Genomic DNA, 106,626 nt, shown 5'->3' on the forward strand with positions numbered 1-106,626 from the left:
TGTCGTAGTTCATAATCAGAGATAATTATTGCCAATCCCACTCACCTTCTGGTCACTTACTTCCTCCCTCCCTCCCTTTGCAAATTAGCTTCTTTTTTCCTCAGCAGAAAAAAGCAGCACAGGTCAGTCCAGCTAATCCCTTCCTTCATGGCTTTGTGAATTAGTAAAAATAAAATTATAATAAGCAGCACAGACTGGTAAGCTTCTTTTCTCCAGCAAGAAAAAAAAGAAAAATGGAAATAATAATAATAATAATAATAATAATAATAATAATAATAATAATAATAATAAAGCACAGGCCAACCTTTAGGTGTATCATTGTTCAGAATGAAGTATTCCACAAAAAAAAAGGTAAGAGAAAGAAAGGAAAGAAGAAGAAAGATATGAAAGAAAAGAAATGAATATATTTAAGAGTGGGGGAGGGAGGGTGAGAACCTGGGTACCCGACGCGACCCGTGCTAAAAGATTTAAATCGCCCGCCCGGTAATTTTAGTTTTCCCTACGACCACTACGAGCGCTAACATGCAATTCCTGGTAATCTTTGCGGCAGCCGCTGTGTACAGAAGTTAAAAATAACGTTGAGTGTCGACTCTTACTTATTCTCTTTGGACAAGACAAGACAAGACAAGACAAGACAAAGATGGTGCTCAGCTCGTAGAGTCCTTTTAAAAAAAACAACCAAGATTTATCCATTTGTAACCTTTTCCTTTCCTCTAGGTACGTACTTGCACATACTCACCCTTATATGTGGTCCGGTCTTGTTTGTTTGTAGTAAGACGTCGTGACAGACCACACAGACGTGAAGAATTAGATCCCTGTGTCCCAGTGTTTTTGTGTTCTTCCCTGATCGTTTAGCCTATATCTCATTGGTATATTCCTAAGTTTCATCATTAACCGTTGCAATTCGCTTCTTTACATAGCTCTCCCTTCTTTTTCGTAGTGTACTACTTTCTTCTACTGTTGGCACCTCTCCCAGACATTAATTAACCCGCAAACCAGTGACTGGACGTAGCGTCTTACGACGATGTCCAACAACTAACCAAGAAGAAGAAGAACCAAGATTTCTTTACTCGAACCAACTACTGTATTTGCTCGAACTGTCATAACTTCCGAACGTTATTTATTAGTAATGGAGTTAATGTAACCTTTGTCTGTATTGTGTATAATATTCTCTATAGTCTGTGAATTTACCTATCACTCCTCTCCCACTGGAATTCTTATAGAAGAGTGCATTAAATTCCTTTATGATAAAACATGAGTTCCACAAACGAATTGCAAGAATGTAAATATCCTGTAGCTGTGTTACTTCTGAGTGGAAAGAGGAAATCGGGGAAGGACTATGTTGCCGAAAGACTATATCAGAGGTACATGGATATACTGATAATAACTTGTTTCAGGGCTGTCAGAAGTACATGCATATTACCTAGAACAATTGGCCTACTTGGGTTGTCGGAGATACGTGCATTCTGTTGGTAATAAGTTACGTTGTGTTTCAAAGCTTTCGGAGGTACCATCCATGCAACCGACCTAATCATTTTTGGTTTCAGGACTGTTGAAATTAGGCCTATTCGTAATATCACCATAGTGTATCTTAAGTCGCATCCTTTCTTTAACATGTATTTCGTTGTTGAATTATTTTTTGCATAATCGCTTCTAATTCCGGCGTTCTCTGGCCTCATTTAGTTCTATACGCTTACCTCTTATGTGTAAATCATTAGAAACTGAGTTTAACCATCATTGTCTTGTTCTCCCCAACTAAGCAACAGATACAACGCAGAGACGAAGGTGTGACGACCACTGGCCTCCAACTGGGTCTAATACTTATTTCTAGTGGCGGGCTCCTTTCTTCCATCATTCGTATCTGCCTTCCGTTGGATAACTCTTTCTCTTCCAAGTCCGGGCGATATTCTTTTTATGTAAGCCCAGACTATAGTGTCATTATTGCATCTTATGTGGCAGTTTCCACTCATAAGCCAATATTTATTCCAAAGTCTAGCAAACACTTTCTTTTCCCCTGTGATTAGATTTAAGAGGGGGTTGATAATCCTTTATTTTTGAATAATGGCTGTGAGCTGCAATATTATTATTATTATTATTATAAACCTGTTGTCTATTATCAGAAAATGAGAGTTGTCAGTTTTATATTTTTCTAGCCTAGCCTACTGTGGGTATTCTCGACCTTTTATATGTAAATACTCAAAATTACAGTATAGTATTTTCATTATATTGATGAAAGCACAAAGTATTTATAAATATGTTCCCCCATTATTATTTAAACTATACGTAAACATACAAATATACATGCATACATACAACTTCATTATAGACTGTTATGTCTTTTAGCAAGTAGTCTGCAAGCCTCTGTGAATTTACTTACCGCTACCACAATTCTCTATTTGTAACTAGTTATCTGGCTCTCATTTAGTTCTATAGGCCTACCTCTTATGTGTAAATCATTAGAAACTGAGTTTAACCATCATTGTCTTGTTCTCCTTCTACTTCTCTTAATCTCTATAACAGAGTCCATTATTCTCCTGGGTAATCTATCCTCCATTCACCACACATGACCCCACCATCGAGTTGATTCCTAACTTTTCATTTATCTCCTTATTCTGAGTACTCTGCTACCATTGTTCCCACCTGTCTGTAGGAGTAATCTTCCCTGGCACTCTGATTGATATCTGGTACTTCTAACTTACAAACAAGATAACCTGAGTCAACCTACAGTTCACTCCTGTAAAGCAAAGTTGGTCTGAAAACAGACCGGTGTAAGATGGTTTGGCAAAAGTTCAGAACAGTTTACATTTTCCAGCGCCATGCATCCAGGCGCAATTGCACTGTCATTTGTTTCTCTCTCGCTCGCTTCTTGCGAAGGACTTGATCGTGGGGTGGACAGAGCTGCCCACTGTTCATATAAAGAACAGTCCTAGTGCAGCGGCGCTACTTTTATTTACGAATCTTGTTAACGCAGCGGCTCTACTTTTATTTACGAATCTCGTTACAGTAGGTTAGTGACCAAGCCATTGGTCTGGATTGGTTAGACCATTGGTCAGTGACAAAGCCATTGGTCTGGATCAAGCAAAGGAGGTCTGGGGGCATAAGCCCCCAGGTTAGAAGCAGCGAAGCGGCCCTAGTCCTCTAGTATCCTGCGTGACACCTCCATTGGTCTGGATTGGTTAGGGTAGGTTAGTGACAAAGCCATTGGTCTGGATTGGTTAGACCATTGGTCTGGATCAAGCAAAGGGGGTCTGGGGGCGTAAGCCCCCAGGTTAGAAGCCGCGAAGCGGCCCTAGGCCTCTAGTATCCTTGTGTATTTCTTGTGTGCGGGTTGGTAACGGAATTCACTTACTTCATTGCTAGGAGTGACGTCATATCCCATAGTGTCTAACCCAATGGAAATGCTGGTATGTAGTGAGGCGATGGACTATGGCGCGTGATAACTTCTAATAGGTTATAAAAGCAAAATTACTTCTGGGGGATGGCGGGTGGGTTCTTAACTATCGCAGTGAACACATCGCTCCTCCACAAGGCATTCCACTTAGGATTTCCAACATATTACATCCTTATAATGCTATAAAAGTAATGTAAGTCTTACTGAATTTCTACCGATGGTTTCATCCAGGAGCTGACTTCTTTCTTACAAAATGCCATTGATCGCAACTATGAGCTCACTGCATTACCTTTACTGCACCGTGATTCAGTCTCAATAACTATACTACTGTACTGGGAGAACACACATCTACCTACCTACCTGGTCAAGTTAAGTATCCCAAATCTGACATTAAGTTCTCTTGGGATTACTTACCTACTGAAATCAATTTAGTCTTGGAAAGGCTAATTTTCATACCATATTCATTACACCTATTTTCACATTCCAAGATATTAGACTGCAGGCTTTCGCACAATCTGACAAGAAGACCAAATCGTCAGCATAGGCCTAACTGCTTACTATATTTTCACCTAACAGAATCCCTCCTTGACACTTAATGCCTCTCAGCAGATGATCCGTGTTATTCATGATCAACAAAGGTGAAAGATTACAGCCTTGTCTAATCCCTGTAAGTACCTTGAATCAAGAACTCATTCTTCTATCAATTCTCACTGTAGTCCAATTGTCATATAAATGCCTTTGATTGATTCTAATAATCTAATAATCTACCCTTAATCCCAAAGTTCCCCAGTATGGCGAACATCTTTTCCCTCGGTATTCTGTCACATGCCTTCTCTGGATCTACCAAACATAAACTTAACTGTGTATTCTTCTGGTAGCATTTTTCAGTTATGTGGCACATACTGAAAATCTGATCCTAACAGCCCCTCTGTAGTCTGAAACCACACTGGTTTTCATCCAACTTCCTCTCAACCAGTGATCGCACCTTACCTTCCAAGAAGCCAGTGAATACCTTGCCTGGTATACCAATCAATGAGCTATCATGATAGTTATTGCAATACTTCCTGTTCCCTTGCTTATAGTAAGTTGCAATTAGTGATTTTGTCCAATCAGAAAGTGTTTTACTAACATTCCATGCTAATCTTATTACTCTATGAATCCCTGGCTTCCCAATATATTTCACCACTTCAGGTCTAATTTCATCTATTCTTGCTGCTTTTTGACAATGGAGTTTATTTACCATCCTTTCCACTTCAAGTGTAATTTTACCAATATCGTTGACCTGCTCCCCATGAGTTTGGTTGTTTGCAACATCGTTGCAAGTGATAAATATCATTATTAATCCATATTGAAGATACTATATGTAGGATGCTAAAGGGTTTATTGTGTCACCTATTCAATACATTATAAATTTTTAAACATTTAGGAATTTATTTCCAGTCGAGACATGTTTCGCCCTTCTTTGAGGGCATCATTAGTCATAGTACCATCTCAAGGCATGAATCAGGTACCTGATTAGTAATTGAATTGTAAATATATGTATATGTATAAACTTTATAATTTCCTATGATTTTTTATTAGAGTAGCGTCAATTATTCTTCAGACCACTACTGCTGGACATTGCTAAAATACCCTGTGATTTTACGCATTGGTTACTGTGTCATAAACATATATTGTTTATCTGTATCATCACTGACCATTTTTTCTTTCAATTGTAATATGTTAAGTTTGTATCTTCGTATTTACAGTTTAATTACTAATCAGGTACCTGATTTATGCCTTGACTGATGATGCCCTCAAAGAAGGGCAAAACATGTCTCAAATGAAAATGGTAATAAATTCCTAAATGTTTAAAAATTTATAATGTATTGAATAGGTGACACAATAAACCCTTTTGCAACATCACCAGGAAGATTTCCTTTTATGTTGAAGATTTTCCAGATATTTCTTCCACCTGTCCATTGATTCCCTGGGATATAGGCTATTATGAGTTCACCTGATTTACCCAAAATAATTCCCTTTTCCCCTCCCTTCCTAAGATTGTTTATTACTAGAGACAAGAATTATAGGCACTAAAAACAGTTAAAATAGGCAGGCATATTAGGCTCTTAAATTAGCCAAAATAGGCAAGAAAAAATACTTATAATTTAATAACACGCTCAAGTACTATAAAAGGAATTTACAACAATCAACGTTTCAATGTTTTCCGGTAGCAGTCTTGTTCTCCTGTCGGACAGAATGTTTTGTACTGAGAGAAATCTGACAACATCACAGGAAGTGATTGGACATAACCTCAGTGAAGCCACTTCATCTGGTTTTAGTTCAATTGCTTCATCTACCTCACCTCGTAGCACCCTGGCTACTTTTAATGTCGCTTTCCATCATGCATTCTGCTGCAGGACTCTTATGCAGCTTTTTGCTGACAGCGGCTACCTTCCCAGAGGTTTGGTCAAAATTTCTCCTGAATTCTTCCACAAACCTAAATGACTCCATTGGGGGGAAGCCACTCGTCTCCAACTCGGTGATTGCTCCCAGCAGCTTTTTGAAGTTTGAAGATGCTCCAGTTATGCAGGCGGATATTAGTTCCCACCATTGCAGTGCACAGGTCTGTAGAAAATTGTTGTTGGTCGCTGTTCAGACTGGACTGGTAGATAAGCTGCGATGACAATGCTTTCTGTACTCGTGTCAAATGTATCGCAGTATTTCTATGTGTTGCCGACTCGTTGGCTGAATGATCAGCATATTGGCCTTCGGTTCCGAGGGTCCCGGGTTCGATTGCCGGCCGGGTCGGGGATTTTAACCTTCATTGGTTAATTCCAGTGGCCCGGAGACTGGGTGTTTGTGATGTCCCCAACATCCCTGCAACTTACAAACCACACATAACACTATCCTACACCACAATAACACGCAGTTACCTACATATGGCAGATGCCGCCCACCGTCATTGGAGGGTCAGCCTTACAAGGGCTGCATTCGGCTAGAAATAGCCATACAAAATTATATTATTATGTTGATCTATATGGTATCTTTTCACATTTGATCTACAAAATTGACTTAAATCACAATGTTCTTATATTTCTACAGCTGGGCTGATTGGCAATAATGCTTAGTATAAACATAATAATTGCGTATAGCCTCTGTAGAGGCCTGGTGCAGATCTTTTTCTCGTAGACGGCCTATTAGATGACCTGCATGTCTGTGGAAATGAGGGCCCTACCAAGGATGATTTCTAATGCTGAAAACGCCACACAAACCCAGCCCCAGACCCACTGGAATTAACCAATTAAGGTTAAAATCCCCAACCAGGCCAGGAATCAAACACGGGACCCTGTAAACCGAAGGCATGTACGCTGACCATTCAGCCAACCAGTCGGACAGTATAAACATGCATTTGTTTCATAAAAAAGAGACTATTAGAGGTGATGTCTCTAGAAGTACAAAACTTTAAAGTAGGAACAAGAGAATTCGTAATATACATGGAAATATGTCCTCAAATGTTCAGTTATAATCTGTCAGTTTCCTGTCGAGTTCACCGGGTGAAAAAATAATAAAAATGATGTGAAACGATACCTGAATAGCATAGAGATTCTTCCTATATGGTTGCCATAGACTCACCGACCTGCCCCTAGCAGCATTCTTACTTACATAGAAGAATTAAAAGAGAGGCACTATAAAACTCCGAGTCAGCTGTCATGAAGACTATTTTCTGTTGCCTGCAATATATCGTGCATCATGTATGCCCACAAGGCTGCCACCCTTCTCACTGGCCTGATCTTGTAAAGATAGTATTTGTAGCCTTGTTAAACACGCTGTGACATCATCCAAGCCGTGCCATCTTGTATGTTTAGCTTCTGTGACATCGTCCTAGCTGCACAAACTATGGTTTTTTTTTTTTTTGCTAGGTACTTTACGTCGCACCGACACAGCTAGGTCTTATAGCGACGATGGGATAGGAAAGGCCTAGGAGTTGGAAGGAAGCGGTTGTGGCCTTAAGGTACAGCCCCAGCATTTCCCTGGTGTGAAAATGGAAAAAGATCTTCGGGGCTGCCGACAGTGGGATTTGAACCCACTATCTCCCGGATGCAAGTTCATAGCCCCGCGCTCCTAACCGCACGGCCAACTCGTCCTAGCGGAGCGTAATGGAGCCTACACATAGCGCTGGTGTTAAGTTATTCACGATTTTTTAATTACATTTCAGTTGTAGTCCGCTTCTGTGGTGTAGTAGTTAGCGTGATTAGCTGCCACCCACGGAGGCCTGGGTTCTATTCCCGGCTCTGCCACGAAATTTGAAATGTGGCACGAGAGCTGGAACGGGTCCACTCAGCCTTGGGAGGTCAACTGAGTAGAGGTGGGTTCGATTCTCACCTCAGCCATCCTCAACGTGGTTTTCTGTGGTTTCCCACTTCTACTTCAGGAAAATGCCGGGATGGTACCTAACTTAAAGACGCGGCCACTTCCTTCCCTCTTCTTTGCTTGTCCCTTCCAATCTTCGCAGGCCTTCACAAGGCCCCTGTTCAGCATAGGCGAGGCTGTCTGGGCAAGGTACTAGTCCTCTTCCCAAGTTGTATCCCCGACCCAAAGTCTCATGTTCCAGGACACTGCCCTTGAGGTGGTAGAGGTGGGATCCTTCACTGAGTCCGAGGGAAAACCTACCCTGGAGTGTAAACAGATTAAGAAGGAAAGAAAGAAAATATTTCAGTTGTAAATCTCTATTTGCACGGTAATTGAATCAGAGTTCAGAATACCGATTTTTAATTTTCATCCACTCTGTCACAAGAGACCACGGGCGTTCTAACTCCTCGTTCAGTAATTAAATGATTATTTATATTTTAGCAATATAAATTATTGAAAGTTCACGACTAATACAGCATTGCAACAAAACAACTTTCCACAATACATAAATGAATAGGCCTATAAATGCTACAATGAAATGTGATCGTAGTTCAGTCACAAAAAAGAGATACAAGGAACAAACAAACCTACCTCCTTACAGCAAGCTTGGCAGAAGACTACCTTTCCATCCGTAGTGAAATTGGGATCCCCTGTGATCCACGGCTTCAGCCAGTAGGACTTCGACGATTTTTCTTTGCAATTACATTTTTTTTACGTCACGCCGATACAGATAGGTCTTACGGTGACAGTGGGATGGGAAAGGCCTTGGAGTGGGAAGGAAGCAACCGTGGCCTTAATTAAGGTACAGCCCCAGCATTTGCCTGGTGTAAAAATGGGAAACCACGGAAAACCATCTTCAGAGCTGTCGACAGTGGGGTTCAAACCCACTATCTCCCGGATGCCACTAAGCGCACAGCCAACTCGCCCGGTGATTTTACTTCTGGCATTGCCACAGGCACACCTCTTCACAATAAATCACAACACGTTCTGAAGGTAAAGCGTACGCGTAGAACAGTTCACATCGAGGAGGAGGTATAAGGGTTCGACATTGATTGGTTCTGGCATATAACTTAGAAGGTTGGAGGGGTTGAAGGCTTCGAGGTCAAATTGTTTCTTGTTTCTCCTGACGGAAATTTCCCAAGAACTATTTCTGGTGACTTCCAAGAATTCCCATTTTTGTTTGTGGGGTAAACATATCTTGAGAAATGAGAAGATAATACTGTCGAGCACATCAGTTACAGTATAATGCACTGGAAGAAAATCGGCTTCTTTAAAATAGATTCAAAAGGCATCAAATAGACAATTATACTCCAAATAGGCACAAACCCCTGTATTAGGCATTTATAGGCACAATAAAACCAACGAAATCTAGATTTAAGGACCCTAAAACGGGTTTATATCTCAAAAGCCCACGTTTCTGAACACAGGAATAAAATAGGCAAATTCCCGTCTCTATTTATTACTGTCCAAAAAAGTTTCCTTGCTGCTTTCCAGGTTATTATCAAAATCTTCCCACAACTTCTTGGATTCAACAACTATTTGTTTTGCTTTGTTTCTTTCCTCTTTCCTGTCTGCATCAGCCCTTGTTTGGAGCCATTTCTGATACGCCTTCCTTTTACATTTACAAGCTACTCTCACTTTATCATTCCACCAAGTACCTTCAAATTATGAATTCAAATTGATGTACATAGATGCATCCATTGTTTTTAGTCCTTTTTTTAATCAATACTTCAACCTGCATAATGAAAAGAAATGTACCTGCCACTAATCTTTTATAAGATATATTTTGCCATGGACATACTTGTTTCAGAGGTGAACATCACTTCTAACTTTAAATCTTAAAAAATCATTGTGAATAATGAATTTAACGATACTGCCAGCCTTTCCTCAAAACTTATACATTTCCTGTAATTTGTTTGCCTGACTTCTACTAGTGACTTCATTTTTCCCCCAATTCCTTATAAGCATTGATGGACTTTCGGTACTAGTTCCTGAATTTTTCTTCGTCATTCCACTACAAAGGCACACATTGGTGGTATTCTCCAAAGGTATTTTCATAGGCCTACTGTCTTCTGTGCAAAGAATAGAGGTCCAAATCCAAACTTGCGAGAATGACAATCCTGTCTTAATTTACATCATTGAAGACTACAGCAGCTTCAAAAGCAGATAATTTTACCAAATGGCTGCGAAGAAAGTTTGTCTATGGACATCCCTTCCAAAGTAGAAAATTTAAATTCTCATTAGGGTTCTTTGTATTCACATATGTGTACATTTCTTGAGGAGTTTAGGTGAGGCTAGTACTGTACACTGGCTTAATAGCTAAAAGAAAAGCTTCTGGAATATTGTTCTAATGAGTAAGTTGGCAGTGTAATAGATTGATACCTGTCACAACTACATGTTTATTACCCTCATCACTATGTGTAAACTATTGTCTCTCCTAACTTTGCACTGGCAAGCTGATCTAATTGCTCACTTGGCAATAATAAACCTATTAATCTAAATCCTGCACTACCATCCAAGTTACTGGTGAACTCCTTGGTACTAGGCAAATTTTTCCACAAAACACTGGTAGAACTCTCGTATTCGGTGTTGATTTTGCCTTCCTGTATGTTATTCATATGTATCTTCTTTACTGATGTGAACACTACCAAGCGTACTATCCATCCTGAAATACTTTCCTCATGAATCAGTTCACGGAAAATGAAAACTTTGCCTTCAATTTCACCAAAAATGAATACTAAACACTGCAAAACAATAATAGGTGCTAAAACAAGCACCTTGCTTTCTGTTTGTATGAGTGTGCCTTTCTAATAAATAAATACTATGGCCATCTACAGTAGAATGTTATTTAGGACTGTTGTTCAGGTGGTAAATGATTTCATTTTGCTATATCTTACATTGCCTGCCAAAATTGTTTGTAAATACTGATTATATAAAATAATGTTTGACAGAGTAGGGTGCATGGCTCTTGTAAGATCTCAGATTAATTTATAGGGTAGTTAATCTACTCAACCTTTTATTACAAGCATGTAACTTTCGTATGAATATATTCATAATAAATACATTTTCTGCCATCATATCCCCTTAACACGTTCACTGCCACCATTTTCTAAAATATCTTTCTCAGGAGCTGTTTTGGCAGTATCAGTCAATACTAATAAATGGCACTAAATTTTATCATAAACGTGTCCATCGAGTTAAAAAGTAAATATTATGCATTTAAAACAATATTTTTTGATGCTTTAAAGCGTCAGTGGTACTTCAGGCTATGTTTCAGATGAGAGTGTCATCTGACACTTTAAAGAGTGAAGCAATACCTTCCTTTTGTACTAATTATTTGTGTAACAATGCACAATGTAATGAATCAGAAAGCATATTATTGTAAACTAGCTGATATACCCGTGCTTCGTTACGGAATTCTACATTGTATACAGTATTCTATGTTAGGTAGTGTACACGTAAGCAAGATTGTATTAAATTGCATAGCACTTAACGTTACCCTAGAAACTCGACGGGGGAGTCACCAAACGTCTTTTCTCATATGAAGACTGGGTTAGGGAATTTTCATTGTAAAGGTAGGCCCCCTTGCCTACCATCAGTCACAATCAGGTTGGGGAGTTTTCATTTTAATGGCAGACACTCACTCTCCACCTGCCTTTTTACATTGTCAGAAAGACTGTCTTAGTAGTTCTCCCAAATGAAATGAACATAGGTCATTACAAGGTTGTCAGGAAGAATGGCGTGATTAAAAGCAATGCTTTCATATGAAATACTCGATCAAATTAAAAACCACACATTTTCTCACTTTTAACGAATGGTACTACGCTGCCGACCTAACAGTCCAAAGTTCCAGAGCTGGACCATGAACACACTTCGTCTTATTTTCGGCTGGGTGAGTGTGTCGAATAGTGGAGACTCGCAGGGCAAAAGCTATACCCGTTTACTAATCTGTTTCCTAGCAGTACCCGATGAGTCGGAAAATTTCAGTTCACTACACAGGCATGTCAAAATCATATCAGATGTGAGGCTTTTCAGGCGTTTGCTCTATTAACCAGCGTTTCATCTTAGGTCTGACACTAGACTCATCAGAGTCAGACCCTATCCACTGATGCTGATATGTTTTTGACATTTTTGACATGCTCTGTTGGTGAAAAATATGTAATTCCCTCCATGGGAATTTAGAATTTTCCACTACACAGGCGGCGGAAAATTCTATCTGACTTGGAGGTAAATATTTCCTCCAAGCCAGAGGATAAACCCCCTTTTCACTGCTAATTTAAAACAAAGTGAATGTACAATTTAATAAAAGTGAAGAGGAAGAAGCTTTCCTCAAGAAACGACTCTTTTCAGGGTTGAATTTTGAGTTGTGAATTGTGGTGCTATAATTTCGAATAGGCCTAAATTGTAGTTCAAGACCAGGTCATACTACTACTCCTACTACTACTACTACTACTACTAAGTGAGCCTCTGCCTTAAGTATGCACACTGCTCATTCAAACCAGCACGTCAGAGTAGGAATCGAATAGCTAGAATATTATGATGAACCAGTCTGTTTCATACTAGCAGTACAGTATCAGAAAATGTAGAATCCAGAGGAATGGCATGCTAAAGAAGAATGTTTTCCAAGTCCCCAGCTATTACCCACCAATATTCAGTCAGGCTGTTATACTCGGTACGCAGCAGTAATCCGAGTTGAGCGGCAGCATAAGAGATAAAGAACATCACAACAAACAATGGTCAATGTAATGTTATTGTTGATCAATGTAATACGCTTTCAGTATTGTAGGCCTTCACATTTCGTTATCTTCCGACTCTGAAATACCACTCTTATCATAGCCAGTACGGTAAAACTGAATAAAACATAAATGGTCGGAAATTGTATTCTCTATAACTTTTGTTGTGTGTGTGTAGTACTTTTCGATAGGACCAATAACATAGGTATTTAAAATTAATTTTAGGTGCCTTCCCCTAAACTACAATTTCATCCAGGGTGAAGAAAATTGTTTATAACTTAGACTGTAGTTTCTTATTCCCCGACTCTATACACCGACTTTCATTAAATTCTGTTTACCCATTTTCTCGTGGCTCGGCATTGATAATGGACTTGGCAACAAAAACACAAAATTCATGAATATCTGTGTTATCAAAACAGGTATGGTAACAATGTATGACATAAATGATCGGAAATTTAATTCTATATAACTTTAGTTATGTAGTATTTATCGATAGGACCACTAATAATATAAATATTTGAGAATTAAATTTTAGGCCTTCCCCTAAACTACCATTTCACTCAGTGTGAGTAAAATTATTTATAGTGTAGATTGTAGTGGCTCATCTCCCGACTTCACATACCGATTTTCATTAAATTCTCTTCAGCCGTTTTCTCGTGATGCATGTACATACAGGCAGACAGAAATTACGGAAAAGTAAAAATTGTATTTCCTTGTTACTATGGGCATGGACGATACAGAAATACCATTCTTTTCAAATCCTGAGCAATGTACAGACAAAACTCTTATTTGATATATATATATATATATATATATATATATATATAAAATCTTAACATACTGCTGACTGAATACAGGTACTTCTGCCTTCTGTAAATCCTCGCATATACACTCGCCTTGACCATTGATGATCCCTGGAATATCCCTCCTGTAACCTGTTTCTACCGTAAAGTACTTACGGATATCCTTCCATTTTTCCTTAAATTTCATATGACTGCCAATTATGTTTACCATCATATGTACATACCTGTTTTCACACTCCAATATCAATCAATCAATCAATCAATCAATCAATCAAATCAATCAATACTGATCTGCATTTAGGGCAGTCGCCCAGGTGGCAGATTCCCTATCTGTTGCTTTCCTAGCCTTTTCCGAAATGATTTCAAAGAAATTGGAAATTTATTGAACATCTCCCTTGGTAAGTTATTCCAATCCCTAACTCCCCTTCCTATAAATGAATATTTGCCCCAGTTTGTCCTCTTGAATTCCAACTTTATCTTCATATTGTGATCTTTCCTACTTTTATAGACGCCATTCAAACCTATTCGTCTACTAATGTCATTCCACGCCATCTCTCCGCTGACAGCTCGGAACATACCACTTAATGTAGGATGCTAAAAGGTTTGTTTTTTCACTTATTCAATACATACAAATTTTATAAATTAGGAATTTATTATTGATTCCACTTGAGACATGTTTCGCCCTTCATTGAGGGCATCATCAGTCAAATTATCACCTCAAGGTAAAAAATCAGGTACCTGGTTAGTAGTTGACATGCACAAATAAATACATATTATTAATACACATACAAAAATTAGGGCGAAACATGTCTCAAGTGGAATCAATAATAAATTCCTAATTTATAAAATTTGTATGTATTGAATAGGTGAAAAAAACAAACCTTTTAACATCCTACATTCAGTATCTTCAATACGGATAACAATGATTTTTATCACTTGCAACATACCACTTAGTCGAGCAGCTCTTCTTCTTTCTCTCAATTCTTCCCAACCCAAACATTGCAACATTTTTGTAACACTACTCTTTTGTCGGAAATCACCCAGAACAAATCGAGCTGCTTTTCTTTGGATTTTTTCCAGTTCTTGAATCAGGTAATCCTGGTGAGGGTCCCATACACTGGAACCATACTCTAGTTGGGGTCTTACCAGAGACTTATATGCACTCTCCTTTACATCCTTACTACAACCCCTAAACACCCTCATAACCATGTGCAGAGATCGGTACCCTTTATTTACAATCCCATTTATATGATTACCCCAGTGAAGATCTTACCTTATATTAACACCTAGATACTTACAATGATCCCCAAAAGGAACTTTCACCCCATCAACGCAGTAATTAAAACTGAGAGGACTTTTCCTATTTGTAAGACTCACAACCTGACTTTTAGCCCCGTTTATCAACATACCATTGCCTGCTGTCCATCTCACAATATTTTCGAGGTCACGTTGCAGTTGCTCACAATCTTGTAACTTATTTATCCATCTATAGAGAATAACATCATCCGCAAAAAGCCTTACCTCCGATTCCACTCCTTTACTCATATCATTTATATATATATAAGAAAACATAAAGGTCCGATAACACTGCCCTGAGGAACTCCCCTCTCAACTATTACAGGGTCAGACAAAGCTTCACCTACTCTGACTCTCTGAGATCTATTTTCTAGAAATATAGCAACCCATTCAGTCACTCTTTTGTCTAGTCCAATTGCACTCATTTTTGCCAGTAGTCTCCCATGATCCACCCTATCAAATGCTTTAGACATGTCAATCGCGATACAGTCCATTTGACCTCCAGAATCCAAGATATCTGCTATATCTTGCTGGAATCCTACAAGTTGAGCTTCAGTGGAATAACCTTTCCTAAAACCGAATTGCCTTCTATCGAACCAGTTATTAATTTCACAAACATGTCTAATATAATCAGAAAGAATGCCTTCCCAAAGCTTACATACAATGCATGTCAAACTTACTGGCCTGTAATTTTCAGCTTTATGTCTATCACCCTTTCCTTTATACACAGGGGCTACTATAGCAACTCTCCATTCATCTGGTATAGCTCCTTCGACCAAACAATAATCAAATAAGTACTTCAGATATGGTACTATATCCCAACCCATTGTCTTTAGTATATCCCCAGAAATCTGATCAATTCCAGCCGCTTTTCTAGTTTTCAACTTTTGTATCTTATTGTAAATGTCATTGTTATCATACGTAAATTTTATTACTTCTTTGGCCTTAGTCTCTTCCTTTGTCTCGACATTATCCTTGTAACCAACAATCTTTACATACTGCTGACTGAATACTTCTGCCTTTTGAAGATCCTCACATACACACTCCCCTTGTTCATTAATTATTCCTGGAATGTCCTTCTTGGAACCTGTTTCTGCCTTAAAATACCTATACATACCCTTCCATTTTTCACTAAAATTTGTATGACTGCCAATTATGCTTGCCATCATGTTATCCTAAGTTCCTTCAATTTCTTCTTACTTCCACAGCCATTTCTAACTCTATTTCTTTCCAGTCTGCACCTCCTTCTTAGTCTCTTTATTTCTCTATTATAATAAGGTGGGTCTTTACCATTCCTTACCACCCTTAAAGGTACAAACCTGTTTTCGCATTCCTCAACAATTTCTTTAAACCCATCCCAGAGTCTGTTTACATTTTTATTTACCGTTTTCCACCGATCATAGTTACTTTTTAGAAACTGCCTCATACCTGCTTTATCAGCCATATGGTACTGCCTAACAGTCCTACTTTTAAGACCTTCCTTTCTATCACATTTATTTTTAACTACCACAAAAACAGCTTCATGATCACTAATACCATCTATTACTTCAGTTTCCCTTGCTTTGAACCCATCCCACAGGCTGTTTATATTTTTATTTAGTATTTTCCATTGATGATACTTTTTTTAAACTGCTCCATGCCTCTCTTATCAACCATGTAATAATGCCTAATAATCCTATTTTTTACAACCTTCCTTTCTATCACATTTATTTTTTACTATGACAAACGCAGCCTTGTTATCACTTATAAATCACTTCAGTTTCTCTATAGAGCTCATCTGTTGGTTTTTCTTTTTTTACAGCAACATGTCTAGAATATTTTGCCTTTTGGCTGGTTCCATGTCTTTCTGATCAGCTGCCCTCCCCAGATCAACTTATTCACCATTTTGTTGGTCATGCTTTCTGTCATTCACATTACCCTCTCAGTCAGCATTTGGTAAATTGATATCACTTGCTAAAATAATGTTCCTTTCGGTGCCTTTCTCCATATAACTGATTGTGCCTTTCTCCATATAACTGATTATCTTGTGAAATAATTGTGTATCAGCCTCACCCTTCCTGGGTCTCTACTCCCCAATATCATCAAATTGCCTATTTACCTTTAGATATGAGCATTACACCTAGAATTTCGTTTCTCATCATTAACTTTTTGGCAGCTTACAAATTATTCTTTCACCAGAAGATGTATCCTCAGGAAAATTCATGGACTGAGATTGCTCCCAGATGGAACCTACAGACTTAAATCGAATTCTGAGCTGTATCGACAGTTAGAATCAGCCAATACCAGCATGCGACGTAGGAGGCTTAAGTTCTACAGGCACCTACAACAAATAGACAGCAACAGGCTTACCAAGAAGATCTTCTCTTTGGTTAAAAGCTACAAGACTGGAAGCTTGTGGCCTAATGAAGTACAGAAGGACTTGGATTCGGCTAGGATTTCAGACATTGATATAGAAGATCGTTCCAAATTTTGTGCTGTGGTACAGTTTTGGACCCCACCACCTAGAGTTCCTAGAAGCTGGAAGCCCCTTTCACAGGAGAGAAAGGAGAAATTATCAGCAGGACTCAAGAGATATTGGGAACAAAGAAGATCATTGAGGAAGAACTAGTCATCAGCGCTTCTTAGTGGGCTTAAATCAGTAATAATTCTTTCACCAGTATGAATACACTCCCTCCTACCTTTCCTACCCTGTCTTCATGATAAACACTCCAGTTCCGTGATAACATTTTTGCATCCATAATATGACTTCTCAGCAATGAATCAACATCTATTACAATACCTGGTAAATATACAGTATATCTATTAAATTACTTAATTCTATTCCTATTTTTTACATTAGTTCTACAGCTTTACACTAACAATTTTATGTCATCCTTGCTTGACTTCCAGCTCTAACACTCTTATCACACTCCTAACTCTACCCCGGTTCCCTTAGTGTAACTCTGTTACCCTCGAAATGCTGCCACTAGTGCTACATAATGGCCCGTTCTGAAACAAGACGTGAGGCATATTGCGAGAGTCTCAATACAAAATATGTGATTTCGAACAAGTTGCGGGTTTAAGGAGATTCAGTTGGGGGATTTAAGTGAATCACCATGCAACAAAGAAAAAGAAACCTTGTCAGTGGCCACATGAATGACGTTGATGAGTTAATTTCACAAGAGTATAGCTCCTGAGGGGAGCAGTAGTTTCGTGTTTCGCCGCATAACAGTACAAAAATGTAATCGGAGAACTTGGAAAACTTTGGTGAGTTTGCCACCACGTAGAGCAGTAGGGAGTTGAATGTAATTCTTCGAGCACAGGAAGACACATAACCATGATAATAAAATTAAGATTCAATCATGCCTGTACTCCTGAACATTTATTTAGAATAATGGTGATTGAATTGAATATCTCTGAATGTGGTAAACTAGTCGGTAAAACAAACCATATTTTTTCCAGTGTGAGAAATTCATTCATCAATGGAACAAATTTAGTCAGAAATTAATGAAAGTGGGTTTTCCATTGGCATTCAACGTATCATGCCTGTTACATAATCCTACAGTTCAACTCGGAGAGTTAATGGTTCATTTCCTTCAGGAAAGCAAACTAATAGTGTGACTCTAGTCTCTACTAATATAACTAACAACCTCCTTTATATCTGATTCAGTCTTGTATGTTTGGCAGTTAAATGCCTGATGAATCACACTGGCGAGAAGATATAGTACCCTGTATCCCTGTGTATTTTTATCCCACTGTTTTACTATATATCCCATTAACAAGAATCGACTTTCATAGATATGTACATTAAATAGCATAACAAGATATTCAGAATGGCCCTTAACACGTTCCCTGCGGCAGTGAATTTCGATGACTTAATGTTACGTCGTATCGGCCCACCGGTGACCCGATGCTGCCTTTAGTTATTATTGGTTCGGGTCACCGGTGACCTGACGAATTTGACTTTGTTTACTCCCTAGTATGAAATCCTATACAATGCATGTGCACTTGTTGTGTGCGTTATTGTTGAGGAGACATTCCAGCGTATTTACCTGTGCGACAGTGTTCCGATTCAACAATTGCGTGAAACAGAAATGACCCCGGAAATAATTGTTAGATTCTCGTTCATTGATCTGTTTTTATGGGAATATGAGAGGCCACCGGGTACTCCTAGGAAACAGATTAGTAAAAGGGCATAGTTACCCTGGGACTCTTCACTATTCGACCCCCCCCCCCCTGAAAAAAGACAGAGTGTTCGCGGATCACGACTGTCTGCGGCCTGGTCATTCCAGCTCTGGAACTTTGGACTGTTAGATAGGCAGCGTAGTACTGTTCGTTAAAATTGAGAAAATGTGTGGTTTTTAAATTGATCGAGTATTTCATATGAAAGCATTGCTTTTACTCTCGCCATTCCTACTGACGTCATTGTAATGACCTATGTTCATTTCAGTTGGGAAAACCACTAAGACAATCTTTTTGAGGATGTAAAAAGGCAGGTGGAGAGTGAGTGTCTGCCATTATAATGCAATTCCCCATCCTGATTGTGACTGATGGTAGGCAAGCGGACTACCATTACAATGAAAATTCCCTAACCCAGTCTTCATATGAGAAAAGACGTTTGGTGATTTCCCCGTCGCGTTTCTAGGGTAAGGTTAAGAGCTATACAACTTAATACAGTCTTGCTCACAAGTGTACACTACCTAACCTGGAAATCTGTATATACAATGTAGAATCCCGTAGCGAAGCACGGGTACATCAGCTAGTAAGCTAATAAGATAAGGAGTAACCGAGAATGCCGTAGGCATTGTTATAAAATACGGTGTAAGCACACTAAGGAAGACGAAATGTAAAGGCAATCTCACTAATGTTCTCTCTTCTTCATCCAACAGAACTGTAGTGGGACCAAATGTATCTTTATGATCTAGATTTTTAATTCTGAATTGGAGACTGAATATTGGTTTACCAAACATTGTAGCCATAGCATGTAACAGAAACGTTATTTTAACTTAACGTAATTCAGTGCCCTCTCCATTGTCTATGCACTATAAGCCTGCTTGGAAGCCTTGAGCATGATGGATACTTACTTGGCTGCACCTGTGTTAACATTTGGACACAGTTATTAGCCATCACAAATGACAGTGATTGGCCACCTGGCCAATAACTATTTTTCCACTATTATTCACACACAGTTATTGGCCACCCCAAAACTGCATGTTATATTGTGATTCATGGCATTTCAATTGCACTAAATGTCATTCCATGCTTTAATCACTATCTACGCACAATATAACTACTTCAGAGCAATTAATTCTCCTATGAGATGGTGGAAAAACTCTCTCAATCGTTAACAAATATTTAAAACATACAGTACCTTAACATTCGGAAAGAGTTTCACATCAAGAAACACAATACGCCATTACTCAATAATCACGCATCTGGTGACAAGGAAAGTAAGCTGGAATCAACAACAGTGGTACACAGCTGCTATCTAGTGGCATCAGCTGTAGTCAGTGTATCTAAAGAGTACAAGAGGCAAAGAGATCACAAGATGGCCAATCACTGTATGGTTTACCTACATTACTAAACTAGGGACTAATTTCGGCGTTGGCTGGCCATCTTCAGCCTTAATGTAATACATCTAATAATTAAACAAAGTACAAACACACATTTGACATAAAAACAAATGTACAAACACACAATTGACATTAAAATCTGGGATGTGTAAAATTTGAAGAATAAATTAGTCTCTAAATTCTTAGCATCTGGAGTATGCTCATCATCCAGACTCTTTCTTGCATTAATATTCATAGAATTGTTAGTTCCATCATTGCTAATCATTACAATTTCAGTTGCAAAACGGGAACAAATGTTGATTCTGTAGTCAGATCGTCAATCACCAAACCTACGTGAGTGGTGTTAGTAATATGCAAGCCACTGGACGCCACTGTAAATAACCACCAGCTGATGTAGAACTGCTAGATAGTGTTTCACATCAAGCAACATAAATAAAATGAAATGTTCCCGTAGTGCTTGTTAAAATCATGCTGAAATGCTGTTGGACATAGTCAGGATGGCACATGAAGATATAGTTAAAACTGACTCAATCTTAATTTGTGGCTGGTATAAATTTGCAATTCATTGTGGTGTCCATGAAGTTAACCTGAATAAATGATAGATAAAATTAATGAATTGAATGGTTCATGGTGTGGGTTACTGTAGTCACGTCCTAGTTCGTGAACCATGGGGCAACGGCTGAGTGGCCTAGTAAGTGGTCCTGAGAGTCGGGATACCAGTTGCTATGGAATGGGAGTGGGCATCTCGGATATATTCTGAGTCATGGCCCCCTTGTGCTCAGGCGGCTAGGACTATACAATCCACCGGTGGTCCATAACCCATTAGAGGAGAGATCCTCACTTGGACTATGTGTAAGTAGGGTAGCATCCTGCTTCATGAATTTACCGAGCTCAGAACATTTTAAGCAAGCCTTGGACTTATGGGAGTAACTGAGACCCACTCCCATTTGACAGGCGAGGGGCTCCTTGGAAACAACTTGGCGAACGAAATGGAATAAGATGGAGGGCTATCAATATTAATGGGGCTTATGGAAGAAAGAACGTAGAACTGGCTAAATCAGCAAAGATGATGCATCTGGTTGTGCTAGGAGTAAGTGATATACGGGTAGGGGGAGACAACGAGGAAGAGACAGGAGATTATAAAGTGTACTTGACAGGTGTTAGAAAGGGAAGGGCAGAGTCTGGGGTAGGGCTGTTTATCAGGAATACCATTGCACGCAACATAGTTTCTGTTCGGCATGTAAATGAGCGAATTATGTGGGTAGATTTGGCAGTTGGAGCAATTAGGACGAGAATTGTCTCAGTGTATTCACCATGTGAGGGTGGAGATGAGGATGAAGTCGACAAGTTTTATGAAGCATTGAGTGACATCGTGGTCAGGGTCAACAGTAAGGATAGAATAGTGCTAATGGGCTATTTCAATGCAAGAGTTCGAAATAGAACTGAAGGATATGAAAGGGTTATTGGTAAATGTGGGGAAGATATGGAAGCTAATGGGAATGGGAAGCGTTTGCTGGACTTCTGTGCTAGTATGGGTTTAGCTGTTACAAATACATTTTTCAAGCATAAGGTTATTCACCGCTACACATGGGAGGCTAGGGGTACCAGATCCATAATAGACTATATCTTAACAGACTTTGAATTCAGGAAATCTATTAGGAATGTACGAGTTTTTCGCGGATTTTTCGATGATACAGACCACTATCTGATCTGTAGTGAACTGAGTATCTCTAGGCCTAGGGTAGAGAAAGTGAAATCTGTCTGCAAACAAATAAGGGTAGAAAATCTCCAGGACGAGGAAATTAGGCAGAAGTACATGGATATGGTTAGTGAGAAGTTTCAAAAAGTAGACAGTAAGCAGGTTCAGGATATAGAAAGAGAATGGGTGGCATACTGGATGCTGTATTAGAAACAGCAAAGGAATGCCTAGGAACAACTGTGTGTAAAGATGGGAAAAGGCGAACATCTTGGTGGAATGATGAAGTGAGAGCAGCTTGTAAACGTAAAAAGAAGGCTTATCAGAAATGGCTCCAAACAAGGGCCGAGGACAGGGATTTGTACGTAGATGAAAGAAACAGAGCGAAACAATTCAGGTGAACTCATAATAGATCCCAGGGAATCACTGGAGAGATGGAGGGAATATTTTGAACATCTTCTCAACGTAAAAGGAAATCATCCTGATGGTGTTGCAAACAGCCAAGCTCATGGGGCAGACAAAAATGATGTTGGTGAAATTACGCTTGAAGAAGTGGAAAGGATGATAAATAAACTCCATTGTCATAAAGCAGCAGGAATAGATGAAATTAGACCTGAAATGGTGAAGTATAGTGGGAAGGAATGGATGAAATGGCTTCATAGAGTAGTAAGATTAGCATGGAGTGTTGGTAAGGTACCTTCAGATTGGACTAAAGCAGTAATTGCACCAATCTAGAAGCAAGGGAACAGGAAGGATTGCAACAACTATTGAGGTATCTCATTGATTAGCATACCAGGCAAAGTATTCACTGGCATCTTGGAAGGGAGGGTGTGATCAGTAGTTGAGAGGAAGTTGGATGAAAACCAGTGTGGTTTCCGACTACAGAGGGGCTGTCAGGATCAGATTTTCAGTATGCGCCAGGTAATTGAAAAATGCTATGAGAGGAATAGGCAGTTGTGTTTATGTTTCGTTATGTTCGTTTCTGTCTCTATCATTTGTTTTAATTTCTTCTTAGGTTTAACACAATTTTTAGATTCAATTATGTTTTATATTAACCTTTTTTCACTGAATTGGTCTCAACAAGTTGTTTATTGCTCCATCTAATGATGGGAATGATGTATTTTTTATTTCCGTCATGTCTCATGGTTTTTTTTCATTTCAATGAAGATGTCTCCAACGAGTCGAAGCATGTTTGAATTTTTTTACTCCATCTAATGATGGAATTATGTTATGTATTGAATAGGAGGATACATTAAATTTTTCCTTTGTAAACTGAAAACTGTCAATACATAATGATTCTAATATCTTGTATTGAGCTTGATATTAATGAACATACTTTTATTTTCCTAAGTTTACACATTTAAAGAAAACTGACTCATTTCAAATTTCATGTTACAATGAACAAATATACAGACCAGAAGCATACAAGTTACAATTTCTTGGATGAGAATGACAGAATTTCCAGTAATAAAAATAAAATTCCTGTTATTTATTCAGTAAAATGTAATATATTTACATACTTCAACTAGTTTAATGCTTGTTTTTGCACAGTGTTTCAGTGCTGTATGACTTTCCCTATTCATTGAGTTTCTGAATATAGTATTTAAAACTTGTCATCAGTCATCCAATGATAATAGCTAGCCTCTAAATAGAGAGTGAGTTTCATCACTAGTGAAGAGACAGACATTTACTATCCAAGTACACCACCACTTAAATGTAATAAGAAGTAGATGTACAGTGTGTCTTCAAATAAATAATAATCCATGTTACTTGCTTTACATCCCACTAACTACTTTTACGGTTTTCGGTGATGTTCAAAAAAATATATAAATGATCTAACTAATGTTATTCCTGGTAAACATGATTGGATTACTGATGAGTTTATCAGATCATTTAAATTCTAGCAGCAACAATGAGCCATAGCTTATCCACTTTACTCCTATTTATTTTAGGAATGTTTCTAAAGCATCAGCCTCTTAAAATACAATAGTGAAAATTTCAATTCATTACGTCGAGTACAAAAATATTTTGAAATACCGGTAAACTCTTTATTATGTCTGGTCAGTATAATAGAAGAGAAGTAACTTATTTCTTACAGCGTAAGGTATATTGAAAATTACCTTGATTTCTGTCCTCTGGAAATAAAGTAACAACACTATTTCCTTAATACTCAAATGAATGTTCACCGTTCATTGACCTTCATGGCTTGTGATGTAGCCACATGTTGCTGTCGCTGAAGCTCACACACTGATCGTTCACCTGCCCACTTATATGCTGTGTGCCTGCCGGACAAAAAGCCCAGCATGAGCACCTCTGGTCTAACTGAATTGTCAACTAGCTGATGTACCCATACGGAATTATATATTGTATACAGAATTCTAGGTTAAGTAGTGTCCACGTTGTGAGTAAGATTGTATTAAATTGCATAGTTCTTAATGTTATGCTAGAAACACGACGGGGAAGTCACCAAACGTCTTTTCTTATATGAAGACTGGGCTAGGGAATTTTCATTGTAACAATCAAATTGTTTTCATGATAATGGCAGACACTCACTCTTCACCTGCCTTTTTTACATCCTCAGAAAGAATGTCATAGTGGTTAGTGATTCCCCCAACTGAAATCAACATAGGTCACTACAATGACGCCAGTAGGAATATCACGATTAAAAGCATTGTTATCATATGCAATACTTGATCAAATGAAAAACCACACATTTTCTCACTTTTAACGAACAGTACTATGCTGCCGATCTAACAGTCCAACGTTCCAGAGCTAGAATGACCAGGCTGCAGACAGCCATGAACCGTGAACACTTTAATTTCGGAGGGAGGGGGGTGAAGAGTGTAGAATCTCAGGGCAAAAACTATGCCCTTTCACTCATCTGTTTAATAGGAGTATCCGATGAGTTGGAAAATCTCAATTCACTACACTGGCGGAGGCAAAGTTTTCCTCCAAACCAGAGAAGAAACCCCCTCTTTGCTGCTAATTTGGAATAAAATGAATGTAGAATTTAATAAAAGTGAAGAGGAAACGGCTCTTTTCAGGTTTGAATTTTGAGTTATTTAGTGAATTGTGGGGCTATAATTTGGAATAGGCCAAAATTGTAATTCTAGACCAGGTCATAAGTGAGCCTCTGCCATTATTCCGTTAAATGTGCATACTGATCATTCCAATCAGCGCGTCAGAGTAGGGATCAAATAGCTGTAATACCATGATGAACCAGTGTGTTATGTACCAGCTGTATCAGAAAATGTATGAACCACAGGAATGGCATGGTAAAGAAGAAAGTTATCTAACTCCCCAGATGTTTGCCGCCAATATTCAGGCAGGCTGTTATACATGGTACGCAGCAGTAATCTCATCTATCGGAGATGAATTATCAGAGACAAAGAATATCACAACAAACAATGGTCAATGTAATGTTATTGTTGATCAAGTTTATGACCTTCGATATTGTAAGCCTTCACATTTAGTTTTCTTCCAATACTGAATTACCACTCTTATCATAGTCGATACGCTAAAACTGAATAAAATATAAATGATCGGAAATTGTGTAATGTAGTACTTTTCGATAGAACCAATAACATAGGGATTTAAAAATCCAATTTTAGGTGCCTTCACCTTAACTACTATTTCAACCAGGGTGAATAAATTTCTTTATAGCTTAGACTGTAGTTCCTTATTCCCCAACTATATACCAATTTTCATTAAATTCTGTTTACCCATTTTCTCGTGGCTCAGCGAGGATATGGACTTAGCAACAAAAATACAAATTCGTGAATGTCTCTGTTATAGTTGGTACGGTAAAAATGTATAAGACATAAATGATCGAAAATTTAATTCTATATAACTTTGGTTATGTAGTATTTATCAATAGGACTACTGATAACATAAATATTTGAGAATTACATTTTAGGCCTTCCCCTGAACTATCATTTCACTCAGCTCGAATAAAATGATTTATAGCCTAGATTGTAGTGGCTCATTCCTCGACTTTACATACTGATTTTCATTAAATTCTCTCCTGCCGTTTTCTTGTGATGCTCGTACGTATGTACATACATACATACATACATACAAAAATGACGGAAAAGTAAAAAAAAATGCTTTTCCTTGTTACTGTGAATATAACCAATACAGAAATACCATTCTTTTTTTAATTCTGAGCAATGTACAGACAAAACTCTTATTTTATATTTATAGGTTTTAAAATAAATCATTTAGTAATTGGAAATGTGAATGTTGTTCATCATCATGTGGCCTTTCTCCAGTTCCAGACAGCTCGGGATGTTAATGGCACCTTTCATCTTCCTCCATACAATAATACCCTTTGCTGCTTCTCAACTGTATTCCAATTCAGATTCCTTCTTATTTATGACACACAGGAATGAAAACCTTGTATATCAGATTAACAAAAACAAATTGCAATACAGTATGTAACAAAACAAACAGCACGGAAATTATTGCTCATCTGCTGTTTACATTTCCTAGCAATGAAGTGTTAATCTATTGTAGGAAAATAATAGTTTGACATATTATAAATTCAGTATTGTGTTGATTTCTGCTTTTGTTCCCACAACAGAGGTGAAGGTGTTTATCGTGGAACATTATTTCTGGTCATGTGGAGTGAGGCTTCAGAATGGGCTGAGTTTGCTTTATGTTAAAGAAAAGGGCAAGGAGTGATTTTTAATAAGGTGGTACCAAATAACAAAAAGGAAAATTATACAGAAGTGAAGAGAAGGGCACAAGATCGAGAGATATGGAGGTCACAGCCATGACTGGACCTGCCGGATGGCAGAACAACCTATGATGATGATGATGATGATGATGATGATGATGATGATGATGATGAAATAACAGAACAGTGTTAGCTGTCGTTCACAAGTTCCGTCATACGGGATCAGTCTTATTTCAAAGAAAGGGGACATCAGGGCATCTACAAACTGTCACCACATACAAGGATCATGAATGACTTCTCCAACAGGTGTTACAGTCCTCAAAACGCAGTTTATGACAAATGTCACTGAAACTCAGTTTGCGCGATGGGTGTGTTTGGTGGATGTTTAAAGGATAGGGTGATTTGCATACTGCATTCATGTTACTCAGCATCTAACAGAAAGAGATGAGTGAGCACGATTACAGTATTGCAGCTGAATGATTTCCATGATGTTCGAGGATCCAGATTTCTTCTGCAACATGTGGTTTTCAGATGAAAGTCATATTCACGTTGATGGCTACATCAACCAACAAACAACTCTTTTTTTTAGGGTTTGAACAACTTGATGTCATACAGAGACCACTATAAGTGCATGGGATATGATGTAGTGCACTGTGTCCAGCCATGGAATGTGGGGATGCTGCACAGAATCTGAAAACAGTGGACCAGGTAGTCTACAGAGTCTTCATTATCGCCCCATTCCTGCAGGATTTGCACTATTTTTGTCGTGCCAGAAACTTACCCCTCCAAAGACAACGGATGTAGAAACTGGAGCAACATCCCATACCAGGGGGGTGGCCACTTGTCCTTCTGCAACAACACTTTGGAGATTGCCTAATTTCTCAAGGAACGCCATTCTTGTACCCTTACTGCTCCCCAGATCTCACAACTTAAGATGGCTACGTATGGGCATGTCGAAAGAATCAGTTTTTCAAGACAGATAACCCACCTACAAGTTGGACTTTAATAATCCTGATGAAGGGAATGTGATGTATTATGTCCACCCTATCCCATCGTCGCCGTAAGACCGATCTGTATCGGTGCAACATAAAACAAATAGCAAAAAAAAAAAAAAACCCACCAACCCAAATATGGAAGAATACAGCATAACTTTTCTGTCCCTACAGCAATCTTTGTTCATCAAGATATTTAATAATCTTCCGAAATGTTATGGACAATGTGTGGCTCATGATGGTACACTTTTTTTTTTGCTTTACGTCGCACCGACACAGATAGGTCTTATGGCAACAATGGGACAGGAAAAGTCTAGGAATGGGAAGGAAGCAGCCGTGGCCTTAATTAAGGTACAGCCCCAACATTTGCCTGGTGTGAAAATGGGAAACCACGGAAAACCATCTTCAGGGCTGCCAACAGTGGGGTTCGAACCCACTATCTCCCGGATGCGAGCTCACAGCTGTGCGCCCGTAACCACATGGCCAACTCGCCCGGTGATACATAATTTTTAACTCATTCTATACCAGCGCAATTCAGTGTTGTTTGTTTTGCCACTTATGGTATGCGGACCATCGGTTCAAAACCTTGTATATCAAGCAGCTCAATAACAAGAAATAAAAGAAACTGAATTACAGTATACTACCCTCCAGCAACCAATTAGTAAATCATGTAGTCTGAGAGTAGGCATAATTTGGTGTGAAATATTCATTGGCCAATGATGATAATTAAATATTTAGATTTAATGTTTTGCAATAATGCTTAGTTGATGAATAAATAAAAAAATAAAACAAGTTATCATATTACCTGTTGGAGTCACCTAAATTAAGTAATATTTTCAAGTAAAAATTATTATTATTATTATTATTATTATTATTATACCTTTCATGCATTACGAGTTGCTCTAGAGTAGGGATCCCATTCATCCCATTTTATCTGGGGCAGTCCCCTCATCTTTTTTTGTTTTTTGTTTTTTGAAAAATGTCCCAACATCTTGAAAACACTTTTCAGGACAGGAAAATATCCCACTTTGTTTCTAACTCAAAACAAACTGCCTGTCGTAAGAGGTGACTAAAGGGGCCGCAAGGGCTCTGAACTTGGGGTCGTGGGTTGGCGACCTTAGCTGAATCCAGGCATTGTTTCCACTTATTTGTGCAAGGTTCCTCCCTTTCATCTATCCTATCCGACCTTCCTTGATCAACTCTTGTTCTTTTCTGGTCCTTGACGCTATTAAGTTTTGAGGGCTAGAGAGACTTTCATTTTCACACCCTTCGTGGCCCTTGTCTTTTTTTGGCGGATACCTTCATTTTTCAAAGTGTCGGATCCCTTCCTTTTTTTTCTCTCTGATTAGCGTTATGTAGAGGATGGTTGCCTGGTTGAACTACCTCTTAAAACAGTAATTGCTACCATCTCAAAAAAGGGCTTTACTTGTGAATATCCTACCAAATACTAGAGACAGACTACAACATTCAATCACAGTTATTTCTGAGCGGCACCATATTATTTATTTGTACAAATATTGATATGGCGATGTTAGCTCCAATGGTGTCCAAACATTTTTTTACTATATGTGGCTTTTTGCTTACTCTAACATCAATATGAAGATTTTAGCAGCCCAAATAATATGTTCTAATTTCCATGACATAGCATGTGTGCACTCTTTGGTTATGATTAAATCATTGTGCTGTAATACTTCCTGTTCCTTTTGTGTATGATTGTGGTTTATATTGTAATGATAGTATTGGTTTGTGACAACATTTTCTTTATCAATCAATCAATATCATTTTATTTGCAAATGAGATGTCTACCTCAGTGGCAAATGGTACACAAAAATACATTATTATCAAGCACTAACTTTTAAATTAACAAATTATTATCATTGTATTATCCTCATCATCATGCTGAAGCGTAAGTATTCCATGAATGGGAGTATAAAAAGAGAATTTCCATCTATTAAAGTACATGGGGGAAAATGTCAAATGCAACTTGTGTAATGCTAAATTTTGCATTAGGCACGGTGGACGATTGGACATATAAACCACGTGAAAAAAACAACAACATAGACTTCTTGTTCAGAGTAGGATGTCGAAAAGCAATATTAGAGAGCATGTACATATAAACACTATGGGTGAAATGAAAGACAATTAGCAGCACAGGAAGCAACTTTTGTCTTCCAAACTACAATGCATAACCACAGTTTTAAGTTGATAGACAATTAGCAGCACAGGAAGCAACTTTTGTCTTCCAAACTACAATGCATAACCACAGTTTTAAGTTGATGGATTGCACCACAGCTGTTGTGAAGAAACTTTTTTTTCTCTGAAATTCATGTCTTTGCAGATTAAATGTAAATCAATTATCACCAATGCCATTGCTCCTTATGCAAAACAACAATTTTTTAGTGAACAATAACAGGTGTAGGCCTACATTTTGTAAGTTTGCAAGTAACAAGAATGTTTCTAAGATGTTAGACAACATAATTATCAGTAAACCTTTTGAGAGAGTCTTTGAAATCTAAAAACAGTTTGTCTTAGCTGTTGCTATACTGTTCTTGATCAAGTCCAGTCACCGTAGTCTAGGTCCATATCTTTCTTATCTCCCTTCAGTCTTAGCCTCCATCATCTTCTTTGGTATCCTTCACTCTTGCAAAAATTGTAAATCACAGATGACATAGTACTTGAAGTGATAAATACGTTATTATATTCGTGCTGAAGTTAAACGTGTGCAATTAACTAAAGTAAACTATCAGAGTTCTACTAGTAAGTTTTCATAATGGCTCCTAAGAAGCGTCCCCCAACCAGCCAGCCAGCCACATGGTGCCAGCATACAAGATCTCGTTAAGCAGGCCATAGCCAAACAGTTACAGCCCCTAATGTCCCAGCTCCAGAAACTAATAGCGGAGTACAAGGAAAATGTCAAACAATTACAAGATCAGCTTCAGGCTAAGGACATGGAACTTGTGAAAATCAAAACTGACTTTAAAAACAAGCAAGATGAACTGGAGAAACACCAGCGGCAGCAATGTATCGGTCTTTTCGGTATTCCAGAAAAGGAAGGGGAAGATTCCGATGTCATTGCAATACACGTTGCCAGAGATCGTGGTGTCGACCTTGATCTTCGGGACACTTAACAGGTGCTGTCGCATTGGAAAACAACTGGGCGTGAGGCCACAACCCATAATAGTGAAATTCATTTCCTGCCAGATGTGGAGTGAAATTTTCCACAAGAAAAAAAGACTTAAGGGAATGGCGGTCACAATAACGGATGGCCTCACTGCAGCAAGGCTCGCCGTCCTCAAGGATGTAATTTCGAGGTTTGGTGTACACCAGGTAAGGAGCATTGATGGAGTAATTAATGTACAGATAGGAAAAAATAAGTATAAAGTGTGTACTATGGAACAATTAAATGAACTAAAGTGATATGCGCGAGAAAGTGTCACAACTTTTTTATAACTTTCTTTTGTAGTTTAGCTATCCTTGTTGTATGTAATAATTTTTAACTTTAACTTTCTATTAGAACATAATTAGTAATATAGTTTACTTCTGCTTTCCTTAGTGGTAGAATGGTGTTTGTAGCAGTAGACTGGATAGAGTGCTTTATTTTTGTCGTTTACTTCCACTTACATTATTATATAAGTAATAATAATAATAATAACGTAAATGTTTCCACCTTTTCAATACAATATATTCACAAAATTACAAAATTATACGGTACTAGTTTCGACCCATCTAGGGGTCATCATCAGCCGTATTGGAGCAAAGATCATTTGTGGCGAAATCCTAAGACAATATTATTTTAAAGAATAACAAGTGAAATGAGATGTTATGGTAATAGTTAATAATACAAGGAATATACATGCTATACAGTATGCCCATTATCATATTGATCGCTGTAAATTGTTATTTCCATTGCCATTATTGTCATAATCATCTCCATTATAACTGAGAACAACCTACTTAGAAAATATAAATTGAAAGTGGAGAAACTGGATTCAACTGTGCTTAGTCTCTCTGGTAACAAACTTGAGACTAACAAAGTGGATTCAAGGATATAGAGAAGAGAATAGAATTAATAGGAACAGAAATGAAAGAAATATTCTTGGCAAAAACAAAGATGAATCAGAAAAGATATGTAAACTTATGTTTTGGGACTCCTTGGAAACAACTTGGCGAACGAAATGGAATAAGATGGGGAGCTATCAATATTAATGGGGCTTATGGAAGAATGAAGGTAGAACTGTCTGAGTCAGCAAAGAGGATGCATCTGGATGTGCTAGGAGTAAGTGATATTCGGGTAAGGGGAGATAACTAGGAAGAGATTATAAAGTGTACTTGACGGGTGTTAGAAAGGGAAGGGCAGAGTCTGGGGTAGGGCTGTTTATCAGGAATACCATTGCACGCAACATAGTTTCTGTTAGGCACGTAAATGAGCTAATGATGTAGGTAGATTTGCCAGTTGGAGGAATTAGGACAAGAATTGTGTTCGTGTATTCACCATGTGAGGGTGCAGATTAGGATGAAGTCGACAAGTTTTATGAAGCATTGAGTGACATCGTGGTCAGGGTCAGCAGCAAGGATAGAATAGTGCTAATGGGTGATTTCAATGCGAGAGTTAGGAATAGAACTGAAGGATATGAAAGGGTGATTGGTAAATGTGGGGAAGATATGGAAGCTAATGGGAATGGGAAACGTTTGCTGGACTTCTGTGCTAGTATGGGTTTAGCTGTTACGAATACATTCTTCAAGCATTAGGCTATTCACCGCTACACATGGGAGGCTAGGGGTACCACATCCATAATAGACTATATCTTAACAGACTTTGAATTCATGAAATCTGTTAGGAATGTACGAGTTAACCGGGGATTTTTCGATGATACAGACCACTATCTCAATCAATCAATCAATACTGATCTGCATTTAGGGCAGTCGCCCAGGTGGCAGATTCCCTATCTGTTGCTTTCCTAGCCTTTTCCGAAATGATTTCAAAGAAATTGGAAATTTATTGAACATCTCCCTTGGTGAGTTATTCCAATCCCTAACTCCCCTTCCTATAATTGAATATTTGCCCCAGTTTGTCCTCTTGAATTCCAGCTTTATCTTCATATTGTGATCTTTCCTACTTTTATAGACGCCATTCAAACCTATTCGTCTACTAATGTCATTCCACGCCATCTCTCCGCTGACAGCTCGGAACATACCACTTAGTCGAGCAGCTCTTCTTCTTTCTCTCAATTCTTCCCAACCCAAACATTGCAACATTTTTGTAACGCTACTCTTTTGTCGGAAATTACCCAGAACAAATCGAGCTGCTTTTCTTTGGATTTTTTCCAGTTCTTGAATCAGGTAATCCTGGTGAGGGTCCCATACACTGGAACCATACTCTAGTTGGGGTCTTACCAGAGACTTATATGCACTCTCCTTTACATCCTTACTACAACCCCTAAACACCCTCATAACCATGTGCAGAGATCGGTACCCTTTATTTACAATCCCATTTATGTGATTACCCCAGTGAAGATCTTTCCTTATATTAACACCTAGATACTTACAATGATCCCCAAAAGGAACTTTCACCCCATCAACGCAGTAATTAAAACTGAGAGGACCTTTCCTATTTGTAAAACTCACAACCTGACTTTTAGCCCCGTTTATCAACATACCATTGCCTGCTGTCCATCTCACAAGATTTTCGAGGTCACGTTGCAGTTGCTCACAATCTTGTAACTTATTTATCACTCTATAGAGAATAACATCATCCGCAAAAAGCCTTACCTCCGATTCCACTCCTTTACTCATATTATTTATATATATAAGAAACATAAAGGTCCGATAACACTGCCCTGAGGAACTCCCCTCTCAACTATTACAGGGTCAGACAAAGCTTCACCTACTCTAACTCTCTGAGATCTATTTTCTAGAAATATAGCAACCCATTCAGTCACTCTTTTGTCTAGTCCAATTGCACTCATTTTTGCCAGTAGTCTCCCATGATCCACCCTATCAAATGCTTTAGACATGTCAATCGCGATACAGTCCATTTGACCTCCAGAATCCAAGATATCTGCTATATCTTGCTGGAATCCTACAAGTTGAGCTTCAGTGGAATAACCTTTCCTAAAACCGAATTGCCTTCTATCGAACCAGTTATTAATTTCACAAACATGTCTAATATAATCAGAAAGAATGCCTTCCCAAAGCTTACATACAATGCATGTCAAACTTACTGGCCTGTAATTTTCAGCTTTATGCCTATCACCCTTTCCTTTATACACAGGGGCTACTATAGCAACTCTCCATTCATCTGGTTTAGCTCCTTCGGCCAAACAATAATCAAATAAGTACTTCAGATATGGTACTATATCCCAACCCATTGTCTTTAGTATATCCCCAGAAATCTGATCAATTCCAGCCGCTTTTCTAGTTTTCAACTTTTGTATCTTATTGTAAATGTCATTGTTATCATAAGTAAATTTTATTACTTCTTTGGCCTTAGTCTGATCTGTAGTGAACTAAGTATCTCTGGGCCTAGAGTAGAGAAAGTGAAATCTGTCTGCAAACGAATAAGGGTAGAAAAGCTCCAGAACGAGGAAATTAGACAGAAGTACATGGACATGATTAGCGAGAAGTTTCGAACAGTAGACAGTAAGCAGGTTCAGGATATAGAAAGTGAATGGGTGGCATACAGGGATGCTGTAGCAGAAACAGCAAGGGAATGCCTAGGAACAACTGTGTGTAAAGATGGGAAAAGGCAAACACCTTGGTGGAATGATGAAGTGAGAGCAGCCTGTAAACGTAAAAGGAAGGCTTTTCAGAAATGGCTCCAAACAAGGGCCGAGGCAGACAGGGATTTGTACGTAGATGAAAGAAACAGAGCGAAACAAATAGTTGTTGAATCCAAAAAGAAGTCATGGGAAGATTTTGGTAATAACCTGGAAAGGCTAGGTCAAGCAGCAGGGAAACCTTTCTGGACAGTAATAAAGAATCTTAGGAAGAGAGGGAAAAAGGAAATGAACAGTTTTGAGTAATTCAGGTGAACTCATAATAGATCACTGGAGAGGTGGAGGGAATATTTTGAACATCTTCTCAATATAAAAGGAAATCATCCTGGTGGTGTTGCAAATAGCCAACCCCATGGGGAGGAGGAAAATGATGTTGGTGAAATTATGCTTGAGGAAGAGGAAAGGATGGTAAATAAACTCCATTGTCATAAGGCAGCAGGAATAGATGAAATTAGACCTGAAATGGTGAAGTATAGTGGGAAGGCAGGGATGAAATGGCTTCATAGAGTAGTAAAATTAGCGTGGAGTGTTGGTAAGGTACCTTCAGATTGGACAAAAGCAATAATTGCACCTATCTATAAGCAAGGGAACAGGAAGGATTGCAACAACTATCGAGGTATCTCATTGATTAGTATACCAGGCAAAGTATTCACTGGCATCTTGGAAGGGAGGGTGCGATCAGTCGTTGAGAGGAATTTGGGTGAAAACCAGTGTGGTTTCAGACCACAGAGAGGCTGTCAGGATCAGATTTTCAGTATGCGCCAGGTAATTGAAAAATGCTACGAGAGGAATAGGCAGTTGTGTTTATGTTTCGTAGATCTAGAGAAAGCATATGACAGGGTACCGAGGGAAAAGATGTTCGCTATACTGGGGGACTATGGAATTAAAGGTAGATTATTAAAATCAATCAAAGGCATTTATGTTGACAATTGGGCTTCAGTGAGAATTGATGGTAGAATGAGTTCATGGTTCAGGGTACTTACAGGGGTTAGACAAGGCTGTAATCTTTCACCTTTGCTGTTCATAGTTTACATGGATCATCTGCTGAAAGGTATAAAATGGCAGGGAGGGATTCAGTTAGGTGGAAATGTAGTAAGCAATCTGGCCTGTGCTGACGACTTGGTCTTAATGGCAGATTGTGCTGAAAGACTGCAGTCTAATATCTTAGAACTTGAAAATAAGTGCAATGAGTATGGTATGAAAATTAGCCTCTCAAAGACTAAATTGATGTCAGTAGGTAAGAAATTAAACAGAATTGAATGTCAGATTGGTGATACAAAGCTAGAACACGTCGATAATTTCAAGTATTTTTAGGTTGTGTGTTCTCCGAGGATGGTAATATAGTAAGTGAGATTGAATCAAGGTGTTGTAAAGCTAATGCAGTGAACTTGCAGTTGCAATCAGCAGTATTCTGTATGAAGGAAGTCAGCTCCCAGACAAAACTATCTTTACATCGGTCTGTTTTCAGACCAACTTTGCTTTACGGAGCGAAAGCTGGGTGGACTCAGGATATCTTATTCATAAGTTAGAAGTAACAGACATGAAAGTAGCAAGAATTATTGCTGGTACAAACAGGTGGGAACAATGGCAGGAGGGTACTTGGAATGAGGAGATAAAGGCTAATTTAGGAATGAACTCGACGGATGAAGCTGTATGCATAAACCGGTTTTGTCTACATCCTTCCCAACGCCTCAACATTTGTAAATAAAGATATTTTCACTGAGTTAGCAATAGAAATAAATAGATTAAGGAATATATTCTACTAAGATTCTATAATAGCTGGAACGGTCCAGAAAATAATCGTAAGTTAATTGTCGAGCGTATCTCGATTTTCGGGGACGGAAGAATGAGATCTGTGTAGAATCTCTATGATGTGGATAGTTGTTGTAGAATATTTTATTTGTAAATCTTTTTTAGGAATATTTACTGTTGTGGAATGTTGTGGTAGAATATTTTATTCATATTCCATTTAGCTACCTAATTTGTATGGTGTAAAATATGTTGTAGTATGTTTTATTTGTATTCCCTTTATCTACTTAAGTAACTACTGGATTATAAATTGTTGTTCTATAATAGCTGGAACAGTCGAGAAAAAGGTTGTGACGCAGACTTTTAGAACAGTGTGTGTTGGCTGCTGTGTATTTACATCATAGTTTAGAAATTTACAGAATATTGTAGTCTTTTCTTGAAGCATCCCATGTTTTTGGAAAAAGACTGTAAGACTGACATTTCACCTCTTTGATTAGTATATAGCAGCAGTTATTGCTGCCATTGTGATTTCATGACAGACTAAATAATAATAATCGTATGGCCTCAGCTACCGTGTGCAGACATTTCAATTTGACGCCATCTGGCTGTCTGCTCGTCAATTTCGACATTCCATTTTACTCTAGGCCCCCACTAGATGGCAGACCGAGTAAACCGAAACTCTCTTGGGCGTCTGTGGCTGAGATTTAATGAATTTTGTCGGGTAAACACCAAATGTGTCACCAGAGATCTTTTAAATGCCGACATTGTACGACATGTAGTGTCGAATGGACTTTTTTTCCGCCCTTCAAAAATACGACTACCTCTGCCGGGTTTGAACCCGCTATCTTGGGATCCGGAGGCCGACACTCTACCGCTGATCCACAGAGGCAGCTCATGACAGACTGATTCCTGTGCATTCAACATGTCAAATTTCCCTGTCAGTTGTGGTTTCTAGAAATATGTCCTTACTAATTCTGGAAAATGGAAAGTTCACGATTAGTGTCTGTATGTGTTCGGGAATATTGTATAAACATCACGACTGGATAAAGAGTGTGATTGGTGAATCTGGGTGGCGATGGGCAAACTCTTGTGTTCTGATTGGTCACTCGGTAATCGCACCAAGGCAAGTCTTCCCTTTTTAAGTAAGCGAGGCAGGATTTTGTGGTCTTTGGTTCTCTCGTCAGTCCTGCCGTTTTGACGCATGTAGGCGTATCCTCCCAGGATGGGCTACCTTGGGGTAAGCACGATTGATTTCAGTCCCGCATCAATTTACCTTTAATGTTCACTGGTGTTATCACATAGTCGTCACTCTATTACTTAGATGTTTGGAAAGCACGTTTACTTTCATTCTAGATTGTATTTGTATCTTGTGTGCCTTCTTACCTTCAGAATCGTATTGTAGAACTTAGATTATGCTGAGATGTTTTTGGTTAACTTCTTGGCCTAATAGCAATGCAATGCTCTTGTCAAATAACATCTAATCTTGTATTCGTAAATTATGTGACTGGATCATTTGGATAGATGAATTTTTTTCAAAACTTACATTGTAATGTTCATTTTGAAAATAATATTTTGTAAACAAGAGATCACCGTTGATTTTCTGGAAATCCGCAACCTTCGCATCTCTATGGCCTTGGGTAGGTTCCTCAGCCCCCGTTCCACGTTCCTTGTTTATAGTCATCAAGTTGCCCAACCTGATATTTTGTTTGTGTGCTTTCGGCGCAGTTCATGTTATGTTTATTGGATGCCTAGGGTTTAAAGTACCGTGTAATTTGATTTATTTTCCTCCCTTTTAACTGTGTATCGTGTAAACTGCTGAAAACCGGTTACAGGATCAAACACTTAAAAAGACTGTTAAGTGGTGAGGATAGTTAGAAAAAGGATTTAGAAAAGATGGGGGTTTGAGGGGACTGGAGTGTGTGCTGCCTAATTTAGATATGGAAATTTCATTTTAAGTAAAAGAATTATTACAAAAAGGACAGAAGGGAAAATCAGGAAAAAATTCAGGTATCAACAATGAGTTTTGGATGGAAGTAGTTAAGTATAACTTCATTCTTGAAAGCATAGTGAAAATATTCAACAAAATTTTTGACAGAGTGAGATTCCCAAAAACATGGCCGTAAGGAATCACCGCCAACGGCCGCAGCCGTGTTGAAACACCGGATCCCGTGAGATCTCCGAAGTTAAGCAACATTGGGCATGGTCAAGATTTGGATGGGTTGCCACGCGCTGTTGGTCGGTGGTAAGGGAATGGAGGAGTGGAAAGAAACTGGCCACCCTACCATGCGTAAATTTCGGCTCAGGCACACCTTGGCAGAGGTTCGGACCTGCCTTCGGGTAGAATACACCCTTACCTAAGGAATCGCCTGCTTTATACATAAGAAACATGGTGGAAGATCTGATCCAAGCAACTATAGAGTGATAATATTTTTAGTTCACTAAGCAACATATATACAGAGATATTGGCAAAATGACTAATGAATTGGGCAGAGGGGTGCTCGATCCTGTCGAGATTCCAGTCAGGATTGGGAAATGAAATGAGGACAAGTGATAATATAATAATAGTAAATGGGAGTTCACTGTGTCACTCTAGTGCCAACTGAAGCTCTAATGGCTGCTGCAGGTACAGTACGATCAACCACAGACATGCGGCGAATATGACGTCCTTCCCTCTTCATTGTGACCTGTGCGTGGCTTTCTCGTGACCATTATTTTGAGACCTTCTCTTAGCCCTATTACATGGCCTCGTTCAAGCTCAGTAAGCTGCTTATACTGCCTTCCTTAATCTCCTTAAAGGCATGTCTGACTCGCATCTACCTCACAACGTCAACACTGGATGATGACTAACACTCACAAAGTATACAGCATGTATTTAAAGCAAACTTGCTACTAGCACCACTCTTCCTAGACTGATGCACAAATCGAAGTAGGCTTCATTTTTCAGGTGTGCAGAGATGCTTCCCTAATTTTGTTTATCTAGCTCAACTCCATAGTGTTGGAATTTCATTTTATGCCAGTGTATTTACATCATAGTTTAGAAATTTACAGAATATTGTAGTCTTTTCTTGAAGCATCCTATATTTTTGGAAAAAGGTTGTAAGACTCACTTTGATTAGTATATAACAGCAGTTATTGCTGCCATTGTGATTTCATGACAGACTGATTCCTGTGCATTCAACATGTCAAATTTCCCTCTTGTATCATACCATACAGCCTTAGCATTTACTTGCTGCAGTATCGGTCGTTGACGGGACAATCATATAGAATGTTCAAAGTTATCTAACTCCCTAGCTACTTTCCGCCAATATTCAGGCATGTTGTTTTACTCGGGACACAGCAGTAATTCCATCTTATCAGAAATGAATGGCAGCAGAAGTGGCAAAGCACATCACGACAATCGTCAATGTAATGTTATTGTTGATCAGTTTTATGAGCTTTTGATATTGTAGACCTTCACATTTAGTTTTCTTCTGACTCTGAGATATTAAAGCATCTAATGTAAAGGCGATCCTTCCTTCCTTCTTTACATGACTCCCTCATGTGTTATTCTTTGAGCGATCATTTTTTTACAATTTTTTCTTATTTTTTATAACCATCTTCACAATTTTCCTTGTTGATACAGACTGATGAGCACGCGGTTTTACACCTTAAGACAGTCGTGATAAAAACCATCACTAGTTAACACGATGAAACAATATTTCCATCTTAACAATGCTTGGCATTGATATGGACTAAGTAATAAAAGTCTAAATTCTTTATTCTATTATCATAGTCGGTACAGTAAAACTGTATAAGTATCCAGTAATCGGGAGATAGTGGGTTCGAACCCCACTGTCGGCAGCCCTGAAGATGGTTTTCCGTGGTTTCCCATTTCCACACCAGGCAAATGCTGGGGCTGTACCTTAATTAAGGCCACGGCTGCTTCCTTCCCATTCCTAGGCCTTTCCTATCCCATCGTCGCCACAAGACCTATCTGTGTCGGTGCGACGTAAAGCAAAAAAAAAAACAACTGTATAAGACAAATGATTGGAACTTGTATTCTCTATAACTTTTGTTGTGGTATGTAATAGGCCTACTTTTCGATAGGACCAAGAACATAGGTATTTAAATTATTTATATCCTAGACTCGAGCACCTTAATCGCAGACTTCACGTACCGTACTGATTTTCATTCACTTCTGTTCACCCATTTTCTCGTAGTTCGGCGTTGATATGGACTGCAACAAAAATCGAAATTCATGAATATTTCTGTTATCATAGCTGGTATGGTAAAAGCATATGACAAAAATGATCGGAAACTTAATTCTGTATAACTTTCATAATGTAGTATTTAGCGATAGGCACAATTATAAAGATGGGAGCTTTCCACCTAATCAGTACTTTATTTTTATCTTATTAATATACAGGACCCGTTTCGACCTCCTTTGAGGTCTTCTTCAGCAGTTCATATAATCTACTGTATGTGTTCAAAATTTATCATCTTCAAATACTGGGTTCGATGATAAATTTTGAATGCATACAAACCTCATTTCCTTCTTTAGGTTGTTTTTAATTGTGATATTGACCCTAAGCTTGTAAACTTTTAGAAATATGAAATAACAACTTTGTGTTTTTATTTAAATATGTATTTTAACATAAAGTCTTTAGGAGCTAGTGCTAAAAATAATGTTAATATATTTTATAATTTAACTGCCTATTTTTCATGACTTTCATGCAGCTGATGATGGCGCCAAAGTAATGCCGAAACTAGTACTGGAAGATAGGAAACTTAAAAGGGTCCACCTTTTCAATACAAAATTGTTATAGTTTATTACAACATATATTTACATTTGGAACTAGTTTCGACGCTGTTTGGCGTCATCTTCAGCCAAAATGTGGGAAATAGGCTAGCATGTAGACATTTATATTACACAAGGCGTTATATTAAACAATACACATCTTGCAAGGAGATGAAAACAGGGACAAATATAGAAACCAATGAATCGTTGAGAAAGCAAAAGTTATACATATTAAAAATAACCTTAACCACACATCTTGTAGTGCGAAAATATTCGCCTTGAATGATTCCTGAATACAAAGCGCACGCGCACACATTTCTGAGGAGCCAGCAGGCAGGAAAAAGTAAAGTGAAACCTTAAGAGTTCTTCTGAGAAGAGTTCATCATTTTTTCTGTGTTCCGACTAACTAATGAAGTTTCCCTTGAGTTCCTGATAAATACACACAACAGGAAATTCTCCTTCACTCTCAACAATAACTATAAAGACCAACGGTAAATTTCATTGTAAATATTGTGCAGAGACGTGAAGGCATGATCTTGAGCATGATATAACTTCTTCATTTAACCCAATTTTTTACACAAGGTGTTACATTCAACAATACACATCTTACGAGGAGATAAAAACAGGGACGAATATAGAAACAAATGAATCGTTGAGAAAGCAAAAGTTATATATATTAAAAATAACCTTAACCACACATCTTGCAGTGCGAAAATATTTGCCTTGAATGATTCCTGAATACAAAACGCACGCGTACACACTTCTGAAGAGCCAGCAGGCAGGAAAAAGTAAGGTGAAACCTTAAGAGTTCTTCTGAGAAGAGTTCATCATTTTCTTTATGTTCGGACTAACTAATGAAGTCTCCCTTGAGTTCCTGATAAACATACACAACAGGAAAAACTCCTTCACTCTCAACAATAGCTATAAAGACCAACGGTAAATTGTATTTTAAATACTGTGCAGAGACGTGAAAGCATGATCTTGAACATGATATAACTTCTTCATTTAATCACCTTTGAAAGCCTCTCTCTATATTACGTAGCTTCATTAACACCACCCTTCTGTAGATGCACAAAATAATCTTGTAATCTTCACAGGTCCGGTATTCAGCTCGACGAGAATATAAAATTGGTATTAAGGAATTCGTTTTCTGAGAGTTTGGAGGTTGACTGTGCCAGTATTTGTGGTGTATTGTTGCAGCGTTACGTGTAGGGTGGGGGCAGGTTTCTATGATGTTTATTGCGGGACATAAGGCGGTAAAGATATGGCGCGAGATGAAGAGGAGCAGGGCGTGTTGGATAGTTTAGGTCTGGGGAGCGGCCATTGTTGGATTAGGAGGGGAGAGGGAAGGAGCGGTAGGGGAGGAGGAGTGGAAGGAGGGGAAATATGGAGGGTGATGTGGTGAAAGTGTGTGGCGTGACAAAGTATTATGCATAATGTGAAAGACAGATCTGTTTTTTGGGATATTCATGTTTTTGAAAAATTCAATGAGAAAGTCAAATAGGATCTTTGGTTTCTCTGAGAGATCATTTAAGTTTAGGTTGGGATTGAAATATTGGTCTAAATGAATATAGAGGTTTTCAGTGACGTCTAGGAAAGAACCTTTGTTTAGAATATCTAATACTTCAAGATCTTGATTTATTTCAGTAAAGTTGTGCTTAAATTCTTTTATATGTAGGCCGACCGCAGAAAAACGGTTGTGTTTTATGGCATTGACATGTTCTGCATATCTGATTTTAAAGCTGCGTCCTGTTTGCCCTAGGTAAGAACTTTTGCAGTCTTGGCAAGAAAACCTGTATACACCTGATTTAGAAAAAGGACTACTTTTATTTATTGATGAAGAGTTGTGTAGGATCTCTGTGCTTCTATTGTTAGTACGAAAGGCTATTTTAACGTTGTGTTTTTTAAGAACGTTAGTGACGTTGTAAATTTCTTTATTGAAGGTAAATGTGGAAAACGTGGCAGTGCTAGTATTGTCTTTTATTAGGGTGGTTTTTGGGCGGTGTCTGAATTTATTGATTATTCTTTCAATAAAGGATTCATTATATCCATTAAATTTTGCTATAGAGCGAATGGTGTTCAATTCTTTATTTAAGTTTTTTCTTGACATCGGAATTTTGAATGCTCGGTCTACTAAGCTGTTATATGTAGCCGCTTTATGTGTTTGGGGGTGTAGTGAGTCATTTCTTATAGTAGTGGCCGTTTGAGTGGGCTTTCTATAGATACTATATGTGAACGAAGAGGGGTGCCTATTGATTGTTAGGTCTAGGAAGTTGATGGAGTTGTTTATCTCTGATTCTAAGGTAAATTTAATGTCATGATCAATGGTATTAAGGTTTTTGAGGGTGGAAGGTGCGTCTATGGAGCGTTCATCTAGGATTATAAATGTGTCATCTACGTACCTCGCCCAGAATTGGATATTAGCAAATTTGATGTTATTGTCGATGGCGGTGTGCTCTAGGAAATCAAGGTGGATCTCTGCTAAAATTCCTGAGGTTGGTGAACCCATAGCCAAACCATCTTGTTTGTAAATGATCTTATCGAATGTGAAATAGTTATTGTTAATTAGTAATCTTAATTGACGTCAGAAAAGTTGGATGGCGCAGCCACGCGGAAGAATGTTGAAGCTGCAACATAGTGACTGGTGAGCTTTATTTACATGGCGAAGCATTGACGTCGTGATGGAAATAGAAAGAAAATTGTCAAATTTGAGGAGGTACTGCTCTGTATACGGTTGCAAATCGTATAAAACGGATGCGAAATCTCTTCACTACTTTCCTGTACAAAGAGTTCAGAGAGAAAGATGGGCTTCCGCGCTGTCAATTGGAAAACGCGTTACGCGATACATGACAGTGTGCAGTCTGCATTCTCGTGAATACGACTTCCTTCCACAGCGTAGGTACCGGTACTGTTTATTGTACTCATTGATAGTTATTGTCTCTAATTTGTATTCACAAAGATTTAGCTACATCAAAAATACTGATAAAGTTGTAGCCTAATACTTCTGTGCCGCACATAGAATGTAATCCGCTCTTTGTAAACTTCTTCATATGTGTAACAGCAGACAGTAAATTAACTATCTACGTGTGAGTAATATCTTTAACTGGTAGTAATTAAACACTGCATTTAAATTGTCTATAAAATACTTCTTTCAATGAAAGAAAATACGTAGCATTTTGCCATCATAAATTAGGTTTTTTGTTATTTGTTTTACGTCACACCGACACAGATAGGTCCTATGGCGACGATGGGACAGGAAAGGCCTAGGAATGGGAAGGAAGCGGCCGTGGCCTTAATTAAGGTACAGCCCCAGCATTTGGGAAACCACAGAAAACCATCTTCAGGGCTGCCGACAGTGGGGTTCGAACCCACTATCTCCCGGATGCGAGCTCACAGCTGCACGTTCCTAACCGCACGGCCAACTCGCCCGATCATCATAAATTAGAAGCCATAACCTAATTATTTGGTAGAATTCGACAAACCAAGTATTCTTCAACCCCAAACAGCTGTGACTGTAGAGGTTATAGTATTCTTTAATTATAATTTTCAAACTTTGCTCTGCATATTCTGTAGGTAGTTATAATTTTTATACTTATTATTGTCGGTTCTAAGTTCTAACTTTTGTGCTGATGGTAAAAATGGAAGAATATTAAGATTAGGATGTGGGCTGTTCCAACACAAGCCTGTATAAAGCCTAGGATTTATTTGCTTTACAACATTTACTTAGTAGAATTATTATTTTATTTCATCCCCAAGATTACAGTTTACAAGACAGGTAACTCCCTGTCACCTGGCTAAGGCTTTGGCATGGACCTAATCAACAAGAAATTACTCCATAACCTCTAATGGTGGAAAATTACAGTAGCTTAACTAAGGTGCATCAGCGTGTCAACGGTAACATTTCTCTGACAAACCCGCTTTACATGTACAGTTGCACTTCACATTTTCACTCCCTTTGTTCAAGACAACATTAACTTTGTGGGGTTTTGAATCGATGTGGGATGATTGTAAACACAACGCTACAACACCAGTTTCATCTTCTGTTTCAAACTTTTTACCTACACATATCAAGTAATTACGCTTGAATATTTCTTCCCCTTCCACTAATGGACGCGTGAAATCTCCGACAACTCTCAACAGTTGCGCACATGACACCAAAGACATTTTGAACACTTAATAAATCCTACAGACGCACACCCGATCACTGTCGTGTTTATTTCCCGTCACTATCTCGCCGCCATATTGGAAACAGCTGACCGTAGGCTCCTCCCCCGTTTCGGACGTCAATATGGTCATAAAGTCTTGAACTTCTAGTTTACTTAGTTGATTGTTAGCAAGTAAGTTCTTTTCGATGATCGGGAATAATGAGTTGGTTTTTATACTGGGATACATGTTGACTATATCAAAGGAGTGCATTGAATGATATGGTTGAAGCTTGAAACTGTTTAGTTTGTTGACTAATTCTACAGTGTTCCTGATGGATTTATTTGATGAGAATTTATAATGTTTATTAAGAAATTGTTGGATAAATTGAGATAATTTATATAAGGGGATTGGTCTGTAGTTTATTATGGGTCGAATAGGGACACCGGTTTTGTGGATTTTGGGTAGTGCTTTAGCTGTTGGTAGGCCTGGGTTCATAGTAATTAACTTTTGTTTTTCTTGCTCAGTGAGGAGAAAAGATGTGCTCTTTAGAATTTGTTTCAATTGCCTTTGAATTGATTGTGTTGGGTCCTTCTTAACTATCGAAAAGGAGTCATCATCTAAGAAATTTTTGGTTTTTTGAATGTAATCTGTTTTATCCATAATGACTGTTGTGTTGCCTTTGTCGGCCTTTGTAATGATGAGTTGGTTGTCTTTGACTTTCTTTTTAAGGTTGAGAATTTGTTTTCTTTCAGTAAGGGAATCTTTGTTGATTTTGGTGATAGGGGTCGCAGTGCGATTTTTTGAGAAAAAACTTTTGTTTAATTGTTTTTTTTACGTCCATTCTGAGTTCGTCTTGTAGTTCATATGGCATTTTGCTGATAGCAATTTCTGATTCAACTACGAGTTTGGAGGCTGTAAGGGCCGAGTTGAAACAGGGCCAGTTGTGCTTTGGACCTTTCGAAAGAATTCTTATATCGTCCTCATCTAAGTTGGTGGTGGAAAGATTAATTACTGGTGGGTGGAATTGTTGTAGAGTGTCATTAGCGAGTTTAGGCTTGCTGTTAGGTTTTGGAGGGGAGTTGCTGTGTTATACCTTATTTTTAAGTGCTTCAAGTTTTTTCTCTAGTGTTATCTGTTTTTTGGACAAAATATTGAACAACTTGATTTGGACTTCGTCTTGAAAAAGATTCCACTGAGCATTTGAGAGTAAGGTGGCTGCCTCTAAGTGAGTTTCATATAAGCTATGATTTAAAAACGTCTTTTTCTTATAGAGAAATTTTAGTTCATTTTCTAACCAAAGTTTGTTTGTCCTAACCTGAACATCCTGTTGATGGGGAGGAACAAAACGTTGTTTCGTGACGCTTTTCAAAAAATTAGGGGTTAAATTCTGTGTAATGCACTGTTTGATAAATGCTATATCCTTGCCTATTTTCCCAATTTTGATTTTTAAGCCGAAGTAATGATAGGCTACCGACTTTGCCTGGTTGGCTGTTTCATATAAACATATATACATATAAAAGAATTTAAGCACAACTTTACTGAAATAAATCAAGATCTTGAAGTATTAGATATTCTAAGCAAAGGTTCTTTCCTAGACGTCACTGAAAACCTCTATATTCATTTAGACCAATATTTCAATCCAAACCTAAACTTAAATGATATCTCAGAGAAATCAAAGATCCTATTTGACTTTCTCATTGAATTTTTCAAAAACATGAATATCCCGAAAAACAGATCTGTCTTTCACATTATGCATAATACTTTGTCACGCCACACACTTTCACCACATCACCCTCCATATTTCCCCTCCTTCCACTCCTCCTTCCCTACCGCTCCTTCCCTCTCCCCCCCTAATCCAACAATGGCCGCTCCCCAGACCTAAACTATCCAACACGCCCTGCTCCTCTTCATCTCGTGCCATAGCTTTACAGCCTTATGTCCCGCAATAAACATCATAGAAACCTGCCCCCACCCTACACGTAACGCTGCAACAATACACCACAAATACTGGCACAGTCAACCTCCAAACTCTCAGAAAACGAATTCCTTAATATCAATTTTATATTCTCGTCGAGCTGAATACCAGACCTGTGAAGATTACAAGATTATTTTGTGCATCTACAGAAGGGTGGTGTTAATGAAGCTACGTAATATAGAGAGAGGCTTTCAAAGGTGATTAAATGAAGAAGTTATATCATGTTCAAGATCATGCTTTCACGTCTCTGCACAGTATTTAAAATACAATTTACCGTTGGTCTTTATAGCTATTGTTGAGAGTGAAGGAGTTTTTCCTGTTGTGTATGTTTATCAGGAACTCAAGGGAGACTTCATTAGTTAGTCCGAACATAAAGAAAATGATGAACTCTTCTCAGAAGAACTCTTAAGGTTTCACCTTACTTTTTCCTGCCTGCTGGCTCTTCAGAAGTGTGTACGCGTGCGTTTTGTATTCAGGAATCATTCAAGGCAAATATTTTCGCACTGCAAGATGTGTGGTTAAGGTTATTTTTAATATATATAACTTTTGCTTTCTTAACGATTCATTGGTTTCTATATTTGTCCCTGTTTTTATCTCCTTGCAAGATGTGTATTGTTTAATATAACGCCTTGTGTAATATAAATGTCTACATGCTAGCCTATTTCCCACATTTTGGCTGAAGATGACGCCAAACAGCGTCGAAACTAGTTCCAAATGTAAATATATGTTGTAATAAACTATAACAATTTTGTATTGAAAAGGTGGACCCTTTTAAGTTTCCTATCTTCCATTCTCAGTTCAATACGGACAAAAATGAATTTCTTAGATTTAAATGAAACTAGTACTGCTTAATAAATTGAATATGTTGTAGTAAATTCAGACAACATTGTTTTGTATTGAATAGGTGGAACCCCAGAAAATTTTTATAAGTATTTGTGATCTCAGTTCAATACGGATAGTATAAAAGATTAAATTTCTTATGTTAAATATAAGAACCATTAATAACATACGTGTTTGGGAATTAAATTTTAGACCTGTGGATGGATAGAACAAACTGAAGGAGGCTCGTACACAACCGCACCCGGCTTGCTGGAGCGAAGAAATGATGATGATGACCTTCCCCTAAACTACCATTTCACTCAGCGTGAATAAAATTATATATAGCCTAGATCGTAGTGCATCATTCTCCAACTTCATTAAGTTCTCTTCAGTCATTTTCTCGTGATGCTCGTACGTACATACATACAGATAGATGTGACGGAAAATTATTATTATTATTATTATTATTATTATTATTATTATTTTCGTTGTTTATTGTCATTCTTTTTCAATTCTGAGCAATGTACAGACAAAACTCTTATTTTAATATAGATTTCTTGGCCTGCTTATGTCTTTTATAGTGCTTCAATTTTAATGCCCAGCAGTGTGTTTGCCAATGAGATTATCAGACAAACTCACTCATTGCCAAGCTGGGAGCCATCATAGGTTTTGCATGTTGTCCTGTGGTGGTGGGGAAAATTTAATTTTCTGATTCTGTACTAAAATGTACTTATTTATTCCAGATTTGGTTCAAATGAAAGTATAATTGTGAAGCTTTCTGCTCCTATTAAAAATCACTGGGCAAATACTCATGGACTAGACTTGGCAAAATTGTTAGATTCTACTGATTATAAGGAGCATTATCGTCAGGATATGATTCTATGGGGAGAATCTATGCGAGAAAAGGATTACGGGTATTTCTGCAGAGCAGCTCTGGATATGTTCAATGGTAATAGTAAAGAAATTGAATAAAGGCGATGTCAACTATTGATCATCTTTGAGGTTGTTGAATTGTGCATTATTAAATTCATGTCCTATTATTATGCAGCTTAATATTTACTGCCTTATCCACTATCAGATTATGAACCAAATACACTCATGAGCAGTTGAATTAGAGATAGCTGTCACAGTGTGGAAATGTGCTGTGCTCGGCCCATTGAATGTAGTAGGAGGTCTTGGCATGTAACATCGATGACACCATACTTGATATGGTTTGTACGAGTACCAGTTGATTGCAGGATGGATGATATATGAGACCTCAACACATTTGATCGCGGTCAGTTTATTGAAGTCATGTAGGCACTAGGGCCACCATATTAGGAGTGTACCGTGAGTACGTGGATTCAGGCAAAACCACTACTGCCAGGGTCAACTATCATGGTGTATGATACAGTGAAGACAGGGGTCACCATTAACTAGCTCAGATTGTAAGAGGGGATGTACGGGCCACAGTGCAGCAGATCACTCGTCAGTTTAGTACTGGACACCCATGATGTGTGACCAGCCATACCATCCAGAATCATCTCCTGGCCATGAGGTACAGAAGCAAGTGTCCCACAAGGGTACCTCTGCTCAGCACCCATCACAAGGCACAACAACTGACATGGGTAAAGGAACACCTCTATTGGACTCTTGAAGGATGGGAAAACATTGCCTGGACAGATCAGTTGAGGTACCAATGGTACACGCTGCTGGCTAGTTACAAGTGTGGCATCAACCACATGGAGCAATGGATCCTCTTTGCCAGCGGGGTACAGTGGTGGTATCCTAGTACAATGGGTATAGCAACTGTTTACATGGGATGAAATAGGACCTCTGAAATATCTGACACTTCCCTCACTGGCGACCATTACAGGAATCTGCTGGGAGATCATGTTCACCCCTTAATTCACCTCTAGCACCCTGCAGGTGACCTGTACCTGTACTTGCAGCAAGGCAATGCTCCAGCCCGTCACTTTCGAATTGTAGCTGACTGGTTCGATGAGCACTCCACAAATGTAAAGATACTTTCCTGGCTCCTCAAGGAGCCCTGATCTCAATTCCATTAAACACATCTGGGATGCTACCGAGAGGGATGTCTGTGCTCTGACCAATCTTCGTGATTTACGAAGTTTGTGCAGCGATCATAGATCAGTATGACTTCCCATTCCCTGGGGGGTCTTGTGGTGTCCTTGCCATGCCGCATTGCCGCCATCAAGACGCAAGTGGGTGCTACAAGCTAATAGCCAGGGTAACGTGATCTCTGCGTTTACATTTACAACAGGGAGAATGAATAAAAATAATCAAGAAGCACAGAAAAATGCTACCAATAAAACAGTAACAATCAAAACAAGGTAAGACCAGACAGGCCTCCCGAAGGTATCACCACCTTGACGAAGGCAAAATATATTTTGCCGGGTGTTTATTGGAGGCTTGCGTGGTCAAATGATCCTTAGAGCTATGCCGACGGGAGCATCTGCTCCTGGTAGGGCCACCCAAGCCGGACAGGTCTAAAGTGATGATCCAGACTAAGAGTAATACCCTGGTCCTCCAGGTTGGGGGTTGAGCGTAGGGTTAACTCCCCTACCTCGTAAAAAAACCAACTGTTACGGATACCTTAAGAATGAATAATGCAGGACTGGAAAACTTGGTGACGAACCGGCGAGAAAAACGGCTAAAGAGAAGGAAAAATGATATTATATTAGCAACGTGGAATGTTAAGACATTGAAGAGACCTGGCAAGTTAAAAGTATTAAGGAATGAAATGGATAAGTATGGAGTGAAAATAGCAGCTCTACAGGAACTAAGATGGAAAGGGCAAGGGATGATGATGTCTGGACAACATATTTTGATGTACAGTGGAGAAAAAGCAGGCAGTAATGGCACAGGATTCCTCATACATAAGTCAGTAAAGCAAAGCGTGATCAACTTTACTCCAATCAATGATAGGATGTGCTCTGTGAGAATTAGGGCAAAATTCTTCAACGTAACTGTGTTTTGTGTGTACGCCCCTACTGAGGAGGCAGAAGATGAGAAGAAAGATGCATTTTATACCAAATTGGAGGAAGAAATTAATAAAGTTCAAAGGCATGATGTGAAAATTATCCTTGGAGATTTAAATGCAAAAATTGGAAGAGAAGAAGTGTACAAACACTTAGTAGGGAAAGAAAGCCTGCATGAAGTAAGTAATGATAACGGATTGAGATTGATTGATTTTGTGAGTGGAAAGCAGATGATAATTAAAAGTACTTGGCATCCTAGGAAAAACATTCACAAGGAGACCTGGATTTCACCAGATGGTGTGACAAGAAATCAAATAGACCATGTTATCATAGACAGGCGACATGCATCAGATATTATGGATGTTAGAAGCTGCAGAGGTGCTGATGCAGATACAGACCACTATCTTGTTAGAGTCAAGTACAGACAAAAAATAGATTTGGCAAGAACGGAAAAAGTAACAAGAAAGGCAAAGCACAATATTGAAGGACTAAAAAATGAGGAATTGCAAGAGAAATATAAAAAGAAAATAGCTGAATCTTTGGCAATAAAAAGGGAATTATGGGAGAAAGGAGAAGTGGAAGATAAATGGGAGATACTGAAAACAACTATCAGTGAAGTTGCAGATAGTACCCTGGGAAAGAAGAAATTGGTAAAGAGAGCAGAATGGTTTGATGAGGAATGTTCAACATTAATCCAAGAGAGGAATGATGCTAGGAACAGAATGCTTCAAAGGAGAACAAGACAAACAGTAGAAGAGTATAGAGAGAAACGAAGAAGAGCAGATAAGATATGTAGATATAAGAAAAGAGCTTTTGAAAGAAAGAGAATCGAAGAACTGGATGAAATGAAGGATAGAAACGAGGTACGAAAGTTCTATGAAAGAACAAAAGACATTAAGAGAGGGTTTCAACCAAGAGCTGTTTTCTTCAAGGATAAAGATGGAAACCTTCTGGGTGATAAAAGCAAAGTGCTTGGAAGATGGCAGGAGTATTTTTACGAGTTACTCAATGGAAATAATGAAGATGATAGAGAGGAGGAAAATATAAATGTTGATGGGGAAGAAAGAGAATTGGAAGAGGAATCAGTAAAAGAGCCAGACTTAGAAGAGGTCAAAGCTGCAATTAATGCATTAAAGAATAATAGAGCCCCAGGTGAAGATGGAATGGAGTCAGAGCTGTTGAGATATGGGCGAGAGGGAATAGAAATGGCTGTTTATGAATTGATTAAGGAGGTTTGGACAAAGGAGGAAATACCCAAGGATTGGACATTGGGTATAATTTACCCATTACATAAAAAGGGAGATAAGGCAGTATGTGGAAATTATCGAGGGATCACCTTGCTGGATGGAACGTACAAGGTTTTTGGTAAGGTACTAGCCTTAAGATTGGAATTATGGATGGAAAGAATATTAGGGGATTACCAAGCAGGTTTTAGAAAACATCGCTCTACTCTGGATCAGATATTTATATTACGACAAGTGCTAGAGAAATTTTATGAATATGACAAACAGCTACATCAGCTGTATGTTGATTTTAAACAGGCATATGACAGTCTAGATAGGGGTAAAATTTACAAGATTATGAAAGAATTTGGAATCCCAAGGAAATTGATTAGATTAACAGAAATGACTTTGAAAACAACGGTATGCAAGGTGAGAGTGGAGCAAGATCTGTCAGAGGAGTTTTTAGTGGAGAGAGGACTAAGACAGGGAGATGTACTTTCCACACTTCTTTTTAACCTAGCATTGGAAAAAGTAATCCGTGAATTGCCCATCAACCCAGGGGGAACCATTTTGAACAGATTAGTACAAGTGATAGCATATGCTGATGATGTAGCAATAATTGCAAGAAATGAAAGAGCTCTTGAAGAGAGCTACTCAGTATTAGAAGGGAAAGCACGGGACCTAGGACTAGAAGTGAATATAAACAAAACAAAATATATGAAGATGGGAGATACAGAGGGAGTAAGAGGAAGGACCCCAGTAAGATTAAATGGGAAGGAATATCAAAGAGTCACATCTTTCAAATATCTAGGCTCTATAATAACAGAGGACAATAAAACCTCCGTGGAAATACAGGAGAGGATAACAAGTGGAAACCGATGCTTTTACGCCTTGCAAAATATGTTTAAATCCAGGAATGTCAGCAGGAATACAAAAATTAAAATATACACAACAGTACTAAGACCAATAGTTATGTATGGCTCAGAATGCTGGGTGATGACCTCCAGAGAACAGTGGCTGTTACGGTGGGAAAGGAAGATATTGAGAAAGATATTCGGTGCAGTAAGAGAGCAGGATGGGTGGAGAATGAGGACAAATGTAGAGCTGCAAGGACTGTTTGGCCAGCCAGATATTGTTGCTAAAATTAAGCAGGGAAGAATTAGGTGGGCCGGTCATGTTCAGAGAATGGCAGAAACCTGCACCTTAAAAAAGGTGTTTATAGGGAAACTTGATGGAAGGAGGAGGAGAGGAAGACCCAGGAAAAGGTGGATTGATGATGTTGAGGATGACCTTAGAAAGTTAGGAGTTAAACGTTGGAGAAGAAAAGCTGAGGACCGAGATGAATGGAGGCAGGTGATAAAGGAGGCCAAGGACCTACAAGGACTGTAGCGCCGACCAGTAAGTAAGTAAGTAAGTAAGTAAGTAAGACCAGACAGGATGTAGATAAATGGAAGTTGTTAAAGGACCCACTTAAACTTAAGGGAGAGGTAGTAATCAACTAATACTATGCTTATTTAAACAAAATTATGTAGCTGTCAAGACGATGCACGAATAACGCACAGCTGACATGTTAAAATATTTAATGGAAATTTTTTTAAACAAATAACAGAAGGATTTCATGTTTTGTTTTGAAATGGAAAAAATAATTGGAAGAACTTTATTAATTTATTAAATTATTAAAGAATACATCTTGTGAAACAAATATGTTACAGAGATTAACTTTTATCAAGTAGAAGTTGAACCAAATCAGCCAAATAAATAAAATGTTTTGATAATTAATTTCATTAATGTCTCAATACATTTTATGTAAGTTGACAGAGAAATAAGAAGGTATCATGAAATTTCTTAAGGAAAGTAAGTTTAAGATAAATTAAAATATAAATCACTCAGTCTTTTAATAATCAAGCACTAAAAGAATTGAACGTTCTCTTTTTCTTATTAATAACCTCCTGTGAAACATGAAGATTGATTTCCTAAAAGTCAAAAATTCAATAAGTCACATAGACAGATAGTTAGAATTCAATATTTATCAAGGAGTGATCAAGATTAATAAAGCTTTAATTAGATCTAATAATCCAATCAAATTCAGTATCATAATACAAGGTGTGTGAAACATGCATTTAAGTTTAGTTTCATCTCAAGTTGAAGAAAAATTATGAAGTATAATAATAAGCGTGATATAATTATAATGAATTAGATAAGCAAAATATTCTTCTGGTAGGGCTCCAAGAAATGAGAAATTTAACAGAAGATCCATTTGAATTTAAAGATTATAGAGTGTATAATGGGAAGCCAGGCCAAAGGGTCATGAAACATTGCCCCCAGTTGGTAGGTTACAGGATTTATAGTAAATTTAAAAATAATGGATTCCGTGATTGATTTTAAAGCCCTATCACCGAGAATTGCAATTCTAACTTTACAAACAAACAAACTTTACACCATCATAAATGCTCATACCCCTACCAATGAAAAAATTTTCCTAACAAAAACTCTGCAAGAAGTCAATAATTTCTGGGATCTCCTTGATCAGACAATGAATAAAATAAATATGAATAACATCAAGATCCTTATAGGGGACTTTAACGCCCAACTGGGTATGGAAAAAAAAGTATCAAGATCAATCAATCAATCAATCACTACTGATCTGCATTTAGGGCAGTTGCCCAGGTGGCAGATTCCCTATCTGTTGTTTTCCTAGCCATTTCTTAAATGATCGCAAAGAAATTGGAAAATTATTGAACATTTCCCATGGTAAGTTATTCCAATCCCTAACTCCCCTTCCTATAAACGAATATTTGCCCCAATTTGTCCTCTTGAATTCCAACTTTATCTTCATATTGTGATCTTTCCTACTTTTAAAGACACCATTCAAACTTATTCGTCTACTGATGTCCTCCCACGCCATCTCTCCTCTGACAGCGTGGAACATACCATTTAATTGAGCAGTTCGTCTCCTTTCTCCCAAATCTTCCCAGTCCAAACTTTGCAACATTTTTGTAACGCTACTCTTTTGTTGGAAATTACCCAGAACAAATCAAGCTGCTTTTCTTTGGATTTTTTTCAGTTCATGAATCAAGTAATCCTGGTGAGGGTCCCATACACTAGAACCATACTCTAGTTGGGGTCTTACCAGAGACTTATATGCCCTCTCCTTTACATCCTTGCTACAACCCCTAAATACTCTCATAACCATGTGCAGAGATCTGTACCCTTTATTAACAATCATATTTATGTGATTACCCCAATGAAGGTCTTTTCTTATATTAACACCCAGGTACTGACAATGATCCTCAAAAGGAACTTTCACCCCATCAACGCAGTAATTAAAACTGAGAGGACTTTTCCAATTGTGAAACTCACAACCTGACTTTTAACCCTATTTATCATCATACTATTGTCCACCGTCCATCTCACAACATTATCGAAGTCACCCTGCAGCCGCTCACAATCTTGTAACTTATTTATTACTCTGTACAGAATAACATCATCTGCAAACAGCCTTATCTCTGATTCCACTTCGTTACACATATCATTGATATATATAAGAAAACATATAGGTCCAATAATACTGCCTTGAGGAATTCCCCTCTTAATTATTACAGGGTCAGATAAAGCTTCGCCTACTCTAATTTTCCAAGTTCTGTTTTCTAGAAATATAGCCACCCATTCAGTCACTTTTCTAGTCCAATTGCACTCATTTTTGCCAGTAGTCTTCCATGATCTACCCTATCAAATGCTTTAGATAGGTCAATCGCAATACAGTCCATTTGGCCTCCTGAATCCAGGATATCTGCTATATCTTGCTGAAATCCTACAAGCTGAGCTTCAGTCGAATAACCCTTCCTAAACCCAAACTGCCTTCTGTCAAACCAGTTATTGATTTTGCAAGCATGTCTAATATAATCAGAAAGAATGCTTTCCGAAAGCTTACATACAATGCATGTCGATGTAGTAGGAAAGTGGGCTCCTCGTAAATATACTACCAGAAATGGCCAAAGACTCGTAGAAATTTGCAGAACCCATCGACTACTCTCCAAATCTACATATTTTAACAGAAAACCACACAAAGTTAAAACTTGGAAACATCTCGATTGGACAAAAGGGGAATGGCAGCTAAACCACGTATGTATGGACAAATTCTTTCACAAGGAAATCCACAATGTCAAAGTTCTAAGGGGAACGGGCACTGGTTCAGATCATTACTTAATTAAAATCAAGATTAAATTTACTCCATTAAAAAGAAAAAGACAAAATAGAGTTGGAGAGAAAAGGACATATGACCCTCATCAGTTAATCCAGAATGCCCAGTATCCAAAGAACAGGAACTACAAGACTGACAGACAATTTAGATGACCTAATACAAATTCTTAAACAGAATGCAGAAGATCTAGCTCCAGTAAATCCAAGGAAAAGACATGCCTGGTGGACCTCTGACTGCAATAGAATGCATGAAGAAAGACATGCTTGGTTGAAATTTCAAGCCCAGAAAACAGAAGAAAACTCCATTAACCTCAAGAATGTCAGAAAAGAATTCACCCAAAATATTAGAAGAGTTAAGAGGAAATATCAAAAAGATTTAATAAACTCTATTGAGGTAAATTATTATAAAACCAATTCTAGAGATTATTACAAAGCCTTTGGTAAACAATTGCAAAAATACAACCCCCCACCACATAATTGTTGAAAAATAAAGATGGAAAAATGGCACATAACAATAAGGAAAATGCAGTATTCATGGCGGAAGCATTTGACAAGCTGCTGAACAGTGATGAACCTGAAAAGCTCTTATTAATTGATACACATGCCCCGATAAAAACTAAACCAGAAAATATAAACCCACCTACAGCAAAAGAAGTTGAAACAGTGCTCTTAAGGAAATTAAGGACTACAAAGCATGTGGAGAAGACCAGGTTTTTGCAGAGATGTGGAAATACGCCGGCAGTGTGATTCAGACATCCCTCCATATGATATTACAAAAGATTTGGATATAAAAGAATTCCCAGAACAGTGGACAACAGCTATAATTAATCCAATCCATAAGAAAGGTGAAAGAAGTAACCCAGACAACTATAGAGGTATTTCCATCCTTGACTGCAGGTACAAGATTTTCTCTAAGATACCATATAATTGGATTCAAGAACAGCTTGATCAAGAGTTAGGTGAATACCAGGGAGGTTTCAGACCTTGGAGAAGCTGCTCTGAACAAATAATAACTTTGAAGCTAGTCATGGCTTATTACAGGAAATGAAACAAGCCCCTTTCATTTATGTTTATAGATTTCAAGAAAGCTTACGACTCCATACATAGACCATCATTATTAAAATTTTAAGACATTTCGGACTTCTCCCAAAGCTAATCAAATTGATTGAACTTACTCTAACTAATACAATTTCTAAAATTAAGTTCAGAGGAGAACTTTCTGAACCATTCTTGGTAACAACTGGTTTAAGACAGGGTGACGGATTGTCACGTCTTAACTGGGCCCTAGAGTACGTTATGAGAGAATGGTGCAAGAACAACTCGAAAAATATAAAAATTGGAACATAGAAGGATAACATACATCTGAACTGTTCAGAATTTCCTGATATAGCTCTTCTGGCCAATGGTATTCAGAAAACAAAACAACAAATAAAATCTTTACAGGAAATAGTTCAAAATATAGGTTTGAAAATTTCATTTAAAAAAAAACAAAACAGAAGTTGTGCTAACTCAACTTCTGCATACAAATAAAATTAAGCTGGGAGACCAAGAAATAAAAATTGTAGAAAAATTTAAATATTTAGTGAAATAATCACATATAACCTGAAAGAAAAACCAGCATGACAAAATAGAATACGTAAACTGGTTACAGCACAGCATGTTACCAAGAATATATATAATAAAAAGTGTCTCTCAGTAGCAACCAAATTGAAACACTACAAAACAGTCGCCCAGCCACAAATTACATATGGATGTGGAACATTATTCAAAACAACAAACACAGTTGCAATAGATAGAGTACTCAAGTTAGAAAGGAGAATAGTCAGTAACTATTTAAATAAAAATTATCGTGTAAATGGAGTCTGAAGACTAGCTTCCAATGAAACAGTTTATAAAGAAATAGAACCTGTAACTAGCACAATGAAAAAGAAATGAATATCATTCTTAGGGCATCTAATACAGTCACCAGAAAATAGAATCAGTTGAAATATAGTAGAGAAATTATGGAAGAGTAAGAGTAAGAATAATATTAGATGGATCACAGAACTTAAGATGGGAGAGAGTTACATATTACAACAAAAAAACTAACAAACAAACCCCATGGCACTAGAGCCCTTAAAGGGCCTTGGCCTACCAAGCGGCCGCTGCTCAGCCCGAAGGCCTGCAGATTACGAGGTGTCATGTGGTCAGCACAACGAATCCTTTCGGCCGTTATTCTTGGCTTTCTAGACCGGGGCCGCTATCTCACCGTCAGATAGCTCCTCAATTCTAATCACGTAGGCTGAGTGGACCTCGAACCAGCCCTCAGGTCCAGGTAAAAATCCCTGACCTGGCCGGGAATCGAACCCGGGGCCTCCAGGTAAGAGGCAGGCATGCTACCCCTACACCACGGGGCCGGCACATATTACAACAGAAGATTTAAAATACAAAACAAATATACTCAACATATTGAAAAATAAACACACTAGACTACAGACGAAAATCAACTAGCAGAAAATAGGAAGAGTGATTCCAGAAGCAGAAAGAAAATTAAGTGCAGAAAGGATGAAACAGTATTGGGCCGACAAAAATAAGAAAAACCTTCATAAACCTAAGTAGTCCTATGTTGGCTAAAAAATTAAAATAAATAAATAATGGCTAGGTGAAAAGTTAATATTTAAGAAGGATGGTCCAAAACATTACTGAAGTATTTTTTCTAATTCATTTAAATTCAGCAACTAATGCCAAACGTCAAGACACAGAATTAAGTCCATCCACCATATTGTGAAGAAAGAAACCTATCCTGTAAAAATGGAACAATCACAATGGATGATAGTAAAAGACAGACATCAGCCCAATAAAACAGGGGAAACAAAGGAGGTCAAGCGTGGCCATCAACAACCATAAAATAAGAGAGGAAAGAATGATGAAGTATCGTTAATCTTCGGGTTTCATAGTTTGAACTTTAATAAATGATGCTAAATAAAAGAGTTTAACAGTGAAGAAATATGACCAGACATTCACAAACTTCTAAATGAAGGAAGAAATAGGAAGGTTAACAGCCCAGAAAATAATCAAAAGGATTTTAAGAATATAGTAATGGAAATAAATTAAGATAGGAAATGTCATTGGTAACACCAGCATTGCAAGCAGCAGATTAAATTAGGAAGAATAAACTGATCTGAAGAAATCATTGTCTGTGTCTGTTAGGTCATCAGCCCAGAGGCTGGTTAGATCTTCAAATAGCACCACCAAAGGTTATGCAGTTCCGGGGAAACTGCAACAATCGATGGCAGTGCCAAAATGAGGCGTACTAGGCAAGATGGGGAGTGAGGTAGTTTGCCATTGCTTTCCTCACCAGGCCAGAAAATGCTATTGCAGCATGACTGACTCTATGAGCAACACCTTTCATAACAATCAGACACACTGGTCATGCTCAGAATATCATTACTCAGCACTACCCTTACTCAGTAGCTTCCATGTTGTCACAGCCATGGATGAGACTGGTACTTAGGTGGAAGCTACTTGCTCTGACCTGTGCCAAGAGACAGATGCAGAAATACTGCATCCATCAAGAAATTGCAATAGACAGAAATCATTAATGAATAAAAAAAGGGAATCTGTCATAACATACAATAGAAACAGATGGGAGTTAAAATCAATCTTTTCCTTACAACGTGAGTGTGGAATTTCCATTAAGTAATAATACACAATAGTGATAATAATTATAAGTTATATTACCCAAATAGGTTAATTAAAGGTGAAGTCAAGAAGGATGTATACCGGGTGTTCACCAGCCCCTTAATGTTTTGGAGACAGGCAACCCAAATAATACGTATAACCTAAAGATCCATATAGTTTTATGAACACCAAACAACTTGAAGTTTCTCCTTGTGGTCAGTAAGGCCCTCCTCTACCTGTGTGTCATCACTGTAAATTGATCCATAGACCTATGCAAAGGAAAAACTACTATGCACAATTCCATGCCAAATACTAAGGTTCATTCTGCAAACATGCGATTTATTGCGCCTTGAAATAACACAGGTAATATGATATAGATGTTGATTCCCATAGGGAACCTGAAATATTTGTCCCGAATGAGTAAATTTATAATACCATTATAAATGTTGGGGCGAAACACTGGCAACCAGGAATGAGTTAGCTGGAAAATTTATAATGTCCAATAATTGACCATTTATATTGGTATATAACACAGGTACCCATAGTACAATCGAATTAATAAGTTATGCCACGTGTTCTTTAATGTAAGGAAGTTAAATGAACACTGTAAACCTTCATTGAAGACTTTGACACATATTATTATGTTAACTTTTGAGGTGGAACAGCCGTACTTAAGTACCAAACCTCTAGGAAACATCATGTATGTTGACTTCATGGCTGAATTGGTTAAGGGCAGAAGATGGGTGAGTATCAGCAGCGTAGTGGAGAATCCAGCGTAATGCAATTTTTTTGAACGACAGAGGTAACTTAAATATCACATGAAAATGGTAAACATGGAATTTGTAACATAATGTTTATGCATCTACATATTAAACATGATTTAATATTAAAACTAATGAATAATAACATGCAAGTATTTAGCCAATACAATAATCTTTCTGTCTTTCTTAATCCGTTTACCCTCCAGGGTTGGTTTTTCCCTCGGACTCAGTGAGGGATCCCACCTCTACCGCCTCAAGGGCAGTGTCCTGAAGCATCAGACTTTGGGATATACAACTGGGAAGGAGGACCAGTACCTCACCCAGATGGCCTCACCTGCTGTGCTGAACAGGGGCCGTTTGGGGGGATGGGAAGATTGGAAGGGATAGATAAGGAAGAGGGAAGGAAGCGGTCTTAGCTTTAAAATTGGGTACCATCCCCGCATTTGCCTGGAGGAGAAGTGGGCAACCACGGAAAACCACTCCGAGGATGGCCGAGGAGGGAAACGAACCGCTCCTCTACTCAGTTGACTTCCCGAGGCCGAGTTAAAAATTTACTCTTTGGAACGGTATGATATGCGGCCATGTTACAGTCACTGTAAACGGTGTACCAGCCTTTGATTATAACCTACCACCACGCAGCTTGGCTGATGAAACAGCAGTGATGCGTGCTTTAGCCACCATCGCTACATTGCTACAGCAAGCCTCGGTGTGTTCCTAGCACATTGTAGTCCTTATAGATATAGACACTCCCTGTCCAAACGTAAGATAGTGTTAATCACAGCTGTGATCGTTTTCCACATTCATTATAGTTTAAGTAATAAAAATAACACTGCCGTTAATGATTTCTACCACATTTGCAAGCATTATATAATACTCTCAACAACGTATTCCTTAATACCTATTTTATATTCTTGTCGAGCTGAATACCGGACCTGTGAAGATTACAAGATTATTTTGTGCATCTACAGAATGGTGTGTTAATGAAGCTATGTAATATAGAGAGAGACTTTCAAATGTGGGTAAATGAAGAAGTTATATCATGTTCAAGATCATGCTTTCACATCTCTGCACAGTATTTAAAATACAATTTACCGTTGGTCTTTTATAGCTATTGTTGAGAGTTAAGGAGAATTTCCTGTTGTGTATGTTTATCAGGAACTCGAGGGAGACTTCACTAGTTAGTCGGAACATAGAAAGAATGATGAACTCTTCTCAGAAGAACTCTTAAGGTTTCACCTTTTTCCTGCCTGCTGGCTCTTTAGAAATGTGTGCGTGTGTGTCTTGTATTCAGGAATCACTCAAGGCAGATAATTTCGCACTGCAAGTTGTGTGGTTAAGCTTATTTTTAATATGTATAATTTTTGCTTTCTCAACGATGCATTTGTTTCTACATTCGTCCCTGTTTTTATCTCCCCTTAAAATGTGTATTGTTTAATGTAACACCTTGTGTAAAAAATTGGGTTAAATGAAGGAGTTATATTATATTCAAGATCATGCTTTCACGTCTCTGCACAATATTTAAAATGAAATTCACCGTTGGTCTTTATAGCTATTGTTGAGAGTGAAGGAGAATTTCCTGTTGTGTATGTTTATCAGGAACTCAAGGGAGACTTCATTAGTTAGTCGGAACATAGAAAAAATGATGCACTCTTCTCAGAAGAACTCTTAAGGTTTCACTTTACTTTTTCCTGCCTGCGTGCTCTTCAGAAATGTGTGCGCGTGTGTTTTGTATTCAGGAATCATTCAAGACGAATATTTTCGCACTACAAGATGTGTGGTTAAGGTTATTTTTAATATGTATAACTTTCCCTGTTTTCATCTCCTTGTAAGATGTGTATTGTTTAATTTCCTGTTGTGTATGTTTATCAGGAACTCAAGGGAGACTTCATTAGTTAGTCAGATCATAGAAAGAATGATGAACTCTTCTCAGAAGAACTCTTAAGGTTTCACCTTATTTCTTCCCCGCCTGCTGGCTCTTTAGAAGTGTGCGCGCGTGTGTTTTGTATTCAGGAATCATTCAAGGCAAATATTTTCGCACTGCAAGTTGTGTGGTTAAGCTTATTTTTAATATGTATAACTTTGCTATCTCAACGATGCATGTGTTTCTACATTCGTCCCTATTTTTATCTCCTCGTAAGATGTGTATTATTTAATGTAACACCTTGTGTAAAAAACTGGGTTATATGAAGGAGTTATATCATGTTCAAAATCATGCTTTCACGTCTCTGCACAATATTTAAAATGAAATTTTACCGTTGGCCTTTATAGCTATTGTTGAGAGTGAAGGAGAATTTCCTGTTTTGTATGTTTATCAGGAACTCAAGGGAGACTTCATTAGTTAGTCAGAACATAGAAAAATGAGAACTCTTAAGGTTTCACTTTACTTTGTCCTGCCTGCTGGCTCTTCAGAAATGTGTGCACGTGTGTTTTATATTCAGGAATCATTCAAGAAGAACACTTTCGCACTACAAGATGTGTGGTTAAGGTTATTTTTTTAATATGTATAACTTTTGTTTTCTCAACGATTCATTTGTTTCTATACTTGTCCCTGTTTTTATCTCCTTGTAAGATGTGCATTGTTTAATGTAACGCCTTGTGTAATATAAATGCCTGAATGCTTGCCTATTCCCACATTTTGGCTGATGATGACGCAAATCAGCGTTGAAACTAGTTCCAAGTACAAATACATGTTATAAATAAACTATAACATTTTTGTATTGAAAAGGTGGACCATTTTAAGTTTTCCTATCATCCTTTTCTCAGTTCAATACGGACCAAAATGAAATTCCTAGGTTTAAATATTAGCACCATATGAGGTGTGTCTATTTCAGTTGCTCATTAGTGTATGTTTAGAATTATTACTAAAATAAATATCCAATTTTTAAATTTATGGTGTAATGGTTATTATTTTACAGCACAAGATAAACCAATTTGGATAGTGAGTGATACACGTAGGAAGACCGATTTAAAATGGTTTCGGGAAAATTTCAACAATAAAGTTAAGACAGTACGTGTATATGCTGATGAAAATGTTCGTAAACAACGTGGATGGACCTTTACTCCAGGTAAAACATATTGATGATAATATAATTCTGAGGTTCAGCTGGTTCATGATGGAATCATTGGTGCAAAATGCTGTCCAGGGTATCTGTAACATTTTTCACCAGCACCACATTTCAAAAGAATAGACTTGCATATTATTGTATGTATCTTTATAACATAAATGGCATCTTTACAGGTGTCGATGATGTTGCATCGGAATGTGATCTGGATGTTGAAACTGACTGGGACTGGAGACTTGTAAACAATGGTACATCAGAAGATTTGGAGAAGAATATTCAGTCAATCATAGAATGGGCTCTCAGTCAAAGATAGACTGAATTTAATAAGTGAAAAGTATACAAAATGACCCATTGTAATAAAAGAAATTACACTCAGAGATACAAATGTTCAGTGTTCTCCATGTATCTTATATCGCTGCTATCAGAAGTACTAGATGGGCGGTACACCCAGAAATCAAGTATGAGTCTTCATAAATGTTTTGTGAATTCATACTCTATTTATACTGTTCGAAAGATTTGGTTAGAGAAATGCTGACATATACATACCATCATTTATATACAGTAGAGTCTCGCTCATCCGACCTTCGCTTATCCGACATTCCGTGTTATCCGACACTGGTAGACTTATTTTGAACTTTTGGTGGAGACTAAATTCAGGGACACATGGTGTGGAGGGTGCGTCCATGTGACAAGCACTGGCCTGACCCCTAGCAGTAGGACAGTGTTTTTTTCTCAAGGACAGGTGCAGTGAGTCTTCAGTCATTGTTCATTGTAGTATTGGTTGGGTGCGAATGTTATAATTTTCATATCCTCTGTGAGTATAGCAAGTAAATGGAAGAAAGTGATTGTTTCCAGGGAAGACAAGTTGAGTGCATTAAAAACACTGGACAAAGGGGAAATTCTTCAAAATGTGGCTTCAGATTATGGTGTTGGATGTGTTACAGTGGGAGACTGGAAAAAACAGAGGGAAGAAATTGAAAAGTGGTGCTCTACCGGAGCAGAGAAAACATTGAAAAAATGTGAGTACGAAAAAGTGAAGCACTATTTCTTTGGTTATCTCAACACCGGGAAAAGGGCCTACCATTATCTGGCCCTATTCTGCAGGAAAAGGCTGTGTATTTCCAGAAGGAGTTTAATTAAGAGGACGCTAATTTTCCTGCCAGTGTTGGGTGGCTTGATCGGTGGAAAAAACTGTACGGCATTAGGCAGCTTAATATCTGTGGAGAAAAGTTTCTTTCGTAAGACATCTGGAATGTTATCGTTCAATACTGCATGTACTGTACAATTGAATTGATAATTCAATAAATAGAGTACCGTAAAACATGTCATTGTTTTAGTTCATTATCAAAGTTATTCTGTATTATCCGACATTTTCGGTGATCCGACGTACTCCAGGTCCCGTTTAGGTCGGATGATCGAGACTCTACTGTATACAGCATATCTAGAAGCCATTCTGTGACAAGGGACAAAATCCAACTGCTATCTCCAGTTACCTTGAACTTCTAAAATGTCGTGCTAGGGAAACTTTTGACTTTCTTTTCTTTCCACGAAAATACTTCTTTTAAAATTAATCTTTATTCTTTTGATGCCCAAAATAAATTCTCTCTCTCTCTCTCGTATTGTTCCCTCAGTTCTGAGGATCGTGATCTCTGAGGAGGCTGTTGTTCAGTTGTCTCCATTTTTTGTGGTCCTCATCCAGACATGCTGCACCAAATAGGTTCAGTCCAGTTATATTTCTGACTAGCTGATGTACCCGTGCTTCACTACGGAATTCTACATTGCATACGGAATTCTAGTGTACACGTTGTTAGCAAGATTGTATTAAATTGATTAGCTCTTAACGTTGCCCTAGAAACGTGACGGGGAAGTTTTTTTTTTTTTTTTTTGCTATTTGCTTTTTTGCTTTACGTCGCATTGACACAGATAGGTCTTATGGCGATGATGGGATAGGAAAGGTCTAGGAATGAGAAGGAAGCGGCTGTGGCCTTAATTAAGTTACAGCCCCAGCATTTGCCTGGTGTGAAAATGGGAAACCACGGAAAACCATCTTCAGGGCTGCCGACAGTGGGGTTCGAACCCACTATCTCCCGATTACTGGATACTGGCCGCACTTAAGCGACTGCAGGTATCGAGTTTGGTAAGACGGGGAAGTCACCAAACATCTTTTCTCATATGAAGACGGAGTTAGGGAATTTTCACTGTAATGGTAGACCCACTTGCATACCATCAGTCACAATCAGGTTGGGGAGTTTTCCTTATAATTGTCGACACTCACTCTCCACCTGCCATTTTACATCCTCAGAAAGACTGTCTTTTTTTTTTTTTTTGCTAGGGGCTTTACGTCACACCGACACAGATAAGTCTTATGGCGACTATGGGATAGGAAAGGCCTAGGAGTTCGAAGGAAGCTCACAGCCGCGCGCCTTTACACACACGGCCAACTCGCCCGGTAAAAGACTGTCTTAGTGTTCTTCCCAACTGAAATGAACATACATTACAATGACGTCGGTAGGAATGGCGCGATTAAAAGCAATGCTTTCACATGAAATACTCGATCAAATGAAACACCACATATTTTATCACTTTTAACGAACAGGACTACACTGCCGATCTAACAGTCCAAAGTTCCAGAGCTGGAATGACCAGGCCGCAGACAGCCGTGATCCGTGAAGACTCTTCGTCTTTTTTCGGCGGGGAGAGGGTTGATTAGTGGCGACTCTCAGGGCAAAAACTATGCCCTTTTACTAATCTGTTTCCTAGGAGTACCCGATGTCCGACTCGTTGGCTGAATGGTCACCGTACTTGCCTTTGGTTCAGAGGGTCCCGGGTTCGATTCCCGGCCGGGTCGGGGATTTTAACTTTCATTGGTTAATTCCAGTGGCTCGGGGGCTAGGTGTTTGTGCTGTCCCCAACATCCCTGCAACTCACACACCACACGTAACACTATCCTCCACCACAATAACACGCAGTTCCTTGCACATGGCAGATGCCGCCCACCCTCATCGGAGGGTCTGCCTTACAAGGGCTGCACTCGGCTAGAAATAGCCACACGAAATTAAATTAAAGGAGTACCCGATGAGTCGGAAAATATCAATTCACTACAATGGCAGTGGAAATATTATCTGTCTTGGAGGCAAATTTTTCCTCCAAGCCAGAGGAGCCCCTCTTCACTGATGATTTGGAATAAAATGAATGTAGAATTTAATTAAAGTGAAGAGGAAGAAGCTTTTCTTAAGAAACGGCTCTTTTCAGGGTTCAATTTTGAGTTATTTAGTGAATTGCGGTGCTATAAATTGGAATAGGCCTAAATTGTTATTCTAGACCAGGTCATACTACTACTACTACTACTAAGTCAGCCTCTAACGAGCTCAATAGCTGCAATCGCTTAAGTGCGGCCAGTATCCAGTAATCGGGAGATAGTGGGTTCGAGTCCCACTGTCGGCAGTCCTGAAGATGGTTTTCCGTGGTTTCCCATCTTCACACCAGGCAAATGCCGGGGCTGTACCTTAATTAAGGCCACGGCCACTTCCTTCCAACGAATCCCACTATCGGCAGCCCTGAAAATGGTTTTCCGTGGTTTCCCATTTTCACACCAGGCAAATGCTGGGGCTGTACCTTAATTAAGGCCACGGCCGCTTCCTTCCAACTCCTAGGCCTTTCCTATCCCATCGTCGCCATAAGACCTATCTGTGTCGGCGCGACGTAAAGCCCCTAGCAAAAAAAACTTCCTTCCAATTCCTAAGCCTTTCCTATCCCATCGTCGCCATAAGACCTATCTATAGCAAATAGCATACATACATACATACATACATATATTATCATTATAGACTGTTATGCCTTTCAGCGTTCAGTCTGCAAGCCTCTGAGAATTTACTAAACGTCGCCACAATCCTCGATTTGCAACTAGTGTTGTGGCCTCATTTAGTTCTATACCTCTTATCTTTAAATCATTAGAAACCGAGTCTAACCATCGTCGTCTTGGTCTCCCTCTACTTCTCTTACCCTCCATAACAGATTCCATTATTCTCCTAGGTAACCGATCCTCCTCCATTCGCCTCACATGACCCCACCACCGAAGCCGGTTTATGCGTACAGCTTCATCCATCGAGTTCAATCCTAAATGAGCCTTTATCTCCTCATTCCAAGTACCCTCCTGCCATTGTTCCCACCTGTTTGTACCAACAATCATTCTTGCTACCTTCATGTCTGTTACTTCTAACTTATGAATAAGATATCCTGAGTCCACCCAGCTTTCGCTCCCGTAAAGCAAAGTTGGTCTGAAAACAGACCGATGTAAAGATAGTTTTGTCTGGGAGCTGACTTCCTTCTTACAGAATACTGCTGATCGCAACTGCGAGCTCACTGCATTAGCTTTACTACACCTTGATTCAATCTCACTTAATATAGGCTTATTACCATCCTGGGAGAACACACAACCTAAATACTTGAAATTATCGACCTGTTCTAGCTTCGTATCACCAATCTGACATTCAATTCTGTTGGATTTCTTACCTACTGACATCAATTTAGTCTTCGAGAGGCTAATTTTCATACCATACTCATTGCACCTATTTTCAAGTTCCAAGATGTTAGACTGCAGGCTTTCGGCACAGTCTGCCATTAAGACCAAGTCGTCAGCATAGGCCAAACTGCTCACTACATTTCCACCTAACTGAATCCCTGCCATTTTATACCTTTCAGCAGATGATCCATGTAAGCTACGACCATTAAAGGTGAAAGATTACAGCCTTGTCTAACTCCTGTAAGTACCCTGAACCAAGAACTCATTCTACCATCAATTCTCACTGAAGCCCAATTGTCAACATAAATGCCTTTGATTGATTTTAATAATCTACCTTTAATTCCATAGTCCCCCAGTATGGCGAACATCTTTTCCCTCGGTACCCTGTCATATGCTTTCTCTAGATCTACGAAACATAAACACAACTGCCTATTCCTCTCGTAGCATTTTTCAATTACCTGGCGCATACTGAAAATCTGATCCTGACAGCCTCTCTGTGGTCTGAAACCACACTGGTTTTCATCCAACTTCCTCTCAACGACTGATCGCACCCTCCCTTCCAAGATGCCAGTGAATACTTTGCCTGGTATACTAATCAATGAGATACCTCGATAGTTGTTGCAATCCTTCCTGTTCCCTTGCTTATAGACAGGTGCAATTACTGCTTTTGTCCAATCTGAAGGTATCTTACCAACACTCCACGCTAATTTTACTACTCTATGAAGCCATTTCATCCCTGCCTTCCCACTATACTTCACCATTTCAAGTCTGATTTCATCTATTCCTGCTGCCTTATGACGATGGAGTTTATTTACCATCCTTTCCACTTCCTCAAGCATAATTTCACCAACATCATTTTCCTCCTCCCCATGAGCTGCAAAAAAAAAAAAAAACCAGCCTCTGCCTTAAGTATGCCCACTGCTCATTCAAAACAGCGCGTCAGAGTAGGGATCGAACAGCTGGAATACTATGATGAACCAGTGAGTTACGTACCAGCAGTATCAGAAAATGTATGAACCAGAGGAATGGAATGCTAAAGAAGAGCGTTTTCTAACTCTCCAGCTATTTCCCGCTAATATTCAAGTCAGGCTATTATACGCGGTACGCAGCAGTAATCCCATCTATCGGAGTTGAGAGTCAGCATAAGTGACAAATAACATCACAACAAACAATGGTCAATGTAATGTTATTGTTGATGAATGTTATGCGCTTTCGATATTGTAGGCCTTCACATTTTGTTTTCGTCTGACTCTGAAATACCACTCATCATAGTCGGTACGGTAAAACTGAATAAAACATACATGATCGGAAATTGTATTCTTTGTAATTTTTTTATCTAGTACTTTTCGATAGGACGCAAAACACAGGTGTTTAAAAATTAATTTTTAGGCGCATTCCCCTAAACTACAATTTCATCCAGGGTGAATAAAATTGTTTATAGTTTAGATTGTAGATTATTATTCCCTGACTCTATATACCGATTTTCATTAAATTCTGTTAACCCATTTTCTCGTGGCTCGGCGTCGATCTGGACTTAGCAACAAAAATACAAATTCATTAATATCTGTGTTATCATAGCCGGTACGGTAAAAATGTATAAGACATAAATGGGCGGAAATTTAATTCTATATAACTTTGGTTATGTAGTATTTATCGATACGACCACTAATAATATCAATATTCGAGAATTAAATTTTAGGCCTTCCCCTAAACTACCATTTCATTCAGCGTGAATAGAATTATTTGCCTAGATTGTAGTGGCTCATTCTCCAACTTTGTATAACAGTTTTCAATGAGATAGGACCACTAATGTCGTAAATATTTAAGAATTAGATTTTAGGCCTTCCCTAAGCTACCATTTCACGTAGCGAGAATAAAATTATTTACAGTCCAGATTGTAGCGACTTATTCTCTGACTTTGAATACCAATTTTTATTAAGATAGGACCACTAATAACATAAATATTTGAAAATTCAATTTTAGGCCTTCCCCTAAACTACCATTCCTATCAGCGTGAATAAAATTATTTACGGCTTAGATTGTAGCGACTTATTCTCCGACTTTGCATACCAATTTTCATTAAATTCTCTTTAGCCGTTTTTTAGTGATGCGTGTACATACAGACCGACAGACAGACAGAAATTACGGAAAAGAAAAAAGTGCATTTTCTTTTTACTGTGGACATGACCGATACAGAAATACCGTTCTTTTCAAATTCTGAGCAATATATAGACAAAACTCTTATATTATATGTGTATATATATATATATATATAGATAATGTTCAATCATTGAGTGGAAACTCGTCGTACATTTCTCTTGCCGGAAACATTTCCAAGAATGATCATTCATTCCTGTGTTACATAATGTGTCCAAAAAGTTATAAAACTCTTTGTTTGCAAATTGATGATAATCTGATTCTGAGGTTCAGCTGGCTTATAATGGAATCATTGGTGTGAAAAGGCTGTCCAAGGTATCTGTAAGATTTTTTCACCAACATCACATTTCAAAAGAATAGGCTTTCTTCAGGTCTGTAGATTACAAGTAACCAACTTCATGGTCTGTATCAAAGTTTGTTACCTCAAGAATAGAAGTGAAAATTTCTACCTTTTTTATACTGTATATGTCCAGGAACACACATTTCCACGATTGTCACAATTTCTCCCACTGAACACAGTCAAAGGCCTTCCAGTACAGTATCGAAAAGGTGGAAATTCTCACTTTTATTGTATTCGTGGTTCATGTCTGTAGCACAGAGTCCACATGTTGGTTCCATAGAGGAAAACTGAAAATACCAAACTCAATACTATTCTCATTTTCAGTGGTAAGACGGTAGAGTGGGCCTTCCATAAATGGGACAAATTTGTCATTACATTTTTGGCCATAGCTGTTCTTCTCTTAATCTCAGAACTGGAAATGACTGAACCAAGTTTATATTTCTAGAGATGATGTCTGTGCTGGCTAATATCTCGGCTCTATCAGCAATCATTATTTTGGTCTTGTTCATGTTACTTTGTAGTCCCATTTGAGCACTGACATTTTTGACATGAGAAATGAGCTTGGCCATTTTCGTCTCATCAGTGGCAATGCGTGTATCGCTGCATAACATAGGTTAGATATTTTCTTACCACCAACAGGAAAACTGTCCTATTCCTCAAGTGCAGCTCTCATGATGTACTCGCCATGGATATTGAAGAGCACAGATAACAGCATACAGCCCTTCTGCCTTTCTGGATGTTAAAATTTGCAGACATTTTGTCATTTATTTGTACCATAGCTGCACTGGCTCCATATAAAATTCCTTATCAGCCAAACCAGATGTCCAGGATCACCCATTTCCTTGAAAACTTGCCACATTTTCTCCCACTGAATACAGTCAAAGGCTTTCCAGTAGACTAAAAGAAAATAAAGCAGACGATGAGAGGAAGTTTAAATTGTCTGCTTTTTGCATTCAGCTTATGGATGTTTAATATCTGTTCTCGTGTGCGTTTAACTCGGACAAGTCCAGCTTGTTTAGTGGGGGATCTCTGAATCAAGGAAAACATGAAGCCTCTCTTTAAGTATATACAGCAAGGTCTTAATTGCATATGAAATGAGGGATAGAATTCTGTAATTGTCACATTTAGCTGTGGAAACCTTCTTGCAGAGGGGCAAAAATGGATGCAAACCAGTCAGCTGGCCAAATACCATGTCTTCAAATCTTGTTGCAAGTATCTGTGATGATCTGCTCACCTATGTGGCCTGTCTCTTTCAGGAGCTCAGCTGCTGTGCCACTTTGGCCAGTTCACTTCTGCAGTTTTAACGATGCAGTTGCCTGTTCCATCTCTTGAGATATGATGCCTGACTCCATTTCACATCCATGCCAGAGGATCATCGTTGGTTGTACTTTCTTTCCTTTCAAGATCCTCACTGTATTCCTTCCATCCATTTAATATATTCTTAAAGTCATGGATTTTTCTATAACTTGCGTCTTTTATTGACCATATTCTGGGTTTAAATTTATTTGATAATAGCCTAATTTTGTGGTAAAGATCATGTTATTTTGTTATGATTATTGTGTGCCTGGATATCTTCACAAATGCTAGTTATGTATTTATGTTTGTCTTGATGACATATCATTGAAATTCACGACACAGTTCAGCATATTTTTGTTGATTGTATGTCCTAGATCTTTTGAGCTATTTCCTCTGTGTTATGTGTGATCACTAATCCAGCAGTTTCTATGATTCAGTGTAGTGGGAGAAAACTTCATCTCAGTTGTCACTATATTATTCCTGAGGACTTCCCATGTGGATTCTGCATCTGTATTTGATTCTCTTTACATGTTTTAAGGACATGTATTTCCACTCCAAATTTCTTACAATCATCTTCATTCAGCATCTTTCTGTTGCACTGCACACAACGTATTTTCCTGAATCATAATTTAAAGGACGTGAATCTCCTGTATAACTCTTGCCATTAATGACAGAAGACCTCCAGCAAGTTTTGACCAATTTGAAGTGTGTCTGATTCTTATAAATACGAGGCGAACACTATGTGAATAACCTTCGAAGGTGATGTTGAAAAAGAGTATTCGTTCCACACAATGGATGTTCCATTCAAAACTGGAGAAGTCTTTCTCCTCTCTCATTTCCTTTACCAATACCATATTTGCTCCTGATATTCTTGAATTCAATTCAATAGTCGTCGTGACAATTTTTGCATTGAAATCGCCAAGAACAACTGTTATTTCTCTGCTTGGGATGTTGTTTACCACATCATCTAGCTCACCATAGAATTTCTCTATATCGTTTTCGTCAGCAAGAGATGGGCATGGTGTGGTGTTGAAAACGACAGGTATGATTCATGTATATACACTAATCAAATTTGGTTCATAATTGGGAACAATGACACCAACGCCATTTGTACTTGGGTCTTCAGATACAGAAAAATACACTGTATTGCTTTGGTAGTGTTAAAGAATCCATTTCCTCGCCAACACATCTTGAACAGACCCAATATGTCAATATCACAATTGCCCGTTATATTCCCAACAATCTACAGCTTTCCTGGCTGTAAAAGCCCTTTCATATTCCATGTAGCTACACTCTTGTTGAAAGACTAGCAATAGGAAGTTCATATTCACAGGACATGTTCATTAGTATGTTCTGCAGAAATTATTAGCATTTTTATCACCTAGGTTCAGCATGTGTCCTGTTCTTTAGTAGGCACTGGGTCCTCCATGGGCACTGATAACTTGTTCCATGCGTGATGGCATCGACGCATATAAGGCGCAAATGGCATCCTGGATTATAACCATCCATGCTGCTTTCACTGTTCATCTTTGGTGATTGGCATTGGGAAACAACGCCGCACCCGTCGTTTCACCATGTCCCACACATTTTCGATTGGCGACAAGTCCAGTGATCGGGCAGGCCAGGGCAACAGTCTGACATCCTGTGACAATAAGAAGGCAGCAACATGTGGCCGCACATTGTCCTGCTGAAATATGGCCTCTGGGGTGTCGTGCAGAAAGGGTATGGCTACGGGTTGCAGGATGTCATTCACGTAGATCAAACTGGTCACATTGCCCTGGACACGCACCAACTGTAATTTGTGGTTGAACCCAATAGCACCCCACACCATAAAGCCTTGAGTTGGCGCTGTATATCTTGTGGGAATGCAGTCAATGTGATGCCTCTCCCCCTATCTGCGGCGAACCAAAATGCGACCATCATTTTCAAACAAACAGAAAACACTATCGGCTGCAATTCCTGTCCCCTGTGGCGTCTTTCCATACACCATTGCACTCTAGGATGTTAATGCACATTAGTCAAAGGTAGGCAGAGAAGTGGACGACACGCTGGTAACTCAGACCATAGTAAACGGTGACGGACTGTCACTCCTTATAGTGTACGATGTGTTCCACTGTTGTGCCAAAACCGAGGAGGATGCAGATCTGTCCTGCAATGCCATTCAGATGAGGTGTTGATCTTCTCGGGGGTGGTCAGGGTGGTGCGACCAGACCCATCTCGTCGTGTCCTACAGCCTTCTGTGAATCATTCTGAGCACACCCGTTGCATTGCCGACACTCTTCGTCCCACACAAGCAGCAGTTTCCCTGATGGATGCATCACATTCTCTCATGCCAATAATGTGCCCTCTTTCAAATTCATTAATTTGACGGTATGGTTCTCGCATACATCAGCGAGGCATCCTTCACGTTTGCTCAAGTCACACTGACTTGGTTCATAGCAACAACGAGTGTTGCAGGCACATTCTACCAGTCGGTGGTGGTGCGCCGAGATATTGATGTGGACTTTGAACCTCAGGGCCAATATGGTTCAAATGCTAATCGTTTCTTCAGAACATACTAATGCACATGCCCTGTGAATATGAACTTCCTGTCTCTAGTCTTTCAAGGTGTTCTGGTTTTTATGAACATGAGTGTATTTTGAATTGGCATTAAAGAGATGTGGGGTTTTTTTCCTTACCCATGCTCCACCCAGTCACATATTTACCACATGAAGCCTGGGAGTCTACCTTTGTGTGCCCAGTCGCCAATTTTACATCATCCAGCCTGGATGTGAGATGGCGCCCGTTAACAGCTGTATTGCTCGATGGGGTACTTTCTGTATCAGCCATGTTTATTGAAGATTCTATTGGGAAGATAGTGTGGTCATTTCCCATTGCCTTCCACACTGCAGTATCATGGCCATTGATGCTGATTCAATGAACCTAAGAAAACCCAGTGAAGAGCTGGTCTAAAGTCATTCTTTTTATGTCCCATTGTGGTACTGGCAAGTACTGCAGCCCTCTATTGGAATGGTCTCCAGTGGGATTTCCTTAATTGAGGGACCATCACCCTACCTAAAGAAGCTCATCCAGTCAAAGCCATTGACTGCCTTAGGAAGTTGGGTTATTTACCGATGGTCGGTGTTGAATTGTTGGCTGTACGGTCTACTCCATTATCATACCAGGTTCCTCCTGGCCAGACAAATGGGAACTTCATAATGCAGTGGTTTTTACATGGCCTTCTGCATCACAGCAGGTCACCATATACGCTGCTCCAGCTCTGCATGGTGCTCCCTGGTCCTGAGTCCTTTTGGGTCACAAGGTCCTCTTCAGCCCCAGGCTAGTCCTGTTGAAGCTGCTGCCCTCCAACAAGATGGGTTCCAGTGGCATTGCCTCCCCTGAGGGACTGTCACTCCAACTAAAGGTAATGTTGTTATACAACCATTAATACAACAGTTATGACCAATTAAAATAAATATTACTTTGGTATCTTGCAGAAATACAGGATATAGGAGTAGACAATCCAAAGATTCAACTTAAAAGCTTGAGTTCCTGACTTGGACAATATACATAGCTTTGAGAGAATTGAGACATTCCATTTTCTTGCCATGTTAGTAGTGGTTTAAATTTACCAAGTGAGTTGGCCATGCAGTTAGGGGCGCGCAGCTGTGAGCCTTGCATCTTTGAGATAGTGGGTTCAAGCCCCACTGTCGGCAGCCCTGAAGATGGTTTTCCGTGGCTTCCCATTTTCATACCAGGCAAATGCTGGGGCTGTACCTTAATTAACTCCACGACCGCTTTCTTCCCACCTGTAGCCCTTTCCTATCCCATCGTCGCTGTAAGACCTTTCTGTGTCGGTGCATCGTAAAACAAATTGTAATAAACTAGCTTAAATTTAGCAAAACGTGTATTAATACAAGTATTTACTGTCACGCTTGCTGAATTCTTCTTCTTAGCGGTTTTCCCATTTAAGTTGCAGCTCTGCTGTTATTGTATGCTGTCTCCATTTCCATCTGTAATTCACGGGCATGGAGCTAACCACTTTATCCCACTTAGTACTGAGGTTAAAGATAGTGAAACACTTTGCCTTTCACTCCTCAAAGGACCTATATGACCTGTGTGGAGATGGCTTTACTTTTTGCTAGACCCTCTGTCCTCATGTCGTCATGAATAGTGTCCATCCATCACTGACTTGGCCTTCCATGAGATCTTTATGTATTTACTTCCAGATTGGAAGTCATGACTGCCACAGAGTTTGTTGTGTTTTTGTGATATACTCACACCAGTAAGTGTCATTTCTAGCATCTTTTCATCAAAAGCATTCACCCTTGTCATCTCCTTGATCTTTTTGGTTTGTATTTTATCCAGTCAGGTGATTCCCAAGGACCATCCCAGCATTTTCATTTCCATTGCATGCACTTCCTTCACCATGTATTTGTAACTGGCCAGCACTCATGCTACTGGTCTCACAACTGTGTGATATGCCTTGGATTTGAGTTTCATTGGTATGGCTTATGCTATGTGCTCCTAGAGCCATTGTGTATCTCTTCCTGTAGAGAAACGTCAGCCTGAATTCTTCATCCCAATTATCAGAATGAATATACTTCTAAGTCTTCACCATCAATTTTGATGGTATTTCTCTCAAAAGGAGTTCAAGACACTCTTGTCTTTTTTATGTTTTGGAATAGTCCATCTTCTAAACATTTCTTTCCATTTCTTTACTTGCATACATACATACATACATACATGTAAGGGGCGGCCTAAATAATTGCTGGCAGTAGCTCTAAAATGCCTTTGGGAGTGGCGACCCCATTGTAATCAACGCTCCTGAATAAGATTCAGATTGGCCAACCCTGAAGGCGCTTAGTCTTCACCCCTAGTAAATTTCTTTACTAGTTCGCATACGATGATAAACAACGACGCAGATGTCACTACCTCAGGGAGTATCCAATCTCCCGTCACCAATGGTGGCGCATTCAGGCCTTCGGATTCTGGGGAGCCTGACCTCATCGTGCGGGGAAAGTTGGAGTTCCCCAATATCACCAACCTATTGAAACCCAAAACTGTCACACACTTTGGAACCATCAATATTCAAACCCTCTGTAAGACCGGAAAACTCAAGCAATTGACCGACATCCTGCATAAGCGCAAAATTGCAATAACAGCAGTCCAAGAAACCCGATTTGCTGATGATGTGGCTTTTGAGTCAGAAGGTTATAGAATAATTAAGGGGAAACCAGCGTCTAAGAACACACATGGCTCCAGCGTTTTTGGTACAGCCCTCTTAATACGACATGATATAATGGATTCTGTCATCGGATTTTCATCAGCTAGCGAACACATCTCCGTGTTATCTCTGAGATTTGGCAACAAGGGATACTCTATTGTAAATGCACATGCTCCAGTTAATGATGACAATAAGAAGAACCCTGAAAAGGTCCAAAGTTTCTGGCAGATGCTAGAAGACAAGATCAGTAAGATCCCCGGTCACCATGTCAAAATCCTCGTAGGTGACTTCAACGCTCAACTGGGAAAAGAACAACGGTACCAAGATATACTGGGGCCTTACACAGGACATAGACGAACAAACCCCAACGGCAAGCGCTTAATTGAACTGTGTAGGTTATTATTATTTATAAGCTTCATTTTCCGTATTGATTGGATTCAATGTATAGACAAGAAAAGTGTTCCACTGATCAATACTTATTTATTGTGAATAAATTATTACACTAGTACCGGCCATGAAAGGCCGAAACCAGTACTAGTGTAATAGTTTATTCACAATAAATAAGTATTGATCGGTGGAACACTTCTTGTCTATACATTGTGTAGGTTATATCAGTTGAAGATCATGTCCACAGTTTTCCCCAGAAAGGCAAAATACCAGACCACCTGGCAGTCACCGAACGCAGCTATAGGATAATTTCAAATCGATCATGTTGCAATCAGTGTAAAATGCATGAAAGAGATCATGAATGTCAGAGTTCGTAAAAGTTGGAATGTTGATTCTGACCATTTCTTCACACAAATAAAGACTAGATTACTGCCCAAATGAAAGATACCTTCTACCACAATTCCACCAAGGATTGATCCCCAATTCCTGTTGGAGAATAAAAAAGTTTTGCAATTAACATCTTGCAAAAAGATATGAAAGACTGGAACCAACTGAAGTCCACCATATGTGAAACGACCAATAACCTCGCACAACCTCGAAGGAAGAGACAACATAGATGGTGGAATACTGAATGCAATCTTGCACTTGATGAGCGCGCCGCAGCCTGGACAAAATGGTACTCAACTAAACGAAAGGAAGACTGGGAGAATTTCAGAATGATGCGGAAACTGTCGAGTAGTATCAGTCAAGACTAGAGAAGTTAGATGAAGAATTAAAAATGTACAACACCAAAAACTTTTATCGGGCCTTCAAAGAGGATCTCTCTGGGTGTAAACCACAATGCCTTCACTTTAAGAATACAGACGTTGGCCTTGGTCACCTGTAACCGCCAGAACGTGGAACTTTTGGCAAACTACTTTGAGCAGTTGCTCAATGGCGAAGAGCCCGCGGAAAGATTACCTGTCGAAGATCCTCCAGAGATACACCTCCCATTTAACCCACCAACAATGCAGCAAGTTGCTAATGCCATCGGACATCTTAAGAACTGCAAGGCACCTGGAGAAGATGGCATCATTGCGGAAGCTCTAAAAGCAGGTGGAAATAAGATCACAGAGGCCATACACCAGATCTTGGTCGACTGCTGGGAGACTGACAGGATCCCTGATGACTGGAAATCAGCTATCATACACCCTTTACATAAGAAAGGTGACCGCAGTGATGTCAACAACTACCGAGGGATATATCTGCTTGTCAGTAGCATACAAAGTGCTATCAAGGATTTTACTGGACGATGTGGAAAGCCAATGCGACCGAACGATTGGTGAATATCAAGGAGGATTTCGGCGTGGATGGTCCTGTACTGGGCAGATCTTCAACCTAAAAACCATTCTCCAACTAAAACAAGTAAGGAGTATGAACATCGCTGTGGTTTTCGTCGACTTTAAAAAAGCTTATGATTCCATCGACTGCCAGACACTCTTCTCTGTACTGCAAGAACGAAGTGTCGATTACAACACATGCACCCTCATCCAACAGACTCTCACAGATACAACATCTAAGGTGAAGTTCAGGGGAAAACTATCTTGGAGTTTCAAGATAAAAACTGGAGTATGACAGGGCGATGGCCTCTCACCCATTCTGTTTAATCTAGTGCTTGATAAAGTCATCAAGAACTGGGAATGTACACTGAGGAGTCTAGAAATCAAACCAGTTGCCATTGGAGCTGGGACCCGAAAGTTTGAGATCAGGTGCCTAGCATTCGCAGATGACATTGCAATCCTAACCAACAATTCTAAGGATGCTGTCATTGCTATCGAAGCCCTGCACGAGATAACGGTGAAGGCAGGATTACAGATATCGTACGACAAAACCAAGTACTTTGAGATTCGGCATCCTGGAAACGCCCCTTTGACGACCATGGAACGATTGGGAGAGTCAATGGTTTCTGCTATCTTGGTGAATGGGTCCACCCCAATGGTAGAGACAGTACATCCATCTTAGAAAGATGTAACAAACTCAATGCAGCGTACCAACTATTCCACAACCATTATAATAAGAGGTGCATTTCGAAAAATGCTAAGATTTCTCATTACAAAACTGTTGTCAGACCACAGTTTTTGTACGCCTCAGAGACCCTCCTGATGAACAAAAAAGGCACCATGGATGATCTAGAGAAAGCCGAAAGACGTATCCTCAGGAAAATTCATGGACCGAGATTGCTCCCAGATGGAACCTACAGACATAAATCAAACTCTGAGCTGTATCGACAGTTAGAATCAGCCAATACCAGCATGCGACGTAGGAGGCTTAAATTCTGCGGACACCCACAATGAATGTACAGCAACAGGCTTACTAAGATCATCTTCTCTTTGGTTAAAAGCTACAAGACTGGAAGCTTGTGGCTTAATGAAGTACAGAAGGACTTGGATTCGGCTGGGATTTCAGACATTCATATAGAAGATCGTACCAAATTTTGTGCTATGGTACAGTCTTGGACCCCACCAACTAGAGTCCCTAGAAGTCCCTTTCACAGGAGAGAGAGGAGAAATTATCAGCAGGGCTCAAGAGATATTGGGAACGTAGAAGAGCATCGAGGAAGAACTAGTCATCAGTGCTCCTTAGTGGGCTTAAATCAATAATAATACATACATACTTATCCCACGTTGTTCCATCTATATGATGGGTTGGTGAAGTTCTTTACTTGCCCTTCGAAATCTTCATCAGTTTCTCCTGCAACCCTGATGTCATATGCATACAGCAGATTCCAAGGTACTGGCCCATAGATATCCCTGGTGGTGGCATCCATCACTAGGATAAAGAGTAATGGAGGTCAAGCTGCTCCCTGATGAACACCGACAGTAATGGGAAAGTTATCTATGGCACCCACAAGACATCTGATACTGCTGTTGTTTCCTGTGTAGAGAAATTTATCTCACCAGATTAGTTCTTCAGGTAGCGTGCATTTTCTTTAGGAGTACCAGATGAAGTTATGTGGCACTCTGTCAAAAGCTTTTTTTTAAGATCAAGAAAAGCCACATGTACCATTCTGTTTCTCTTTCTGTGTTACCCCTGGTGCATTCTAGCAGTATGAATTCCATCTCTTATTCCACATACTTTCACAAATCTACACTGGTGTACAGATACTTGGGTTATCTTTGATGTATTCACAAAGACGCACACAAAATGCTGTCAGTTGTATACCCTAATTTTATTTACAAACTCTGATACATTTGTCACACACACATCAATAAAGCACCATCTTGAACAATTGCTATCATGAAGAATAAGAAGACTGCAGCCACTGCATGTCAACTACTAACTCTACAAAAACAATTCCATACTTCATGCACAACTTCTACATATGTCTCATCAAAACAACAACTTATTTTCTTGACACAGCATAAGCCCAAAAGCCTATACAGTATCATGTCTATAAGTACGGGTTGTGAAAGCATCAGTGGCAACAAAACAACTGTTAACAATAACTCAACTCCACCATCAAGACTGCCTGTTATATATATGTTGCGTGGCCAGGCTTCTAGAAGGATGTTACACAACACCTTTTCTCGTAAATTTCTAGAGTGCCTCTTCTTCTTCTAGAGTGCCTAATACATAGGTACAATGTAAGGAAGGTTCTACATACATACCTGCCAACTTTTACGGTTTATCTGTAAAATTTACGGAAATCACTGCATTTTACGGTTTTACGGATGGACTGTGTCATTTTACGATTTTGCTGACAAAAATTTGAAACGTTAACATTCGATAATCACCCCACTTCCATAAAATCGATTGTTTGCATGGGTCGAAGGCAAGTCCATGATAGTTGGTAACTCGTTCTTTGATATGTTTGTGTGTGATGTTTGTGTCGTCATTGGAATTTAATTTAAAGCCAGGATAACAGTTCTTCCATGTGAATCTTAGGTGTTGACAGGCTCTGCCCTGAAAATTCTTTGTTCCACTCCGTTCACTTGTTGTGATTTAACCCATATTCTTTGACCACGTGAGTGTTGTTCTTTGTTCACGAAGTTGGCGTTCCTTGAATTTTTTGGCCTTTTAAGGTTATGACATATTTTAATGAAGTGTTCGTTATTTTGTGTTGTAACTTCGTGCTTTGCAGTTTTCTGTATTCCTTGTACTAATTACATTCGTTCCACATGTGTGTGTGCTTTTTACCATGTGCATATTCTTTGTTCACGAGGTAGGCATCATGTTCATTTAATGGTTTAAGATTTTGTGTGCTTTGACATGTTTTGATGAAGTGTTTGACTGCCTTGAGTGTTTATGTTATAATTTTATGTGACATTCAGTAATCCAGGTACCTTTCGATGTTTCAGTAGATTACAAGTCATGAAAATCATTTTTCGTCCATATTGAAAGTTTCATAAACTGTATATAGGATAATATATTATGTTTATTTCCACCTATTCAATACAATATAAGATGTTGGCATTTATGTTGAAACATTTTTCAGATGAGACATGTTTTGCCTCTTACTGTGAGGCATCTTCAGTCATTATCAAAAAACCTTATTATTTTACCAGGCATCTGGTTAAAGATATTCTAAAATGTGTTTGATGATTATAAGAGAGATAAGATTTACATTTGTTATAAACATGTTCATGAAATAACTAAAAAACTAATATAGTGATAAAAACATATGTAGTTCTTTGTTGAATAGGACTTCGTTTGATTGTACTATAGTAAAAAAGGTGGCTTGAAGCCATAGTCATTAATAGATGTCTAATACATAGTGGAAGGCATAAAATATCAGTTCTATGAGAATATACATTACATTCAAATGATACTAAAAACTGGTGGATTCATAGGTAGTACATATAAAATGTTCAATGAAATAACCAAAGATCTAATATATTGATAAACACATATGTAGTTCTTTGTTGAATAGGATGTCGTATGATTGTACGGCTTGAAGCTGTAGTCATTAATAGATGTCTAATACATAGTGGAAGGCATATGAAATCAGTTCAATGAGAATATATAATACAATCAAAAGATACATAAAAACTAGCAGTAAAACCGTTAGTGACCATTAGTATCCTAACAGCGCCTTACACAGCATGTTAAACAGGCCTACAACGCCATAGGTAAGCACCAACATTTTCTCATAACACCACTTAAACAAAACCTTCCCATGTTTTCTTTCATTCTCGTCAAAATTAACTACAGTTTTTTCTTCATTTCAGAACCAATCTATAACAACAATAATTCAACAGCCCCATCAAACTTCCATAATACTCTTCAATAGTATAAATTATCACAATCAACGTTTTTTTAAAAAATAAAATATATTGTCATCGAAGAAGAAAACAACAGTTCTCCAACCTTCACAGACAAAAACCATACCAACGTTGAGAATTTTAGCCCATCATCATCTCTGCAACTTTCTTGATGACTTAATACAAATTAGGCCAACTATAAACATCTGGTGAATTTCTTGTCAACGCAATCTTGCCGAATAAATCTAAAATAACCTATGAACTGTTGACCAGTAAATATCACAGACAAATGCACGCTAATGTCAAGTAACTTTTGTCAAGCAATTGGAATGTTTTTCCTTCATATTTTTATACTAAGCTTTATATTTTGACTTATATCTTTTTACCATATATTAGCAGTTATTTGACCTATTCTTCAAACATTGACTACGGCTTTAAGCCAACAACTGTCATTTATAGTCACATGACGCCTCCATTTTTAAATGTACTGCTTATGAATCTGCCAGTTTTTATGTATCTTTTGATTGTATTATATATTCTCATTGAACTGATTTCATATGCCTTCCACTATGTATTAGACATCTATTAATGACTACGGCTTCAAGCCGTACAATCATACGACATCCTATTCAACAAAGAACTACATATGTGTTTATCAATATATTAGATCTTTAGTTATTTCATTGAGCATTTTATATGTACTACCTATGAATCCACCAGTTTTTAGTATCATTTGAATGTAATGTATATTCTTATAGAACTGATATTTTATGCCTTCCACTATGTATTAGACATCTATTAATGACTATGGCTTCAAGCCACCTTTTTTACTATAGTACAATCAAACGAAGTCCTATTCAACAAAGAACTACATATGTTTTTATCACTATATTAGTTTTTTAGTTATTTCATGAACATGTTTATAACAAATGTAAATCTTATCTCTCTTATAATCATCAAACACATTTTAGAATATCTTTAACCAGATGCCTGGTAAAATAATAAGGTTTTTTGATAATGACTGAAGATGCTGCACAGTAAGAGGCAAAACATGTCTCATCTGAAAAATGTTTCAACATAAATGCCAACATCTTATATTGTATTGAATAGGTGGAAATAAACATAATATATTATCCTATATACAGTTTCAGTAGATATCGAGGCATTTGTTCTTGGACATTTTCAGATGCTATATTCTTATTGTAAGATTCAGGAACCGGGCGAGTTGGCCGTGCACGTAGAGGCACACGGCTGTGAGCTTGCATCCGGGAGATAGTAGGTTCGAATCCCACTATCGGCAGCCCTGAAGATGGTTTTCCGTGGTTTCCCATTTTCACACCAGGCAAATGCTGGGGCTGTACCTTAATTAAGGCCACGGCCGCTTCCTTCCAACTCCTAGGTCTTTCCTATCCCATCGTCGCCATAAGATCTATCTGTGTCGGTGCGATGTAAAGCCCCTAGCAAAAAAAAAAAAAAAAATTCATGAATAAATCCAGCAAGCAACAGTACTTCCAGATATTTAAAGAATCATATTATGTTGATTTTCTGTGCATACTAAAATCAAGAAAGGGAAAAAAATTTGCCTTTTGCATAGTATATGGGTGTGATATTAACATTGCACATGGTGGAAGAAATGATTTAAGTAATCCTGTGAAGTACGGTAAACACGTAGGTAAGTTATGTCAAATCGAAGGAAGAGAACAAGAAAATAAACACTTTTTTTGCCAAGTCTGGAAACGTTGACAGCGACGTAATTAGGGCTGAGTGTCTGTTTACTTCCTTTTTGGTTATAATCATAGGTTATAAACTTGGTGGAACACAATGTGGCCTTAAGTGTGGCTGATCATGCGCATGCTTTATATAAGATGATGTTTCCCACATCAGAAGTTGCAAAGAAATATAACTGTAGTAGCATAAAAACTACATGCATTGTAAATAAAATGGCAAAGAATGCATCATCTGAAGTTGTTAAGTGCCTTCAGAACGGACCATTTTATTTGACAACGAATGGAAGCAATGATACGAATGCAGAGTTGTATCCTATTGTTGTTACAATCTACATATTCCACGGGAAAAAGAAGTGAGCACTGTGCTATCCATACCAACGTTAGAGGGGGATTCACCAGGGCGAAACATAGGTAACCTGATGTTATCGCAGCTGAATTCTCACAACGTACCAATTGAAAACTGTGTGGCTTTCTGCTCCAACAATGCTCTGTTATGATAGGACACAAAAATGGGGTTTCAGCAGTTCTGAAGGAAGTTCAACCAGATATTGCTATGATAGGTTACATTTGCCACCTGATTAATTTAGCAGCTGAAAAAGGTGCTGGAAGATTACCACTTAAAGTGGATGAGATCCTTGTTGATATATTGTATTTCTTAGAGAAGAGTGTGCCGGCTCCACGGTGTAGGGGTAGCGTGCATAGCTCTTACCTGGAGGCTCCGGGTTCGATTCCCGGCCAGGTCAGGGATTTTTACCCGGATCTGACGGCTGGTTTGAGATTCAAGGAGCTATATGACGGTGAGATGGCGGCCACGGTCTAGAGAGCCAAGAATAACGGCCGAGAGGATTCATCATGCTGATCACACGGCACCTCATAACAAACAGGCCTTTAGGGAGAGGAGCGGTCGCTTGGTAGGCCATGGCGCTTCAGGGCTGTTTCCCCAATCTTCTGGGATCTCTTTCTTCCTGCAGATTATTCTAAATAATCCATACAGCCACTGTAGCCGTATTGGTCCTGCTGCTTTTATCATTTCTGTAGTTACCTCATCCACTCCTGCTGCTTTACTGCTCTTCATCTTTTGTATGGCTTCCTCTATTTCTAACATCGATATCTCCTTTTCTTGTTCTTCTTTCCCCATTGTTTCTTCTTGCTCCTTCTCATCTACCAGTTTACGGTATTTAATACTTAGCAATCTAAGAAGTATTCTTCGTATCTTTTTAGTATATCATATCTTGCGTCAATATCTGCCCTGTTTCAGTTTTTACAAATTTTGTATCTTCCCTATTTCTTAAACTATACTAAACCATACAAAACCTTTTTACTTCCCTTTATATCCTCTTACAAAGTTTCTGTGAAACTTTCCCCAGCTCTTCCATTTCTCTTCTTGTACTATTTTCTTACATACCTTTTTGGCTTCTTTATATTTCTGCCAATTCTCTGTACAGTTGCTGCCTATCCATTTCCTCCAAGCCATTTGTTTCTCTTTAACTGCTTCCTTTACCCTGCTGTTCCACCAAGGAGTCTCCTTTTCCTTTTTTCCTTCCTGATAGTCTTCCACAGATGTTTACTGCACACTTTACAAAAACATTTCTGAAGCAAGTCTATTCTCTTCCACACTGTTCACATCATCTTTGGGAATTTCTTTCTTCAGATCCTCTTGAAACTTTTCCCTTATTTCTTTCTTTTAACTTCCATCCCTTTATTTTTCTTTCCCTTTTTTCTAATAACTTCGTTATTTTACCAAGTCATAATTTGGCTACCACCACTTTATGGTCTCCTTCAAAATCGTCTCTTGGCATTGCTGTCACATGTTCCAGTTGTCTATGTTTCTCCTTTTCCACCGGAATAAGATCAATCATTGTCTTTGTCTTTCTATCTCCCCAACCATATCTAGTTATTTTTTGTGAGTTCTTTTCTCTAAACCATGTATTGCCAACAATTAATCCATTGCTTCTCAAAAATCTATTATCAGATCATCTTCATCTTGGTTTCCATTACTATGTATGTTCAGTTTTCAGCCCTTAAGGCTGGTTGGATCCTCAACAGCTCTGCCATCAGCTGTCATAGATGGCCTAGCCATCACTGAATAGGCTTACTAGAGAAAGGGGCCAATTATCTCTTCTTTCCCCTGTCTGTCTGTCTGTCTGTCTGTCTGTCTGTCTGTCTGTCTGTCTGTCTGTCTGTCTGTCTGTCTGTCTGTCTGTCTGTCTGTCTGTCTGTCTGTCTGTCTGTCTGTCTGTCTGTCTGTCTGTCTGTCTGTTCCAACATGTGCATTCATGTCTCCCATTATTATAACCTCTTTGTGTTCAATACAGCTTTCCAGTTCTTGTAGAAACTCTTCTAAACATTCATGTGTATTTCCCAATTGAGGTGCATAAACTTGTATAAAATTCTTGATTCCACTCTCAAGTCCAAGTCCAACTTTAATTATCCCTTCACTCATTTGGTCAATTTTGTTCACATATTGCACTAAGTCTTCTCTCAATATAACACCAAACCTATTGGTTGCCATCTTTCCTCCACTCTAATATGTTCTATCCTCTTTCTTCAATTCTTGTTTACCTTTCCCCTTCCATGTTGTCTCACTCATTCCCATCATTGCTGTGTCTTTCTTCTCCATATACTCTATCAGTTCTTCTACCTTGTAATTCAAAATCATGACATTGATGTCCGACTCGTTGGCTGAACGGTCAGCGTACTGGCCTTCGGTTCAGAGGGTCCTGGGTTCGATTCTTGGCCGGGTTGGGGATTTTAACCTTAATTGGTTAATTCCAATGGCACAGGGGCTGGGCGTATGTATTGTCTTCATCATCATCATGACGCGCCGGTCGCCTACGTGAGTCAAATAGAAAGACCGGCACCTGGCGAGCCGAACCCTTCGTGGGATATCCCAGCACTGAAAGCCATACGACATTTCGTTTCATTTTATGACATTGATGGTACTGATTCTGGTGATGTTGGTAGCCCACTTCTCACAGTTTCCCCAGAGCACCAAGAACTGCACGTCACTTCCGGGGGACGCCCTAGCATTTTTCGAGGCATCAGTTCACTCGCACTCACTTTACAGGCTGTTTGTACGATGGGTTCGCCACTCCCAAAGGCATTTAATTACTTTTGCGTTTTGTAGCTGCTCCTCTAGAGTACAGACACTACGGGTTTGTCCCTTCCGCCATCTCCACCGTACCGAAAACCATCTTCACCGCCGTAGATGCCATTGAGGTCTTCACCTATAACCCAGGGCAAGGGCCCTCCACCCGTTGGGGTTATCTTGCCTGTTCCCCTATGGGACGTGTCCCAGGTGGCGGATAGGGGGGCTCTCCGGACTCGTCTGGAGGGTCTGAGGGAAATAAAATACCCTCTCGCGGACCAAAAACAGGTATTACCAGAAAACATCTTGAGGCAGTGTGCTTGTTACTGCCCAAGCCAAGGCTTGGAGCTGGAAACCTCGCCCATGCATGCTAGAGAGGCATCCATGAGGTAACATGGTTCAGGCAAAGTGGGTGCTGGTGATTGAGGTGAAAGCTCACTGGCGGTGTGCTGGAACCAACACATCACTTTGCCCTACGTAGCCTGAACGAGCCGCGGGTTGGGAACGGGGCGAACTCAACCTCAGGGGAACACATGGCTGTGAACTCAGTCATGGGAATGCCAAGTGGGAACCACGTGAGTAGGTCTACTGAATGTGGAACAAACCTGGTCGGGTTCGGGCCAGGGGCGGAAGGCTGAGGGGCGTGGTGCCTGCTACGGAGAGCCTGAGTTGCAGGAGGAGAATGTCTGGCGAAATGCCTCATCACGGATGGTGAGAACACCGCTCAGGATCCTGGAAGGGGCAAAAACCCTAAATCATATGAAACCATTGACATTCCAAATGAACCACTTAAACAAATACCAAGGGAAGCTATGGAAGCTCCAGAAGAGCATGTCCAGTGGCAGGCCCAAGAGGAGAATATGGAAGCAGAAGACCCAGTAGGGCAGGCTGAATTCAAATCTGAAGAAGCAACAGGAAAGCAGACTTCTGGACAAAAGGAAAAGAGAGATTTCACTGAGAAAGACCTGAAGATATCGGCACCGAAACTAAATGGGATGCATATAGATAGACCACCTCGCACAAGTGCCTACTACAAGGAAAAGAAGAAGGCAAGGAAAGAAGCCAAGGTAACGGCTGGGACTTGTGTGGAGAAGAGACCAAGGAACAGGGATCAGCGAGACGCTATGCCAGTGACTACGCCCAAAAGGCCAAGGTCGGAGTAAAGCACGCCATCAAGTTTGGCTACAAAACCACCCTCCAAGAAACAGAAGGAAGAAAAAGTCGTGTACTTTTCGGGAAGACTATCCTCGGTTACGGTCACAATAATACCTCAGACCTTTCCAGATGGAAAACTCAAAAGATGGAAGATGTGACTGAATTATCATCTGCTCTGATAGCACAAATGAAGCTGCTGTCAGACAGATATCTGCCAGGGTTCCTTGAGTCGCCAAGGCTGGAAAGTGGAGCGATGGTACTGATCTGTGCAAATCCTGAAACAAAAAGTTGGCTGGAACAGACGGTATCAAATTGTAACCCACGGAAAGGGGAGACCCTAGAACTGGCGGATGCAAAAAAGATACTGAACACGACCAAGATCATCACCACCTCCTTTTGACAAGATGAAAGTGGAGGATGTTCTTACCAGAATCAATCAGCACGATACCAAACTTCTTAACACAAGAGTGAGAGTGCTGAATGCCACTTCAGTCGACAAGACAGGAAGGAAAGTCGTTTTAGCCCTTGGTGAAAGAGACTTTGAAGAGCTCAAAAAGAGAAGCCTTAAGGCTAAGCCTGGACTTGGGCAGATAAAGTTTCAGGTCATCAAAGGGAAAAAACGAAACCCAATGATGATAAATATGGTGCTGAAGGTCCTTCAAGCCAATCTTCAGCATAAAAAAGCAGCTGTGGCCAATTTCGCAAGGAAGTGCAAGTCCGGGGCTATTGACGTGGCCCTCATTCGAGAGCCTTGGGTAGTCAAGGGGAGAGTAGCAGGACTGGCGGAATATGGAGGTAAGCTGATGTACAATACAACATCGGAATATACCCAGAACATGTCTTCTTGTGAACAGGAAACTAAAATGTCTTATGTTGCAGGAACACTGTTCACGGGACTTAACGGTGGCCAAGATTAAACTTGGAAATTGGGAGGGACCCAGAGAAATAACCATAGGCTCTGCATACCTCCCATATGACTCAACTAATCTGCCCCCTTCAGAAGAAGTTGAGAACCTAATTTGCAATGCAAAGACGAAAGGCGAACACCTAGTTCTTGGAGCAGATGCAAATTCACACCACATGGCATGGGGCAGCATGAACTGGATATGGAAGTGAGTTGATGATACTAAACCTAGGAAACAAGCCTACATTTATAAATAAAAATTGTAGGGAGGTAATAGACATTACACTAAGCACTACGCATATTGCAAACTTTATTAAAGACTGGAAGCTGCTGGAGGAACCATCATTGGCAGACTACCAGCACATCCGATTTGCAGTAGATGCGAGACTATGTGGGATTGTGATGTATAGAGACCCAAAAAGAACTAACTTGGATAGATACAGACAAGTTCTAGGGAAGGCTGTACAAAAAATTCCAATTAACGTGAGAAGCTAGAAAGAATTGGATAAGGCAGTGGAACTATTAGAAGAGGCCATTATAGACTCATTCCATGACAACTGTCCTCTCAAAGAAAAGAAAAAACAAAGTAAGGGGTGGAACAACAACTAGCCAAAATAAAAAAGAGGTTAGGATTTTGTATAGAATATCATCCAGAAATAGTACCGAAACTCACTGAGTATAACCTACAGATATGGAAAAAGCAAACAAAGCAAAGTTACCTCCGTACAAGCTATGAAGGTCCTTGGAGGAGTGGAAGGTAAAGGCTTCCACCATTGTTAACCTCCGCACGTGATGGGGTAGAGGGGTTAGCTCTACACCCGGCCGCCTTTGCCTCTAGGAATTAATCTGGTACTCATTTTTGGTGTAGGCTGAGTGAACCTCAGGGCCATATGCACCTCCGGAAGTGGAAATCTTGTTTCTTAAATTTTACGACTTCCTGACGGGGATTCTAACCCACGTCCTTCCGGGCGAACAGAGCACGCCTTTACCACCTCGGCCAGGCAGCCCCTAGAGATATGGAAAGCAAAAAGAAAATCTTGGAGACTGTTCTGTGAGAAAGTGGAATCACACACTGAAACAGCAAGGCTCCAGAAGGTTCTGAAAGCAACCCATATAAATCAGTGGGGACAATGGAGAAACCAGATGGGTCATTTACTCAGGCGGGTAGGGACACGCTGGAGATACTAATAACATGTCACTTTCCTGAGGCTTAGGATATGACAGAAGAATAAACGGTTGGAACAGAGACCAGAGCTCAAAGAGCAGACTGGAACTCTGCCAACAGAATAGTAAAACATAAAACAGATACTCGTCAATGCCCTGATGGACCTTTTGAGAGCTAGTCTAGCTTTAGGGTACGTGCCAAAATATGGTCTGAAGCTAAAGCAGTATTCATACCTAAGCCTGGAAGGGCAAATTATGCCCAAGCCAAAGCATACAGACCATTATGTTTAACCTCCTTCAAGCAATGAAAGAAATTCAGGATAAATATATCAGAAGAACAGTGCAACTGAACTCAACGTTACATGAAAATAAGTTTGCATATAGACCTGGCAGATCCACTGAAGTAGCACTCCACCAGTTGGTTTGTAAACTAGAGGAAAGTCTAGAATTTAAAGAAATTGCACTGGCGGCATTTCTAGATATCGAAGGAGCCTTCAGCAATACAACCTATGACTATGATCAATGCATTAGAAAAGAGCAAGGTGAGTTAAACCGTCATCAAATGGATTAAATCCATGTTAGACGGAAGGAAGATAAAAGCAACCCTGTTTAAAGAAATGCTGACAGTTAGGGCTATCCGAGGCTGTGCTCAGGGAGGAGTTGTTTCGTCTCTGCTGTGGAACCTCGTGGTGAACAAAATCATAACTATGTTCAACGAACAGGGTTTTTATACACAAGGATACATAAATGACCTAGTGATTATGGTACGAGTAAGGTGATGAGTGTTATCCAGGACCTCATGCAAAGATCACTGAACTTTGTGGAGAACTGGTGTCAGGAATAACAACGATCAGTCAACCCGAACAAGATAACTCTGGTTCCTTTCACAAGAAGGAGAAAATTAAAGGGAAAAAGATCACTGAAGCTATTTGGACAAGATGTGTATATGAAAGGACACGTACTGCACCTAGGTGTAGTGTTAGATAAAAATCTCACTTGGAATTCACATATAGAAAGGAACATAACCTGGTCCAAGAACTTGCTGTATGCGTGTAAAAGAGCCGTTGGGAAAACATGGGACCTAAGACTATCAATGGCAATGTGGATATACATAATGATCATTTGACCATTGATGGCCTAAGCTGCAATCATCTGGTGGCAGAAAGTAAGTCAAGGAAAAGTCGGCAGTAGATTGAATAGCCTACAGAGAATGACATGCATAGCCATAACTGGAGCTATGAGAACTGCGCCAACAAAAGCCTTGAATACTTTACTAGACCTCCCATCACTATGCAATTTCATAAAAGGACAGGCTAGAATGAGTTCATATAGAATGGCACAATCAGAGTGCTGGAATGCACAAAGACCCAATCTAGGACACTGTAAAATTAGCAGAGTAATAACAGAGGAAGTTCTACACATGCTTTCTGATCACATGATACCAAAGTACAACTTTCAAAAACCATTTGAGGCCCAGGTAATAAAAAAAGAAGACTGGAATATCAACAAATGGAATGCTGAAAAAGAAGATACAGTGTGGTGGATGCTCAAAGACTGTGGAGGGCACAGGAGGAGGGATCAACGGGGGAAGACCTGAGAGATCAATCCAGATGAGCCTGGGCAAACACACCACAGTCTTTCAAGCTGAAGTGATAGTTATCACATGTATTGAAGAAAATCTCAAAATGAACTATAGGAATAAGAACATTTTCATTTTTACGGACAGCCAAGCGGCCCATTAAGGCACTAGAAGCAGTCCGGATAATATCCAGAATTGTCTGGTATTGCCATTCACTTCTCCTGAAGCTCTGAAATTACAACACTGCCAAAACAATATGGGTACCAGTGCATGCAGGTATAGAAGGAAATGAAAAGGCAGATAAACTGGGCAGGAAAACGGCAGAAACATATTTTGTAGGCCCAGAACCTGTATGCGGGATTTCCTACGGACAAGCCCGACACTACATAGGAAAATGGGTACAAAAGAAACAAATGGAGAACTGGAAAAATACTCCAGGATGCAGGCTTGCAGAGGAACTGATAAAAGGACCAAACAAGAAGCATACTAAAGAATTGTTGAAACTCAGCAGAGAAAATATAAGATGGGTAGTAGGATTGCTGACAGGACACCAGTAGCGTAGCCAGGATTTCAGTTTGGGGGGGGGGGGGCATTAATCCAGAATTTTATTTTGATAGGTGTCCAAAGTTCCATAGTTTAGGTGATGTAGAATACCGAAAAAGGAAATGAGTGCCCTTGGATCCAGGTAAGAGTGGTTGACCGAGTTCGATAGCTGCAGTCGCTTAAGTGAGGCCAGTATCCAGCATTCGGGAGATAGTAGGTTCGAACCCCACTGTCGGCAGCCCTGAAAATGTTTTCCCGTGGTTTCCCCATTTTCACACCAAGCAAATGCTGGGACTGTACCTTAATTATTAAGGCCACGGCCGCTTCCTTCCCACTCCTAAGCCTTTCCTATCCCACCGTCGCCATAAGACCTATCTGTGTCGGTGCGACGTAAAGTAAATTGTTAATTACTTTCCCTCCCAAGCCTGGGATACAGAATATAGTAGTATAAAGTTAGAGTTTCGTAACGCTAATATTCGTATGTAAAATTTTTATTAACGTGCCAGAAACCAACGACACTGAGCTGTTGCAATTTCAACACCGTTTTAAGGGTTACCGATCCAAACCGGGATTTGAACCTGCGAACTCAGACTCAGAAGGACAGCGATTCAACCAACTGAGCCACATGAAAAGGAGGCGTTTGGGATTATTGTTATAAACAGACGCAGTTAGTATTTTTGCAAAGGTTTTATGAGGAGCATTTATTAAGTCGTACGTTTTCTTACTGTCCTAAATGCACGAGGCCGTACAGAAGAACTAGCTGGAAGCTAAGGAGCCTTGCAGGGGTGTCGCTTCCTTCTCTGTTCACTTTTCCAAACCAAACTCCATGGCGTAACAGCCCCGAAGGGCCATCGCCTACCAAGCGACCGCTGTTCAGCCCGGAGGCCTGCAGATTACGAGATGTCGTGTGGTCAGCACGACGAATCCTCTCCGCCGTTTTCCCCGGCTTTCTAGACCGGGGCCGCCATCTCACCGTCAGATAGCTCCTCAATTATAAACACGTTGGCTGAGAGTACCTCGAATCAGCCCTCAGATCCATGTAAAAGTTCCTGACCTGGCCGGGAATCGAACCCGGGGCCTCCGGTAAGAGGCAGGCACGCAACCCCTACACCGTGGGGCCGGCTGGTTACTTTTAGGTATCCTTATTTTCGAATTTGACTTAAGGCATCCTGCATTCGATTCCCGGCACTGACAGAGTTAAGAAAGGCATGGGATGAGGAGGATACAGGCTCGTTTTTGGGTGCAGTAGAGTTTTCCTTGAGTCTCCCGTAATCGAAATATCTACGGCCTGGAAGGTAGTCACCTTTACGGGGTGTAGTATAGCTGAGACGGGCAACCCGTACCCAGCGGCATTCAAACAGTTCGGCAAACGTTTGATCCCCCTGGCCACTCACTGTCCTAGCAGGGGGTGATTTATGACGGCAGTGGGCTTTAAAACGGAAGTTCGCATTCCCCTTCAGAAATCCTCACAGCTCTGTTGCCAATGCACCTCTTGTTAAATAGTCGTCAGTCTCTTATTTCAGCTAAGACAATTCACACTTGCTTTGTTCGCTGTTTGAAAGTTTTGGACCATTTCTTTGCTTCGTTAATTAATATTCGTGAAGTGTGTTGCTTTTCACTTCGCTTCATGCAGTAATGTGCAGGCCGTGGGAATCACACCTGGAAATTATCGCATAAGAAAATCCTGAATTAAATCTGCCAGTGCACGCAAACGATCTTCAACCGAGCACCAGTAACACTGATATTCGACCGAGTAGTACTGGTTCCGTGTCCGCGAGTGATACTCAGCCGGGTAGCAGTGGTTCCGCGCCCGCGAGTGATATTCAGCCGGGTAGTAGTCGCTCCGCGGAGAAAAGAAAGGCGACTAAACTTTAAGTAAGCAAAGTCAACGGCTGGTATGTAACGCATACGAATACGTTATGAAGAACAACGTTCGTAAGGGTTATATTTCTGAGGCAGCTAAAATGTTGAAACTTAACACGAAAACTATTAGTAAAATAGTAAAGAGGGAACCTACAACTCCAAAAAAGTGTGATAATAATAGGGTTATCTTTAACAAAATTGATGATTTTTGCTGTTACTTGGTGAGACGCGAGGTATATACTTTCTTATATTAATCCACCTTTCCCATACCTTTCCAATTAATATAATAATTTCTTATTCTGAAATCCAATACGGTTGTAAAATGAGATTTATAACTTGTAATATACATTCTTTAGTAAAGATAAGTCACCTACCGTACAGGAACTGTTAAAACATCTGAAAAATTTGTGTGGCTTTCCTTATGAAAAACTACTCTACGACAGCTGTTGATTAAACGTGGGTTTTGTTTCCGTATTCTGAGGAAAAAACAGATTGTAATGGAATCTGCTAAAATAGTAGCTTGGCGATATAAAATCATAGACCATCTCCGGAAGTTGCGTTCCGAAGGGTGCAGAGTTGTCCATCTAGATGAAACTTGGTACGATACTCATGACATTGTGAAGAAAGGGTGGGATGATAGAACTTCTAATTGCATACTGAAAGCACCAACATCGCGAGGCAAGCGTATTGCATGCTGGAGGCAGTGAGGGCTGGGTTGAGAATTGCCTTTATTTATCGGCTAAAAACATTGGAGACTGCAAAGCTCATATCCATGACGAAATGACAGCTCAAGTTTTCGAAAACTGGTTTAGGTCTCATCTTCTACAGAACCTACCACGTGACCGAAAATGTGTAATCGTGCTGGACAATGCAAGCTATTAAGGACATTATTAAGTTTATGGAGTACAGTAACATTGTGTTTGAGTCATCAGTCCATAGACTGGTTTGATGCAGCTCTCCATGCCACCCTATCCTGTGCTAACCTTTTCATTTCTACGTAACTATTGCATCCTACATCTGCTCTAATCTGTTTATCATATTCATACCTTGGTCTACCCCTACCGTTCTTGCCACCTACACTTCCTTCAAAAACCAACTGAACAAGTCCTGGGTGTCTTAAGATGTGTCCTATCATTCTATCTCTTCTTCTCGTCAAATTTAGCCAAATCGATCTCCTCTCACCAATTCGATTCAGTATCTCTTCATTCGTGATTCGATCTATCCATCTCACCTTCAGCATTCTTCTATAACACCACATTTCAAAAGCTTCTATTCTCTTTCTTTCTGAGCTAGTTATCGTCCATGTTTCACTTCCATACAATGCCACGCTCCACACAAAAGTCTTCAAAAACATCTTTCTAATTCCGATATCAATGTTCGAAGTGAGCAAATTTCTTTTCTTAAGAAAGCTCTTCCTTGCTTGTGCTAGTCTGCATTTTATGTCCTCCTTACTTCTGCCATCGTTGGTTATTTTACTACCCAAGTAACAATATTCATCTACTTCCTTTAAGACTTCGTTTCCTAATCTAATATTTGCTATATCACCTGCCTTCGTTCGACTGCACTCCATTACTTTTGTTTTGGACATATTTATTTTCATCTTGTACTCCTTACCTAAGACTTCATCCATACCATTCAGCAACTTCTCGAGATCTTCTGCAGTCTCAGTAACATTCCCGTGCGAAAAATTGTACCCATCAAGGCAGTTATGTTGCAGGAAATCAAATCAGCCAATATCAGTAAAAGGTGCGCTGTAGAGGAGATCGCAACCTCATGTGGACACGACGTTTTGCGACTACCTCCATATCAGTGTATTTTAAACCCCACAGAAATGATCTGGTCTCAGCTGAAGGCGTATGTTAGGAAAAATAATGTTACGCCAACTTTGCGTGAAGGAGCTGAACGATCGGTCCTGAGAGGTGGTCTGCTTGTGTTCGAAGCACCATTAAGACAGAAGAGAAGTACATGAAACACGACACGGAAAGCAGCCAAGATAGATTTGTAATTCACCAAGCAGACAATGACGAGGATGACGAATAGAGGTAAGGTTAATACTGCATTTGTTTTAAAATTAGCTAAGTTTGCTGGCTATTTTTGTCCGAACTACATACTCCGATATTTATTATTATTATTATTATTATTATTATTATTATTATTATTATTATTATTATTATTATTATTATTATTAATCTGCTTACCCTCCAGGGTTGGTTTTCTCCTCTGACTCAGCGAGGGATCTACCTCTACCGCCTCAAGGGCAGTGACCTGGAGCGTGAGACATTGGGTCGGGGGATACAACTGGGGAGAATGACAAGTTCCTCGCCCAGGCGGCCTCACCTGCTATGCGGAACAGGGGGCTTGGTGGGGGATGGGAAGATTGGAAAGGATAAGCAAGGAAGAGGGAAAGAAGCGGCCGTGGCCTTAAGTTAGGTACCATCCCGGCATTTGCCTGGAGGAGCAGAAGGAAAACACGGAAAACCACTTTCAGGATGGCTGAGATGGGAATCGAAACCACCTCTATTCAGTTGACCTCCCGAGGCTGAGTGGACCCCGTTCCAGCCCTCGTACCACTTTTCAAATTTCGTGGCAGAGCCGGGAATCGAACCCGGGCCTCCGGGGGTGGCAGCTATTCACACTTGCCACTACACTACAGAGGCTGACAATTATTATTATTATTATTATCATCCCAGTCCCTAGTTCGTGATTTTACTTTTCCTCTGCCGGGTGAGTTGGCCATGCGGTTAGGGGCGCGCAGCTGTGAGCTTTCATCGGGGAGATAATGGGTTCAAGCCCCACTGTCGGCAGCTCTGAAGATGGATCTCCGTGGTTTCCCATTTTCACACCAGGCAAATGCTGGGAAAGTACCTTAATTAAGGCCACGGGCACTTCCTTCCCACCCCTAGGCATTCCCTAGCCCATCGTCGCCATAACACCTATCTGTGTCGGTGCGAAGTAAACAAATTGTAAAAAATTGTTGTACTTTTCCTTTCTTTACTGAAAGCGAGACACTGATATTAGCAGCATACAATTAATATTTTAATAGGCCTACTTTGGTACCAATTTAAGTTTAGTCTTTGTCGAGTTTATTTGCCAATTCCTTCTTCCAGTTTTTCTTTCTTTCTTTCTTTCTTTCTTTCTTTCTTTCAACATCTGCGACCACCGCACGGGTTAAGCACGAAACAAACAAATTATTCTGCGATATTGGTTTGTGGTTCATGATCAAGTTTTTATATTTATATTTTGACTTTAGAATAAATTAAATCTTAACATGTTTAAATAATCGACGCAAAATATGACAACCTTGCTTTTCACAGCGCTCACTTGTCTTTTAAACGACACGCGCCCCTTGTGCCCAGAGGAAAGGAACCGACTGACAACCCTGATTATCACTAGGGCGGGCAGACTGACAACCTTCATTATTACCAGAGTGGGCCAAGTTTTGAGATCAGAAGATGCCGCATGGGTATGCTTTTAGCGTCAGGACTTTAACAAAGTGGTTCCCTTTTTTTTTTTTTAAGAAGACAAATTAAATGAAGATTCTACTTCCTCGCAAACGAAGAACGATATTGTCAATTTTACGAACAGTTTCAATAATGCATCAGGTTTATGTTAAGCGTACAGAAGCTATGATTGTACATGGTAACAATCAAAACCAACAACATCTACTGAAGATTCGTCACCGTACTCGGTAGGACCGGCTTTCTTTTCATATCCACCGGGCGAGTTGACCGTGCGGTTAGGGGCGCACAGCTGTGTGCTTGCATCCGGGAGATAGTGGGTTCAAACACCACTGTCGGCAGCCCTAAAGATGGTTTTCTATGGTTTCGCATTTTCACACCAGGCAAATGCTGGAGCTTTACCTTAATTAAGGCCACTGCCTCTTCTTCCCACTCTCAGCCCTTTCCTTCCCCATCGTCGCCATAAGACCTACGGTGTGACGTAAAACAAATTCTAAATTTAAAAAATCTTTTCACAACCCTTTCCAAGGAAAAGTTGTATCCACACTACTGGCCACTGAAATTATTTTGTGGGCACGCCACTGCATTCACTCACCATTTAAGGTACAAGGAAAGTCCGAATAATGGTTGGATACTCAAAATACACCACCAGAAATGATGCGGTTCTGGCTCAAAAGTCTATACGGAAAGGTAAGGGACGGGATCTAGTGTTTTAAGTAGAATCCGTATCAATAGAACGTGACTTCCCATTTTAAAAAATGTTTCATGCATCGACTGCGATTCAAGCCTGGGCCGTTCTGATGAGAAGATAGAACCACTGGAACTGAGTTATCACGCCCGCCAATTACAAAATAATTACCCGCACTTTTGATGGTGCCATTTGAGGTTCCAATCAGTCCCCGGGCATTTGACAAAATATATAGGCCTACCTTAGGCACGCATCCGCAATTGTCTTGCTAGTGTAAGAATAAAAAACTTTTTCATAACTTACCGAGGATGCACATAGTGATGGCTTCTCAGTGACAAAACGGCCCCTCTTCAAAAATAAAGTTACTTATATGGCACAAAATGAGGAACTAACGTGCAGCTCACAATCCTGTCACAGTCTTCCCAACGCTGCAACATAAACACAGCACATTTCTCAACCACGGTACAACCCGAGGATCCCTAGGACATTGTTGTTTTCTGGAACCGATGTGCCAAAGCTGACACGATGTTGTAAGCTTGCAACTGTTTCTGGTCGTCGCCCCCGTTATCTCGGTGGTCACGTTCCGGCCCCCTACTGAGTAATCCCTTGCTAATTGCCACTTTCTTCACGTCTTGACTTTTTTCAGCACACGGTTACATTCTCAATAGTGAGACCTCTACAGGGAAATATCCCCGCGCATCACAATCTTAAGTGTCTTCCTTTCATTCAAGCAGTACAAATATGGAGAATTATGTATGGCCCTATTGAGCCCTGCTAGTAGATTCTTGTCGCTACGTTGAATTTAACATTTCGGCGTACGTTTTTAAGTTGTTCGTACCGTACGTAAAACAACGGCTGATCCTCGCTCTAGTTTCAGGAAATATTTTTTGGGGGGGCGCCCCCCCCCCCTTGGCTACGCCAGACCAGGACACTGCCATCTAAAAGAACACCTACATGGAGTAATAAGAGACAATATATGTAGGAAATGCAATGAAGCAGAGGAATCAGCTGAACACATACTTTTCGAATGTGAGGCGCTGGGTAGAATCAGACTGTCCACTCTAGGACTACCAGATGAAGAGAGAGAAAAACTCCAAGACGACCCAATAAGAACAACCTACAGCTTTGTGAAGGGAGCCGGTATAGCTAGGTGGGAATGAAGGAAAAACATCGTAACAAAAGATCTTAGAGGTCGACACTAATTAGAAACTAGTATTTAGAGGACCCCATGAAGAAAGGAGAAAGAAGAAGGGCCCTCCATATTTATGACCCCTGGAGAGATGGTGTCCCAGTATTTTAAGGCCCCAGGAATTGGGCTACCTGTTGGTCCGCGGGTTGTATTGGGTATTTCAGCCAGCCCTATATACTCTACGGGCCCCCTATCTGCCACATGGGTCAGATTCCCTTGTTACTTATTAGAAATTAACCCCACCCACAAAGGCTGAGGTTATTTGCAAAGAGAAATATTGTGGAAAAAGCAAATAATGAAAATGGGCATGAACATTTAGATGTTTTCAGCAGTGTCAAAATTGAAGAAGCCCTTATCCTTTTTTCCGAAAACTACTAAAAGAGAAACACCTGAAAAATTATTAATGTGTACTCATTGAATTGTGGATCATGTTTTCGGAGGCAACTGTGGACTTGAATCTAAAAGTAAGGCCACCTGAAGCTTTGCATCATGCAAGATGGATGGCCAAATGAATTTATTCATTAAAGCTGTTCCTCTTTCGTTCTCGGTTGTTCCTCAGTGTTAGTGAATTGGATGGCCTAAACAACATATGTTTGCTAGTGATAAAAGTATATGTAAAGTGGAGATTTTTGAGTTCATCAGCAATTGGAGCCATTTACAAAGACTTGTACTTGTTGAAAGAGTTAAACCTGTATGAAAAAGTAAATGCAATGGTGTCTTCATGTGCTCTAAAGAAGTTCTATCAGCACTTGTGATATTAAAATGAAGAGATTTGTATGATACCACTGTTTGTTGACAACATTAGCAATGACACAGAAAGATGTATGGTTAGAAATGTGAAGTGGGGAAACCTTGTGAACCGAAAAAAAATACACTGTTCTACCTGGTGCAGTTACAAAACTTTTAGCAAAGTGACTGTAGTGTGTTATCTCAATTTACCAGATGTCTGTTGGGGAGGTAATGCTATAGACAGGAAGCATGATCAACAAATGGCAAATAAGTAAATATGGGAAGGGCATCTGATTCAGAAAGTGATGGAACCAACTAGAGGGAAGAATATCCTGGATGTGGTTCTGGTAAAACCAGATGAGCTCTATAGAGAAACTGAAGTAATAGATGGTATTAGTGATCACGAAGCTGTTTTTGTCGTAGTTAAAAATAAATGTGAAAGAATGGAAAATATTAAAATTAGGACTATTAGGCAGTACCATATGGCTGATAAAACAGGCATGCGGGAGTTTTTAAAAAGGTAACTATGATTGGTGGAAAACAGTAAATAAAGATGTAAACAACTCTGGGAAGGGTTTAAAGCAGTTGTTGAGGAATGTGAAAATAGGTTTGATTATTTAAATGTGGTAAGGAATGGTAAATATCCACTATATTATTACAGAGAAAAAAGAGACTAAGAAGGAGGTGCAGGTTGGAAAGAAATAGTTAAAAATGGCTGTGGAAGTAAGGAGAAATTGAAGGAACTTACTAGGAAATTGAATCTAGCAAAGAAGTCGGCTAAGGTTAATATGATGGCAAGCATAATTGGCAGTCATACTAATTTTAGTGAAAAATTGAAGTGTATGTACAGGTACTGTAAGGCAGAAACAGGTTCCAAGAAGGACATTCCAGGAATCATTAATGAACCAGGGGAGTGTGTATGCGAGGATCTTCAACAGGCAGAAGTATTCAGTCAGCATTATGTAAAAATTGTTGGTTACAAGGATAATGTCCAGACTAATACTAAAGAAGTACGGTATTAACATTTATGAATCAGTCACTACTGATCTGCATTTAGGGCAGTCGCCCAGGGGAAGATCCTCTATCTGTTGTTTTCTTAGCCTTTTCTTAAATATTCGCAAAGAAATTGGAAATTTACTGAACATCTCCCTTGGTAAGTTTACCTATGACAACTATAACATTTACAATAAGATACAAAAGTTGAAAACTAGAAAAACAGCTGGAATTTACAAGCTTCTGTGGATGTACTAAGACAATGGTTTGGGATATAGTACCATATCTGAACTACTTATTTGATTATTGTTTGCCTGAAGGAGCTCTACCAAATGAATGGAGAGTTCGTATAGTAGCCCCTGTTTATAAAGGAAAGCGTGATAGACATAAAGCTGTAAATTAAAGGCCAGATAGTTTGACATGCATTGCATGTAAGCTGTGGGAAAGCATTCCTCCTGATTATATTAGACATGTTTGCAATATTAATAACTGGTTTGATAGAAGGCAATTTGGGTTTAGGAAAGGTTATTCACTGAAGCTCAACTTGTAGGATTCCAGCAAGATTTAGCAGATATCCTGGATTCAGAAGGTCAAATGGACTGTATCGCGATTGACCTATCTAAGGCAAAGACGACTTCGCTTGGTTGCCCAGAGTGCAGACCCCCACTCCTCGATTTGGAGCAATAGCGCTGGCTCTCTCTTTCCCCACGCCTGTCTCGCTTGCTACCCCTGTCTGCCTCTTTCTCACTTGCTCCGTAGCGCTCCAAATTCGAGCCGAGCTTAGCCGAGTAGCCCAGAGACGAAGCGTTGGTCCGAGCCGCGCCGAGTGGAACCGATACACAGGGCACGGAGCTCTTGCGCCTAAATTTGCACGCGTGAGATTTTGGGCGTTTGAGAGGCCCTGTGGTAGATCATGGGAGACTACTAGAAAAAATGAGTGAAATCGGACTAGGAAAAAAAGTGACTGAATGGGTTGCTATATTTCTAGAAAATAGAACTCGGAAAATTAGAGTAGGTAAAACTTTATCGGCATGGCCCTTTCTATGCACTCCGCTTGCTATACACGGAAGCTCGGCGGCCGCTGATGCTCTTTTATTTTGAGTTCTGTTACGGTGAGCGTTGACACATTTAAACAGATATGTACTTTCAAGTGCTTGCAGCAATCACTAAGCATAAACCGACCAAGTTCGACGTAAAGTAAGCAAAGAGACTCAAGAAATACTTGCCGGTGCGGGGGGGAAAGAGGACTCAGCAGAGCAATGCGCAGGAAAGGGCGTAAAGTGAGGTAACACCAATATTTAAATGTCGTGTCTAGAATAACCAGATAGCAGTGATCACATCCCAAATCAAGTGGTGATTTCAATTATGGGGGCCTTTCCCCAGAGGAACTATCGCGGTAGGGACACGTGGAAAAGGGGGGGGGAAGGAGAACACTCAAGAAAACTCCCACAAGCACAGGTTTCAAAAAAATGAACACATATATTAAAACAACTCCAAGAAATAACAATTGTTTACACTATAAGAATGAGAACTTCGACCATTTGATACACCATTAAAGTGGGAAATTGTACAAATTACCAACAGGTTTTCTCTCCTTTTTTTGTTTAGTGTACGTATCTTAAAGGGGTAATCACCAAACCACAATAGAGCTTGGGGGGGGGGGCGCCAAGCACGAAACCAGAATAAAATTTTATACCAATGTTCACGCGAATGCCACAAAAGTAGCAAGGAATTATAGAAACAGGAACAAGAAAATTAACATTAGTTAAAAGGATTTTTTCCAGTGCTCACAAAGGCACGTGATAAAAGAACAGGCTATCCCCCTAAAACTAAGGCACACCTTTTTCTTTTTAAAGCAAGTAGACACCAGAATAATCGAAAGGCACACGCCAGATGAAGTGAAAAAATTTAGCAGAGCACCAAGCTACAAATTTATTAATATATTACTAGAGGTACGAAAGGTAGACGAAAAGAAGGAAAAATCGGGAAAGAGATTCAAGCAGGGAAAGGGGATTGACCAGGGTACGATGTTCGCTCCAAACGAGAGAAAAGGTTCCAGTACAACTGTTCAAAACTTGAAGCCCAGCACGCTTCCTCCTTCATATTTCCATCATAAAGTCAAAGTCAATAATTTGGCACCGTGAAATTTCGCTGTGTCCTGAAGGGACGATAGTTCAATATCGAAGCATTATTCAAGCCCATATGATGAATGAGAGGGCGAAATTAAAATGAATGGTAAATAATTACAGTAAAAGTCTGCTCACCCAACACGTAACAGAGAACCAAATAAAGTCCAAATGCACTCGGACCAGCCGGTGCAGGGCTTGAGCTCCCACTGCCGATTACAACACCAAGTCACACCTGATCGCCGGACAGGAGAAAGCGGCGAGTATATATACACGGAGCGAAGCGAGCTCGAGAACACACTAGAACTAGGTGACGTCACGGAGATTGCGCGTGGCGGTGTAGCAGATGAAGCAGTGGTGAGACAGCATAGCAAGCAGAAGGTTCATAGAGCAGCGCAATATAGTGTGCACCAAATCAAGACGGAGAAGCAGCCATAAGGTAGGCGAAGTTTAGCTCGTAACATACTCCCACCACCAGGAGAAATCCGAAGGATTGGTGTCCAAAGTTGACGAGACGGCAAATGAGAGCAGAAGATGGTGAAAGCAGTACCGGTGGTCCAAAGCGATACGGACGAAGATGAAGAGTGGGGGAGATCTAACTGCGGCGAAAACGATGACAGGCAAAAAGGCAGAACCGACGAAAACATGAAGACAGTAGAAGCACGAGGTCCCACGAAGTCTGAAGGAAGCGCGGTCTCAGGGCCAGACAGGAAGACGCAGCATCATAGGAAAGAAGAAATAAAGAGAATAAGTCACCAAAGAAAATAAGAGGAGAATAAGGGGGAAAAGGACGGGGGGAAAGGAGAGAGCAAGAAAACAAACAGGATGATTTAAATGATCAAACCAAATTATCTAGTGCTCTGCATAACAATATGACAGTAAAAAAAATTTTTCCAATATTTATCAATAATATACCCCAAAGGGATAACAAGACGAAACTTAGTTAAAAGAGGGGGAGGATCAGGCATGAAATTTTCGGCAGTGGGAGAAGAGCTGGGTGAGCAGAGACAAGGGAAAAAAAATTTTTTGTTAAGAAATATGAAGGAAGGAGAGTAATGGACAGCAAATTAATATCGTAAAACCAAGAAAATACAAAAGGAATAAAAGAACCGATCAATACCCCTCTCCCGCCCCACAGAAAAAAAAGAGGAACGTAGGGATTAGGTATGGAAGGGCTTTAGTCGAGAAAAATGAGCCTTTCGGAGATCAGTAGGGGATTCCACAGACTGAAGCTGAACAGTATTGGGCGAGGGAAAAGAAAGAATACGAAAGGGACCCAGCCAACGAGGGGAGAGTTTAGCCGAAATATTCTGAGGTGCAGAGCTAAATGGATGATTTTTAAGAAGAACTAAATCAAACAATTTAAATTTAGAAGGTAAGGCACGAGAATTACACAGATTTTTATGAACTTTACTGGCCTGAAGGAGCTTTTGATAAGCGGAATACAATTGGGAGTGATTAAGACGATCGGAGAGTGTATCCAAAAGGGAGGGGAGATCCCACGTAAGGGCAAGGGGGGTATTCAACTCACGGCCAAGAAAGAGTTTAGCCGGTGTATAACCAGTCGAAGAATTGATGGTGGAGTTGAGGGCGAGCACAAAAGAAGGGAGTTCAGTATCCCATGATTTCTGGTTCTTCTTCTTCTTTTCTAGCCTATTTCAATCCACTGCTGGATATAGGCCTCTTCCATGTGCTTCCATCGTCTTCGGTCTTGAGCCACTTGGAACCAGCGTGTTCCAGCCAACAGCTTTATGTGGTCGAGCCATCTCTTCAGGGGTCTTCCAATGCCTCTCTTGTGTCCCCATGGTCTCCAGTGAACAATCCTAGAGGTCCACCTGTTGTAGTCTTGTCAAGCTACGTGTCCTACCCATTGCCATTTTAGTTTTGCTACTATCTCTAGGATGTCTGTTACATTAGTTCTTCTCCTGATGTCCTCTGAACAGATCTTATCCCTAAGGCTGATCCCTAGCATCTGTCGCTCCATGGCTCGTTGTGTTCGCTGAAGCTTGCGAGCACTTTCCTTCGTCAGAGTCATCGTTTCCAGACCGTAAGTTGTAACTGGCAGCACGCACGTATTATAAACCTTGGTCTTCAGGTTAATTGGAACATCCTTGTTAGTGAGGATGAATCTTAGTTTTCGGAATGCAGTCCAACTCATACCTATTCTGCGAGGAATTTCTGCACGTTGGTTGTCTTTTCCAAGTTTTATCTTGTGTCCAAGATAGATGTACTCATCGACAGCTTCTATATATTGGTTTCCCGTTTTAAGTGGTCGACTCTCTGGGCTTAGTATTTTCGTTTTATTAATGTTCATTTCCAAACCAATCTTAGCAGAAGCAGTTTTTAATTCTTGGATCATGCTTTCTAGCTCATCTAGATTTTCACTTATGAGCACAATGTCATCGGCAAAACGCAGGTGGTTCAAATATACCCCGTTGATTTTTATTCCTTTATTATCCCAATGAAGGGTTTTGAATACATCTTCCAAGGCAAGGGTAAACAGCTTTGGAGAGATTGTGTCACCTTGTCGAACTCCTTTGCCAACTGGGATTTTATTGGTGATGAGGTCTTCGTCCACTCTGACTACCATTGTTGCTTGATCATAAATGT

The 106,626-nt window shown here is 39.5% G+C and overlaps 1 protein-coding gene across 1 annotated transcript; it reads left to right on the forward strand.

Annotated features, from left to right (window-relative positions):
* The first annotated feature begins 1,002 nt into the window (after positions 1-1,002).
* Pmvk (Phosphomevalonate kinase) lies at positions 1,003-64,047 on the forward strand. Its single transcript, XM_067154078.2, has 4 exons — positions 1,003-1,364; positions 48,519-48,724; positions 63,516-63,665; positions 63,839-64,047. The coding sequence occupies exons 1-4, from the start codon at positions 1,255-1,257 to the stop codon at positions 63,973-63,975; spliced, it is 603 nt and encodes a 200-aa protein (XP_067010179.1). The 5' UTR covers positions 1,003-1,254; the 3' UTR covers positions 63,976-64,047.
* The last annotated feature ends 42,579 nt before the right edge of the window (positions 64,048-106,626 follow it).

The sequence above is a fragment of the Anabrus simplex genome, chromosome 1 (genome assembly GCF_040414725.1).
Source record: "Anabrus simplex isolate iqAnaSimp1 chromosome 1, ASM4041472v1, whole genome shotgun sequence".
Classification (NCBI taxonomy): Eukaryota; Metazoa; Arthropoda; class Insecta; order Orthoptera; family Tettigoniidae; genus Anabrus; species Anabrus simplex.

Bases quoted from the DNA above. Each gene is read 5' to 3' on its own strand.
- Pmvk (XM_067154078.2), top strand. From the start codon at position 1,255: ATGAGTTCCACAAACGAATTGCAAGAATGTAAATATCCTGTAGCTGTG. The intron at 1,365-48,518 runs GTACATGGATAT...TATTTATTCCAG, and splicing joins GCCGAAAGACTATATCAGAG to ATTTGGTTCAAATGAAAGTA. The intron at 48,725-63,515 runs GTAATAGTAAAG...ATTATTTTACAG, and splicing joins AGCTCTGGATATGTTCAATG to CACAAGATAAACCAATTTGG.